Consider the following 144,179-nt stretch of genomic DNA (forward strand, 5'->3'; position numbering starts at 1 on the left):
GCAAGCTGAACATGCTGCACTATATAGAGAAATGGATTTCTGCTGGTGGAAGCCTCAGACAAGAGATGCATGCCAAAGACTGGCTCAAGCACAAATACACAAGATCACACACATTTTCTTCCACAGACATAGCCACAGTCTTATACTTGACCAGCAATTCGTACTTAGAGGCACACACACTCAGCAGCACCACACACAAAAAGAAACAGCATGATTCAAAATGGTTTGGCTCCATGAGGTGAATGAACAGTAACAGCCCAAGGCAGGAGGAGTGACAGGAAAGAGAGCCTTCCTTTTGTCTGAGAAAGGTGTGCTCACACTTCTTTTGTGGAGCAGCAGGGACATGTCAGGGGCAAAGTCCCCATGTTTCCATCTCTAATTGGAACGCATCCCTCTGTCCTGTGCCTATCACACTAAGGTAGAAGCAGGATGCTGTGCTAATGGACAGCCCCCCTGTGGAGTGCTTGTCCTTGATGTGCCGGGTTGACGGTGGCCCACGCTGAGGGTAGACTGCAGATTAGAGGCAAATCAGAAGATTTGTTTGTCCTCTCCAAGCGGGATGGGACATTCAAGGAGAGGGACCAGCCATGGCTGTGATGGAGTGGGTTGGAGCGGTGCGACAGATGTGTGTTAGTGTGACTGATGTGTTCTGGGTGAACAGGCTGCGCTGGGTCAACGACACCTGGAGAACGAACATAAGCCCGTCCAAGAAACGCATGGGCATACTGATGCCGTGTTTGTTTCGATCAATGTCCAAAAGGCAAACGCCCGAGCCAAAGGTAACTTTTTGTGATAACACCTTTGGTGAAGATTTAGGAGGAGATAACGATGTTGTAATTACCTGTGCTAAATTGGAGATGTGGATGCTCAATGAGCTATAAACAAGGTTACTCTGGTCCCCTTGGGGTAATTGTTTCAAAAGCCTGCAACAGTCTGGTCCAGTGATGGTGAAATTGGAAGGGCCGCTATCCTGTAATTTCTCAGATCATTGAAGCATGTCCTGTGTAAAGGCTGAAACCCAGGCTGATTTGAAATGGAAGCATAACTTTTTGTTCCCTCCTACTGTAAGAGTCAAAGTCGTTGGTCTCAATCAACTTTTAACCCAGAGACGACAGAAGCCTGTGGGTCATTGGGCACCACCTGCACTGTTTTCTACATTTCAGTGATTCAGGCCAATTCCTATTACAGAATGTTTCTCCAGTCATGGCCGCAGAGCTTCTGTAAAAAAAATCATGTTATATCAGAATATGCTCACAGGTGGTTAAATCTGTGTTTCACCGCATACAAATAATCGGTTGAACAAAATCACACCCCATTTTATGCTCCTTGCAGATGGGCCGTCTGTTAATATTACCATAATGGAATTCAGAGCACACTCACAGAAATTCACAAATTCATCACAGCATCAGGCCAAGCTAAATAATGCTCTGGCCCTTGAGCTTTGAAAGGGCGATATGTTTCCAAATATTAGAGCAGATTGACTGTTTATGGCCTAAACAACTGCTGGCCCTAATTGTTGAATCTCAATGCAAGCAGGCAGCATCACATGGAGAGATGTCGTGCCTGTCATGCAGGCTTGACCATAGGATGGACGGGTTATCCCTCTGATCTTGCTGGCTTTCTCCTCAGCCGACATCACACCATGTAATGGTGAAATTCACAGCCACAGCCTTGCTGCTGTGATCTCCCTCTGATATCCAGTCCTTCTTTGCATTTTGTCCTTTGTATCTGACTAGCAGGGCTCACTTTAATGCATGCATCTCAGGGAGAGTCACAGCTAGTTTTATCAAAGTTTGATTATTATACAGTCACCCCTCCTGTTTTGAATGTACCAACAGAACACTGGGCTGTCCGTAAGACTGGAAGATAAGAAGAATCACAATAAATGTGCCGGGAAAATTGATGCTGGGAATGTCATCTTTGACTGCTGTATGAGAAAATGTAATATAATGCATCATCGCTGTGTGCAAAAGTCGCAAGGTGTACATAGATTAAAACGCCCACACTGACGGACACACACACACACATACATGTGCAGGCACGCACGTGCACATCGTCAGGATTGCTTCAAAATGCATGCGTTGCAAGCACTCTGTCTTCTAGACACATACTCCCAGCCGTGATTAATAATGTGTTGCTTACATTATTTAGAATCTTTAAACTAGATGCTTCTTTATTAACATGCATATTACATTATCATGTAGGTTCAGGCCACATTAGTGCCATGTAGGCCCATTTTGTCCCCCATGAATTTAATTAAGCATGTTGTCTTTAGTGTGTGCGGGTTTGCTTCGGGCTGTTCATGAGCACATGATGTCCAGGAATGTCATTACCATTTTATGTACATTGGACATCCCACATCATAGCCATCGAACAGGCTACAAATAGATTTCTCATTACTCAAGAGTGGAAAGATAAAAGTGGGAGGATGGAAAGTTTGACTTATTGAAAAGCCTGGAGGACGAATACGTTGACAGAAATTATCATGGCAGTGATCATCACAGGAAATAAATCACATGACCATAGTTACTGCATTAGATATCACATGGTGACATTTACATAGAAGATATAAGATGATGCTCTGCTTATAAAACCTATCCCCATGGTTCAGTTTGCCATTTTTACGTATTTGTAAAAACAAAAACCTTTTCAACTGAACAATATTTTTGATTTATCTTGGATTGTGCTGTAAAATTTGCAGTTATTAATTATGGGTGGAATGAATACATGAATACAATACAAACAAGTCATTTGTAGTGGAAAGCCCACAGAGAATCAGCACAATTATCAGATTCTGCAGTTCCCTTCAGCTTTATCAAGGTTTTAGCGCCTTTCAGCTCATTGCTTTGGTTTTATGGTTGCAACTTTGACTTGATACATACTCAACACCGAATGACAAGTCAGTGACTTGCTGAGGAACTAACGGAGCATTTAATAGCTGAGGAATCAGATATTTTGCTTAGGAATTGGTGGAGACCAGAGCTGGACTAAAAGCAGAGTCAGTACTGGACTACCAGGTGACTGGGCTCATCATTTCTGTTGTATGCTAATGTTGCTCTGTTGGACGCTTAAGTGACAACTGCTTGCCAACCCATTTTCCATATTAACTAAACAAGGTGGTAATACAGTATATCAGGGCTGTGATTACGTCTTATTCTGCTGCCCCCAAGTGGACAAAAAAATCAATTCCATATTATCTCCATGTCAGAAGAGAGAGAAAAGGTGTCATATTTCATCTTACAGATGCCAGCTACTCCTATTTATCCTGTCATGGCAGTCGACTTTTTAAGACATAATAATATGGATCACGGTGGTAATGTGATGTGGATCAACCTTGAATTTCATTTACAACATCAGAAGCCTCATTGTCATGTGCATATGTTGACCCTCTCCCTATAACCAACATTTAATGGAGGAGGGGTTAGGAAGAGCTTACAATTACGCTATTATTCCCTGTGTGTCCTGTTGGGCTAAATACTTCAAATCCAGCAGAAAAGACACAAATTAATCTGGTTCATTTCAATGGGATAATAAACCCTGTTTAATAAGCATTATATGGAAGTGAGTGGCAGCTTGTCGCTTGGCCTCTAGGTGTGTGTTAGAGAGAAAAAGAAAGGGAACATATGTGCCTGTGTCTTGATGTGTATGCCCCTGTGTGCATGTGTTGTCTGTTTATGTGTTTATGGATTTGTAATTCCAGCGGGGTGTGTGTGTGTGTGTGTGTGTGTGTGTGGGGGGGGGGGGGGTTACATTTTTGTCTGTTGTGATCCAGTCCCAGCTGTGTCTCATTAACTGCTGTCATTTTAATCCTCTTAGTAAAATCCCATAATTTTGTCCATCAACAAAAACATAAGCAACAGGGCAATGATTAAACTACCCAGTTTGAGCCATTCAACACGGAGGAAGCCTCGATAGAGTCAACACTGGTTCATTCACATCCACCCTGGTGTTATGTAAAACAATCACAAGGCCTTTCCTTTAAAATTTCATCGACTACTTGGTGCAAGGCTAAGTTAATCTGGTTTGGACTCTGCAGAATTCTGGGAGCTGAAAGGATTTGCTGTTTGTAGCTTTACTCTGTTCATCTGCAGATTCTCTGGGGAGGATGAGCAGTTCGGTTATGTTACGTATCAATCTGGATTCCTGCAGTCAAATTCCAGTTTTCCCATGTGAATTTATTCGAAAATGTAGATGATTCAGTCTCTGCCTCCCTGTGGCTCGACAGTCCTCTCCCCTCAGTGATGAAAGCTATTTTCTTCTCTTTCCCAACACTGACAGCTGGTGTGTGCTCTTCACCAGCATCACTTCAGCTGAGACCAGCTCTATGTATAGATCGCCGTCATTGAGAAAGCCTATTTCTGTGGCTCTCGCTGCTATGAATTTATGTGCAACATTGTAGCGTGCTTTACTTGCAATGCAATTACCTCTTTCTCACCAAATGAGTCCAATAATGCTGCAATGCGCAAGCTCTTCAGGGTACATAAAATCCAACTTCTTTCGTGATGAGAAACTCAACATGATTGTCCAAATGTCAAGCTGTCCCCCGAGAGGTATTGTAATGTACACAGAGCTTGTGGTTGGTTTTAATTGTGACATTTATGAGATGTGGGAGAGCAACGTTTTTGCTCCCTTTCTCCTGTGCCAAAGCTACCCAGAGGATTCTTTTTTCAACGAGAGTGAATCGTCCATTAATTGTGGGTACAACTGGTGAATCGATCTGTCAGGTAGTATTTTCCCGAGCTGCAAATTAGTTTCCCTGGAAGCTGTTAGACCAGCTATGAGAGGGTTGCAGTGTGTTTCTGCCGAGTGTATGGTAATACCGCATTGTGTTGCCATAGCTTCCCATGATGCCTATAAAGTTCAAATCAACACATTGCAATTACCATCTATCCCTCAGTGTACAGCTGCCTGTAGTGGCTGCCTTCACCAAGAGAGTTAGGACAAGCTTCACTGCTTTATTCTCCCGTATGTCATCCTGGGCTGAAAAACAAGATTAAATTGGTTCTGCTCAACTATTTGCTGTCAGCTAAAAGTAGATGGTTCAGCCTCAGAGAAAAAGGTATCCTGCGAATCTGCGACCAAACACTCACTCAAACAGACAATGGATGTGTGCATCCACATGTGCATGTGGATGCACACGCACAAACTCACACTAAAAAAAACAAATAAACCAAAGAAATTCAAAGGCTGATTCACAAATGCACTAAACCAGCGCTCGCAAAGAGGCGCTTGCACACACTCGTACACAAACATGGAAACACACTCCCGGTAAACACGCGCACAGTAAAACACACAGACCACACAGTCAAACATTAGTGGCGTGTCAGAAGTCTGTCATTTCTTGTTTGGAAGATGTGAAGGCGTAGGCCAGATTTGTGACCTTTGTTGTGACTGTGAGGCGCATTTCTCCCTCTTTGGAGAAGATGATTAATTTCTGTTATTTACATTACTGCCCTGAAGGCTCCTCAATAGGCCTCACACATTTGTCATTTCCACTGCACTGTTTTTCAAATGGAAATGAAATAGAATGTACAGCCTCCTGGGTCTGCCTCGCCAACACTCTTTTAAGCAGAGAAGGCGCAGGAAAAAAACTGTATTTGCTCATAATAAAACAGCCGTGTCAACATGGCGCTGCAGCAGTCACACGGTGCAAAGTCTTTTGGCTCTGGTAAACAGCAAAATAATCTTGAGGGCTATGAGGTGCTACGCTCCCACCATTCCCATACTGCTCTTGCCTAATTAGAGCGCTGATTGGATGGACACAGTCCATAAACCAGCCATAACACTGGTTCAATCCAGCCGAGGATCTGCACTGCTTTTTTAACATTGGTTTATAGCCTGCAGGAACCATGACATCCCCAGATGTCTGTCTGTGTATTCCCACACCCATGCAGTGAGCACACACACACACACACATCTTAGTGAAACACCTAGTGAATTTATGTTCACCCTGTTCGCACTTCCTCTTCTTCCTCTCTCCCAACAGTTCAGGGCTTATTTCTTTCACCTCCTGGGAGTGTGGCGATGGAGTAAAAGAAAAGTGAGAGGAAGAGACACAGAGTTGAAGGGAAAGTGAGAAAGACTTGAAGGTGTCCTGAGAGCACTTTTGCTTTATGGAAAATGCTGCGGCTAATCCTCTGAGTGTCACTGCACTCCCCGAATCCTAAGTAAGAACCTTTTCCTTGCGATAAGTACAGACACTTCCCAAGACATGACTATCTCTGTCATACCCCCACGCTTTCCTTCGCTAACACAGCCTTGAAACAAAACAAAGAACACAAACAATCAACTGCTCGAGTTTGATTCATCATGACCATCATTAGCTTTCTCCAGCAAAATTAGGCTTTTATGCTGTTGGAAGAAAAACAGAAGCACAAAATCACTGTTTTCATCGTTAAGGTCTGCTGAGTTTCCTTAAAATGGTGCGAACGGAACACAGCAGCCACTGATGAGCCATAAATGAGTTATGGTCATTTATGTTAATCGTAGCTGCACACCACACGTACCTCGTTCTATGTAAAACAAACACTTTATTTTCCCAATGAGAAGGGTTGGCATTTGCTCCCTGGGGTTGTATTACTACAGCTGGCCTGCAGCTGTGATCATAACTTAACATCTACATAATGGGCTTGGCCCTCTAAGCAAGCTGACCTGTTAGGACTGGGACTGCTTGACAGCAGTAATTACACATGTGAGCCATTTAAATGAGCATGATTAGCCGGTAACAAGCTGAAAGAGTGAAAGGAGATGATTAGACAACTGCGTGCTGATTCATCGGCCAGTGGGAAAAACCAAACCGCTGCAGGTGAGTGTTTGTGTTACCTTATGCAGTAATAGTGGCTCTAACGATGCTTATGCTCGTGGTGGTAAGTCCAACCGCAATGGGAATCTTAAATCGTAATAAAATGTGGTTTTACTACGCTGATTTAGACACAAGGTGCACCATGGCCTAGTGGAATGGGAGTGCTTTTATGTTGCTGCGTCTGCTCAGGCAGATCAAAAAGTCGAAATCTATTTAATATAAGCAGTTCAGTTCAGGTCTCTTACCTTGTGTTTATTTTAGTCTCTTGTTTAATTTAACCGCAAACTTGTGTTGTCAGCATAGCCCCTGAGCTATGCTCAAAGCCCCAGCATTGCCCTCTGGCCTTTTTTTCCCTTTGCAGATAAAGAAACCCCTGGTCTAGCACATCAAAATATTGCCCTTTATGTGACAGGCTTATTTATAGAACGAAGGATTTATAATTATTTTAGCATCAAAAGGCATGCTGGATTGTGCCATTCTAAAGCTAGTATGTGCAGCTCGCCATCAGAATAACTGACAAGCAGCTCCCGGCACTTCCCTGTGTACTGTGAACGAATTCTGACAGTGTTTTCGTGGGATTTCAATAGTCCACTCTGTTTCCATTTAGATATTCATGCGTTTAAACACGTATTTCATACCTCATAGCCCTCTTTCTACAACCAGCCCCGCCCCCTCCCCACCTTTTCCAGTCAAGGTGGTTGACCGCCCACCAAGAGCGGGGTCCGCATGGAGGTTTCTGCCTGTTAAAGTTTTTCCTTACCACTGTAGCCAAGAGCCTCCTCATAAGGGGATGTTGGGTCTCAGTATATTAATACAGCCAGGACGTGAGATTTTGTTGTGATTTGGTGCTATATAAATAAAATTGACTTGACATTGACTTGGCCTTTGGAATCACTTTTACAGCCAATGCAGGCTCTCCTGCGGGTGCACACATCTTTAATTACTCATGAAACATGCATAAAATCTTTTATGGATCAAATTTTAACACTGTTCCTCAGATCATCTTAAAGGGAGTTGAGTGCATCACAGCAGCAGAGCAAAGTGAAAAAGAGGTAGAGAAAAACAACTTAAATGCTTCGGGTGACTGATCTGCACTCGATGCAGATAGGACCGCAGAGTGTGACTCTGCTGTTCTGTCGCAGGCAAATGAACATGATCAAACATTACATTAAGTAGAACATGACATCAAATTAGACTCAGTGATTAGTGGCCTTAGTATAGGTCAATAATAAAGCAGGACACTTCTTCAGTAAACGCTCACAAATGCACATATCCATGCCCAAACACAAGTTCGATAATGATCCTTCACTCAACTTGAAAAACTTATACAGCAGCAGGCCAGTTCCAGCAGCCATTGCCATTAATAACATATTAACGATGTATGTCTGCTTTGGAATTATAATATTTTTGCAGAGGCTCAATTTGAAATCCATCAAGGGTATGGAGGGCTCATTACTAGTATGTAGCTGTGGAATTATCGGAACAAGGCCCTTCGCTGACTGTCTGTCATTACAAGACTGTCAGATGTGCTTTGGCTAGGGGGGCTGTTAAAGGGAGCACGGGGACTTATCTGCTCAGCTGTAAAATGATTTTCTGTCTCTTCAAGAGATACCAGGAGTGTGTGTGGGGGGGGGTATCAGTGATCTGAGAGTAATTAAGATATGGGCTCACATCACACAAGGGCTTTGCACGTGGGAGACGAGCAGATAAAATTGAACGTGAAATAGTTGAGTTTAAAACGGGGACTTTGATTAATTACAAAACTCCCAAAGGATGGTCCACCCCCTCTTAAATTGAACTGCCATCCAATAGCAGCTGCTCCAGAGCTGATGACCTCAACACCTCCCCTTTATCTTTAATAGGCAGGTTATCTCGTTATTCATTGCAGTGCACCCATTCATTTGCTATATTGCTCTTTCTGCAAGACTGAAATACATCATTATCTTTGTATCAAGCTGTTCCATGTAAAGATTTTCTTTAAAGGGTAAGACAATCGTGTCCTCAATGGAATTCCAATTGGTGTTATGACACAGAGCCTAGCTACACTGGTCTTTTCACCCTCAGTGCATTCACTTGCACCGCTATAGATGCTGATTACAAGGTTTCCTCACTGATACTTTACTCAGAAAATAGTTGCTGATGTCATTCTTAAACCTTCAAAAATTTAAAGGAATACTCTGACATTTTGGGAAATACGTGAGAGAGTTAGATGAGAAGATTGATAGCACATCGGCATCAGTCTTCTCATCTAACTCTTTGCCAGAAAGGGAATGAGTTTATTTCCCAAAATGTCAAGCTATTTCTTTAACTGTCACTGGTGGAAACATCAGCCCCCCCACAGAATTCATGTGATGCTGTGTGCATTCATTTGGTTAAATTCATGATTTCTTGGGCTCAATTCCCCACTGAAAATAATTGTTCATTTATAGTCTGGTGGATTACACAATAAAAGCAGTGGGAAGTGAATGTGGAAATAATGAAATATGCTAAGTGAAGCAGCTTGCACCGGGCTTCCTTTTGGATTGATCACAATATGCATTTCCTGTCATCGCTCCTCTGTCCATATAATATCCTGTGAGTGTGTGGTCTGTGTGCTTTCTAGTAAAGCAGAAATAATTTTACAAAAGCAGCTCAAAGAAGCGTTAGACTAAAGTGCTGATGCTTATCACAGTTTGCTGATATGATGTATTTAGAGAAAGCCCCCCTTCATTTACTCTTCCTCCGAGCTGCGATGCTTAAGATTGATAAAACTCTCAGAGGGAGTAAATTGATTTGCCTCCTCCTAGCAGGGTTAATAGGCCACACTTATATACACCCCACAATGTGTTCAGGTTGCTTTTCAACCCATGTCTCCCTGGGCCTCTAGACTACATCACAAGGTATGTGGTTCAGTGACAAATCTCAGTTCACTGGTTGCTTCACAGAATATGCTATTCGCAGATGACAGACAATTCCTTCATATGGGACTAAGGCACGGACAAAAGAAAAAAAAAGGAGGGGACACAAGACGAGGAGAAACAAATTTTGCAGTCCAGATAAAGGGGAGGTGGAAGAGCAGTGTGCTGTGCCTTCATGATGATATTTCACCCTGAACAAACAAGCTGAGCCTCACAGAGAGAGGAAAGCATCGATCTACCCAGCTCCAATCATAATACATCCACTTTTCCCCAAGTTTACTTTCTGGCATTCTATCAGGACTTTATAAATTATTTTGGGTGACAAATCGATCTGTTGCTTTGCCCCCTCTGTCTGCTGAGTGAGGGGGAACTTGTAATTGCAAGCAGTGTGTGTGTGCGGTTTATGTAAATGTGTCTGTGCATGTGTGTGTGTGTGTGTGTGTGTGGATCATGCTCGCGTGATTGTTTGTGTGTCGTCTGCTTTGGAGGCATCATCTGCCATCTGGCCTCAAAGTACAGGGGCCACATGGTGGGAAAGCAAATGTCAGTGGTCAGGCCAGCCAATGCCAAGTCCCGACAAATGACGTCAGGAGAAGCCCACACTGTCACTGCCCAAACAAACAACCCTGCCACCGAGTCCGATCCCCTCCTGACCCCTTGCCTCTCTGTAGGTTGCTTGTAATGATGAGGATGGTGATCAAGGAATTAAAACTTATCCTAGCGTAGCATTGAGTGACAGTTCCTCTGGAGAAGCACCGAATGCATAAAAACAAGCATAATATATCTTTAGGGATTAGAGAGAAGTTTAGGGAGTGAGGAAAAAGCATTGAATGGGTTCAACATTTGGGTATTTGTGGACTGTCATCCCAGTCAGATCATCTAAAAAGACACAACAGACTCAACAGAAATCAGATCCAAAACAATGATTGAATATCCCAGTCTGTGCCAAACGCATTAAAGCAAATGACATTTAAGTATCAACCAGCTGAAATGGTGATGAAATTCTGAACACAATCCAGTGAGACAGCATCTCACATCTGCCAAACAAATACGATTCCAATGCAGATGTTGATTAGATAATATTTTTTCTATCTTGGACGCAGTCCAGCGTGCTCAAGCATAACCGTCATTTGAATCTACGTGCACCAGTGATGGGGAATGAACTCTGAATGTGCTGGTTATTCTCTGTTCTGATCCTGAGCTGAACTTTACATCTAATTTCTATCTCTTCATAGCCATCACTTCAGTGCACAGGAGCAGCAGCAGCAGCATAAAGGTTTCAACACTTGCCACAGCTTCATTTCAATTTGAGGCTGCGGCTGCACAGACAGTGTGAACCTGTTAAAAGCCTTTTGTTTGGATGTTCACATAGCATCTGCTCAGCAACACTGCAGTGGGGACCGTGTTCAACAGATGAGGCGGGTAAACAATGCAATGTCCTTGGAAAAGAATTACTATTTCAATGACGGTTTGCCAGTTGGGTGCCGTGGTGTCTTTGGTTTTTAATTACACACTGTGAGACAAACACACATCTGTATTTTTATCCTGCACTGCTACAAGGCCACAAGAAATACTACAGAGTTGAAACTGACAAAGGCAAGGTGAGAGAAAGACTGATTCGGTTTTGTTTCATGGCCGTGCTTTACATTTTTCAGCTGATGTGCCCATGTGCAGCAGTAGTTAAGGGACTCACGGCTGATCTTGCAGTGATATACTGAGCTCGAGGTGTTCTGAAAGCCCCAGACACATGCTGCAGTGTATGTGCTTTAGCTATAGGCACAAGCACTCACAGTGACAGACAACTCTCTTTTTCTCCTAATCCCTTCTACACCTCTTCACCAGATGACAAGAGCTACTTTCCCTATAGACACAGTGAAAAGGAGCTAGGTGAAAAACAATTAAAAACGTGCTAGTGGGTGGAACACTTATCCCCATCTCACTGTTTCCCAACCAGAATGTACCGTGTATCAGCGATAGAATGATTTAAGGAGTAAGACCATATCTAAACAGCAATTTAAATAGCTCATAATGGTGCTAGCTATGTAGGTTTTAACATGTTTGGTTGTCTCAAATGGCAGCAGAAAGTGAAGTTACAAAACTTAACATGTCTTGAATGACTGAAAATGTAGGTAGCATTACAAGTGAACCACACAAATCCATCTGGCTTATTTGTGGCTTTCTGGCAACCAGCAGTTGTTAAATTACAGATTATTCCAGCAATCCTGAAGGGGATAAACCTAGTCATACATTCCTCAGGCGCAAACATTGGCCTCCCCTTCCCTGCAGTACATATAGCACACACTCACACAGAAGAACACACATCTAAATAGCTTCACACATGACTGCATGCATGTGTACACACACAGATATAGAGGCACAGACGCAAACACACCAGCTGCCATATGCAATAAAGAAGCAAGAAGACCTACTCTATTTTACACATCCGCAGGGGGTCAATAACTCATTAGAAAGGCAGCGGCAGCTGAGGGAGATGACGTGGTTGGAGATGGGCTGTGTGGCTGTGGGCTGTTCACCTGAGGATATCAGCATGTCATTGTGCCCAGAGGTCATGAGGACGATTCATGACTTCATTAGCAGCATGTCATAAAACATGCCAGGGTGTTTCCAGGCCTGAAATGGGGTACTACGTGTAATTTGCCTGTTTTATTCATCTCTAACCTTCTTCTCCCTTTCTGGAATTTTTACTGCTCATCCCATTGGCCTTTTATTTATTACCCCTTTGTCTCTTGTCATGAACTTTGCATCTTGTTGAAATGCTCCATAAAAGTAAAGCTTATTATGAGATTAAACTGGACCTTCGTCCCACTACCAAGCCACTGCAGAACTCTGAGCCTATATGATTGTCTTTAAAGGCGCTGTAGGCATAGAAGCAAATATTAGTACTGTATATGATTCATTCTGTTCACATGTTATTTCTGGCCTCAACGTACGAAATTGCTTCAATAGTTTCAAATGTTTAGAGTTTCTCTTTTGATGACCCGAATCAAATGGCGGCTGCCCTTTCACTTCTTCCTTAACAAGCCCTGGCACGTCTCCAGTGAAGGGGACTCATCTGTTTAATCGTCTCAATCACTGAGCTGGACCTGACTAAATATAGAATACAGAAAACAGGCCGCAGTGTGGACTGCACTCGTCTACCACATGGACAGACTGTTGCTGTCAGTGGATCAAATGCAAAAAGATGGCTTTGTGTGTGTGAGCCTACATGGATGTCTAAAGGACTGTCAGTGTGTGTGTGTGTGTGTGTGTTTGTTTTGGGTGCGTGCCTTTGCGTTACAACACTGAACACACTTAAAGACCTGTTTTCCAAATGTATCCTGTTACACAACCTAATCCCAAAGGCTTCAGCGTCACTTCAGTGGTAAAAGTTCAAAACGTCAGCTGGTTCTATCTGGCTCGACAGGACGAGAGTCTGGTTATGTATTATCATTACTGAAAGCCACCGTGAACCGAAACGTCTGCATGCTTTTTGAGATTTGCGTGTTTATTGCAGATCAATGGTTTCCATCCTTGAGCTGACGTTCATCCAAAAATACCACAAAATGCTGAATGAGTTGTTCAACCTTGTTGAGGACACATGCTAATTACTTGATCCAAAGAGTAAATCCATAAACACACAGACGATGTAATTAAATCATCTGCACAGCTCTGTGTCAACATCAATCATCTGAAATGACCTTGGAACTTCTTGAGATGGAGCGTGTTCATAAAATGAAGTCCTACACAGGTGGTATCTGTTGGTACGGTACTGTGATAAAGCTGTGGTTTCATTGACTGGAATATGTTATAACTATTTAGGGAATTTACACACCAAAGGCAAATGGATAAGTGCAGCCCAAAAGATGAAAAAAGTCATATATTTTCACTTTGTCACAAACCCATAATCATTTTATGAAACAAATATCACCATGTTTTGTTTGAAATATCAGAATTTCAGAACACTTGCTTTTCTTTGCTTTGCTGAAATTACAGGGTATGTAAATTCTAAATAGCCACTTTGTCTACCTTTTAAATTAAAACACAGTGGCTATCTGTGCTTTGACAGGCGTGCAGCTACTCTGGCATCGAACTCAGCCGGGACGCCTGCGTTTGGTGCCATTTGGCAACTACTGGAATATTTAAATGCCCTGATGAATACATCGCCTCTGGGCCTGACTGCTCAAACTGAACACTGAGTGTGCTCTGACACGCTCAGCATACACTAATGGGACTTCTGACAGTCCTGTGCATTCATCCTACAAAAACTTAGCATTGTGCCAGAGGGAACCAGAGGCTGAGTGTGAATGTAATGCTCTGAAGATCTGGAAAACAAAAGGCCACAGGACTGACTGGTCCACCATCAACTGTGTTTATCAGCAGTTGCTTATAACCGTCCATGAACAAGACAGCAGGCCGCTTCCTTCTCACTTGTTGCAAATGACAGTGCAGTAGTTTGTCTAAGAGCAACAGCTGTGTAAATGTTCATAAGAGAATGAACCTACGCCTGACTTCGGCTGGGATTCTGGGTTAATGGTCAGAGAGAGAGAGAGACAGACAGAGGGAGGCTGTCCATTTTCTAGAAGCTCAGCAGCTGTGTGTACTTAAGCATGACTTTGAACCCCTGCGTGCTGAGCTGAAGCTGAAGAAGATCTACAGCTAACTGACTACAGTAAAACAAGCCAGTAAACGCACACAGAGGCGAGAGAAAGTGACGCCTGCAGAGACGCTGAAAGCTCTGGTGCTGTCCGTGGTGCTGAAGTAAATAAATAAATAAATAAATAAAAATGGTTAAAACGTGACCTGAATCTGTTCCAGCCTGAGCGGGAACGTGCTCTTTATGTCTTAACGCGTGGCTCTGAAGCCAAATGTGTTCCACCCCTCAACACATGCTTCACAGTGGACGCAGCTGTCTCGAATCCCCTTCAGAGATGCCGGTGTTGTGCTATGGAGCACAAGAGACATTTCATTGATTATGCTTATTTTGGAAAATGTCAGTAGAGCAGTGTAGTCCAATGATGTTGACCTTTTAAGCTGTGTAACTCCGTTGAACAGCATCACAGAACGATGCAATCCAAGAAACAATATTGATCACGATTTGTTGCAGATGTGAAATCCGTATATTTATTTTTCTTAAGGGAAAAAAAGAGCACAGATAAGCCTGAATATTACAGTCGCTAAATTTAGCCAAAAACCATGCGCATGGCATCCTGGAAGACTTTTAATTTAAGTTTTTATTTTCGGTATTTGGGCTTTTCCGAAAGAAAGAAAGAAGAGGGGACAAAAAACTTCAAAGGACTTTGTGCATCAACGTGGCCAAAATTCACACAAAACAAGCCACGTTATTTAAGAAATTCCATTATATTCATTCACGGTATCGTGCACGATATTAAACACTCGGGGTGGGTAAAATGATCAGGGTTCACGTTGTGCAAGCGGGAGGAAACGCACACATATACAAGCGTTAACTTGAGGGCTTGGAGATGCCGCCTACTTAGACTACCATTACGCATTGATTAGTCCCCCCCCCCAAGAGTGAAGCAGCAGAGGAATTTCTGGGTGCAGATAGGACCACTCCTCTCTCTGCATATGATTTTCTCTCCTCTCTCCACAGTCGGGGCTCGGTGTTGAGGAGGGGGGAGGGTGGTCTTGCAGTCGACGAGAGGAACAGGAGTTTATTGAGGAGTAGCTGCAGCGGGAGGGAAAAACGCATGCAACTGAGCACCGCTGCCTGGCGGATGGAAGAAGAGAGCAAAAAGGAAAGATCGCGCTCGGACGAATGACCACTCTCTACTGAGAAAACTGCCGCTTGAATTGTTTAACTTGTTGATGCGACGTTATTCTACTGTTTTTTCCTCTGTCGTCTGGCTGCAGTGACAGATAGATGGGAGGCGGAATCGCAAGTATTCTCTTCCGAGGATAGGTATTTTATTAAACTGAGCGTGGATGCAGTTTAAAGAGCAGCCTTACCTAAGGTGGGTGGTTTTTTTCCGTTACTGAGATTTTCAGATTCAAAAGAAAAATCTATTCCTGCTTATTGACGCGAAACGCTTTCGGAACCCAATTCATATTTTGCCGCAAAGTGGGCTTCCATAACTGAACAATTAGACTGAGGAAAAAGGCTTGAGAGAGATACTCAACAGTGCTATGCGCAGTATCAGTATAAGTGGAAGGGGTTGTGTGTTTTCTTATCACATTCTGTTAAGCCCTGGTGCCTCAGAACCCTAACCATCAGTGTCTCTGTTCGCTGTTCCTCCTGCAGATGCAATTCATCTCTGAGCCATAGCACTGTGATAACTGGAGCAGGGTTGTATTAAACACTATAGGTCAGCATGGCAGCAGGTGTAGCGGCATGGCTCCCATTCGCCCGAGCGGCGGCCATAGGATGGATGCCCGTGGCGACCACCCCGATGCCCATCCCGCCCCAAGACAAGAAAAAAGGCCAGGACGGACTCATCATCCTCAACGTGAGTGGGACCAAGTTTCAGACGTGGCGAACCACTTTGGAGAGGTACCCGGACACTTTGCTGGGGAGCACGGAGAGAGACTTCTTTTTCCACGAGGAGACAAACGAGTACTTTTTCGACCGCGACCCTGACATCTTTAGACATATCCTCAATTTTTACCGCACAGGGAAACTACACTATCCGCGCCAAGAATGCATATCTGCGTACGACGAGGAGCTCGCTTTCTTTGGTATAATCCCCGAGATCATTGGGGACTGCTGTTATGAGGAGTACAAGGACCGGAGGCGCGAAAATGCCGAGAGGCTTCAAGACGACGAGGAGATGGACATGAACAATGACGTCACGCCGGTGAACCTCACTTACCGGGAGTACCTGTGGCGGGCTTTTGAAAACCCTCACACCAGCACCTTAGCTCTGGTCTTCTACTATGTCACTGGCTTCTTTATTGCCATATCAGTGATGGCCAATGTGGTGGAGACGGTCCCGTGTGGGACTTTGCCCAACAGGTCGAAGGAGATTTCCTGTGGAGACCGTTACGCGCTGGCTTTCTTTTGTTTAGACACTGCGTGCGTTATGATATTCACTGTTGAATATCTCCTCCGTTTAATCGCTGCCCCCAGCCGCTACAAGTTCATGAAAAGTGTGATGAGCGTCATTGACGTGGTCGCCATCATGCCTTACTACATCGGCCTGGTCATGACCGACAATGACCAGGTGAGCGGTGCTTTCGTCACGCTGAGAGTCTTCCGGGTCTTTCGGATTTTCAAGTTCTCCCGGCACTCCGCGGGGCTGCGCATCCTGGGCTACACCTTGAAGAGCTGCGCTTCCGAGCTGGGCTTCCTACTGTTCTCCCTCACCATGGCCATCATTATCTTTGCAACGGTCATGTTTTATGCGGAAAAAGGCTCCACAGCCAGCAAGTTCACCAGTATCCCCGCAGCGTTTTGGTACACCATTGTCACCATGACAACACTCGGGTAGGTGGCTGCATTTAAGTCCATAAAACCTTTAAACCCTTCTCAACTCACCATACATCACGGCTTTAGGGCGCCCATTGCCTTTGTGAAACAGTTTTAATTTTTTAACGAAACACCAAACAAGTATTTTAATGCTTAATTATAATAACCCGTCCATTGCTCGGTCTTTCTTTCCATTTTTATTCCTCTGGAGTAGTTAAATTAGCTTGAAGGGCGACACAGAGCCTAATTAGCAAAAATGTTAGGCCACCGTTTGAGCTAATTGTCATGTGGCCACAGGTGTGCATTTGTTGGGCATATTAACGGCCTCGAGCGCCGCTCAGCCAATACGAGGGCAGGGGCGATCTGATTTATAGAGGCGTTTATGCTCCATTCACTGCCTATTAATGAGCTCGCACCTCATAAGCAGCCCTTATCTGGAGGTTAGGCCTCGTCCCCGCCTGTTTTCAAGGGTCTTTATTGGATGCACTCTTTTGGAAAGGTTAACGCAATGGACACGAACGTTGTGGCCAATCAGCAGACGGCGTTGGAGGTCTTTTATTTCAATGCCACCTTACAGGAGAGCTCTTGGGACCAAAGAGGAAAAAGGCTCCTGACTGGCCAGGATCCTGCATGCAACATTTACAGGCCATACAGAGGCACGAGTGATTAAATTAGAGGCAAAGTAGTTTACAAAATGTACACACGCACACACACACACACACCTTTCCTCTGCCTACACCACCTCTACACTGTTTCTTTCAGCTTCTCTCTCCTCCTTTAACGAGGTACAGTAAATATTTTGATGCTAATTTCATGCTCATGAACAACGTCAGCTGTACTTTGTGTTGATGTAGCATACAATAATTAAACCGCTTAAGACGATTACATCAAATTAATTTGTATTGATGTGCGCACTCAACCGCTCAGCTGTTCGGCGTGGGTTATTATTATTATTATTATTATTATTGTTTTTCAAATCATTATTACTATTGTTATATATTATTATTATTATCACCATTATTCGCTGCAGATCAGCATTCTGGGCATTGTGCGCTTTCCAAGGTGCTGAAAAGTTGTGTCAATGAGCCGATTGGTTGGTTTGGTTTTTATCTGGTCAAATTCACGAAGTGAATCTGGCGTTTTTGTTTTTGTTTTTGTTTTTTGGCCGCCTCAAACGCCTTTTAAAGCTAAGCTTACAGTACGAAATATTAATTAGGCCATTTCTAATTCGTATGTAAAAATATCCCGGTTGATTCTTTACTCACTGCTGCACGCATGAGCCTGAACAGCCGCTCAGCCAGTCCTCACGCCCTTCTCCTCCTCGGTGCTGACACAGAAATGAGGTCTTGTTGAAATAATGTTGTCTTTTAATTTCAGAGTCATAACATCACAGATCAAACAGTGCAAAACAAATTGCCACTGGCTGTGTATGCTTGTGTGTGCCTGTGTGTATGTGTGTGTGTGTGTAGGTGTACATATGTGTGTAAGTGCTTAAGATGTGGCACGATTGTGCGAATATAAAGTTGAGATGTGGACGTGTGTATTATTTTTGGTTTTACTAATGCAGAAATGTTCACGCGTCACACAAACAGGCTGAACTGCATGCTTGACTTTTCACGTGTTCGATAGCGATCCGCCTTGTTTTTGTCTGTCCTCTTATCTGCATTGATGCAGCCTCTCTGCACCTGGTTACCCACAGGTGCTGCAGGCAGCATATGTTATATTCACAGTTATCGTAATCATTATTGTTATTTATTGTCCCTACGCCGGCCTCTCTCTATCTGCAGTCATGCTGAGGATGACACAGAGTTAGCGGGTTTCCTGTCTACTTAATGGCATACAGAGCTTCCCCCTGCACTCACTCAATACCAGTCGAACTACCACTCACCCTTGAAATGACCAATGAGTGCATGATTAGTGATATGCACAATGTGGTGATTGAAGCTGCCACCTCAGACGTGATGCTGCATCGGCCATGCTTTCCATTCAGACTCAAAGCGCAGGTGAAAGATGAGTTGTGCCGAGGGGGTGCATTATTTATCTATGGGGGAGTAACAAAGATATTGCTGCATTGAGCTTGGAATCCCCTTTGTGTTACTTAAAATGGCTTTGAAAAAGAGGTTCTGCCACACAAGAACAAAACTGAAATGTCCTTCATAATGGGGATGTTTCTGTCAGTCCATTGTGAACCATGACAGCCTGCCTGACAGATTTGCAACCTGATCTGAAGCCTTGCAATGGTGCAGAATGCTGCATGGTGGACCAACTGGAGGAGATGCTGAATACCCGTCGCTGAAAGGCAGTCAGCTTTATCTCACGATCCATCAATGTCTTGTGGTGTACTTAAAAAAAAAACCAAACAAACAAGAAAACATATCTCACAAAACTCTACACTAGAGCTGAATTGTGATTGTCACTGTCTCCCGAATCCACTGAGGTGAGGAAAATATCTGTTGTACTCTCCTCCAGTAACCTTCAAATGCTTATCTGATCAGGGGAAATGAGGTATTCTGATGGTTTGTTTCGGATCTCAGCATGCAGAAAAATTGATCCATGGCCAACAAATAGTTATTTAAGTCAGATATGAATGGGATAGTCGTTTTATTCGGTTGCAAATAAGCTCTTTAAAGACTAGCGGGGGCGCTACTGGCTGGAACCTCCATTTGAAGCGTTTGATTTCATTCTGATAGTCAATGATGCTTTATGGCCGCATGCTATCGTGGCGCCTTTCCACTACATATATTTTCAATTTCCCTGACTCACACCCTGTGGATGTAAAGACAGTGGCGTGCGTTCTGTCCCCCGCTGATGGCCCATTGATTGTGCTTAAGCAGACGTGCAGACATTGGGAGAGCAGGGGCTCCTGTTCAGAGGCACTTGGCAGGCAGCCTGAATGAAAGGGACGGGTGCCTGGAGACCAGCGGAGAATCAATAGCACTGTGCAGCTGTGTGTCACACCTCTGTGTGTCTACAGCTCTGTGCCACCAAACACAGGACAAGACCCACTTATCCCTCCTTATATTGAGCCTAATCTCTGTGGCTGCTTTCGGATACCCGACAAAGAGGAATCTGCCTCTGTCAGAATACTCCTGCCATGATCTTCAAGAACTGGGTGACTGCGTGTAAGATAGGAGATTTTTATCTAAGGTATTGTGTGGTGCAGTATCTTTGAAAACTGCACTACGGTCTGAGAGTGTAATTTTGTGACTTGATTTAATATTTTCCATTTAAAGCAGCGTTAGATTCCAATATAGAGATAGCGTTGCACTTTGTTAGTCTGGAATCAGATGTTGCAGTGTTTTCCTGCTCTTTTTTTCACTAGATGATCCACACAGTCAGGGTGAATTAGCTGCAGAGGGAGTTTTTGGTGCTTCAGATCTTTTAAGTGATTTAAGGTGTAATGGAGTGCACTGCTGAGAGCAGCTGTGAAAACGGTGGAAGTCAAGCGCAACCCACAAGGGAAGAGGAGTGGGGAGGACAGGGTTTAGCCTGGCAGACACGTACCTCTGGACACAAACAGACATTACCTTTGATAGACATAACAGGCCTTAGCTTCCGACACAAACATTTTTTAAATCGCACATGCTTTTCTCTCAGTCTCAGCCACTGCCTCCAGTATACTAGAGGAATTAACATTCTAATTACCGATTTGTTGTCGGTGTATGTGTTGTCCTACGGTGCAACAAATGCAGCTGTATGTTGTAGTTACTCATCAAATGCAGAATTTATCACCGTGTCGTTTGTCGGTGCTACAGCTCCACCCACCAAATACGAGTGGAAAGGCTTGACAAGTGAGCCCTATAAACCTCTCAGGATAGGATTTATAAGACAGGGGTGGCAAGGTTAACAGACACGGGGGTCACTGTAGGGCCCATAAACCACCAGAACTATAACCATTATCATGCTTGCCAGTTTTGACACCTCAACCCCACGGCAATCAAAGCCTACAATGCAAAGCATTAACTTTGTGGTTCAGTGTGGTGCAGAGCGAAATGTTTTGAAGTCCAAACCCGTGACTGTATGTCAAATGTAATTTAAATATACAGGAAGAATCTGGAGGGCCTTTTTACTGTATCTGTACCCAAGAGATAACAAATGCAGTCTTGATGATATAGCACTCATGTGGTTGGATAAGTTGCCATGCCCCTGGCAGGCAATGCAGAGGATTTTCACTCTTTTTTATCTTTTCTTTTTTTTTTTGTTCAACTGAGCACGACAGTCAGTGAGAACATTTGGTGTGTTTGATTATGTACTGCAATGGGTGTAATTTTTGTGTTCAGTAGAATACATTACACCACTTGGCATTGTGTATGTTATGCACATTATGAAAATCAGCAATCCATTATGAGCGATGTGATGTATTACAGTGTAAAGCAGAAGCGGCTGATGTGAGATGTGTAGGCTGCCATTAGCCTGTAAGCTCGCAGCGCTCCTCCAGGTGCTTTATTGGGGAGGAGAGGTGATGCTAATACGAGGCTGGTATAATAGTCCTGAAGTGACAGGTGACTTAATGAGGGGAACCTGGCACTGAAATGTGTTCTGTTCTCGAGCTCCTTTCTGCCCATGCAAATGACTGTGAAATGGGGGAGTGAGAGTGAGGGACTGGAAACACTCAGCCGTCTTCATTGGAGATTAAGATCATTGTGAAAGACAGAATCTGTGGGAAAAAAAACAAAACAGGGATGCTTTTTTTTTTTTGTTGAGCTGAAAATACGCAAGCCCTTGCATTTTTTTTTTTTTTTTATTATTCTCTTTGTTTTCATCACACTGGAACAATTTCACACTCACAGCCAGAGATTTAAAAAGGGTGTTGAGGAGGTGTGAGCTCAATGATTGATTAACGTTTTATAGGCATTCATATATTACAGATTTATCACATCATATTTATGTACTTTGATAGGTAGAAACTTCAAAGACTTTCATTTGTACCATAAATTGCATTTTAATGAGCGTTCATATGTATTTTTATTGAATAATACAATGTCAAAAAGAAATTTGCGGTCAGTCAACCCTGAACTGAAAAACAGATTGTGGCCAGCTGGTAGGTTGATGTGAGGATACTGTGTGTGTGAACTGACTCTAAAAGAAGGCATGCGTCACTGCGGATGGTCAGATTGATAAATAATCTATATGGCAAGGACAAAATGGCTGTCCTTCCATTTGATTCGATTTCTTTGACAACCCGTCTTCGAGACAGCGCCAATAACACTCATTCCATGTGGGGGGTTTTCATTAATTCACTTTGAATGTGCTGCATTAAGCAGGGAAATAGACTAGCATGTTCTGCACTTGGGCCTGGGCAACGTAGTGTGAGGACATAAAATATGGCATCAGTGTGTGTTTTTTTTTTTTCACACTGCTCAGCATTTTCATCCTCTTTGTATTGCAAGCAACGTCAAAGATTAATGGAATTTTCCAGAACAAGATTAAAGTTACTCAGAATGAATGCAGCATCACTGCATTAGGAAATAAGGAGATATGTGAGAAAACACATCACCTCAATTTCTTTGTTGTTAGAAGGCTTTGCTCTGCCCGACTCCTTCCTCCAATCCAATCTAACAGCCCAGAAACCCTGACCCAGCTTGAGTGAATGAACGAAATTGGGGAATATTTCTTATTATGTGATTATTGTCCTGCCCTGATAGTTGATATGCTGTAAAAGATATATCGGATGTAGTGTACGCCATGAGATCACTGCATTAAATGGTGTGCAAATGATAAACCCAAGCCTAACAGCTATCTCCTCCTCTTGTGCTGCATGGCTTATTTACATACTCAGCATTTACATACAGATGAAAATGGCTTGTCTGGTCATGGAGATTGGTATGCAGACACACATAATGCCTCCTCATCACTTTGTTGGAACGTACAACAGTATTCAAAGTGGACTCTCTTAGTATTAGATCCATGCAATTATCATGTCACAAGAAGCATGTTCTACAAAGAAATATACAAGATTTTAGGATAGTTGTTGTTACTCTGCCACTATTGACCAAAGAGCATACTGTGTAGCTATTTGCATTAGGGCTGAACAACACCACAACATTTGGTTTCGATCCAGTACCAAGTAATACCAGGCGCAGAATCGATCCGAGACCTTTCGTTATTAAAGATAGTAATGTACAGTAATATCATGCAGTTATGATTTATGAGGTGAATAATATAATCATTAATAGGCTACTTCTGCTTTTATTTTCGCCACCATCAACGTTATCAACGTATTTCTTTCTACTGTTCTTTGTCAATGACCATATGTGTGTTTCTAACGGTAACTAAATAAAATGCACAGCAGCAGAGAAGCAAGGATTCATTAGTAAGAGTGTTCATCCCATTCTCTTTTTGTATTGATCCTGTTGATGCAAATATCAATACCCAAAAAGACACTCACTGTTGGTAGTATCAATCCTTTGGATTTCAATCCGACTACCCCCACAGCGCAATGCAAGTCAGGAAAACACAAACAAATACATAAACAAACATGTCTTCACTCTATACAGTATATACAACACACAGACACACACAGATGCAAATACAGAAACACAAAAAAAGATGTTTTTAAGGAAAGTTCAATCATATATTGTGACAAACTGGAAGCCTGTGGTTGTGTCTGTATCTGCAGAGACCCTTCCCCCAACCGCTTGATGCTGCATTTACAAACAGCAACTACTACATATTATCCCTTTAACGATGTTTAGATTGAACACTGAGATGCCATGAGTCCAGTATTATCTGAGAAATAACCTGCACACCAAGCATTTACAGCATTTTAGCTGTATTCTTCAGAAGTTTTTAGTGTCCCCTGGTGCATCCATCGTGCTGCATACGTCTGGCAGCATTCATTCTTTGTTTTCTTTATGTCACTTATTTGTCAAGTTGTTGTTTTTATTTTATTGTGGTCTCTTTTTGCAGGCAGTCTCAATATGTTGTGTTCTTTCTTATTGCGCTTGTGTTTTGCTTTCTTTAGTTTTGCTGTTATTGCATCCAGCCAAGAAACCCTGTAAAACCACAAAGGGTTATTTTTTCACTCTGCGGTTTTTGTACTGATTAACAAGCAAGATATAATGTGTTAATTAGTGATCATTAGAAAAGCTGGTAGGAATTTTTTGTTACCTTTGAACAGAACCGTATTTTGTCATTTAATTTGCACAAACTCTTTCAGCCAAGTTTCCTAGAAATGACATTTATATACAACTAATCAAACAAAGAGAAACGTAATGCCAACCCATTACATTTTCTGTTAACATAAGCAGGAAAGGTAACTGATTAATGCACGTGGCAAGTCACAAAAATGCTACTGCCGAACCTAGTATAGAGATTAAATACTGAAACAATCACTGACAATGTGTTTCATTTGCTTTCTGGAACACTTCACCCAAAAAAATGTTTAAAACAAACAGCTCTGGTTGCCTGAGACTAACCACAGACCAGAATCTGGACTTGAACCGTGGTTTCTGGTGTCAGAGTCCTTCACTTTGTACACCCACCATTCACTCCCACCACATCCTTGTGACTGCAGTACATTCATAAATGTGGTGTTTTATTCAGCCAAATGAATGTTATCTTTGAACATAATCCACACATTTAATACATTTAACTTATAAATCTCTTATTGCAATTTAGTTTTATAGAAACGTAATTTCTGCGAGAGAGAGTTGACCCTTTTTACAAGTTCAAGAACAGCCATTAAAAATGACCTACTGTCCCTTATTTAAATTTCAATGTTCAGGGTTTCACTATAAAGTATCAACCCAACACAGTGTTGGAACAATATAGGAATTAATTAATACGAGCGATTCCCTCACAGTCACATTTGCAAGTTAAACATATACAAATCACTGGCCTTACAATTTTTACACTGGCGTTAGCTTCATGAAGAGCTGAAACAGTTTTAATGTCCGCTGTGCCTGTTTGAACATCGCTCCACTCCCTGCACTGGCATGCAGTGAGTGCTGGTAGAGGGAGAAACAGTTGTTCTTTTATTTTTAGGTGCCACTGTCACTATGGTAAACACTGACATAGCCTTGATTATACTCCAAAATACTCCCAAATCAACCCCCACCATGACTTCGAAATCCAGCTTTGCAGCACAGATGCAGGAACGAAAAGTTGTGAGGAAGGTGAGGATAGTCCCTCCAGTCACCAAAAGGAGTTTGGGAGGTTTGTACTGCTCTTTGCATTTTTTTTTTCCTCTCAGACACATGGGACAGTACAGCAAACACAATATCCTGAAATGGTGCCAGCCTTTATAATGCCACAGTGTGAGTATCCCTCCCCCTGACATTTGTCTCTTTATCAAAAATGCCCCTCAGCCAACAAGACAACATCTGTGATCAGCAGAGATTATAGCTAACAGCAGCCATCAGTCTCCTGTGAGAACAAAACAGAAAAGAATTGAAAGGGTGATGTAACTTCTGCTGCTCTGATACCTGGTCTGAAACAAGCATATCACTGTAGATACCCTTTTCAAAAGAAAGTTAAGCTCTTTTAAATCATATCAGCAAAACTGGGTTGAAATGACAGAAATGCATTACCTTGACAGTTATCCAAGTGTTTATAGTACCTACACCTAATGCGGTGTAGCATGCATTTATTTCATGTGTCACCGACTTTGATTGTATAACAGCATGTAATGTTTACACCGGTTCCTCTGTTGTACCCGGCGAGAGCGTTGAAATCAATACAGACTTTCATGTAGCACAGACAAACAGAAGCCATAGCCATGTCATCATTTTCAGAGAGAGCACTGAAACTTTGATGTTAGCACATTAATTGAAACTTGGGTTACAGCCCATTCATAACACCTGAACGTGAGAAGCCTCATGGCGTAGTCATAAATATTGATTCAGCCCGTTTTTCAGCTTAAAGCGCTGCTTCACCGTTCATGAAACTCGTCTCATTTTTGTCAGAGCTGAGGAATCTGGTGCCAGTTTACAGCACCGGGATACCACAGTAAAAGCTCCTCATGATCAATACTGATCCCACTTGAATGAAATCCTCAGCGTTCGTTGTAAAGGCGGAATACAGATCTCTGTAAAGCACACAAGTGCGGCTTCGGATGGAGCTGCCCGTGCTAGCCACTGTTAACCCAGTTTCATTGTTGAGTCTTTGCCACAGGCTCTATAGATTATTAGTTTCTGTATGCAGCATGAATGATAAGAGGCTGTGTCCCATTTCAGTTTAGGTATAAAGAGCTTCCTCCTGTCTGCCTGGCAGGGAGGTCCTGCTGAGATGAGGGATGTCAGCCTGTCACCCTGACGCATGGCAGCTGTTTCCTGCCTGCCCCAGCTTCTATAAATAGCTAAATATATCACCTAATGTAGGCCATTTGGTCAAACAGAAACTAAACAGGGCATGTGCTCTGGGGCTCTATATTTCTCTTTCACCTCAAACTAATTTCTCATGTACAGGTGTGTCAGTATCACCACCACAGTCTTAATATTTCCATACTGTCTCCATGTGGTCTAAGATGGATTAATGGCATATTAAGTGGTGATCATACGTATAGTGCCATTATTCTGTGTCAAGTTCAGAGCTTCGGACGCCTTCAGCTCATCATTTCTGCTGATCTAATGCAAGTGCAATAGATTTTTGAAGGACAAATATCATAAATGTATCTGTTATTATTCTGCTATCTGTCAACCCTGTAAAGATACCTGCCAGCTGCTGTTATTACAGTTACCATTAGGCTTCTGGCTGTACCAGTGGTGAACACAATAAAACCTGCACAATAAAAAACAATACAATAGCTCTGCAGTGACTACCAGCTAGTGAAAATTGCCTTGTTTTCTAGTCTTGTGTAATTTTGTGTGTGTGTGTGTGTGTCAGAAAGATGCCGGTTCTTGTTATGGAGGTAGTCAAAATTTCAATCACACATAACAATATGGTGCAACTGAATTACTACAAACTACAGTCTTAAAGAATTACCGCAGCGTTAAATCCACACTTCACTGCGACAGTCTCCACAAGGATTGAGCATTAAATCCTCACAAAGGGAAATGGTGATGATGCTTTACGGTGCCCACCACCTGTAAATTCAGAGCAGTCACATGACAGGTTTAAGGCTCTACATATCAGTGTCTTTTGTCTGCATTTCAGGATAATTTACTCTCCAGTTTTTTTGTTTTGTTTTGTTTTGTTTTTTTCAGACTAGCGCTGTGGCTCTATGAAAGGTCCCTCTGTCAGCCCATGACTTGGGTCCAAATTGAAATATCTTGACTACTGTTTGAAGGATTTCCATGTTTTCTTTTTGGGTTTTTTTGTGCAAACATTTGAGGTCCCCAGAGGATGAATCTTACTTTTCCTCTAGTTGACGTCGTAAGTGAAAGGTCCCGGCACCACGTTGTATGGATTGGTGGTATGTGGCAAACATTGTACCTGCTAAAAATCAGCCTGGTAGATTCAAGCTCCAAGCAAAACTGTGCCGAGTTCCTATCTTCCAGTTTCTGTCAGTAGTGCCTACAATCTGTTCTGGTGACTATATTACTAGTCGAAAAATGTTTAGATGTGCTGTTTACTGCTCTCGCATCACCTTGGGTAACTTTCACATTTGATTGGTCCGTCACAGAGGTCAGGACAGTCAATTTGCTGTGGTGGTGGTGTAGCCTCGCATTAAGGGGGAGGCTCTTGTGATGGAAAGTTGCAACTAACTTTGACTACTTTGTCTACTACTTTGACTTTATTTGAGCATTTTTCCTGTTGTGCTGCTTTAAATTTTTACGCCAGCATATTTCAGAGGAAATTTTTTGATTTTACATAGTACATCAAATAAAATATGATGTACTCTGAAACAGACAGCCCAGTCCTCCTAGTGTTAACCTTGTGGTAATATTCAGAGTAGCAACTACCAAGAACACAGGACAAAAGTGTGACTTTTCATTCATTTGGTCTATAATGGAGACATGAAGTAGATAGAAGTGGTGCCAGGCTGCTAGTCTGACTGGATCGCCAATCAGCTTTCGTTTTCCCAGGAGATTTTGTGCCCATAAAATTGCTTCGTGAAGGTGAGGTTTGTCTAATCTAAAAGCTGATGGTGATTATTCTGAAGCTTTACATTGTACCATTAACATTTACTTCATAATGATATGCTTAAGTAAAAACTTATCTACTGCAATTTTTTCAATGCACCACTTTTACTTGTAACTGAGTATTTTCCATCAAAGCACTGCTGCTCTTTGGAAAGAATAATTTCACCACATCCTTCCAAGCTGTAGTTGTGAAAATGGAAAAATTCCCAACACTTTCTCTGTGTACACAGTTCCAGTAAATATCCTAAAACCTATGCAGGTAGTAAATACATGCTCTATGGGGTAATTTAGGCTAACAACTAAGAGGGTTAGGTGAGTAAGCATGTTAAAGTTGAAGGTAAAAAAGCAACAAATCCTAAGCCTGCTCTGTCAACTGACTTAAGAATAACAGCAATTTAGAAACTTTATTGACAATGGAACAGACAATAGCTGCTGTAGATTGATATGTTTGACTCTGTGTTTTTAATATGTGAGCTCAGCTCCCTCCTAGAGGATTTCTTGCCTGCGTGTCTCTCTGCTGGCGTCCTACACAGGAGTATCTCAACTGCTTAAGGATTGCATTTCCATGTGGGGATTTTCGCTTCTTTTTCAAGGTATTAGTGGAAAACCGTAAACAGTTGATTATTATTTGTATTTTTCCCCTCAGCCAATTGTCCGTAATCCCGGTGGAGAAGCTTAAGAGTTAGATTTCTGGCATGCATGGCCTTATCTTTACATAACGGCCACAAACAAACGGAGTATGTCTGTTTTTGACTAAGCCACACATTTGGGCCAAAAGGCAAACAAGTTAGCAGAGAAGAAAAGCACCCAGAAAGTTTGCATTAATGAAGGCGGATACTGTAATCAATTTCAGGTCCACCCTAGTCTCATTTACTTGCATATACAGCCTTGCTCTCACATGTATGAACTGCACATGACACACACACACACACACACACACCACATTTACATTCCTGATGTATCAGCTGTGGTGATGTTGGATCCTTTTGGTCCTTGCTGTCCTCTGGAGGTCACGGGGGAATCTTCCATGAGCCTCCTGGGGGACAGAACCAGCATCAGCCACTCTAATGTGACATTCAATTACCTCCAAAGGTGAAGTAGGTCTCATTCAGACCCAAAAATCAATTTTGCATGGACATTGCTACAGTTTACTCCTTTGGGCTCTTCCCCACAATTTTGTGTACACATTTTGGTGACAGAAAACAGGCTGTGTCGCCATCATTCCAACTCCCATCGTCTTTTCTATGAAATGGCATCCATCAAAGTTAATGGGCTGTAATCATCACCACAAATACACTGCCACACGTCCCACTGCTCGCTCCTGAGTATTCAACTCCCAGTCAATGGGATGTAAAGAGTGACAAGCGTGAGGAACACAATTTCCCATATCATTAACGACTCTAACTGAGAACTGGAAGAGAATCCAAAAAACTTTGCCATTTTTCGTACTTTAAAAATCGCAGCTGTATGCTCAACATCTTTGGAGACTGCAGAGAAGGAACATTCATCAGAAGTGAATGTGGCATACAGTCAATACTACTGACACTGTGTTTCAGCCACCCATCAACATTGTCATCATGTGAAATAATTCTTATTAAAGTATGTCACTCACCACTGACAGATACGCTGTGTGGTAGATAGATTAATTTTCCAAGTAGTGAACCCTGCCAGCTTCACATCAGAGTTCAGTGTACGCTGAATATCTACTTATCTCCAGGCTGTGTGCTGCTGGACTTCTGATTATACATCACACAGGCACACACACACACACACACACACACATATATATATATATATATATATATATATATATACAGACTACTCTTTCAGTGTCTGGCAATGGCAGCTCTCCAAGAAGACTGTCCCTGATGCATTTGTGTGTTTGATAGGATGTTTTAGCTGTAGCATTCCCAAAAGACAATTTGTAGACCTCAACAGATGGAGAAGTCCAATTAGAAAGCAGGCGAATGAATGGGAGAAATGGGAAACGAATGTTCCAACTCCTTCTCTCTCCCCCAGGACATACAGCTAATCTTAGCGTACAGGTAAAAAACAAAACAAAACAAAAAAAACACTTCTGTTTTGGAGGGGAAACATTAAAGAAAGAGAAATAAAAGCTGGAAAGCAGGCGAAGAAAACGTGCCTGTGATTTGATTTCTTAACACTACACAGTCAAAAAGCGTTGAATGTGATACAGCATGCTCTCACTCCACATCTACAGTATGTATAAATATCTCCTTCTGTTGTCTGATTCTTCAAGGGCAGACGTCCCACAAAGCAACTGCCTTGCCATCAGCCAGGACCAAAAAAAGGAGAAGAAATGAAAAAGTGCTTAAATATAGCAACCCCCTGGGATAGTGGGAGGCAGGGCGTGCTGTAGTGTGATTAAAATGAATAACCTTCATTCACTCGCGATTGGTGACGGTACATTTGAACGCGCTTGTCTGTGGTGGAGCCAAAGCTGTGCCTTTGCTCCGCCTGTCTTCAGAGTGTTAACATCATTATTCATCAGGAGGCCTGTCCTCTGCAGTGACAAAGATGTTGAAGTTATAAATTATGCGATTTGTGTCTTTAACCACACATGCTTTCTCCCGCTGGCCCAGGGTCAGTTTAATTTGGGCTTCAGACACCCCTGCTGTGAAAGCAGACGTAGCATTAAACTTGTTGATGACTGATAAATTGCGTGGACGCAAGACCGGTTTTCATCAGCAAAATGACCTTTTGGTTGTGTTGCTGTTGTTGTTGTCGTTGTTCCGCCTGTGCCCCTGAGTTATTATTTTTCGTGTCATTTCTTTATCTGACAAGAGAAGTCTCGCAGAGTGAAATGGAAAAAGTAATGACGTCCCCAATGTGCATGAAGTAGCGTGGTGCAGGTGCGGAGACGGTGGATGTGGCTGCAGCTAGCTGCTCTTCCCTGCCCCAGGGGCCGGTCGGCAGCTGTTAGAAGAGATGCAGCTCGTCCCAATGCTTCCCCACAGGTTCTCGCTGGTTCCTGGTACCCGCTGTTATCTGGGCTCACTGCTGTCGCCAGTCTGGCTTCTGTCCACACTCTCTGAGAGAGCGCTCAGTGCATTTTTACGCTTCACCACTCTTTTCTGTCTCGTTCCAACCTCTGCTATTCCCTTCAGTTCAACAGCGAGATTTTGAAATGTTCCTTTGAACTTGCAGCTGTTTTTTCTTGTTTGTCTTGTTTTTGTTTTTTTTTTCTTAACGGCTGGAATTTGTACCTTGATGTTTGTTTCAAAGACCATCTCTAAGGAATTTAAAAATGAGTCCTTCACTGCTTTGACTAATAATTTGAGGAGATTTCTGTATTGAGTTAAGTATCTACTTCCAGTTTCCCATATGAGGCATTAACTGTCTTGCATGTGAGTGTTGTGTTTGAACAGGAAGCAAACTTGGAGATGAGGGGCTGCAGCTGTTTGGTGTAAAAAGCTGACATAGACAAATTAAAGTAGCAACTCAAACAGAATCGAGAAGTTCTCTGGTGTTGAGCATGAGGAAAATCGATCCTTTTCCAACAGTATGTATTATGGATGTGTCTTCAGACTCTCTCCTCTCCTCTAAATTATAAAAGTATATTTGCTTGCCTGCAGACTGTTTTTTAAAGATTTCGTTCTAACATCGACCTGCCCAGAAATCGCTGAATGATCCCTCAACAATGAGTCAATGAAAGTTCGTTCTTGACCTTGGAAATACTGATCTGACAAAACAGTCCTAATGTAAGGTTAACTTATTGCCTCTTCCATCGTTTTCCAATTCTGTCATTGAGTTGTTCAGTTGTTCAGTTGTTCAGTTGCCGGGTAGAAGCATCTGTTGGTATGCGACATCTGCGGTTTGATGTTAAAACGAGCGAGAAGTAATTCAGTAACCTTTTTGTTTTGAACTGCTGGTCATCAGACATCAGACTGCAGGTCTTGTGAAAGGTGATCGGCATTTTCAATTATTTTTTTGATGCTTGTATTTAATAGTTCAAACTTTTACTAGTTAGAAGGTGTACCCCAGTTATTTATAATAAAGTTGTGAGAAACAAGTTTAAAAAAATGTTCATAATTGAAACAGCAGAGGCAGACATCCTGATTTTTAGTCCCTAGTAGCCTCTGGGTATACTTACAATTCCCAAAATGCAACTCAGAAACATATTTTATTAAACTCTGCCTGCCCACCTCTTTCAAACTGGGCTTTATGTTATGTTTCCAGGCTTAAGCACAGTACTTAATCAAAGAAAATCAAAAGATAAATCAATAATGAAAATAATCAGTAAGTACAGGTTTAAAAGGCTGGCACATATAAATTAAAAACCATGTAAATGTTTATTTTATGGAAGGAGTCTAAAAGGTGGTGACATGGCGGTGGCCTTTAAAATAAAAGCTGATTTTTAGATACCGTGGCTCATGAATGCACACGCAGCAAACCCTGAGTTAAGGGACCATTTGGTGGAGGGAACTGATATCCAGCGGCTGCTCTGTGTGGAATCGCACATCAAAGTTAATCTTTCACCGTCTGCTCTGGCGCCGCGGAGCACTAATCTGCTGTCAGTGTGATGAGGCTCCTGGACCAGTTCCCTATTCCAACACAGAGGCACTAATCCACCAGACCTTTCACGTTTTTCCTCTTCCCCATCACCTGACTGCACAACAAAGGTCACAGAGGTCATAGCCCCGTATGTACAGTAAATGCCAGTAAAAGGCTAGTTTGGTCTATTGTGTCCTTGTGAGCAGAGTCCTGAAGTCGTGTGAAATGTGAATTCTGCTGAAAACAACCATAAGGGTAATACTATTAATACTGCTGGTACTGGCAGCTCACCTGGTAGACTGTGTGCCACATGTACCAAAGGTTGAGTCTTCAGCAGTGGATGGGTTCGGAGTCCGACGGGTGGTGCTTTGCTGGGTGTCATCTCCTCTCACTGCTCATTTCTCTGTCCAATAAAGGCATAAAACCCCCAAAAATAACTTAAAAAAACCACAGCTGCTATTGCTAATTCTGCTAGTTTTTTATTATTATTATTTTTTATTTATTTTTTCTTAAATGTGCAATGACCCGTGGGCCATTAACAAACTGGGAACTGGTACAAAATGGCAACAACATTTAAGTTATTTATCTTAATAAAGGAGGTAAACTGAGAGGTAAATTCAGATGTGAAGTGTGTTAGCGATACTGATAGCGTTCATATGGATGTGTGCGTACAGGGTAGCACAGAAATTAAACCAACAACCAAAGCTGTTTCATGCGATGGCAGGGAACAAAGTGAGCCATACTGGAAACTGTGACTTTTATGTCCTGTGGAGCTTTGGCCCCTGGTGCCCCAGATGTGGCTGGACACTGCGATCTGGTTCTTCTGGCAGCGCAGGTGGACACATCAGCCCCTCAGAACCTCACACACCAGAGGTGAGGTAACTCGCTGTCTGCTCGATCAAAGCTTCTGTGTTCAAGAAAATGCCACCACTCTCTCGCTCGCATGCCGATTAACCTATGATGAATACGGAATGAGTTCATTAGCATAATCGCTTGAGTGTCTGATGATTTCATTTTATTATCGCCTTCTCTCATAATCCATAGCTATGGCGCCCTTTCTTGCTTCCAACCCCTCTTTCATGTTTCTTTGCCCTCCCCATTCAGCCACCACGCGATGTAATTGCATTATCAAAGTATTTCACTATCATTGTGGGAATATATTTTTAGCCCCTGGCTTTCTGAAATAAAGTAATGGGCAGAAATCTAAACAGGGAGTGACAAACTGGAATTAGAGCCATGTTTGAGTCAGTTTAGCCAGGTTTCATCATGCCTTGGCTGATCGAAGCCTTGCATCATCCAGACCTCTCCCTGCCACACACAAACTATGATTCTCACATTTCCATGTTTGCAAGATAGCGTGCTATTTTATGAATCCATGTGGATACTTAACCCTCATAAAACTTATATTAATACAGAACACCTATTCCTCTAGTAATTATAAGAAATTGCCACAAGGAATTGGTTGTAATCATGACGACGGGAGCCTGAAGCAGAGGTGACTTGGCATATAAAAGCAGTGAAAAAGAGGTGCTTTTTTGCATAGGACAGCAGTTGTTTCTCAAGTGTCAGCAGGTGTAGAATGAGAAAGTGGAGAAGAGCAGAAGAAAAGAAAAATGTCAAGCGGGGCTGTGCTAGCACTGCATGATAATAGAAAAGGAGGAGAAGAGGAAAGAGAATGAAGCGTTTCATCTCCAGCTCATAGTTAGAGGCAGGCAGGTCCAGGCAGAGGAAGGGTGAGTCAAAGTCAGGAATGGAAGAGCGGTAGAGAGGAAAGCTTTTTATCATCCCTGACTCTTAAGAAGATCTCCCAAATGAGAGAGGGCGTGCATGCTAATGTCAAAGCCGCGGTGATAACTAGCCGCCTGGTTTCGCGGGGTGAGGGTTAAGCTGGGATTTGGAGGGCTGAGGGAATACATGTTTGATATGTGAACGAGAGAGAGAGCTGAGGTGCCTTTGCCAGAGCTATACGTGGGGGATTATTCTATATGGTTTATCTGTGTCTGCATGGATAAAAGAGAGAAATTTCACTGGCCTTTATTGGGTCTGTGTAGCTCCTGAGGCTCCAGGGTGAATGTTCAGCGGGAAGATCAAAGACACATTGACACTGCTGCATCACAAAGTCTTCATTTACAATGCAATAACACTGACTGGCATGTAGCCATTGCTATGACTGTTTCCTTGAACTTCACATGCTAACCTTCAGCTCTGCCCATTGCCTTTCACAAATCTGCAGAGACCAGATCTCAGTTGGATTGTGCAAAGCATACAGAACGATCTTTCACATCTGCTCCACACTTGATTTTACTGCATTTCAACAATGCACATTTTTGCCTAGCAAGTTGGCGATGTTCACCTGTCACAAAGTTGTCCTTCCCTGTAGCTATTGTTCGCAGTTACTCATACTTGAGTGTTCTGTTTTTCCTACCACACGCATTATACCATGCAGTGCGGTCCTCCGGCTCCCTCCTATCTCTGCTTTCCCATCTCCCCATTATGTTGTGCAGTTCTGCCAGCCTCCCCTTCTCTCCCTTATCACCTGCAGTGAAAATCTAACGGGCTAATCCCAGCGCCTGTGGGATTCCCCCCTCTATAATGATGTATATCTGAGGGATAGCATCAGAGCAGAGTCCTATCAGCCCACACACTCCTAATCCCATCAGTCTTTGGTGTCCAAGCCCAAGAGAGGCAGCATTGTGGATGTTGTGCTCCCGGGCTGCAGCCAGAGATGCAGTGCAGAACATCAGGAATGATACGTAGTGTTTAGGGATCATGTTGGAGATCGTGTTCACTTATTGTACTTCTGACTCTTGAAACCTTGTGGTGTATGTCCCCCAGGGATTGTATTGCAGTGGTTCACAATGTAACTCTGCCACTACATTGGAAAAATTTCTTGCAGGCCTTCAGTAATGCTGGCAATAATCTCAGATTTTATTTCACAGTTTGTTCGTGGTGGAAATGCATAAATACAAAACATGCTTAATATTTTATCGTGCTGGCCAAAACACAAAACAGATTTGGTTCATCAATAATAAAAATATATGGTACACCAGAGACAGTTTTCCTATGTTCAGCTAGCTTCGCTTACACTTGTTTATCTGTAAAAGCAGAAATCCCTGTTTGCTGCGTGTTTCATCTCTTATTCGGTGGTCAAATTCACGATGCCTGTTGGCACAGAAAAGAACGATCCTATAGCCTTTCCTTTCTTGTTTTTACGAACTAAATTTTTTATGAGGTCTCTGACATAACCAGCCCGAAGACCTCTCCTGCAGTACTCCATAAATCTTGCGCTCTTCACAAATACACCCCTGAAAATTTATATCTTCTTGTCACTCATGTTAGTATGCCTCTATGACATGCAGGCAGTATAATCCATTTTCTTGAGATTCTGAATTCATAGTTGTATGAGCATGATGGAGTTCAGGAGGAAAATTACATTTTTTTGGTACATCTATTATTTAACTGTCAGCAAGGATGAATATTGTGCTCTTTCAGCCTTGTGGAGAAGCTACAGAGAACAGTATTGTCGCGGAGCATTGCTCCATTTGCTCCTTGTCTTGGCTTGTAAAAAAATGAAGCCTTTCTCGGCTGGTCAGTGTAAAGCTTCATCGCTTCTATGTCATGTTCTCAGATAAGATTTTAATGTCGTGTCCACTCTGACACTCTTTGATCCTCTGTCGTAGCTTTACATTTCACATCACACCCTCAGGAGATTTCACCGCTGTAAGGCTATCTGATACTTCCCGACCTTGCCGCTACGCCGTTGTCCCTGCACGGTTTTAATGCCACTTCTCTGTCATTATCAACTTTTGATTGGTACAGTTAGTGACAGTATCGGAGTTTCAGGATAATTGACAGGTTTTGGTCTCACAGGTTTGGAGGGCTTGTCTGTGCTGTAGAAGCCATTGAACTGTGAAACTGAGCAAGTGAATTACCCCAGGAAGCACTGATAGGAGCCTGGGTGTGTGATGGGATGTTTGGTGAAGGTCAAAAAGAAAATGATGCATTCACAGAATTCTGAAAGGCATGCTGGGAACACGTGGTGCAGAGAGCATGTCATCGTTTTTGAAAAAAGTTAATTCCATGTCAGAATAAAAGTGGTTGACCTTGACATTATTTTTTCCTCAATTAAATGTTTTTTTTTCTTTTTCCAAATTAGTGGCTTGTTTTAGCATCTCGAAGGGCATTTCATAATAAGCTCACCGTGACTAAAGACGCACAACTGAGGCCACAGAGTCCAGTGAATGTGCCTCTCAACGACTTCCCCTCCTCACACATAATAAGACATGAACGCCAAGAGGGATGTGCAGTTAAAACAATCTCATAGAAGAAGAGATGAGATTGAAATTCATTTCAGATTCGGATGTCAGATTGCAGGCCTCTCGGTAATTATTGGCATGAAACAACAGGGATGGATGGTGCACGAGATAGGACGGTGTGCTTAATTCATCTTGATTCTAATCAGCTGACGAATCAAAATGCTTAATGTTTTAATCAAATTAGTTTCATTCCATTGCCTCTCATTGAAGTATCAAAGTGGAGTAGATCAGAGTGCACTTTGATGAGATTCAGTGTCTTTACCATGACAAATTGAACAGGATAGGACCACACAGTCCAGCAGCTCCAGTATCTTCATCACAGGATTTTGTCTTCATTTGAACACCTTGACCTTGATCGCTCACATCAGTGGAATCAAATGCTGTGTGGCCATTTTAGTGTCATTCATTCCCTTTGCTTTTATTTTTTTTTTTTTGTGCTCGACTGCAGTCCCTTCTGCAGGAGCTGAGTTTGTGTTCAGGGTAAAACGGAGGAAGTGGAAGCTAGAAGTGCCATGACAGAAGTGCCAGTGGATGACTGTATTTCATGGATGCTGTGAAAGCCCTCTCAGCTGAAAGATCTGCCACAATCCTTCTTGGATCCTAATTGTCAGCACTGCTAAGCTGTTGGTGGTGATCTCGACTGGCATGTCAGTTGGTGGGACAGAATGACTTACTTTAGACCTCTATGATTACATGAAAAACTTGAGCCTGCTCTCACTCAAGCGAGGTTTTAATATAGGTGTTGTTTTTTGTCCACAGCCGAGCAAATGACCCAAAAAGGTCAGATTTTTACCTCATTTTACCTGAAAAGATTTAATTTCATTTTGTTTGATTTTTTTTTAGTAAAACAGTCCTGCCGTGTCTCTGACAAGAGAAATAAACGAATGACGTGTCTGTAAAGTCATGCAGATATGTTGTTTGTTTTTTTTAATTTTATTTATTTATTCTTTTTTTTTTTTTCTTGCTTCCCACTAACCAGATGGCAGTCAGATTTCAGACACAGGGTTCTGGAAGACAATCAAGGAGCAAGATTGCTTTTTTAGGAAGGGGGATTGGTTTAACTAGATGTCAAATTAAAGGCCTTTTCACACACACACACACACACACACAAACAAGTGTATGTTGTCGTGACTGCTTGTGTGTGTGTGTGTGTGTCTTCCTGCGTGTCCAGGGGTGTCCATGTTATTGGGTGTCAGCGCTCGCTGTGAGGTGGTGAGGTCGTGTACAGAAATCTGTCTCAGAGCACCCCCTGATGGAATACCGCACCGCTTCTAAGGTCAACGGCACAAACTCTGCCACGCAGGTTGATACAGGGACTCATGAATGTTTGATTGGTCTATTATCCAAGCCGGGCGGGGACATTCATCCCCCGTTTCAGGAATTCAAATATTCCTTTTAGTCTGACATTTCTCCTACACCGTCTAAGGCGAACCCCCCTGTTTCACTCTCTCTCACCATGCCGGGATTCATCTGCAATGCTGTCATCTCACTGTAGGACAGTTCTACAGAATGCGCTGTTTTTAAAGCCGGTGCGAGTGCGAGTGTGAGCGCAGTACGGTTTCAGGTGGGTGGAACTGGGGAATTGATACTCAGTCATTCCGACACTCCTCTTCCTCCTCTGCAGGGTGGATAAAGATCTGGCCATCCATCTTTGTGTCTCACCCATGTCAGCTTGGGGTAGCAAACGTGGGTACCTGGTAGTCAGAGACAACAAGAACAAAGCAGGAACATTACTTTAATCTCTCGCAGCTGTTAATTCCTACCTCCGCCGTCATCCAGGAGGCAGAGCTTTGTGTATCTCAGCTTTCCCCTTATGAACAATCCATCACTGTTAGTGCTTCTCTCCAGAGTGTGCGTGCTCCTTTCTTTCTTTTTTTCACCTGCTCATTGCTGTGCTTTGCTTTCAAAAGACTCTCTGAAAGCACTGCAATACATTGTATGCCACAGTTGACTGTTCAGACTTATTTTCCCATCCAGCAGCATGTTGACACCCATCCTGTTGGAATAAAACACACATGAGCAGCCACAGTTATGTGAGGGAATGCTGTCCTGCATTTTTAATACGGATCTCTTAATAGGCTTTCAACAGTACATCCGGAATCTATAATTGACACCTGCTGTCAGGCTTCGTCGATGATTACATAAGAAAATGGCTTGACCTGTAATGAACTGTAAAACTAATGACATCTGTGTGAGATTACTCAACTTGAAAGCAAACTGTTGTACATGAAGTCCCATCAAGCGTGATATTAAAATGTCCACTTTTACATCTTTCGGCCCAAGTTCAGTTAAAGCCCAGTCTGCTGGGCCCAACCTGATGGAAACCTGAGGCTAATGACTCAAGCAGACTGCCGCGGGCATTAGACAACTTCATTTATGAAATAGTCAACCTCCCGTGTAGCGATACATTCACATTACCCTGCCTCACTTGAGAGACGCACGGCTGTCACAGCCACTGAGCAATGCTGATGTCCTTTCCTACCTGCATTCATCTTACTCTCGGGAGGTAATGGTCTTCTCAGGTCATTTGCGCATGAGCTTCTCGATCATTCATCTCACCCACCTGCAGTCCTGTGGATTGCTGGCCCCTCAGCTTGTAGAGGGATGTTTAGAAAGACAACAGAAACATATCCCACTGCTGCCTGTGTCCTAAAATGGCTGCAGAGGGCTATTCATAAACATGCAGGCTATGTTCAGTTGATTTGTGGGTATAATTTGCAGGTTTGAGTCTGGTGCTATTAATTGCCTTAGAGGAATCTCTCATTATGTTGAATGATAATCAGTTCTCTGTGGTTTGCAACTAAATGTTTGGTTTGATCACCTTGGTAGCATCTGCTGAATTAGCACCTGAACCAACAAATTTTGAGCATCAAATCTTTTAAATGAACTGCCTTTAATTCCTTATCAAATCCTCATTAAAAGCTCACAAAGCCACAGAAACCATCATGATACACCTCACACACAGTTGGCTGCTGAGACATAACCCTTGCAAAATGTGTCTGTAAAGTCCAGTTTGAACGAGCAGTAATGTTGCATCGGTGTGAATGGTGATTCGTTGGGCTAAAATAAAGAGAGTGAGATCATGGCGACGGTTTGATTCTAGCTTTACCTTGAGCACAGACAGCCCCGACTGTCTGATAGAAGACAGATGCATTAATCTCTTTAATGGGGATGATTCAGTCCCATCTGACATATGTACAATCATTAATCTGCTCATGCTGACTGTGGCCTGTTAAACATTTGTGTAATGTTGAAAAATTATAGGCTTGTGCTTAGGTACACCAGTGTTGCGCATGATTTTCAAAGAGAAAAAAAACACACAAGGGGCCCACAGAATTGAAGCTGGAGTTGCTAACATTAAAGAAGCCAGCAAAAGGAAGCTACGTTTTGAAAATATCCAACTAGACAAGAATCTCACTCCCACCCATCAGGACCCCATCCAAACCCCTCCCCCATAACACATGAACACTCACTGCCTGTCTATAACGTTGACATATATAAATATGGACGACACACCTCCACTTCCTCCCACTGTTCAAAAGCGTAGCCAAAATATCCCAGATACAAGTGCTGCCATCTCACACTGATGACATCATTTGGAGTTTGGGGCGGTGTAGCCAAGGGATCGAGTTCCCGCCCATACACCCATATGGCCCAAAACTTGGCTGTTGTTAACTGCACTTTTTCTGCTATCCTTTTCTAACTATTTCACTAATAGCTTTAGCATTATATGTGCCTAACCTTGTGGAAGAATCCAGTGCGCATTGGTAAACAAGTACATATGTAGGAAGACAGATAGGCTGTCCTCTCAGTTCATTTAGGTTTATTACAGGCATATGGGAGCCACTCACTGCAGATTGTTTTCTTTTTTGATAGAGCATTTGATTTATTCTGAAACAGAATCAGAATACTTTATTGATCCCTGGGTGAAATTTGGTATTTATTGATTGCTGCTGGGATGTTTTTCTACAATTCCTCTACAAATGTAGCAAAAAATATTCCAAAATAAATTACAAACCCTGGCTTTAAACGATTTCTCCAAGGTGCGGCATCACACTGTTCCTTTCCCCTTTTGCTTTAACTCAACGTGATGCTACTCCCTGTATCTTTCACAAGCTGTTTGGCTAGCAGAGGTCACAAGGGATATGTAGCGCATTTGGTCACGACATGAAAGCATTAGCTGGTGCCAGCAGGTGTGTAATTATATATGAAACAGGGTTTTAAAAGAGGAACATCACGATGGCATGTGGAAAGTAGGCCAGGCAGAAGACACTTCAGAAAAGTCCTATTTATTCCTCACCCACTTCAAATGTGTGACTTCTTATTTGAAGTTGTGAAATAATCCAAGGTCACTGTAACTATTTCAAGACTAGCAAAAATAACATTAAACACACAACAGCTTAACACGATAAAACGAGCCTCGCGAGCGGATTCTTTAAAAGGAATATTTTCTTCTTGTTTTTCGGCACAGTGTGCTCACTGTTGTCTGTTTTCGGTGTTTCAGGTACGGTGACATGGTGCCAAAAACAATCGTGGGGAAGATATTTGGGTCCATATGCTCTCTGAGTGGGGTGCTGGTCATCGCCTTGCCTGTCCCTGTCATCGTGTCAAACTTCAGCCGTATCTACCACCAAAGCCAGCGGGCAGAGAAGCGACGAGCCCAGAGGGTACTGACTCTCCCCCTCCCTCTGCCTCTCTCTTCCTCTATCGCTCTTTACTCTTTGCTTCTATCTGCCTCTTTCCTCTGTCCCTGTCTTATCCACACGTAACAGAATGACAGGGCAAACACTATCTTCCAGAATATTAATCTTTTATTGTGTTTCTCTGCATGTGTGTATTGGGTGGGCTAAACTTGCTTGAGTATATTTCAGTGGGAGAAAAGAATAAGAGAAGGAATGACAATGACTGAACAAATGATCTTCAGAATATAGTGTCAGCAGCTTTTCAATAGCAATATGTGCATTTCTTCCTAAAAGTGTTTGCTAAGGCAGAATTTCCTGATGGTGGATTTAAGCATGGCCTCTTCCTACTAAATACTGTGGCTGCCAGGGGGGAGACAGAGCCAATTAGTGTGACAGACAAACCGTCAGAGGCTAAAACAGAGGTTTGTTTGTTCAAACAGAAAACTCGGCTTGCTAGAATCCGTGCTGCGAAGATTCGAGGCACTAATGCGTATATGCGCTACAAACAAAATGGGCTCCTGATCGACTCACTGGAGGAGGTAACGGGACCAAGCGGCAGCGGCTTGGGGGCCGACTGACCGGGGCATCGCTGACGCTTGCATGCTGCTCTGCTCGGGGGCCATGCAACCACTCACGGGAGGGGTGGTGATGGGGGGGTCGTTCATGCTGTGACACGGGGTCGGGGGATGGGGGGTGGGGGGGGCTTCTCATGCTGTAACACAGGGGCTGCTGTCATTCCAGTGCTTCAGTGTGATCGTCCTCTCTCTTACATCACACCTCTCAGCTGCAGCATTGACATGCCTCGTCAACACTCTCTCTCTGTCCATACAGCAGGAGGGCCAGGCAGGCACACATGCCTTCTGGTGGAGCACAGCCATTACAGTCACCCTGACTCATGACCGAGCTCTGCATGTCTGTTCAACAGGGTTTGGAGGGGAAGGAGGAAACCAGAGGCTTACTGGACAGTGGGCCGCCTATGGAGGCTGTCTGCTCAGCCTGCATCTCCTCTAAACTCTGTTTTTGATCTGCTGTGTGTGTTCTGTGTGTTATTTCTAGAGCATCCAGGTCGTAGTGCAGACTAACACAACATACCTTCCATCCCAGAGCCGTGCAGAGCCTCATCAAAGTGTGTAGTGTTGTTGTGGTCCAGAATCTGTGCTGTATTTGGTGCAGTCTGTTCGATCTGTGTCTAGGTGTGCCACTGCTGTTATGAGCTCATTTCTAATTTGACTTTTCTGGTACTTCCTCACCAAATCAGCGAGAGAATGACAAAACCAATTCTATCAGTGAAACATGTTGTAATCAGCCGCTGTCTCTATGCATTTCTCAAACATTCCCATCTCACTAGGTTCTCAGTAGATTGGCTGCCGTGCTACAGATCAGCATTTCAGTCCTCAGTGCTTTGCGTACTCTCCACTACATCGCCGAGCTAACTGTTGCCTGAAACTCCGTTCTAATGCAGGGGCTGAACCTGCTCATCTCCACCATTTTTTTTTATTCATTTGTTTTTTATTTTGTTTAAAGGCAGCCAAGGAGGCAGGACAAGCGCTGGTGGGGAAGGGCACCAACCCTCCTTTCGAGAGCCAACACCATCACCTGCTGCACTGCCTGGAGAAGACCACGGTAAAATCCCTTTTCTTTTTCTAACTTTTGAAAGCTGGCAAACACACAATCACTTTGGCATCTTTTAGTTTCACTATCTTGATAACAGATTTTAGACAGTTTAAAATATCTCACTTAAAAAAAAAAAGCTCCTTTTATGCAAAACTGCATCACTGCTGCGGTCTGTGCTGTATCATTGGTAGTGTCAGCCTGTTACAGTGTGTTGCAAATAGAAACAAAGTGAGTTTTTTCAGCCATGCACAAACTGTAGATTTCATATGCAGTCCGAGTTAAAAATAGCTGTAAATGGGCATGGGAAATGTTGAGTCCCCTCTCCAGCAACATGCTAAAGATAACATGACTCCGCCAGCCAGTAACATTATTCCTCCCAAACAAACTGGCATACTTAATTTTACTCTATCTATAATTTAGAGTTGTAAGAGCCTCTTTAATGCTCGGCTGTGACATGAGTTTTACACTTGCAGCTCTAAACCCCATACAGAAACAGGACAGGCAGTAAATCTGTGTTCCTCCTCATACATGATTTCCCTCCCAAGTAAAAGGCCTGCCAGTCGTCTGGGAAAAGCTCCATAAAGGCTCCATGCCGTTCAGAAGGCATCGCGCATGTTTATGTCAAGCTTCTCATGGTGTGCATTATAGATGGCAGTGTGTAGTGCAGGAGTGACCGAGGGAACATGTAAAAAAAGGATGCATGATTCAGGGTACGCCGTCAGATCCTGCATGGTGTCGCTGTGCCATCTGCTGGAAGGGCCTGAAACACACTTGCAGCCTGACCTTCAAGTCTTGCTCATTTGTCACAGGGATAACAGTTGTGAATGTTTTCACAGATGGCACTTAATATGGACATCTGGGCCAATACATTTCTATTCCCATGATGATTCATTTTCCAATTATTAAACAATTTTGCTGTGGATTCTGTTCAGTCCGTTTAGTACTTTGCTGAGAAACATCTTCACTCATTGTTTAGCAGAGCCAATCATTGATGTAATAGAGTGAATCATGAGCAGCATTTGTGCCATCTTCCTCTGCAGAATCATGAGTTTGTGGACGAGCAGACGTTTCAGTCCAACTGCATGGAGATCTCTGTGATGAACAAGTCGGGCTCCCGCTCGTCCTCGCTGTCCTCGTCTCCACATGGACTCAGCTCGTGCTGCTCTCGACGCCACAGGAAGAAGAGCAGCTTCAGCCTGCCCAGCACAAACAACCAGGAGCTCAGCACCATACAGATAAGAGAGAGGCCAGTGGCCAACAGGTAGCCTCACAGTCTCCTGCTCCCTTGTCTGTTTCTACATCGCTGTCTGTCTACATGCATGCAAATAGGTTTCAGATAATGATTAAGGATAAGGTTTGCATGAATTCAGACAATTCTATAATGTCTAAAAATCCTCATTCTGTGAATAATAGAAAAGTGCATCATCACAAGGCATCAAACAAGGCTGTTTTTCTTATTTCATGAAACATTTTGTATGTGGTTAGTTGAACAGGGACAACATGCAAGTTCAAATCATTAATGGTACGTTGGGTTGTGTGTGTAGTGTACAGTTTTTTCACGTTGCATTTGAGGACAGTCAGTCAGGCCAGTTTGCCCATTTAGCTCTGTCTCTGCGGGAATCTCTCCACCGCTAGCTTAGTGAGTGTTCTGCTGCCAACCTAATACAATGCAAGTTAATGGGATTTTGCAGCCTTTCTCCCAGAACCAGTGTCCCTGTTACCTTTGATAATCCACAGGCAGGTCACTTTTCAGTGTAACTTTCTACCAAAGAAGTAACCTCTGTGAAAACTGTTGAACAGCTTGTTCTGCGGATTATGCAGAGCAACAAGGACATTGAAAAAGCAGGTGATGAATGTAATTTTTTTGTTGTTAAAAGCAGCACAAATGAAAATCTGTTCACCTTACCATCATACTGGGGCCGATTTTTTAAAACATTGGCACTATAAGCACTGGGTGAATTAATCTCCGTAATTTTGATGTGCGTGAGACTTAATTTCACATGCGGTTGGGTAGTCCGCACTGCACACAAACAGTCAGTAGGAAATTTCATGTTCACATCAGTCCAAAAAAAAGGCGTTCAGTATGAATGATTTTACATGCCGTGTCTTTGTACAAGATGGACCACATGTAAAGAGTCTTATTTAAGATGTTCAATAGAGTCAGTGTCAGCCTGTGGTTTCAGATACATGGGCTACATGTGCAGTGTGTTCTCTAATAGACTCTGACATAATTCCACACTGAAAACTGAAATATACATTCATGAGGAACATGAGGCAGTGCTCCTATACATTCACGCTGTACAAAGATCTTTGTACAAAGATCTTGGGTATTTCTTAAGTGGCTTTTTACAGTACAAGTATGTATGAAAGAACTCCTTGCAGTACAGCCTTTGTGTAAGACATTCACAAGGTCAGGACTCTCACCCTCTTTCATCCCGTGTTTTGTTTTGCAGCCGCTCCAGCCTGAATGCCAAACTCGATGAGACTGTGCCCTTGAAATGTGACGAACCTTACATCACTCCCTCCATGGTCAGCCTATCTGCTCCAGTGGTGACCTCATCAGACGGGCACGGCTCCACCACCACCACCGCATACTCTCAGAGCAACATTGTCCGAGTATCTGCCTTGTAGATGTCATGCCTATCTGATCAGCTAACTGGTCTCAAGAAGCACCAGATGCTGAGGAGAGGGACCACCAAGCATCAACCTGCCATAATCTAGAGGGATTATAAGATTAGCAGAAGTCGGGGTTTTTTGAAGTAGTGATCTCATCCGATGTCAAACTCTGCATGGTATTAGAATGATGAATGGACAGGCTGCCTTGGAGATAAAAGCGAACCAGCAGATCTTGCTCCATTAAGCACAGCAGAGCAAGGAAGTGTTGGGATTGCGTGTTTATCGTTGTTGCCTAAAAATACTGAGAAAAAAAGTTTATTTTTGAATATGTAATGTAGTTGTATTTGTTGTCTTCTGATTCAAAGGAGGAAAGGCAGATATTTAAAGGTCACTCCTGATGGCCTCTGATGACAAAGCACACATATTCATGAACCGATGGCCATCTTTGTGAATATTAAATCAGTCTACTTACACATTAGAATCATTCACTTTGCTCGCCACCCGAGTTGAATAGAATATTTTGAAACTCCCTCAATTTGCCGGTTTCTAATAGTCCCCTAACTGTTGTAAATTCAGAAAACATGCATCTGCTAGAATGGATAACCGTTGTGAATATTCATTAACTGACTCATTAACTGGTTGGTGTCATCGCTTGATGAGTAAAATATACTACGCATCCTGACATGTTTGTGAAATGTACAAGTGAAAGTCGAAATGACAAAATTTTGTGTTAGATTACATATTTGACATTCTGATATGGATCTATGTGAAAGCCGCTGTCATTAATTAACAGCTGACGTTGAGAACTATACAGGGTACATATTAGTTAGGTCACAAGGTAGAATTATAAGTGAATGTTCTCCGCAACACTTAACTAATACTAACCCTAAAGTGGACACATAATATTGACCTGGAAAACCATATGAAGGTAGAACATCAATTCCACTGAGTTCCTCTTAAATTATAATGTTCATAAGCGAGACTTGGTAGATTTCACTGTGTTTAAGGGCCATTTTGTACATTTTTCATATTGTAAATATCTCAGTTAGAACTTTATCAGCTGCATTTGGAGTTGGCTCCTCTTATTTCTAGATTTAGTTGACAGTTGTTGGCATACTATTTCTGTCTGTTAACTGGTTGAATTAAGGATTTGCATGCTGTCATTGCAGAATTCTGTTTTATTAAAAGTTTGTCTCTGCTTCTTGTTGGAGGTTTGTCAGTAAAAAAGAGATTGATGGAAAGAAACACACTGAGGCTGGTATGTTATGATGTAAATTCTGCAACTCTTTGCTTTTAATGAAATGCAAATCTTGTCATGGAGTACATATATAAGAGGTAAGGAAAAGGGACAAATAATAACACATTGTGCATTTGGTGCAGTGGATAGAATAAATACTGTAGCTCTACTGTAACATCCATTAAATGACCCATGTCTTTTTTTTTTCTTTTATTGGAACACAATTAGGTGGATTTCATCATGTTTTGCCCTGTTACTCAAAGAGCATCACTAATAACAGGATGAGATAATAATTAGGTGCTGCCGGAGGACATGTGAGGACCTGACCGGCTTAGTGGTAGGTCCTCACTGCAGGGTCTCTGGAGACTGACAAGCAGCCCTCAGTGATTGTTTCACAGAAAGCTCAGCAGCGTCCTCCTGCTGAGCTGATTGCATCTGTCCAGGCTGCTTTTCACAGCGTGTAGCACTTCTTCTCTGCAGTGTTTAGTAACTGCTGAGACATCAGCCGGCATAAAATCTAATATAACACAGCAGCATATAATATAGTAGGCCTCTGATACCCAAATAGAAATTTAGACTTTGATGACTGCCGTTTAATTTTAGTTCACGTTTGAACAATGACAAAGCAAATGTTAACCATTTTATTATTCAGTTGGTGAATGTTGAATATAGTCATTTGGTCTGGTCAGAGGTTGACAGAAGCGGAAATATTTTCATTTCTTCTTGAATATGGACTCAGCCCTGTTTTTAAGCTTATAAAACTCTGTCCGAAACTGAGGGTTCACCGCAGCGTATATGATTGGGTCACTCAGAGATGTGATGCAGGCGACAGAGACTGACAGAATCTCCACGTCCTGAATGGCAGCTGTCTGAAAAAATGATAGGAAATTAAAAAAGTGTTAGGGAACATTGTATAGCACCTATCTGCCTATGGAGGAGAGATTTTCACACTCGGGTAGTTATCGTCACTTGATATGAAGTCATGGTCGTGGAAATTTGTTTGATGTGGATATCTTGGAATTAAACAGTTTAAAAAAGCAAGTCATACTCAAATTCACAATTTTATAGTTGTTGGTGTCTTTACATTTTTGCGACTTAAAAATGAACTCAAAAGCCCTTCTGTGCACTACAGTATAAGAGCAGAGTTTTTCACCCACCACAAACAAAAACATGTTTATTATTATTAAACACTTTTTGAAATACAAAGTGCCAGTACAGCTGCATCCTTATCTCTACAACTACTTACCGGTGTATACTTGTTTTTGTGAACCACGAAATTCACCAGGATAGTCGTGATCAGTGGCAGCCAGAACAAGAGGAAAGTTATAATTATGTAACCTGCGCGCTTAGCCATTTTACTCTCCTTCTTTTTGTTCGTTCTGTCTTTCCTTGCTTTTGAAGGCATCATGCAAACAGCGCCTTCCACGTTGACATTTTGGTTTGTAGCTTCTGTTCCAGCGACGTTGTTTGAGACCGCAGGTAATGACGACGCTTGATCTACTGTAGCAACAGGCGCCGTTTCTCCTCCATTGTTGCTCTTAGCTTGTTTTAGTTCAATCAGCAAAACAGAAGTGGATTCAGGGTTTTGTAACTGTGCAGACGATGGAACATGTGGGCTGCTTTCTTTCATTTCAGAGGGTGCTTTGTCAATTTTCACTGTCTCTTTGGACTGCTTCTCTGCGTCGAAATTGCTTGACACCTTCTGCGGCTTTGTGGCTGAGCTCTTAACACTAGCAACAGCATCTCCATTTGATGGTTTTGCTTCAACTTTCTTGGCACAGGAACTGGGCTCTTCTGTTTTCAACGGTTTCTCCTCAGTCTGCACCACAACCTGCAATGCGGGTGGGCAAGGTTGTTCTCTTTCAAAGTCGGTTATCTCAAGTGTATTTTTTAATTCTGTTTTATTCCCTGAACAATTGGAGACACATTGCACTGCTTTTGTTGAGGTCAGCAGAGCACTAGTGGAATCTTTATTGGATGAATTTGGTTTAGCTTGTGTCACTGGTTCCACCTGAGCAACACTTTTGCTCAAGGTCTGCTTTTGTTCAGATTTTTCATGTCCATTTTCCACCACTGTGGTTTCTCCATTTTTCTGCTTCTCTTCTGTTTTGTCTCCTTTTGAAAGAGTCGTACCTTTGTCAAATATTTTGCGATTGTGTGATCTCACAAGGATAAATATGCGAGCATAGAAACCAATGATAACACCGAAGCAAGCTACCCAAAGTGGGAACAGCATGTAAAGTCCAAAGGTGTCATAGGAGGACGTTCCTTCTTGCTGTAATCCTTTGCACCTCATGTGTACGGGTGAGTCCTTCACAAATATCAGACAAACACCAGCCACCACAATAGCCAAAGTCCATATGACGGGAATCAGTACCATAATTCGTCTTCGTCTTTGACTGGTTTTGAAGGGTTGTGCAATTGCCTGGTATCTCTCTGCACTTATGCAGGCCAGCGTCAACAGCTGGATACAGCAGCTGAAAGAGAAAGAGGCCACTTGTGTGTCACAGATCAACCCGTCCACACGTCCTCTTTGATGCACAGTCAAGACGATGGTCAAGAGAATGGGACAGTCGGTTACACATCGCAGAAAGTCTACAACGGCAAGATTCACCACCAGTGCGTTATTACAAGTTTGCAGTGATTTTTGATGATAAACTGCAAGCAAGACAAAAATATTTGCTGCAATCCCCACAGTTGAGGTGATCAACAGAATCAAGCTGTTTGCCACCACAAAAGCGATGTCAGTGTATTCCTCCCAAATGGTGCTGTTCCCAGAGTCCCATGCAGATGCAGGTTCGCCTCTCATCTCCAGGTTCAAAGAGTCAGCATGTTTAGTTCTGTATCTTCACTCTCCCTACGCTGATCGGAACATGCAGTAAATGTTCTTTGCCAGTCAGCAAGTGATTCCGCTCTGAATGAATAATACTGACGGGTGAACCTGCAGTTTGGACAAACTGTGCCAAAGTATCCGCCCTTTTCATTATCACCCCAGGGCAGCAGCAGGTCACCTGGGAGTCCTCACTGTTCACATTCATTAAAAACTGTGCTGTGTATTCGCGGTGCAGACAAATGGAAAAAAAAGGATGGCTGTTAATTGAAAAGTGGTTATGTCACCATTGTCTCAGTCCTGATATACAGCTTCAGCAAAGCCAACCAGGAGCTCAGATCTGAAATGCTGATTATCATAATGATTATTATGACACTGATGCATAGGATGTGCATATAGGTGTGAAGCGAACAGCTGTCCATTTCATTTAATACACTACCTCACAAAGGTTAAAAGCTTTGCATTAAGCATGCCAGATGGATGACTTCGGAGTTCTCGAATTGGTTTAGGAAATAAAGGGAGCCGTGCTGCTGGATTATAGCATGACATTGTGTAATCCTGTTTGGAGATAAAGTGTGAAATGCTCTTTGCTTCAAATGTGCAAGCTTATGGACTATACCAAATCTGGGATTAGATCAACACAATACATATTCCCCCCTGACCATTCTCTCCATATTAGGCCGATGAAATTTTTCTCAAAACAAACAATATTTGTTTATTTTTGTGGTGTTATATTTGTAGATATTTTAGGATACCATAAACTGAGGCAGCATAATAAGCAACTTGCTAAAATAGAAGTGCCAAGACAGAAGAGTAGTTGCACATGAAAAACACTCCATTTAGAATCAGTTTCACATTTGCAATATTTACATCAAGCGTGCCAAACAAGTGGGAGGGAACACAACAAAACAAGCAATGAAACTAAAATTCATCCAGACTATTGGTACCATCACATCAAACCAAACCAAAAAACTTGTGAAAACATTACAGTGGAGGAACCGACCACTAACCTGGGGTGTGTAAAATAATCGTGCAAATGTGTGCACAATGTAAAGGGCAGATGAAGAGGAAAAGCGGTGCCTCTTGGCTTGTTCATGAGACAGAGCAATATTGTCATCAGTTTGCTGAATTGAATTATGCCGTAATAAATATAATCAAATTATGGCTCCTGCAAACAAACAAATAAACCAATTTAAAAAAAAAAATCAATGACATAAACTGAATCGATATCCTCTTTGATCAAATCACCAAATATTAAACACTGTCTTTAATCAAAATTCAGCCAACAGTCTATGACTCAGCTTATAGTCGCTCCTGCACATTGGTTGGTTCCACTAACTAAACGTTGCTTGAACTGTGTGTTTGTGTTTTTTGCTTCATCTGTAATCACGGGATACATATTAATCTTCACTTCTGGTGACTCAGTGTGGGCTCAGACATGTGCCACATCAGACACGATGTCCTCGGTTTGAATCAGGCTCAGAGACTTTGGCATTATGTCATCCTTCTCTGAACTGTGTAATCCCTCTCTGAACTGTCTATTGAGATAACAGAAAAAAGTACAAAGAGCACAAATAAGAAATTGACAGCATACAGAGCAGGCCAGGCAAGGAAAATGAAAGTCTTTTACTGCCTGACTGACTTCCCATTGTTAATGTGTAAGCTAAGATGTGCAACAGGCTTGCTTAATGTGTGCACCCAAAGTTTCCAGGGTTTTGATTTTGTGGCTATAGCAGAATCTTCAGAATTTTTTTTTTTGTTTTTGTTTTTTACTGCATTATATTCTTATTAGGCCAGGTTGCACAATGTGAGGAAGAGCATTTATGTTGCAATTATGTTGCTTTTGCAGTTTCCCTGCAACTGATAAATAATTGTACTGAGAAAATTCTATATTCACATGGGTGCTTATGAGTAAAATTACGCCTGTAAACACTGCAGCAATCTAATATGTGTTTTTATGTTTTATGCAGCAGACCTTTGAGGCGTGTGAGTAGAGGCAAAAGGCAGGACTTACGTACAGCATAATCCACAATAAATAGAATTATTTGGTCCAGCTGTCAGTGTTGATGATATAATGGAGTTGGCTATTGTTGACAGTGATTTCATTTATTTGCATAAAAACATTACATAGAAACCTCTTTCTGTGTAGCGTGGTGCAAGATGTGTATAGCTTACACAAAATCAGAGTATTTATTTCCAGAAAAAGACAGAAAAAAGGCCTCGTAATGTGAAAAAGGGTTTCATAGTCTACTGTGTATGAATGAATATTTCATGCCATGCAGAATGCTTTACCCAAGACCCTGAAAATGTTAAATATCTAAGTGACTTTTAGAAAGAAGGAAGTATATTCTCAGTTTATATGAAAACAGGTCCGCTGCATTTTATTTATGGACGAAAATTCAGGGGTTCAAAGGTTTCACTTCCTCTCTCTCTCTGCTAGCGGGGCTTTATCTGATTCTCCTTGTCCGGTTAAAAATGCATACAAATTGGAAATTTACAAATAGAAACTGCATTTGTCCAAAAACATTTATTTCACCCAGTGTTTTCTGTCCTTTTTAGATCTCCTTTCTTTTTGGCTAATTTTCCACATGCATAAACATCAATATGAAAAATGTAACAGTTTATTGATCTAAGCAAATCACATGTAACGGTCTTACTGAATATTTCTTTTTCTTCTTGAAAAATGTGCTGACACTAACTACAGCAACACCTTGGTACATAATGCAGTTCAATAAAATGCCAAATTAGTCTCAAAGGGAGATGAATAAACACACCTCTTACATAATCTTAACAAAAAGCGAACAAAATAAGCTCTTTCTCTGTGGTCTTGTATTGGGTTGCATTACCGTGTGCCAGATTACACTTATTTTGTTCACCTTCTGAACAACAGCCATGAGTCTCTGAGCTAAATCTGTTCTCACTGGGCTACAGAAAAGAGACACGAGCCTGCAGATCTTCAGGTCTGTGTCCTTGATGAGACGACAACCATTTTTCAACAACAGGCTTATTGCTTTTGCCGAAGAAAGTCACAGAGGCAACACCTTGCTGTGCGTGTTGACGCTGTTCAGGGAAGTCAGACGGCTTCTCCTGTTCAAGGAGCACATGTTGATGCTGACGCCGGTGGACGCGTGGGGGATGTAGCGACCACAGGACAGCACCTCCAGAGTGGCATCGCGGAACTGTTGGGGCGTAAAAAATCATGACGTGAACACCTTCAGGCAATTCAAATATGTTTTTCATGTGCTTCCTGTCCTGTCCGCATCTCGGCTTTACAGCACATACACACCTCAGCTGCTCACCTGTTTGTTGGAAAGGAAGTAGATGATGGGGTTATAAACAGGGCTGGTCTTAGCAAAGTACATGGGCATGGTGGCAACCAGCGGAGGGATGTAGAGCTCTGGATCCACAACTACCACCACAGACAATGTTGTGTAGGGCAGCCAGCATACAAAAAAAGCTATAATCATGGCCAGCACCATGCTGATGGCGTGATCATTCTCCTTCTGGCTGGAACGCCCACCCTGGAGCTCTACACTTCTGTTAAGCTACAAGCAGAAAGCAAATTCGACACACATTAAAAGCTAATAAGTTGTTTTAGTCAGTAGGTGGCAAATTGCAAAGTGATGAGAATGGAGGTTTGAATTTTAAATCTGGTTCTAATGGCGTAAAAGTGTAATAAATATGCAGAAGCCATTATGTGCCCACCTTATTCATGGATGTGAGCACTTTGGAGTAGCAGTAAATGATGACTGCAACAGGGAAAATGAAGCAGAGGAGCGTGTAGAGGATGAGATAGCTGTAGTTGCTCCATGATCTCTCCTCCCAGGCCAGAGAACAGGAGGTCTGGACTCCCTCAGGCCCGTAGGAGCTCCAGCCGAAGAGCGGAGTCACAGCCCAAAACAAGCAGAAGATCCAGACGAACAGCAGCCCAATGATGCTCCTCCTCATGCTCAACTTCAGACCAGCTCTTGGCTTACACACCACGTTGTACCGCTCGTAGGCAAGCAGGGTCAAAGTGCAGAGAGAAACCAGACCTAAGAAAGAGGAACAAATGTAACAAAAACAAAACAAACAAACAAAAAAAACAACTGCATCTTGTTGTCTTTCTCAAGGTTTGCACGGCTGTCACAAATATTTCCATAACAACTGAGCAAACTCCTGAGAAGACTGTGACATGTTTTTGAAATCTCTGAATAAAGCTAACAGGCAGAAAAACCTTGAATCACATAATTACAGTGAACTTCCAAGTCAGAAAAAAACACTTTGTGTTTGTGAGAAAGTAGCATGACATTTGCAATATCTGATAACAGCAGAGAGACATTTTCAGAAAGAATCACAGGTCGACAACATAAACATTTTAAAGGAACAACACATTTTGAGGTTAAGTGAAACAAGGACTGATATTTTAGACTTACAGCTTTGTGTACAGCAATACACCTGCAGGCACAGACAAAAACAAAATTGATCTCAAAAGTCTATAGAACACAAACTGCTCTCTCACTTACCAAAATAATTGACTGCAAATCCTTGAAACACGCAGGCTGCGTGGCCAATAAAGAAAGAGCCTTGGTAGTTAGTGATAGTGACGACCAGCGAGCCGCACAGGCCAATCATGAGGTCAGACACGGCGAGGCTGAGGATTAAAGCGTTCATAGGCTGGAGGAGAGACGGATTCCTCAGCATCACGGTTATGACGAGGCCGTTGTTAAAAACTGATAAAACTGTGTTGATGAACATGAGGAAAGAAAGTATGCTGTAGCCCACCCGAGGGAAGATGGTGGGGGCAACAGTCACCACCGCGGTGAGGATGGATGGAGGGTGCGGGCTGGAGCTCCACGTCGTGCTGTTGCTGTCCATGGTGCCCAAATGAAGTCCAGCTCTGGTGAAACCACAGCGAGGCCAGACACTGAACCCACAGACACTCTGCTCGACTCAGGACACAGCAGTGTCATAGATCTTATCATTTCTGATCCCCGTTAAACCACTCAGCTCCTCTTATTTTCCAAGATGTCAGTTTGGGCACCTGTCTGACACAGAAAGCCCCAAATGCAATATGGGAAATTGGCCTGTAACACGATTTGGAGGGATTAATCCTACCCACAGCTATTATGGTAATTGGAGAGAGGAGAGATAATAAGCAGGGGTGAGTAAGTCCTCAGAATTCATTTTCAAATCATGAAATATTTCTTCCTTTGTTGTTTACACCAACAATCATGGAAAAGGAGGGAAAATCCTGGTGCAAATGGTGAAATGGACATTCAATACAGGCGCACCTGCTAACTACAGAACAATCATCCAATCATCAAGTTGTTTTAAATTCATGACATAAACACTTGGCAAGAACATTAAGGCATTTCCAATTTAATAAATAGTGAAATAAAAATACACTTCATCAATACATATTTCACATTACTAGAGAAGCACTAAAAAACCATGAGGTCTTAGTCGTGGCCTGGTATTTAAGAATTCCCTTTTCTTAAGTAATTAAAAACTCTAAGATTCCAGCTTACATATCAAATATATTCTTCTCGAGCCCTCATTCCAGCACGTGTGCAAACATTTCACACATTTTCTGAAAGAAAAAGAAAAAAAAAAGTGTCAAACCCACTAAACCCACTGCTGCCTTCACAGTTCAAATAGCAACACATGCTAAATATAGCATTTCCCCCCCCCTTGACAAATATGAACATTTCTAGCTGCTGAAGTGAGACTTACAGGCTGTGTTGTGTGGGGGAAAATGCAAAGATCTCAGAACATAAACATGCAATGTGTGTCACAATGTGCGCTTAAAAATTAAAGTAACGATTAATGAAAAACTGAATTACCATAAATTACACCAGGCTATTACAATAAGTACATTGAAGAGATGTGAACGAGAGATTAAGGCAACGAAGTTTGAGATGTAAATGTCACATCGGAGTATTACAATGACATTCTCTTTAACAGCTTTACAGACGCAAAGGATAAAAAAGCAAACAGACAGTGAGGACAATTCATTCCGCACAGATCCACAGTAAGATTGGCGTGTGGCTGCCCCCTAGTGTTTAAACTGTGTAACTGCATAATCTTTGTGTTACTTCACTACCCCTACTCTCATAGACACCAAGACACAAACATACAAACATACAACGTACAAACTTAAAACAGTCAGTGCATTCGGTGTTTCAAATTCTGCATGATGAAAATGTAAAAAACAAGGAATCCACGATTGTCTAAATGTCTAAATGTCTAAATGCTCGTTCTGTTGCATGTCATTTGGCTTTAAAAAGCAATAAATCTGTTCTTCTTAATGAATTACTCGAGAGGAAGTACATCAATAACTAGTTTAAAGCTTATTATAGATAAAGATTAAATTTTACTGATCCCAGAGGCAACAATAACTATGTAAAGTACTTAAACCAGATTCACCAACTTCAACATTAAAATGAAAAACACATTAATGCATCAATAATTATAATCCAACAATATAATATACATTATTCTGAATCATGCCATCCTGCATAATGAGTACCGTTACTTTTGGTAACATTCAAACATTCAACATTTTACATGATTGTTACCAGTTAAGCACATCTTAAAATGTGGCAAGATACAATGTCCCAAAACTTAAAAAAAAAAAAAAAAGTTACAGTCAAGTATGAGTGAGCAGAGCAGATCATTCAATGCTTGTCTTTGATTCTGAACTTCCTCCCTCCCTCTCTCTAATTGGAACGGAGGAGTGAGGAGACACTTATGCCAGCTGGACTGTGTTCGGGCCAGAAGGACGACTCGTGCTGGAGGGGAGTACGGCGAGGGAAAAAGGTGTGCTGGAAGTCGTAGTTGAGCAGACAGCTGATGGAGGGCATGTAGATGTCAGCAAAGCGCGAGAGACGGCGTGAGAAGTAGGTGGGGTTGTGGTACGTCCGGAAGAGACTCCCGAACTGACTGTTGAAGATGTCTTTCGTCTGTGCCCTGCCGTGAAAACACGTTCACACCAGGAAAATGAAGTTGTATGAGATCTCCATAAATTATCAAAACTGCTTTTGACTGCTGAAGTTGTCATCTCCATTACCTCATGGCTTCTCTTTCCCTGATCCACTCCTCGACGACGGCCTGAGATGCTGGGTCCCTGTGGACCTGTTCGGGGGCAGTGCACAGATGTCAAGAGCAGAAACGTGAGGATGAGCCAAAAAAGCAGACACAAATGTTTTTTGTTTTTTTTTATAACAATCCCTGACCTGCATCTGTTCGATGAGCCCAGTCAGTGCCTGTAGCCAGGCCATCATGTGTATGTACTGCTCCGTGTTCATGATCTTGATCTCCTTCCTCAGTTCAGGGATGATGGCGCCCGTCCTCCAGCCATGTTTCAGCGTCAGATCCTGTAAAGCAAAAGGACCAGGAGACTAGTCAAGCACAGCATGACCTGTCAAGTAATAAAAGACATGGAGTGCTATAAACTGTACACTGAGTTATAGGCTTGGAATTCATATCATACAGCGCGGCCTGAACGTGAGTGTGTCGCTGCTGTCATCCCACAGTGTCACGCTCGTATTTATGGCTCACCCGTGACATAAACATCTCCTATATACCAGCCGTTGGGCGAACACAGCACATCAGCAGTACAGCCGCAATGCAACGCCACACTAGTGGCAGTGGCGCACACTCAGATGCATTAGACAATGCTGACAAATGAAAGAAAATGTGGGATTCTCCTGTGTATCTGGATTCTGCACGAAGCAGAAATAAAATATTCCTCCATCCTCCCTTCCTTAGCAATTCAGAGATACTTCTTCTCCGTGTCCACTCGCAGTAATGATCTCATCTCAGGCTGACTACAGTATGAGCTGCGGTAGGTGTAAACCACAGCACGCCATGTTCCATCTTCCTAAATAAGCAAGACGACATGTTTGACGGCTGGCTGCCTGCCACCAGTGAAGCATTACGCCAAAATGCAAACCCTGTCTTTCATTATCACAGTTTATAGCTGATCGGGCAAACTCGTGCATCCAAGTCGTTATAACACGTTGTGACGAGGAAAAAAAAAATTGATGCCCGTTCGTTTGTTTAGCGCAAACGAGGGGCAGCTGTTGGAAAGTTGCTAGGTTACAGGAGTGAAAAGGTAAATAAGGTGCAGTGATACCCGCTACTGTAGACGTGGTAAGTGTGATGCATCAGGACACTCATTAAAATGCCTGTCAACCAAACCCAATGTAGATCTACTGACAGTGCTTACACGAATGACTACATTGTGAGACCAGCTATTTCAGTATCTTTGTTCTATTTCAAGCATCCGCTCAGCATCTCAGCTACGTGCATCTTCTAACAGAACGCTAAGATTTAGACAGATGCATAAAATGATTAACTTCAGTGAAACATGGTCGAAGAAGGGCTTTGTTCATCATCTTTCAGATTACTGTGTTTGGTGTAGATATAATGAGTCCTTTGCTTGTAAATATGCCCGGATTGTGCTTACTGCCAAGTCACTGTAGATGTGATCACCAAAGTAGAGCACTTTGGATCCTCTCCAGCCGGTGAGTCTCAGGAACTCATAAAGGTTTCCCTACAAGGATCGAACACACACAAACACACAATTCAAATAAATAAACGAGCACAAGTTTTATCCAGAAGGAACTGTCAGAAATTGTAAAGGGGCACAACACCTGTTTGTAGATCTTTCCCTTTTCCAATCTGTGAATCCTGTCCCACAGCAACACGCCCTTGTCTGTCACTCGCCTGAATGGTCTAGGGGAAAAAAAAAACAAATACCCAGACAAATCTTACCCCCTTCTAACACTGGCAGCTCTCAAACAAACATAGATGTAAGCACATCTGTTGCAATTGTTGACAGCGAGACCCCCTAGTGGGACATAAGAGGCACAGCACGGGCCTAACAAGACACACTTACTTTCTCCTGTCATTGAAGAAACCAGGTTTGTCGGCTTGAACAATCACAACATCAAACAGGTCCCTCCAGTCCTTCCCGACAATGTAGTTCATTCCTCGGTCCCTGACACGGGCGAAGAGGCAAGACATTACCGAGTCAGCAACATCTTGAACAGTGATAAACCAGCAACAACATGTCCATTGTGTACTATGTTACCAGGACTTCAGATAAGATTCCATGAAACTGCCAGCCTTGCTGTGGACAGTGTGAGTGATGGAGGCTGTGTGTGTGTGTGTGTATGTTCAAATTCACAAGTTTTTTACTCATGCAACATTTCAAAACTGCAGGGTCTTTTTGACCTGCAGGGACACTGCAAGGTCAAACAAAGTCAGCTTGATTTATAAAGTCCATTATCACAAATATCAAAGCTGCCTCACGGGGCTTTACAATGCACACAGCACACTACACCCCCTGCCCTTAGACCTTCACTTTGGACAAGGAAAAACTCAAGCTCAAAGAAACTTTTAACGGGAAAAAAAATGGAGGAAGGGAAGAACCACAAAGGATCCCCGTTCTAGCACACGCAGACAACATGTGATGATGACATCATGTGCACGGAATAAACCAACATAACAGAACTGCAACATAAAAAGGTCAGGAAGACAAAACCGTAGACTGTAAACATGAATGAAGAACATCCAGTTTAGATGTGGGAGGAAGCAAAAACTTGGGAACTTGCTCATTTCAGTGTGTAGACATCCTCTCCTTGACTGAATGTGATAAACTTTTAAATCAAGGACATTCAATAAGCTTAATGCTTTCGGGATCCTTGAAACCTTTTTTTTAGGTTGGCTACACAAAGCTGGTCATTTCACGCATCAAGGCTGACTTTAAAAGAGGCTCACAGTTAATGACTTACAATGAAATACAAACACTTGCGGACAGAAAGCCTTTTGATGTGTGGTTACCTGCATATAAAATTTGGGGCTTTATACAGCAGTGCCAATGAGACACCAGTACACCAAAACATGATGTTATTAATTATTCATGCGCTCTGTTCGCTCACACTTACACAAAGTCAAATGGGCTATTGGTAATGAGGAACATCTTTTTTCCATGCTCTGACAGCTTCTTCAGCACAGCATGGCTCTGCTCACCATAGCAAATGTATTTTTCTGGAAAATGAGAAAACAGAGGAAGAGAGAAAGACAGGACGGGGTGAGTGATGCCAATAAAATCCGCACAAACAAAGCACTGATATTTATGTGTACATGACAGTCTCATGAGAAATTAATTATTTTTTTAAGTCTTGGCAACAACTCAGATGTGGTCGTGTAATTTCATTTTTTATTAGCTCAAACAACGTAATATAAATCAAAGAACGTTACCAATATCTGCCTCCACAGCTCGGTACATAATGCCCTTGACATGGACATCTCTAATGGCTTCCTACAAAGAGGAAAAAGTAAACAGCCCTCAGCCAGGAAGTCATGACTTCAGTGACACAATGTTAGCATTCAGCTCCAGTAGCAACACTTTGCTCTGTATACAAACGGTTGACTTGGAAGCACAAAGGAGTGCATCTCTGAATACAAATTAAATATCAAGAAAGCAGACCCGGGAGTTTAGTTACTCTGAAGACGGTTAGAAAGTTTCTACTGCACTTTAAACAGTGAAAGTCGCTCTCTTTGTTCTCTGCTGCAAAGTTGCATATTTAAGGGCACAATTAAAGCTAGTTTATCAAATGCAGAGATTATTTGATGTCCACAAAAGTCAAAGGAAAAGCAAAAGACAGGGTTAATGCTGAATAATAAATCAGGCTTGACAGGAGGAAAAAAATAAATAAAAAAGGATCGAGCAGGGTGTCCTTGAAAAGATATGAGAGGCACACGTGGAACAGAATGAGTGTGCTTTTAATGACAGCAATCTGTCAAAAACGCTAAAGCGTCACAAAGAGTAGACAGAAGCGGCATGACAGCTGCCCTCAAAGGGAGAACACAGCGCTGATTTCTCGCCCCTCTTCCTCTGACGTAGCAGAGCCACCGGAGAACAGACGCGCTCCACTAAAATTAGACGCCGGTTTTCAGAGCTAAAATTAAGACGGTACTGCATGTCCGGGGTGTCACACAGCACAGTGCAAACATGTAAATACAGCAGCATTTACGTACACGTGTAGGGATTTAATATCTTTCCACACACTGACACCAAGTTCTACTGAATCACCTTGTCAGGTTGTTGCAAATAAGGATCAGAGACGGTATAGGAATAACAGGAGAGCTCACCTTCACGTCTTTGTAGAGATGGACCGGCTCATAGTCGATGTTGTGCCTCATGAAGAAGTCATTGACGCAGGACAGAAGGGTCATCTCGGGCAGCGAGAATATGTCCATGAACTGCTTCATGGTGTGGCCATGGGAACTCTGCAGGACAGTGATTAACGTCATTATTTTCTGTCGTTTGTATTCCTGTAGTGTGCCTTTCGTCACGCACAAAGGAGGAAACGATCATCACCTTGCCATAGAAGTCGCTCATGATCTCCAGAGGTACGTGACTACCTTCATACATGGCGATTACTTCTTCATCAGAAACCGGATGAAGACCCCTGTAAAAACGCAAAATATGAAATCCTTAGACAGTTCACTTCATGTCATTTGTGGTGTGTGTGCAACCTCCTAAGAGTGATGATAAACTACAACAACAAAAAAAAAAAAAACTACAAGATGCACAGCCTGAAATGTCACGTGATTCCATCAAATAAATTTAAACACTCCTTAACTGTCTAAATGTGTTGCCTGATTACCGAGAAGCACGCTCTACTCACACACTGCTGTGTGAATGTCACATCTGACATCAGTGTATTGTTTATTACCCACTACCCTGTGTGAGAGAAGTAACGCCGTGCACAGGTACCTGTATACTGTTCCCAACTGGATGTAGTGAAAAGCATCTATCTTCATCAGCAGTGCCTGTTACAAATCATTCAGCATTTCCACAGAGATGAGCTTCACACTGAGCCTGCGGTGCCGTCGATGCAGAACATAAAACAACTTTCAGTCTCTTGAGTTCGGTAAGCAGAGAAATTCTCACCTTCTGAACGTCATAGTGAAGTCCTCTGACAGCAAAATTAGGAATATACTCATACTTTCGCAGGCCTTCTGGATACTAAATTAAAAAAAAAATAGAAAATTAAAAATTGGTTTGAGATTATCAGTTACAGTACAACAGGGTGTCGGCTCTTTCAAGTCACAAGTGAGCAACATCAAAGGAGTATGTTGGTAAAAATTATGCTTGATGGCGTAATTCATTTAAGAAGTATCTTAAATGGCCAACATGAAAGTAAACACATCACTGTTTATTGTCCTGTTCTGTTCAATTAGTTTACAAATCAATTTCAGCTGAGCAGACTGATTCTGTCTGTATGTGGAGAGAACAAGAGCTTTGAAGTGACCCGCTTTGAAAAGATCCACACACTGCGCGCACACACACACACACACACACACACACACCCTGTGGTTAGTGATGAGGATGTCCCGCGCTATGTTGAAGATGAGAGTGTGGAGGTGACTGGAGTAAAACGCCAGGGTGTAGTCGTAGTCAAAGCCAAAGATCTCGATGTCGCGCAGGCTCATCTCATTGTTGGCGAAAATGGTGTCTGGGTTGACCGAGCTAGTGGACAGGACCGGAATCAGATCTGAGAGAAGAGAAACACCTCAGGCTATTTTCTGGTTTCCATTCATTGTCGAAACAGACAGACAGACGTATGTTAAGACAGATGTTAAGACAGAGGTCCACTGGAGAAGATTCTTGAAGTACCTGCACTCTTTCTCAGTACCACTAATGAATTTAAGTAAACACGCCGAAGTTATCGTTTCTCAAAATGGGCCTGCTTCCTGCTCAAACAAACAAATATTCTATATAAAACCTTTGCCCACATACTATTAAATTAGAATTTTATTTTGCTCATCGGTAACATCAACTCGGAAATCAGGAGTTCTTGCATATTATGCGTGAGCTGCTGGTCAAAGGTAATGACACCTTTTAAATTTCAGTGGAGGTGCTTGTTCCAGAGTGGACAAAATAATAGGAACACCCTGATATATAATCAAATCCACTTACAAAATCACCTCAAAGGTGAATTAGCTCTTCTCTGGCACATGCTCAGCAAACACTGGACATACTGCAAGGTGGTGAGCTGCATTATATTTTACAAGCCTTTATATTGTATATTTCTGGTAAAATACCAGAAGCAGGATGAAGTACAGTGAGGCAGTAGAAACGGCTGTAGCCTCAGATGGAAACACCAGCTATAACAGCGTTATAATAAAGCGACAGTTTTGTACTCACCGCAGAGAAAATCTCAATGACAGGTGCATACCTTCAATCTGCCTTTTGGTCTCTTTGTGAACAGACCACAGCCTCTCTGTCATGTCCTGGCCGTCCGAAGAGCTGCTACAAACTGATGCTGCGTAGTTTTTGGCTCTGGGTTGATGTGACAGTAGTTGGCCGACTCCGTGTGCAACAGCGGCGAAATTCCGTTTCCATAAGCGAGATGTGAACGGCCGGTGGGGTAAACCGTGTAACACGTTGTAGAACATGTTCGCCTTCTGCAGACAGTCCCTGTGCTTCAGAAGAGACGACAGGGGCAAAGACAAGGGCGGCATGGCTGTTCTTCAGGTGGCAGCCCGTGTGTAGGTCGAGCTGAACTCCCTAACGATAGCATGCAGTTGTCTGGGTTCACTGTAAATACCGTAAGAGTCCCTGGATGGTCGCTTCATACGTCACTTCCGCATTCTGCAACGTCCCAGCCAACCAGCGAATCAGAAACTGATGCGTCTGGAGTTCAGTAGCTTCCTGCTTTGTGCACTAAGCAGCTGAGATGGATTAGATTTGTGTATTAAATATGCATGATTTAAAGCTAATGCACAGATCAGGATCTGGAAGCCAAAGATAGTCAAATGGACAGACTTGTGAGTTGACTAGTTCTCGAAAATCTCATAAATTTGACATTATGACATAGTATATTATAACAAACCAAACATTTAATCAGAACAATCAGACAATTCATCAAATGTTGAATTTTTAAGAAACAATTATGACACTTTACATTGAGATTTTGACTTCTTGTTTCCTAATTGTGACTTTGTAAACTCGATTTAGTATTTGATAAATTTTTATTTTTACTTTTTGTATTTGTTTTATATTTATTTTTCTTTACGTCATTCCTCATAATAAGTCAAAATTACGTTTTTATGACAGATTTAAAAGATAAATAACTTAAGAACATTAAGACTCTTCATCAAAAGTTCTACTTTTTAAAACAATTTTTAGTCAAGATTTCATGTTAGCCTGTATTTAATCTCTCTCTCTCTCTCTCTCTCTCTCTCTCTCTCTCTCCCTCTCTCTCACACACACACACACACACACACACACACACACACACACACACACACACACACACACACACAACTGCAACTGTAAATGCTATTTGACACCTTTGCGTTAATCCTATACCCACACACCCATCAAACAGGATAAGCAAACTGTACAATAATGAGCGCATTTGTATGGTGATGTTACACACTGTTTATTCATCCATGACTTATATCAGTATGACACAGTTTCGCTTTTTTTCACATATTGATCAGACATTGTGTTTAAAACAAAGACTTTTTATTCATTATGTGCAATTTAGTCTCAGTAACTCAACAGGGTCATCTTGTGGACAAAGGTGAGAGGTGCACATATTATATTAGTATGTTCATAATTCAGAGTATGCTCCAACAGCAGGATCCACGCTTTTACAGGAAAGACAGTGCAGACAGTCTAAATATTATACCATGTACACATACAAGATGAAAAACATATAATGTAGACTAACATAGACATAAACAGACCAGATTTAATGCTACAGTCAGTACCAAACGGGCAACTACAAAATCGCACTCGTATCTTCAATGTCATCAAGCTTCAGTGTGCCTCTGGATGTGGGATTGCGTAAGAAAATCAAAGATTAACTAAAGTGTTGACTGAGATTTTTTTCACATTGAGGTGAATTTTAGGAAGTGATGTGCTGATTATTCATTCCTGGCCAATGGTGTCCAGCCACGATTTTAGGGTATTGACTTATGTTGAAGATTCTGATTGGACAACATACACCGTAGACTCTGCTGTTATTGGTCGAAGGTCGTGCGTGGTGCGCAGCCATTGGTCGGTTGTCACGGGTTTAATAGAGTGGGCTCTTTTGGTGGGAGCGGTAGGTTGTCAGTCTCTCTTGTAAAGGCAGAGCTGCGTGCAACGAGCTCCCGGCTTTTGTTATAGGCACTGAAGATACACATCGTCAGGCGAGCTGTATCTCAAAATGAAACGAGTTTGGGTGATAGGTCTTCTCTTCGCACTGTTAGCGTTTGGTGAGTAGCGGAAAGATTTGCTATCTCCTTTCATTTGCTAGTACCTAAAATTTCAGCTAACATTAGCCAGTAAGCTAACGTTAACTTGATCCTGTGCTTCTTCTCTGCTCATTCATGACTAGAGCCGACATATATTTGCCGTTTTAAGCTACATTTGACTCATTTCTTATTGACTGGAAGGTTGATTTGGCTTGAACGTCTTTCTAGGAGCAAGGCTGTGCGTTATTCTCAATTGCCTTTCCAGAAGTTTCTAGTTGAAACACTCTGTATTAAGGCTGCTTCATGCTAGTTAACATCCCCATTGAAAAACCGTTAGTATGGCGTGCATGTAAATGTATTCTGATAAGAAAAATCCATCTTAATCGCGCCTTAGCGCAGCATCATTATAAATGAAAAAATCTCAAACATTGTATATTTCTCCAGATACAGCTTCACGTGTTTCTTGAGTATAATTTATTTATTTTAATCCAACAACTTCTTGTCCCTTGGCAGCCGCAGTAAAGGCAGAGGATGAACTTGACGTAGACGGCACCGTAGAAGAGGATCTTGGTAAAAGCAGAGATGGCTCCAGAACAGATGACGAGGTCGTGCAGAGGTAGGCGCCTCTTTGAATATCTTTTCATATTGTCACTGTTCAGTGAACTCTGGTTGTCCCTAGCAGGAAAGGTCGACTAAACCTTGAGAAACACAAGGTCAGCGTGACCAAGCTTATGCACATAAACTCTCATAGCAACCCTTGAATTGAATCAGTGGCAAAGCTTTGCAAGGTTACTGCACGTTCCTCATTAAGACAGGGAATCGCGTGTCTTGACTTCAACTTGGACACTTTCCCCTAGAGGAGAGAGCAAATTTACATGTTGTTTGTGAACTGTTATGATTTTTTTTTTCATTGTGCACATCCCTGATCTCACCTGTGTACACACACACACACACACATCTGTCTATCCTCAGAGAGGAGGAGGCCATCCAGCTGGACGGATTGAATGCAGCACAGATTAAGGAACTCAGAGAAAAGTCAGAAAAACATGCTTTTCAGGCTGAAGTCAACCGTATGATGAAGCTGATTATCAACTCTCTCTACAAGAACAAGGAGGTGAGCAGTAATAAATAGCATTTTGATGTACAGTAATCACCTTTCCAAGATGAAGGTTTTACATAGTAGTTCTGGGTAAACATGGCTGTCCTATGTTGTGTTCACTTTGTTAGTTTGGCAGTCTGGCAGTTACGATTGGGGTTTAACACAAAAAAGTCCATCTGATTAACAGTAAAGATTCCCTGCTGAAAACAGTCAGAGCTTAAGCCCTGCAGGCCACCTGTGATGTTACGGCTCACAGAGCTCTTCAGGAAGGGCTGGACTAATGAACAAATGGTTGTTTATCTGTTTCAGATCTTCTTAAGGGAGCTGATTTCCAATGCCTCAGATGCTCTGGATAAGATTCGCTTGTTGTCTTTAACCAATGAGGACGCACTGGCCACCAATGAAGAGCTGACCATCAAAATTAAAGTATGCACAGGAAAGGGAGTGGAGCATATTTACTGTCTATTGCTGGCTTTATTGGAAATGTTTAATAGTTCTTGCTGTGTTGGTAACTTGCTGTGTTGTTCCTGTTCCCAGTCTGATAAGGAGAAGAACATGCTCCACATCACTGATACTGGTATTGGAATGACCAAAGAGGAGCTGGTGAAGAACCTGGGTACCATTGCAAAGTCTGGAACCAGTGAGTTCCTCAGTAAGATGACAGAGATGCAGTCTGAGGGACAGTCAACCTCAGAGCTGATTGGCCAGTTCGGTGTGGGTTTCTACTCTGCTTTCCTCGTTGCCGACAAAGTCATTGTGACATCCAAGCACAACAACGGCACTCAGCACATCTGGGAGTCCGATTCTAACCAGTTCTCCGTCATTGAGGACCCCCGTGGGAACACATTGGGAAGAGGAACGACCATCACGTGGGTTTACATTTTTTATTTACGTTAAAATTACATAGCAATTTTAGCTCCCGTTTAATTGTTTTAATTGTCTCCATGCATAACATGTAACACCTGAATGCTGTTTTCCTTTTTAATACTCTCAAATGTTACAGTAATATTAACTTTGTAATTAAATCCTCCATATATTTTTCTAAACTCAGACTGGTCCTGAAAGAGGAGGCCTCAGACTATCTGGAGCTGGAGACCATCAAGAACCTCGTCAGGAAATACTCTCAGTTCATCAACTTCCCCATCTACGTGTGGGCCAGCAAGGTGAAGACTTGAGACACTTTCTTCCTCACTTTGACTTTTATCTGATACCAGTGTGAGTTGTATTATGAAACTGACAAATATGGAAACAAAACATGGCCATGATATAATTTCTCCCCTTCAATATACCAGACTGAGACAGTCGAAGAGCCCATTGAGGAAGATTCAGAGACAACAGAGGAACCAGAGAAAGAAGTTGATGAAGATGAGGCAGAGGTGGAGGAAGAGGAGGAGGACAAAGACAAAGACAAGCCCAAGACAAAGAAGGTAGGATGTTTCTATAGGTGTGGGTAATAGGGCCAAATGAATTCTGTGACAAGAACATCTGTTACAGTATTTCTTTGTTTGTTCATTCAAAATCACATCGTTAACACATTTAGCTGTTCATTTAATTCAAGTGAGTAGTTCTTTTTTTTTAATGGAATTACAGATCTCTCTAAGTTGATGCTATTTGGTCATTTCAAGCCCTAAATCATTGGGTCTGAGTGTGGGGGGGGGGGGGTGTTTTACAGTCATTCCTGAAAATGTGTTAACATATTTCTTTGCAGGTTGAAAAGACTGTGTGGGACTGGGAACTGATGAATGATATCAAGCCCATCTGGCAGCGACCAGCGAAGGAGGTTGAGGAGGATGAGTACAAAGCTTTTTACAAGACCTTCTCTAAGGTGGGCACCAGAACAGCAGCTGCTCGTCAAACAGTCATGTACATCGTAGGCAGACAAAGTTATTTTACCAAATCAAACTTTCTCTAACAGGACAGTGAGGATCCTATGGCCCACATCCACTTCACAGCTGAGGGTGAGGTTACTTTCAAGTCCATCCTGTTTGTGCCCACTGCAGCTCCTCGCGGCCTCTTTGACGAGTATGGCTCTAAGAAAAATGACTACATCAAGGTAAGTCCCTCAGTAGTGTTCATTATCCACTTTAAGGGACTGTATTATGAGTGATATTTTTAGAATTCCCTCAACTCGGCTTCTGAATTAAAGTCTGTTTTTCTCACAGCTGTTTGTGAGGAGAGTTTTCATCACTGACGACTTCAATGACATGATGCCCAAGTACCTGAACTTCGTCAAGGGAGTGGTGAGTGGGTTTTCTTGCTCCTAGTGAAAATAGTCATGTGCTGATGTGGATTGTCCTGGTCTTTGTTCATAAACTGCCTACTGTGTGATTAATTGAAATTTATTTTGCTAGGTTGACTCTGATGACCTTCCTCTGAACGTTTCCAGAGAGACTCTGCAGCAGCACAAACTGCTCAAGGTGAACTTCACATCTAACATGTGTACTACACCATCTAGATGCTAAATAAACAATTTATTTTATCTGTAAATGTCACTCTTTAGCTTTTGCAATTGAACGTTTTATTACCATATATTCTATCATGTATCTGTGAAGACTTTTTAATTAGATACAAAATAAAGATTATTGACAAGCTAGCAGGAAAGTTTCTGTATTTAAACTGGAGTCAAAAAGTTCTTTACAGGAAAGAGATGGGAGGGAAAGTTAAAATGTAAAAAGAAAAGGTTAATATAAAACTTAATGTAAACAGAAAGTAATGCTCATCTTGTCCCCGTTCAGGTTATCCGCAAGAAGCTGGTGCGTAAGACTTTGGATATGATCAAGAAGATCGCAGAGGAACAGTACAACGACAAGTTCTGGAAGGAGTTTGGAACCAACATCAAGCTGGGTGTCATTGAGGATCACTCCAACAGGACTCGTCTGGCCAAGCTGCTGCGCTTCCAGACCTCCAACAGCGAAACTGTCCTGGCCAGCCTGGAGCAGTATGTGGAGCGCATGAAGGAGAAGCAGGACAAGATCTACTTCATGGCCGGTACCAGCAGGAAGGAGGTGAGTGGATGTGTTCTGTAAGCAGTGTAAACTGTACGACAATATATGCTGAAATTGTACCAAATAGACCAAGTTTTTCAGGTAATATGAAATTTGATAGCCCGGCATTGATGGTCTGTCCTGTTTGCCCTCTGCAGGCCGAGTCTTCTCCCTTCGTGGAGAAGCTGCTGAAGAAAGGCTACGAGGTGATCTACCTGACAGAGCCCGTGGATGAGTACTGCATCCAGGCACTGCCCGAGTTTGATGGAAAACGCTTCCAGAATGTGGCAAAGGAGGGCGTCAAATTTGACGAGAGTGACAAGGCCAAGGAGAAGAGGGAAGCCCTGGAGAAGGACTACGAGCCTCTGACCACTTGGCTGAAGGACAAGGCCCTGAAGGACAAGGTAGTGAGACAGTTATTTTGTAATATTCATGACATGGGAAATAAACACCAGCCACGGAGGCGATACAGTTTGGCTGCGGCTGCTAAGTTAAGTCTATCCCGGCATTCATATTTAATACAGTGTTGTTTTCCCCACAGATTGAGAAGGCCGTCCTCTCTCAGAGGCTAACCAATTCACCCTGCGCTTTGGTTGCCAGTCAGTATGGCTGGTCAGGAAACATGGAGAGGATCATGAAGGCACAGGCTTACCAGACAGGGAAAGACATTTCCACAAAGTGAGTAATGATCCTGTGCTTTTCAGCAACTTTTATAGTCATTATCATGGTTGTAAATTGCACGTGTAGAACGTGCTGTGTTATGTCTGAGTGGTCTCTGAGCTCATATGGCAATTCCCCTCTTCTGTCTTTCAGTTATTATGCCAGCCAGAAAAAAACTCTAGAGATCAACCCCAAACATCCCCTCATCAAGCAGATGCTTAAAAGAGTCAATGTAAGTCTGCCCTCTGTCACTTGACTACATTTGTACTATTTTAATGAGGCAACAATTATGCAATTTATACAATAACTTGCTGCTATTGTAAAATGTATTCTTAGCAAGCGGTATAGTTTTTCAGAAATGGCTAAGATTTGATTTATTGTATTGATTTAACCAGCTGACATGCATTAACTGGTTTCCTCGTGTTCTTCAGGATAACGCTGACGATCAGACTGCATCAGATCTGGCTGTGGTGCTGTTTGAGACGGCCACACTGCGCTCAGGCTACCAGCTGTCTGACACAAAGGCTTATGGAGAGAGGATAGAGCGCATGCTCCGACTCAGCATGAATGTAGACCTGGACGAACAGGCAAGTCTCTGCCAGCTGTCACATACTATTATTACTCTGGAAACATTTGCAAAGAAAATGCTTTCAGTTTCAGTGTGCATATGTCAAGTTTGTTCTCCTGCTTCACAGCCTGTGAACACATTAGTTTCATTTCCCAGTTGCAGGGTTTCTGTCTTTTTAAACATTTTCCAGCTTCAGGTCGCCCAGCTGGGTCTCGTGTCAGCTCAGTGATGATTGTGGGTGCGTTGTGTTACAAATGATGTGTGTGTTCTACAGATTGAAGAAGAGCCAGAGGAGGAGCCAACAGAGGACGACGCTGAAGATAAAGAGGACGACTCCGAGGACAAAGAGGAAAATGTAGATGAGGAAGATGATGATGAAACGGTAAGAACACTTAACCTGCTGTGGCATCACAAGGATGCAAAGAATTCAGATGGTGGAATATTTATTTTTATTTCTCCGTGTTTGTTCTTAACTTTACATTTTGTTCCCTCACAGACAAACACAGACAAGGATGAATTGTGAAGCACTGAATGGAGGAGCATGTAACAAAGGAGCTGGACGTGGGTTTTGAGTCTTGTTCCAGCGCCACCGTGGTTGATGTTATCCTGGGTGGGGTCCCTGGGTTGGGGTTTTTTAAGGCAAGCATTGTTTGTTTTTTTTTTTTTTATTACATTCCTCATGACTGTAAATTTGTTAATATTTAACTGACCTGTTTATGGGAAGATGCGATCCTGTCTCTTGATCGAATAAATGTTTCTTGGAAAAATGACAAATTGTCTGTTTGGTATCGTGACACCTTGGATGTTAACGATACACAAGTATCTGAAATTAAGTTGCTACTTAAAGATGTGAACCTTATGGTTTTGGGACTAAATGTGGAGAAATATACACGAACCATAGAGTGGATCTTATAATTTAACAAATTAGGGTGCTGATGGTGTGTGTGTGTGTGTGTGTGTGTGAAAAATGACAGGGACACTTCATGGAAAATTCTAGCCAACTTACATTTGCACTTGAGCAAATATGCGTCGGGTCCACTGCTAGCCAATTGACAGGTATGTAGAACTGTCCGTCCACTGACACTTTGTAAAGGTGGTGTCAGTGTTTGCTGTTTGTCTTCATTGAATAACTACTAAGCTTGTTGCTGTTTGATGATACTCTTTATTTAATTGATGGAAAGTGAACAAAATCAATACAGAGTTTAGCGGAGAGGCAGTTTATCCAAGTTATGGACAGAATTGTTGGATGCTGTGGTTTTACTGTTGCTAATGTTGTCACAAAGGTTGTATGAATACAATACATCTCAAGTTATTAAGTCCAAGCGTATTTGCTGCCACAGTAAATGTCATGACTTCAGACTGTATGGTTCACATATCTTAGCAGTGTCCGTGCACCGTGTTATGTTATCACATAACAACTGTGATAAGAGAAAATTGTATTAGTTTATCTCAGTGTCTACCTGTTGTAGAAACATGAAAGGCATTGAGCTCAGCAGGGCACAAGTCAGTCATGGTGTAACAATAAGAAACCAAACATGACCTACATCTAAATATAATTTTACATGATTTTTTTTTTTAAAGTGAGACATATAACAGGCATCCTAAAATATACTTGTAATTCTGCAGTCATTTTTATATATTTATTTCATTTTTCTGTGCTAAAAAACAAACTAACGAAAACAGTGAAAATTCTGCAAGTTTTTGTTTTTAAAAGTATGTCTTTTCAAAGTAGATAAAATTGCTTACTCTTTCCTGGCACCTCCTGTTGGGTAACAATGTGGACTGCATTGATCTAATGAGCTTCTGGTCTCACATTATCACCCAGTGTGTTCCAAGAGTCTCTTATTAGGGAATGTCTAATGTTCCTTCCACTCTGATTAGGCTGCAGGAAATGGCTCCGGAAGGTGTCTTCATTGTTTAATGCTGAAAAACACCAACATCATGCATCGGCACTGCTATGTATAGAAGATGAACTGTCATAATGTAGGCTACTGTATTTTAACGATGCATTACACTACCGTGTCCAGCAGGGGGCACCGTTACACGTCTTGAGAATGGTGCTTATGTATACTGCATGCTGTACTGGAGACATGTTGTACCACAGGCCAGACTATTAAGGCAGGTCCTACGCGAGGCCTACCATAAATCCTACACCAGTGATGGTTACGTTTAACACAGAGAGGTGTTAAATCATCACCTCTCTGTGTTAATCCAACACCTCGCTGTGTAATGCAGTGCAGTTCAACCAGACAGCACATCCGATTGCATGATGATCAGACATATGAAACAAAACCTCACAAACAGACTGTTCTATTAGACTGCACTGCATTTAGCCAAATGTACCTAATTAACTGGATCCAGTACAAGATTTACTGTGCTTACAGACATTAGAAAGTATACAATAAAAAAAATTAATTCAATTAAAAAAACAAACAAGCTGAAAAATAGCCACATTAACACAGTAGAAGAGCAGGAAGCACCTCCTTGTTTTAAGCCGCTACTGACCCACGATATCTAACTCAGCTTGACAAAGAAGCCACAGTCTGGACATCTACCTCAATTTAAAGTCATATTGTCACAATTTAAGCAGCTTTTTTTTATATCAGTCACAATGTTTATAGAATAAGCTTTTTTTTTATTTATTTCTGTTTTGGACCTCAAAACTGTGAATGATATCATTTTCACTAGGAATGAAATCTATCACACAAAAAAAGCTGATTATAAGCAGTTCAGTCTGATGCCAAGTACATTTGTACCATAAAAAAAACAAACAAACGCTTCACACCTGGTCTGGTGAAGAAGCATTCTCTTCATTTTCTTTGCCATCATATGAATCAGAAGCTGCATTTTCCAGGTTTTATAGCAGACAGCAGATACTAACTGCTGAGAAAATAAGGAAACACCCAGGAGATGGTGTGGTGGATGTGCAGGGAAGCCGCACAGTCAGCACATTTCCTTTGAAGGTGTAAATTGTTGCACACGTTTGAGATGAATGAATTCCTACACCTGGTGCGAGATTTATATACTCAAAGCTGAATCATAGAAGTAAAACAAGTCATTCTGCTAGTAAAAGTGGACCTGTTCCAAATGGTTAATATTATGTCCATGTTTATTTATACGATATTAACACTTAACTGACCCCTGGGCTGGTGTCACATCGGTTTTACGCCTCCCACTGCTTCTTATGTGAGAGCCAGTAACAGAATAAAACAGCTTTTGAAAGCTCGTGTTATGAGTGTAATGTTCATTTGAAGTCAAAGTTCAGTTTTATGTCAGTTTGGAGGCTGTAAAATGCGTTAGTGTTTAACTGTGCGATGTTCAGCTGCGGGTGGTTTTACAATTTTTGTCCACCTCTTAGATATCGAGGAGGGACTAAACAAAAACATGACAATCATGAAGGTCGGATTTCTTACAGGACTTTAGCATCCAGATAAACAGTAGTGTATATTATCTATCATTAGTACACTCACTCCTGTTGCACTGTGAGGCAAATTCCTGTCTGTATTTACAGTAAAACTGCGTTATTTTAACCTAAGGATGACACAGCAGATCTTTACACGTGTGATAATTCCACAGCTGTAAGCCCCATTTGTCTGCTGAGAAGCACTAAGCAGTAACGATCCTCAGGATGTACGGTTCAGGGAGCAGGACTGGTGCACAGTGTTTGTTCTCTACCAACAGCTGCCTCGTCTCACCACGGATATCACAGTGGGGTTGAACTGTAGCCCCCACGTCCAAAATAAAACCCCTTGGACAGCTCACAGGCTGAATGAATGTCGAGTTTAGCAGCTAAGCGGCCGCAGTGTTGCATTACAGGTCAGTCCGTGGACCTGCTCCCATGTTTTGCCCAAGTGAGAAAATGTTGTGCCTTGTTAACAACGAGTGACAGATATGGGCCACAGCAGGGGGATGGTGGGTGGGTGGATGGGTGGGTGGGGGTCTCGCGGCACAGCCGCAGAGGCCCACATGGGCAGACGAACGTGTAGATAACAGCTGTGCACGTTGGTAGATTTTTCTTCCCCCCATCAGGTGCTTCCTTGCTGCTAACCTGTAGGATTAACCCTTCATCTCTCTTCGGCCTCTGCCCTCTATGTGCTATCAAATTCCAACAAGATCATCCCCAAGATGTGGTGGGTTGTTGTACATTTGGCAGTTTTGTTATTTTTTAGGCTCACCTAACCTGCTCCTGGTTGGTGTGAAACTTATGGTTTGTCATGAACATACTTTTATTTTTTGATTTCATATTTCTTTGTCCTCTCTTATCTTTTTGCTCTATTCTACCTAATTGGCTGAGATTGTGTTTAAAACTGAGCTGAGTAACGTGGGAACTTCAATGTTCAGGTTTGTCAGAGAGAGTTGCCGGTTTTACAGGTCCAAGAGCACGTTTAAATTCCCAGAAATGTGGTTTCTTTTTATTCTGAGAACCTGTAAAAAATAATTTGCATCTTAGAAGTGTTCTTTTGTCAATTTCGGAGACAGAAATGACCCACACAAATGACAGCATGACTTATTACAGCATTTTCATGCACCGTAGATGATCATATGCAGTGTGTTGATTATTAGGCTTTGTTTTCAGGCCAAGAATACCTTTGCCACAGCAGTTTTTCTTTACAGATCCTGAACGCTTCAGTCTGTAATGAAGCCTTTCTGGCAGCGTACAGTACTTGCTGGGAGTCACACAATGTTCTGAAAAGTCCCCCGACGTTAATTTTATTATTCATTATTTCATTAACTTTTCTCCCACTGGAACAAGTAATAGAGTCTAAATTGCAGACGCCGTTAAAGAGACAGTCCCTCAGAAATGAGCCTTTGTCATCCAGCTAATGAATGTAATTAATAATTGCAATTAAGATGGAGTTGCAGTATGACTGCAATGTTCATCGTGTACATTATAGTTTTAATTTTTATCTGTTTGGACGCATTGTAAATGAATGATCATATGTAGCATTTCATGTAGTATTCATCAGTCTATGCTGGCACGTTTTTATTTTTAAGAGGGCTCTTATTGCTTACTATATATATATGTCCATTTCTATGGTTACATTTCGAATGAATGCAAAGTGAAATTTAGCTTACATAAACACAGATTTAAAACAAACGATGTCTGTAAAACAGGAAATGTCAAACTTGCTACTGGACAACAGACATGATACGGACATCCAAGGTCTCGTCTGCTCTCCCTCAGTGAAAATCGATGTCTGATTGATTCACCAGAGGGTTTCTCTTTCCCATTATGTGTAGTTAGCGACTGACTGCAGCTTCTGCGCTGCTGCTGCTGCTGCTGCTGCTGCTCATACGTAATCCCTGGATGGGTGGTTGCCATGGATTCCATGGTCACATGCGTGGGTTTCCTGTAGCCAGAAGCAGCAGAAGATGCTCGGACCAAAAACCCAGAGCCATTTTCATTCAAGAAAAAGAAGGGATCCGCGGTACAGGCTGGCTGACTGGGTGGTCTGACTACACCCGTCTCCCGGTTCAGGCTCATTTCTGGAAATATCTCAGCTGTATGCTTTTGGTTGTTTTGAATTCGCAGCCCACCGGTTTTGTCCACATTCATAGACTGATATCAGGAATGAGTATAGAAATTCCTGAAGGACTGACGGAGCTGTTACAGAGCTTTACCGTGGAAGTGTTGAGGAATCAGCCCAGGGATTTGCTCGAGTTTGCATTACAGTACTTCACCCAGCTGAAGGAAAGCGAGACCAAAGAGGCCTCATTTGGCAATGACCAAAATTCGGCCCCAAGACCTGGAAAAGCGGTCAATTTCATTGACGAGGCCATGCAGATCGATTCGGAAAACGGAGAGGAGGAGGAGGACGACGACGAGGAATTCATAGGTAGGGTAACAGATGTACTGTATGTCAGGACAGTGTGTGAAAATGAATGACCTTCATTTATTTAGGACTACGAGTATGTAGCGCCGTGTGCGCGGCTCCCGTTCAGCGGGAGAGAAGACACGGTGAGCGCAGTGATGCTCCACCATCCACTGCATCCACTACGGCTCTGTCATTTGCCATATATGGTCACGGAGGCTGAATAATGCTTAATGAACGAGTCTTGAGTCTTCATATGTGCATAGTCCTCATGTGCACAGCAGCTGCAGGCAAAACGTTTCTGTTTTGCAGAAAGAGCCTGCACCTTAAGGTCATTTGAATAATTTCATTTCCTGACGGGCCCACACCCTGAATATGTCTCAGAGGGAGGACAAAGCAGATGAATGTAGAAATCTGCAGGTCTGCACTGATTCAAGCAACGCAACATATGACTGACTGCTCCTTCCCAAGCTGTGGTCATATTTAACACAATGGTCGGTGCAGTATTGCCATAAGGTACAGCAAGTAGCATAGCAACCCAGAGCTCTGACACAGCATCCCAGTGAGTGCTGGGGTCTGCAGGGCTGTCTGCAATGGTTACATAAGGACATGAACACCATAGTCAGTCAGTAAACTAACTGTATTCTTTTGGAGTCACATTGTGCTCCGTCACACTTCCAGTGCCTCCTCTTAATGCTATTCAAACGATCCTCTTGGACAACACTGGCTGGCAGGCTGTTGATGGATGAGACCTCCTATCTAATGCATATTTCATACTGTGGCATTGTGTTGGCACTTTTTGCTGTATTTTACATTTGATTTTTTTTCCTCCCCTCATTCAATTTTTTTTTTCAAAGAATCAATTGCACTTCAAAGCACCTGTTCTTATTCAGGTTTTAACCAAATGAATATGGATCCTTAATGAGCACAGGGCTGGCTATGCTACACGGTTCATTAACCCCATCTGTCATGATAAAACTTAGCATGTGAATATATGCTGTTTTTCTTCTTTTCTTCTGCAGCTCCGGTAATAAACAGATTCATCAGAAGAGCATCAGGTGAGTTTGAGCCTGCTCTGTCGGGGGAAACTCTGGTCAGTGTCAGTGCTGGAAACATATAAAGCTTCTCTGACACATGAATACTGAGGCTACATTAGATTTGCTCCAGTAAAAGCAGTGTTGAAGTATTTTTCCATCTGTCTTTTGTCTCTGTCTTCAGCTTACTATAATACGGCTGATTTATTAGAGTTTGTGACCCCACTTTGTCCCGGGTCTGGTTATTAATGTCAGTGAGTGACATAGGCAGGGGGAGATCAGGACAAGTACTACGAGCAATAAATCTGTCGTTCATCATAGTAGTATGTTTAGTTGCTTCACAAGAGTAACTTGGCTGCTTTAAGACTTTAAAATCTGCATCTTTGGCAGTCTGTATGTGAAAGTATTCAGCAACATGTGAAGCACATGTCCCACCATTTGTCACTTCACATGGGAAACATCCTCTACATACAGCTGGACACCACAATCTAAAAACTGAATCAAAGAACGTACTTGCAAATAAAATGAAAGTAGTTTTAATCAACTGTAAATATAATATCAACAATGTTTCAGGAGTTTATGCATTGTGTTTTTACAGAATCTAAATAAATTTATGAATTGAAATATAAAGCATTTTATTCATATTTGTGTCCTGTTAAAAAGTGAGGTTAATTCAAGTAAAAGTTTGTTATGACTACTGTATCTAGCTGTTAAAACACAGGAAGGAAATGTGGTCTGTGCTCCCACTACTGCACCACTCCCTCCAAAAGCTCCACACTTAAGATGAGAAAAGTTGTGTTTATTGAAAGATTTATTGCATGAAATGCCGCTGAATCATCCCTGGTATTTGGCTTTTGTTATTATAGCAGGATGATGGATTTGCTGTTTGTGAGTTTCTACTTGATTCAGTTGTTGATCTCTGTCATGCAGTGTGTGCTGAGGCATTCAATCCTGATGAAGATGAGGAGGATAAAGAGCCATGGGTAAACTGTGTTTTACACCGCAAAGATCCTGTCTTAATGTCGAGGTTGATTTTTCAAAACTGTATGAATTGTATGTCTGACTTTTGAATTAGACGGTCGACATCATAACGTCTTCAAAATGTACTTCACTGTGTAGACCATCATGGACACTCGTTACAAGATTGTGCTTCAATTCGCAGGTCACTCACCCAAAAACCGACGAGCAGAGACAGAGACTACAGGAAGCATGTAGGGACATTCTTCTGTTTAAGAATCTGGATCCAGTAAGTGGATTATTCCATAAGCACTCAGTACTTCCCTGGTTTGTGCTCTGCGATCTCTTAAATTATACAAAGGAGAACATGGCCTGAGGCCAGCAGCTTTTCGCCACAGCTCAGTGCACTGCACGCACTTTTTAAAGATGGTTATGTTTAATTAGCAGAAACAGCACACCGAGTGGATTCTACATGACTGTTTCAACATGTGAAATGCAAATGTTTGACTGATATTTCAAATCGCAGGAAGAGATGTCTCAGGTGCTGGATGCCATGTTTGAGAAGTTCTGCACCGTAGGCGAGCACATCATTGATCAATATGATGATGGGGACAACTTCTATGTTATTGAAAGGTGATCTTTTCATGTCACTGTCGTATTTGTAAAGTAAATCTGTAAAACCAGTGTTTCCAATAAGACTGCCGCATGTTTGTATTTTCTCTGACAGTCTCTTTTTTTTCTTTGTGTTTTTTTGTTCAGTGGAACGTTTAACATTTTCGTGAAGGTTGATAACACAGAGAAGCTGATAGGCTGCTATGACAACAGAGGCAGCTTTGGAGAACTGGCGTTGATGTACAACACCCCCAGGGCAGCCACAATAATCGCCACCTCGCCTGGAGCCCTTTGGTGCCTAGTGAGTAAACCATTAAATCTTCATGCGAGAGTGCAGTAGGCTCCATGCAGGATTTTTCTTTTTAAAACATGCTGCGCTGTCAGCTGTTGTGATGTTTTACAGTAAATATCCAGATTGTCTGTGACAGTGCTAGTACCTGGTACCATAGGTGAGATAATGTTGTCTGACTGAGATAAAATATTGTATAAAATCCAATGAGTGCAGCAAAGAAATGAGAGAGTGCTAATCGTGCATCTGAATGTGAATTTACACCTTTAGTCATGCATATATTAAAGCTAATGAATGTGCAAATTGAACAAAAAGGTGTTCTGTGACCCGTTCAGTGAGCTCTGCTATGAGATCAGCTGAGGCAAACAAGGCTAAACCTGCGTGTTTTGGCAAGTCCGCACCTCGGATGAACTTCTGTAGATGAGCACTGAAGATAAATTATCAAAATGTGAAAACTGGGGCAGTCAATGCTATCATGGAGAGGATGCAAGCCTGCTTTTCTTTGGAGCAGATTGTTTATGACTGACTCATTGGGCTTGTGTCCTTAAACTGTGGGTAACAGCTTTGTTATGTCATCTGTGGGAAGACTGGGTGGGTTGTAGCTGTATCCCCTGTTGACCTGGGTGCTTGTAGTGTCTGTTTGAGTCTGTGAACAAGCAGCCAGTCCTGTTCAACCAACCCCTGAGGTCGGACAGGGACCGTGCTGCTAAAGGGCCTCTGAGCTAACAGTAGACTGAAGAAAGAGCTTTGATTAAGAGTCTGAGATTAAAGTAGTATACAATTAACTTAGTGGCAGCCTGGTAGGATGTTAAGCTTCAGCACTCCAGGGCTCAGAACAGACTGTGCTGACCACTTTACCACAAGGTCAGAAACATGTATCCTTGTTTGTTTGGAATTTTTTTTATTTTGTAGCTAGAGGGCGCCCTAGGCAGCTGCCTCCCTTTCCCACAGTGCACAAAGTGTATATCGTCCTGCTGAAATGATACACAGTTGAGATACTTCTAAAGATTTATAACTAAAAGCAGCAGGATGACATGAGCACATGGGTGCTGTTGCTTGAAATATCCTAAGAAGTGTTAAGGTTTGCAGAGCGCAAGTTAAAATCTGTTTCACAGCGACCCCTACTGAAACATGTTGTTTCATAAAAGTTAATGTTTGGTGAAAGGGTGCCAGAATAGTCTGGAAAATATAAATGAGTATCACTACCCAGAGAAGCACAGAGAACAAGATCAAAAATAGTGGTGTGACTTTCTCAAATATGAGTTTTATTATTATTATTACTCTGAGTTTAAGAATAGTCATAAAAAAAACTGTGTGGTGTTTTCACAGGCAGAGGGGGAAAAAAACACACAAAATTATTTCTTTGTGTTTCAGGATCGCCTGACTTTCAGGAGGATAATAGTGAAGAACAATGCCAAGAAGAGGAAGCTGTATGAGGCATTCATTGAAACGCTACCACTGCTTACGTCATTAGAGGTTAATATTAGCTTTGTCCTCCAGCTCTAAGAAAGTGCAGTATGAATTTGCAGTGAAACCACCGTCAACCTAATGTTCTTTCATCCACAGCTCTCAGAGAGAATGAAGGTAGTTGACGTAATATCCACCAAGGTGTACAGTGATTCACAGCAGATTATTGCTCAGGTGATGAATCTCTTTGTATGAGCTGCTCTGCAACTGATCTTTATGTTGTCTGCTGCAACTGAGCACTTGTAAACACAATTACATAAATGCTTGCATTGCAGGGTGATTTAGCAGATTGCTTCTACATTGTCGAGTCTGGCCAAGTTAGAATCACCATGAAAAGAAGCAGGGTATGTTTGCACCGCCTAAAATAATGTTATAAAACAATCTGGCTTTTTCTCATACCTGATGGTGTGCATTGCTCTCTTTCTTTCTTTGTCAGACGAAAAAAGACCATGAGGAGGAGGAGGAGGAGGAGGAGGAGGTGGATATTGCTACTTGCTCTCGGGGCCAATATTTTGGGGAGTTGGCGCTTGTCACAAACAAGCCCAGAGCAGCATCAGCCTATGCTGTGGGGAGCGTCAAATGCTTGGGTACATTTTGTGCAATTTTATAATAATTCACATGTCCAGCATTATTATTTAACATCACTCTACACGACTCTCCTAAATCTATGTACTCTTCTGTCCTTTTTTCATTTTTTTTGTCAGTCATGGATGTCAAAGCTTTTGAGAGGTTGCTGGGCCCATGCATGGACATCATGAAGAGAAACATTGCAAACTATGAAGAGCAGCTGGTGACCCTGTTTGGAAGTAGCACCGAGATTGAGCAACAAAGTCCATAAGACGGCTTCAAAGGACCTCAAATCAGTGGATGATAAATGAGGCTGTGTGGATGTTTTTCCCCCATAATCCCTGAAAAGCTTTTCTTACAAAAAAATGTGAATATCCACTACAACATTTGTGTGCCAGATAAATTAAACAAAAGTCAGATGAGACAAGGTTCAAGTAAGCCAAAGCAGGATTGCTTAATGCGTGTTTAAATTAGATTTCTCACAACTCTAACCTTAAAAATGTAAGTGTGCATTTTACTTGTCAGTGTCAGATGCATTATTTGTTTGTATTTTGAACACTTTTTGTTAATTCTCACATTTTTGCCACAGTGTTATATTTACACTAAGAGTATAACATCAGTTGTAAATTTCTAAACACCATTTGTTCAAATCAGATGCCAAAGCTAATTTCTTACTGGATAATTATTAGCAAGTATGTCATATTCTCTTGTAATTTTTGACAGGAGCACCAACACCATAAGGTGCACTGGTAGAAGAGCACCACATGATAAAGGAAGTTAGTTGACTTTGTGCTTGGATAACATCTTTCACATTCCACAACAGAATGTGGACTTTAACATTTCTACTGGATACTTTTCTGTTTATCATTAGTTTAATCCCTTGAGTACAAGTTCATAAACTGTATCACATTGTTGGTTAGTGTTTGTGGCTGTTAGCCTACTACTACGCTTTTGCAAAAAATAAAATAAAAAAAAAATAAATGAAGAAAGAAGCTTCAGAGAGATAGCTGATAGTTTTGTAAGAGCACACAACACATTGGTGTACAATTTGAACCTGAGCATTTACTGTTATTATATAGTCCACCTCTAATTTAATAATTTGTTCCACTAGACTATAGTCATTACAGGCAATGTCTTGAGACAATTTGTTTTTTTATGTAAAATTCAAGTCATGCTGTTTTTGTGTCAGTGATTACATATATTATGATTATGACATCCATTATGCTGTCTACCTCTGCCAAAAACTTACACTATTTGAAAACACATATTCTGATGTTCCCCCTCAACAGGAATCTAAAGTGGGTCTTGTTCTTCTTCTCCTCTCTTTTTAAAATTAATGGTTTCATGTGGTTTACTGCAGCTTAACTGTTTAAAGCTGATTTGAAAAAAATTCTGAATTTATCTCCCTCCTTTTGAGCAGACAGTAGCCCTGCTGGTCATTTTTGAAGGCAAACCCATAATACTGGCTGACAGTACGTTTCACTTTTCATGTCAATAAAGAACATTTTTATATTTGCGCGTCACACAGTTATTGTTACAGCAAAGGAATGGCACACTTCCATAGCTTTTCACGCACACACTCATTTCAATGTTCATTCATTCATTCATTCATTCATCATAGTCATAAATTTATTCATTCACTAGTTAAGACACAATTATTGTAATTACAAGGAAGAGGAAAAATAATGTAGAAAGCAATGCTAAGTGCTTCTTGCTGCAGTTGCAGCACTGGAGACTAAAAAAATAACCATGTATTGTTCCTGTTATTGCCAATCAGCTGTTACTGGGTAGTAACAGGCATATACTTTTATCCAATGATACAATGATCAACAAACTAGGCCCCGCCCTCGAAATTTTTCTCAACGGCATCGACCAATAAAACATTCGGATTCTTGTTTTTGACGTTCATATCCACCAATAGTAGGCTTTCTCTTGAAACATTCATTCCCACCCCTCGAGTGAAAGCCAGAGAGTTTCTCGATGGCGACAGGATTGGTAAGTGGGAAGTTAACTACTTTTTTTTTCGAAAAAATTAAAGGTTCAAACTATTTTTTAACTTAAGCGTTGCGTGATTGGCGTCTTTCCAATTCAAACACGGCGTTTTATCGGGGTTGTCACGGTTTTATTTGATGTCGAACGGCAGGTTATACTCGACAATGTTTTTTTCGCTGTGACGCTTGCTGTTTTGGTGATAAAAAAAAACACCCGAGCGCACTTTTGTGTATCAAAACTAGCCATTAACTTGGTAAAATTAGCTTCGAGTAGTGTAAAAATGTCGTTAAAAGGCATTTAGATGTTTTCTTGTCATTCATTTTGAACGGGCAGAGAGGTTGCGTCATGCCTCAACTTGTTGACATTCTTTTGTTTACAGTGTTAGACCCGACAGCCTCTGGGTTTGAACTGACGACACTGTTCTTGCTTTTGAGGAGTGGGAAAATAGTAGGCCTGTCCTTCAAACAGTCTTTTGGACATGGTAATAGTTTTGAAACGCTTTATCAATGGTATGTTGTTAGCATATCCGCGTTTAGGAAGTCGAAGCAACGGTTTGTCAGTTTTGGTTTGCATGCAGCGACCGTTGATTCGTTGTCAGAACGCAAAATTGCCGATAGATCACCTTTGGCTTTTGTAAACTTAATATTTTGATGTTCACATTCTCTTTTTTGTTTTGACTTTTTTTTTTACTTTGCAGGTCGCCAACGACCAATTGATTTAGAAAATAACATTAAATGTTTTACAATGTCGTTGATATTCGGTCACATTTTTTCAGCTTCGTGTTTTAGACCCCCTTTACGATACTTTTCTAAGCGAATTTCTGCTATTTAGCACTTAAGCTACGCAGTTGTGAATGAATGAGCGCTGGTACGCATGCTCCAAATCCTTTCGAGTTTATAAACAAGGCCTCCACGCAGCGTGTCACATGACCAGTCACAGAGGTATACTGTGTGGGTTCACAGACAAAGGATTTCCGAAAGGCTGCTTACATTTTCCGTTATATTGAGGCAATGTATAACTTGTCACGCAATGGTAACATGTTGTCAAGGGTATGTTTTTTATTTGCTGTGGTCTGAAACTTGAGTAAGTGCATTATGTCAATGTTTTTTTTTTTGTTTATTCCTTTAAGTCATAAAGAACATGTCTATTCAGTTGTATGTATGCATTAATGATGAGTGTTTCTGATTGAAACAGCATCGTAAAGAGAACTGTGGAGCAGTTTAGAATAAGTTGTGAAAGGTTTAATTGTGTCTCTTTTTTGGCCTGTTACCAGCTGAAGTGGCAGAATATGATGATGGAAGCCGAATAAACCGAATAGGAGCCTGTTTTTTTTAAAGAAAAAGGGGGGAAACAGCAGAACATTGTGAGAATGGACGAATCCTTTGATCCACTCAAGTGTAATGAGGACCTGCCTTCCTCACCTGGGTGTCACATGGATTATGGTAAAAAATCCGAAACCAACACTAATCACATTCTATATGAAAGAAAACTGAACTTTTCCACATATTAATTATGACTGTTATCATTGACCTCTCCCAAGATGACATGCCAGAGCTGCAGGAGGTGGACGAGGACCAGAGATCTCCAGGGTTATTTCAGGTTGGAGCAGGAGTGTCTCACCAGGAGCTCAGCTGCTCCCCCAGCACCAACTGGCTCGCTGAACTAGCCAACATTGCCACCAGTCCTCAGAGCCCCTTGCTGAAGAACGCCCCACATAAGAGGTTTGTACTAATATGAACTAGCATGTGAATTAGCTAAGTCTGATGTGTGTGACGTGGACTCAAAGAGAAGTTGACAACACATGTAAAAGACAAGTACACAATATTACCTCCGTGGAATATTCCATGAAGCAGGATTGGTAAGTCACATAGCTACATGTTGCAAAATGTCTCCTTATACTTTGTTGATTCTTTTTTAAATCATTTAAGTGAATGGCTCATTATGTTAAGATCATCATAGGTAGGACACTGCAAAAAATCATGTTCACAATAAACATGGCTAAATCATATAGTGTTGCTGTAATCCCGTAGATCATGAATGTCACTTGTCACCAATACATGCACTTATGATCACGATATATGTATATATGACATTATATATGACATTATGACATTATATATGATGATATATGACATTGTCTTTTTATTTCCCCCCCAGATCATCTCCAGTCCACATCTTTGGCAACAGTAATAGTTTACATTCCTACGCCCGCCCCCCATTAGCCAGTAGTGCACCCAACCCGTCCAGAGGCCACCTCAGGGAGCGCAGGCGTGTCAGGGTAACTTTTCACTTCCAACTTGAATATATGAAAATCTTAAGACTCATCAGTTCCTGTTAGCCCACTGATCATTTCCTAGTAAATTCTGCTTGCCATCCATAGTGAAACTGTTTTACTTTTAATACTTATAAAAGGCAAGCAGCGAATCTGAATCTGGAGTTTTCTCAATGTCCTCGTCATTTTCTGACGATGAAGATATGGCCTGGTCTCACTCCTGGCCGTCCACAGCCTGGCATTGCTTCCTTAAAGGTACATGTTATGTATACACACATTTACACGTAGTATGCATCCACCTATGCCCACCTCATCTCATTCACACAAGTTGAGGTTTATGCTGAGCTTTTTTAAGGATTCCTTGAAAAGGAAAAAATGGTCTTGAGAAATATTCCTCAGAGCTTAAAGGCACATTCCACAGTCTAATGTAAACGTTTACTCTCCTCTGAAAAACAATAAAGTAATTACCGTAATTACCAGACTATTGAGCGCACCTGAAACCAAGAATTTCCCTCCAGGGATAAATAAAGGAATTCTGATTCTGTTTCTGATTCTGAATATAAGCCCCACCCACTAAATTTAAAACTTGTACATATATAGGCCGCAATTGTTTATAAGCTGCAGGTGTCCATGTTGTCAGTCTCTTTTCATCTTGAGGCAAAATCCATAAATTAGCCGCATCATTGTTTAAGCCACAGCGTTCAAAGCGTGTGAAAAAAGTAGCGGCTTATAGTCCGGAAATTACGGTAATGTTTCTTCAATGTGATCATACTTACACCAGTAATGTTTAAATACAAATATAAAACAGTTTTCTCATATTTTTCAAATATGAGCTGAAACACAATTTCATGTTTAAAATTGTTCCAATGTTTGTTAATAACTTATGTAATTTGTAATTTATATGGTCAGACACTACTGATGGTCTGCTTACCTCTTGTGTGCTGTCAGACTGTGCTGATGATGAGCAGACATGTAATTAAGACTGTTGTGGACAGAAGCTGTAGAGGTGTTGACACTAATCTTTTATTTGTTTTTCAACCAGCATGAGCATGAATTACAAACATTTGTAAAGGAATTGTGACCTCATGAGTCCAAACAACAGTATTACGTTAGTGCTCCGGTATTTTCAATATCACAGCACATCTGCTTATTCATCATGTCACATTGTTTTGTTGATATTCAGGAACTCGCCTGCGCTTCCATAGAGGTCCTAATGTGGAGTGGCAGGAAGCTGATGAACTTAGGGATTCTGATGACGACTCAGACGATGAAACCATGATGCCAACCTCCTCCTCTCTTAAGGTTAGCAACAAACAATGAGTTTTTAAAATATTTAATAATGACCTGATATCTATTCTGAAATACTTTCCAGCTGTGTACATGTATGTTTAGTATTGCTCTACTGTTAATTAGATGACTGCATGATTTGTGTTAAGGGTGATAACAGTGGACATTACAGTGGCTTATAATGGCCACAAGGTGGCAGCAAGGATAACAGTGGAGATACAGGAAGAGTTTTGAAACATGGTGGTTTCATTTATTATCACAGAAATTAAGTGTTCAGGCAGTCAGGCATCCAGTTGTTTTTAAACCAAATCCTCTTTGTTGTCAAGTTCAGCAGGCTTGTCTTGCTGGAGAGTGAAGGCACCTCTCATTGGTCGTTTGTTTCATTTACAGAGATACGGTTCAGATGGGCTGAAGTTGGTGAGCCATGAAGAGACGGTGTCTTTTAACCAGGCGGTTCTCAAGCTGACCTTTGACCCCGGCTCTCCCGATGATGGGATGTTAACAGCTGAATGCCGATTGGATCACCCATTCTTTGTCAAAAATAAAGGTAAAATAAGACCTTTGAAACACAATTCTTACATTATTCCTGTTCGAGGTTATCTTGTCATATAGATCCCTAAACATATATATATATAAATACATATAAACAAGAAATGAAAACTAAATGTAAAAAAACAGATTTTATAGTAATATGTGAAATTATTCTCTGCCAACAGAAGCTTACATTCACCAAATGTTGTTCATCAAGTTCAGACTATTTAGTATTTTATTTAAATGAACAGCTTTATGAATGTGTAATCTACCATCTGTGTTTGTCAGGGTGGTCTTCCTTTTATCCGAGCCTTACTGTGGTGCACCATGGGATCCCTTGTTATGAAATGCAGATAGGTGATGTTTGCCTGCCACCAAACCACCCAGATGCTATTAACTGCGACGACTCTGTTGTCTTTGACACTTTCAGAAGGTAGACTTTTAAAACAAATGTGGGCTTGCTTTGTGTAGAGAAGAGACTTAAGCAGCTATAATGAAACTTTTGCTTATCACTTTCACTATTTCTTCACACAAAACAAAACAAAAGAGAGTTAGAAATGTTTTTTTAAATCCTAAAAACAAAATAACAGATTTGTGACTCAGTGTATTCACCAATCCAATCAGTATTGGATTGGATCAATAAGTACTGCATTTGCATGATTTTATTTCCAGCAAGAGAAATTACAATGAAAAATGTTTGTTGCAGACAATGCATCAGAATTTAAAGTGACATGGGGATATTTTAATATTTCAGATATTTTCATAGACAAATGCAAAGTTAGAAAAACTTGATATAGATAGATACTTTATTGATCCCGAGAGAAATGCAAGATTAACTCATGTCTGACTTTCCCTACCTTTTACCTTTCTTCCACAGTTATGACTTCACCCCACTAGATTCCTCAGCCGTGTATGTTCTGAGCAGTATGGCTCGTCAACGCAGGACCTCCATGTCTAGCGGGGGTGCTGTCAGTCCAGACTGTGATAAACTTGAGCGCTCCAGCTCCCCACAATCCTCAACAAGCAAATCAAACAGGAGCCAAAACTCAGGGACAGCCAGTGGTGCCACGCCTACAAAATGCAAGCGTCCAATGAATGCCTTCATGCTCTTTGCCAAGAAGTACAGAGTGGAGTACACACAGATGTATCCTGGGAAGGACAACAGGTGTGCAAATGTTAATGAGAGCCAGGGCTCTTAGTTAAATTATCACGTTTAAAGTTGCCTTTTTTGCCCGGTAGAATTACTCTTCAGGTATGGTCACATTAGCCTTCTGTTGAAATGAAATAAGCAGAAAGAGTAAAACTATGAGACCAATTTTACAATCTGTAGCCTTGTAGCATAATGAAGAACTAAACAGCATGATGGGACACACAATAGTGACTTCTCCACTCCCAGAAACATCAGTCGTAATTTGACCAAAATGGACCAAAATTTACTGAAGCTAATGGTAAATCGCAACTTAACGGGAATCACAAGCTTGACTTATGGGCCTTAATTGAACTGAATGACTTAGAGTGTGTGTGTGTGTGTGTGTGTGTGTAGTGGTGGAGGTGACCTTCCATGTTGGTGCAGTTTCTACTGTGTTCAGTGTTACTGAGACAAGCAGCCTGGAGCTGTAAAGCCCAGACCTACAATTTAAAATAGAACATGTCAACAATATGTCAAAAACCAGAGAAAAACATTCTGACTGTGCATAATGAGCTTATTCTAAAATTATCTAAAACTGTAGAAAGCTGCTAACAGACTGTGGAAACTTGAAATCAAGCCTAACAGGGCTAAGGAAAAACCTACATCAGTGCTAATCAAAGATAAACTGACTGGTCAAAAATCTGCACTTCAGAACATGTTTTAAAAAACGGTTTTAGTGACCTAAAACAGAGACCAAAGGGCAAAGGAAAATGTTCGTTTTGCAAAATATTCCCATACACGTAGACATGGCCTTAGCCAAGCATTTCCAAGCCAGTGTGGTTTCCACACAAGAGCTCCATTGCTATTTCTAGAAAATGTTATTTTTATAGCGTTATCTTTCTTTGATTTGGCCTGCCAAAATAAAGCATTCTAGTTCAGGAGTATTACCAGACTTAACAGTTTGTAAAACATGCATTGCACACTTGTTTATTTTGGATCATTGCACATGATTCAATTTGCAAGTTAATTCTTTATTTCCCAGTTCCCAGTTTCATATTCTGATATGAAAACTTTGTATTAATTTTAAAGAGGAGCAAGAAAAAAATGCAAGCTGTGTTCATTTTTTCAAAGATAAAGTGTAAAACAAAGTTAGACAAATCATGTAAAGACAATAATCTGAATAAGGCAAGTCCTTGATCTTTTGTCTCCAGAGCCATCAGTGTCATTCTGGGTGACAAGTGGAAGAAGATGAAGAGTGAGGAGAGGAGAATGTACACCATGGAGGCCAAGGCTTTAGCTGAGGAGCAGAAAAGACTCAATCCAGACTGCTGGAAACGTAAAAGAACCAACTCAGTAAGGACCAAACACACAAAAATGTTCAATTGTTCAATTATACCTACCCAAATCATGTGTCCACCCCGCTGCTTACCAACAATTCATGTCATCTTTCAACAGGGTTCCCAGCAGACTTAGATAATCCCCCAGAATCCCCAGCTGCTGGTGTTTTGCCATGGATAGGTGCTGGACAGTGTCTGATGGACCGCTTGATGCATCTTTGCTCTCCTGTATTCTTGAGATTCAACTGTGATGCTGAATTCACTTGCTTTTCGTAACCTTGAAACATTATTAGAGAAAAAAAACAAACAAATTATGAACTATAAACAAAACATGTAATCTAGTCACTAACAGTGCATATATTTTTGTATATCTTTAATGTCAATGATGTCTTGTTTCCCTGAAATTAGAATGAACCATCTCATGTATTTCAGGTTACTTCATATTCAAGGTTGAAAAATGAGAGTCTGTGGTGCTATGCTTCAATGTAGAAGGAGCAGTAAACAACAAGTGTATTTATTATTGTAAAAGGGGAATTTTAGATAACTTTTTCCAACTGTCCATATTGATTATATTTGTAAAATTCAATATATTGCACAGATTGGTAACCCTTTCATACATTTTGTAATACAGTATATATTCTGCAGCTGAACTAAGGCCAACAGTTTGTCATACTGCCCTGCCAAGTCTTCAGATCAGTTTCTGCCCAACCGCCTGGCCATATGTTACGGAGGCTTTCAGCATGTGGTGGTGGGTTTACACTCAGTCACGAAGCACTTCAAGCCTTTGCTGTAAGTGCGTGTTCCTTTTGCACTTTATATAAATATGTAATCTAATCATATACAGCCATTGTATACTGGTGGAACCATTTGTATAATACAGCTAGTATCTTGGTAGTTAGCCCTTTGACACAAACACGGCCCAAGCAGCCATGTTTTGCTTTCAGGTTGCCACTGTATTTTAAGTGCTTTGTTCATAATGTACAGGTTTCACAGCCCTAACAACCTCTTGCACAAAATATCCTTGTATCATATTATAAATACTTGTTTTTTTTTTTTTTAAACTTGCATCTTATCCAAGTCTTTTCAAGTGTAAACTGTAATCACAGTATCTGGGGATGCTTGGCTTTGTGTTTGAATACACGATATGGTTTTGCCTGTTTTTTTTTCTTCTTCTTTGCTTTCAGTTATTATGAGCTCCTTCCTGTGAACAGTGAAGTGCTCTTCCCTAACGTTGTCCTCATTCATCCCAAGAGTGAATGATCCTGTTTCTGTACAATTGCTCACTAGGGGGGTTTCTGTGCATGATGGCTTTGATGTGGCAGACCAGTAGAGAAACGGAAGAATAAGACACACTTTAACTGAGTTGTTCCCTGGAAACATCAGCCTTTACTGGTTGGATGTTTAGATCAGCGGATATCGAGAGCTCTTAAAGGTTTTAATTGAATCTTATACTTACTGAAACCCTGGCCCTCTTGCGATGGAGAGGAAAAAGAATATCTGAAAGGAAATTAAAATGAAAGAACACATTAGCATAAGCTTTTAGCACTCCATAATGTTTCCAAGGAAGACTTGCATTTTCACATTACATCAAGTGGTGTAGTCGCATGTACACGAGTTGCTGCCTGAGGCTTGCATCAAGAAATCCTAAATATAATTGGTAATAATATTTAATACTGTTCAACACGCAGTAATGATAAAACAATACTATTAGGATGATTTTCATGGTTAGAGCCAGAGGGCGCCATCACTCCACTTTTGTTCAGTGGAAGAAACCCCCCCCCCTCCCATGAGCTGAACATCTCTTATCTAAATCCTCTCTGTGCAAAAGATAAGATAAAGTTCAACATAGAGATAGAATTGATAACGTTTTATCTGTTGTTTAAGGAACTATAACATGACACAGCTGCTTTAGAAATGGTAAATAATTTGCATTTAACCACAGTGTAAGACAGAACATCGCTCAAATGATTTATGGATTTTGGCAAGTTATTATTTTCATGTTTATGAATATCTTGGGGGCCCTGCATGTCTGCAAGTAGAAGATGGTAAGTCTGAAAGATGAGATTCATAGCACCGCATGCGTCATGAAATAACAATGATCAACACCCTGCAAGCCTCTCAAGCAAAGGAATCTAATTATAGCATATCCGTAACAGGCCACTCAAAAATGATCCTAGCTGAATACTTTATGGAGTATGTGAGGAAATGGAAAGTTGTGTTTGATGTGCTCCTGGCTCCACACTATTGTAAGTTTAAATCGAGAACTAAAAACTAAAGTAGTTAGTGTGGTTAGAAATTAAAAGCATTTTTCAAATCTTGTCAAAGTTTTTTAAATTAAAACAATGTGTCACTGTCATAAGGCAGATTATATAATATGGAAGCTCAGTTTTATCCATTTCTGAACTGTGTGTTCACAGTGAAGGAATATGACAAGAATACTGCAGTATCTGTTTTTATATCTGATTTTTAATGGCTGCTGCTAGTCAACATTACTAAAGAGCATATAAAGATATCTTGAAACCATAACAAGCAATGATTAACTGAAGATGTGGTGAGTTAGATTTAAAAAAGTAATTTCTTAAAAGTATTGTACTTTGGGGTTTTCAAGTACAGCAAAAATAATCAGCTAATTCATTCAAGGTCACTGGGTAGTAATCTGCAGAGAAAGGTGTAATTTGGCAAAAATGACCTGCATTTATGCATAAGGTCTTTTGTCTGGATCAATTAAAAAGAGATGAATACTAAAATGAACAATTAGAATGAAGAGAAAGTGAGACAGTGATCATCACTGCTGGCTTCCTATTAAATCAGAAGCTGCATCTTAATCAAGGCTTCCTAATTAGGAGCAATTAGCTTTAGTAATTCACGGAGATAGCAGACTCTCTCTGTCTTTGTTAGAGCACCAAAGTGTTTGCGTATGTGTCTGGCAGTCAAGTCTAAATGGCATGTTGGTACAGATAAATTACGTATGCATAAATCTGTTTGAACTAAAAACAGAGCTTAAGTGTGATTCGTACAGGACCGCTTCATTTTTACATGAGTACAACGTCAATCACAACGAACAACTGCAGCATGAAGCACTTCGAGATTCCCTTTGAACGTCTGCTCTCGTCACTTGTAACAAATCACCGTGCAAGACACTGTGTCGATTGAGGGAAAAGGAGCTGACATTAAGAAGAAAAAACAGAAGTGGGATTTCTTTTCTCTCACTGGCAGCTCCCTGGTGCTATGACATTTGATGAGAGCTGAACATTTCTGCAGGTTCACTGGAAGTATATAGCAATGGGTTCTTTTAGACAACCCTGTGCCACTTGGGTCCTGACATCCTTTAACAGTACAGGTAATCAATTCTTTTGGTGACTGAATTATTTCTGGCTATCTAACTCTTCATATATATATATATATATACATACACACACACACTTTTGTGTTCACAGTCAATAATTTTCTGTATGTTTTAAAACGAAAGACCACAGTGGTGACGGTGAGAGGTTCGTGTCAAGGCTTTGCTCCTTTTTGACTTCACCCACTACGTAGTCATAATTCTGTATAAGAAAACACAGAGGTTTTGGCTGGCTCTGCCATAAGTGTGACGGACAGCTCAACACTTTCTTCTGTCAATATTTCACTTTTGTTCGGCCCCTTAAGAGACCAGCAAAGAACAGTGAATGTTGTCACACTCTATCAGTCAGGTAGGAACTCAAGTCACCCAGTGAGTGAAACCCACCGCAGGAGCACAATACGCAGTGCTCGTGCCAATTTCAAATGAAGGTGGTGATACTCAGCAATAACTGGGGAGAAATCCCTGCTTAGTTATACTCCCATTTAAGTTAAGAGTGAGGGTGCCGATACAGAAAGCACTCCAAAGTGACAGGATGTTGATGGAAATCTGCAGCTCACACAGATGAAGCCAAGAGCCAAATGCAGTGAAGAAAAACTACAAGCTCACCCTTACAAATCGCCTGCTCTTTACATTGAACACTCTCCAACACACACAACACTGTATTTTTAGTCATGCCAGAGATTTGAAACTTGAGCTACAGGTAATATGAACATTGTAGCGCGCATACAATTTTAGTGCAGCTGAATAATGACACTCATTTGAAAAATTTGCTGCTAATTTACAGTGTGCTCAAGTTTGGACAAGAGGCTCTGATTTTTGACACCTTCTATGCTGATGATAACGATAAGCATTAAACGAACAGGTTGTTAGTACAACTAAATTTCTGAGAAAAAATTGAAACTATCCAAAATGAAATCTTATCTAAACACACAACATACAAAAATGCTTTGGATAAAAATGTTTTAAATCTGTTACAGCTACAGTGCCCCCTGGTGGCCAAACAATCTTGAATTTCCCTTGGGATCAATAAAGTATCTATCTATCTAAATCATGTAATAGAGACATTGATCGTAAATGACCTTAAACACATCTTTGGTGTTTTTACAGTGTAATTTTTTCAACACATAAATTCAGTTTAACACAGCATATGCTATATACAAGCGAGTATGATGGTATTCAAAGGGACTGTATTTTCCTCCTCTTTTGTCTCCTCCCTTCCCCAACTATGTTCTATAACCTGTCATACTACTATTCGCCTTTTGTCCCTTTATGCTGCCCACATCTCTGCCTGCCTATTGCTCTCTCCGTTGTGTTTCGGAGCCCTAATTGGACGGTGTGTGAGCACTGTGAAAGGAGCAAAATCATTTCATTTTCTTGGTCCACAGGTTTCAGGCAATGGAGAACTGAATTGAATAAACCCCTGCTGATAGAATTTGCACTTTGGTCTGACAGCTGAACAACAGAACAGCCAAGACGACAGAAATCATAGTGGAGACAAACCAAAGCTCTAGAGGAGCTGTGGACAGAACCGCTGCACGGCATACTAATCCACACTAATGCTTACACTGCAGCTGCCGCCCTGGATTACATAGTTGTTAATGTAGACACACACAAGCTCAGCTAAGTCTGGGCCGAATCGCTTTGCAGGTGAATGCTTTTGTAGATCGACAGTTGTGTCATAACTGTGTGACATAACTTTTTAATACCATGTAAGGGAGTGCTGGGAGGATTAGTCAGTGAATAAATCCTCAGATTTATTCGCAAAAATTGCAAATACAATCAATACATTGTTTGTTATTTATCAGGCCGTAACGTGACAATCACAACATGTTGACATTTGAACCACGCAAAAAGTCAGGCGATGCCAAAGTCGACAAGACCCGAGAACTATAAATGTGCACATAATTTTGTGATACTACACCTATTAGATGCTGAGGTATTTCACAGGATGAGTGAAAACTTTTGTCTTCTGGTGGCGGTAGAGGACAAGTTAAGGGATCACCAAAGTCAGGTTAATCCTCTGAGGAACATGAATATCTGTACAAAATCTCTAATCCAGCTGATGGTTGGATGGATTGTCAACCAACCTACCAAACACGCAGGTTTCAGTTTCTGAAAAGATTGTCAGATATAGATTATTATTTACTGCTTCTTTCTATTTTATATCGTTAAAAAATTAAACTGTAAATTGAACCTATTTGGTTTTGGACTGTTGGGCAGATACAAACCATTTGAAGACACCACCTTGGGCTCTGGGAAACTGTTATGGATGCACTGACCTTATAAAGCAGTTCAGCTATCAGCCAGAAGTAAACATCTTGTTCTTGTACATCTCGTAAAATCCTATGATTTGGTCATGTTGACAATGACGTCTGATGTCTGCCTTCAGGGCTCAAAATCTAAAATTAATAATAACAGTATATGAAAGGCCTCATTTATAATGTGAGGTTACACTGTTGCTATACAAGGAGTGATCCTTACCCATGTGCAGAAGTGGGCCAATCAGTGCTAATTTTTTCCCCTCTCAATCTGGCTACAAAGAAAAGGATCAAATGCAGGCATTGTTTAAGTGGAGAAGTTTCAATAATACTTGTTACTGGGTTATCTGGGTCAATACCTAAAAGGAATCGAGTACCGATACCCGACCCTACAGGTGGGTACACAGAATGTACACATACCCAGAATCTGGATGGCACTGAGATCAGTTTAGGAGGCTATAAAGTTGGATCAGTGCATCCTCAGAAACTGTGACAGTCTGATCAATTAATCTAAAAAATAACAGTAAAATAAGTCGATAAAGATTATTGTTTGTTGCAGCCATAATACCACTGAAATATACGAAAGGAAGTTCAAAAAATGTGAAAATGGTCATAAAGTGCAATGAGCCTGGGGTTGTACATTAATCGATCAACATTTTTCTGAGAAATTCTAATCAGGGTTGAGACAGAGGCTCAAGCCAGCACATGAATGAAAATGGTAAACATAATCAGCTTCAGATACTCATTTCCTGTGTTTATTATATAGAAAGATACAAGTGAAGCTTTGATAACGTAATTAATGTCTCCCAGAGATCAATAACCCTGGAGCACACCACTAATGAGACATCATGTCATGACGGAGAGACAGAGAGTCCACAAGACAGACGGAGACAGACACCTGACTCTACTCGCATTATGCTCCAGTGATCCACTGAGAGTGAATAGGAGCTTAACAAATACATTTTACCTCTACAAGGCATCATAAAATGCTGCTTATCTCAACAGGAAATTATTCATTGCTTGCTGACATATTTTAGGGTGAATTGAAATATAATTTGATTAAAAACAGGAAAAAAAAAAAAAAGCATGCAAGTGTACTATGGTGACTGCTGGGACACGTTTGTGTGCTTCTGTATTTTCAGAGCACACAAATTATGGACCTCTATTAAAGTAAATGTAATTTTAAATATCAATACACAGTATATTGTGGTATATATTTCTATAGTTTGTTTGGAATCAATTTAAAACTGCTGGTGGATAAAATAACCAGTGAGGAACGTGTGTGGTTGGGTAATCCAGTAAATCAAATACAAGTTGAGTTATGCCGTCACACTGATGCAAAAATCACACAACTAAACTAAGAGTCCTAAGTGCTTGGTGCTCACTGAGCTCACTTAGCTTTGATGTTGCTGGAAGAAAAAGTCAAGAAATCAAAGTAATTGCAATTCAGCCTGAGGAGCACATGAACAACTGATACCACATTAAGCAGATGATGAGATATTTCACTGGATTAAAAACTCTGACTGGCTTGTGGCAGAGAAAGTGCAGATCATTCTCTGCAGATCTGCACCATGGATATCCATACCGAATTTCATGGCAATGGATCACATATTTGTTGAGCTATTTTAGCCTGAACCAAAGAAGTGGGATGACTGATGTTGCCATCTGTTGAGCCACAACATATCTGGCCTAAAAATACAATGTAGCCATAAAAAGAGCAATTCTCATTGATTTGTAACAAAGCCCACAATGACCTAATACATCCAAATATACTGAAGGGATGGATGCCACAGTATAAAAAAGGCAAAAATCTCTGATGACATTTTTTTTTGCATCCTCACAGTACATACAAAGTGGAGTGCTCTTCACTGAATGGTGTTCAAAGTGCTATGTGAACTTTTTTGAACATCACATTGTAAAATATAAATCCTGTAAACTGGTGGTCAGCTTGTGCTTCACACCACAAATATGCCGTCATGAGTGAGAATTAGCCTGTGCCAAGGACACAGAAGGTAAGCATGCACTGCATTGGATCTGGGCACCTTATCTTTGATTGAATCTTTGGAGACATCAATGGAAACCTAATAGACTGCAGTTCTAAGCCTGCCTGTGCTATGGGCAAATCCCCGATATCTACTCTGCTCATCACGTGAGTATATAACATCCAGTATCGGCCACAGCCTGTTCTCATTTAAGTGTTTTATTCATTTGCAGTTTCACAGAACGGTGCTGGTCTTGCAGAAGACTGGCTGTGATTTTGGCAACACATTTTCTGAGACTTTGACATAGAAGTATCTACCCTTTCTCTCTGAAGGTAATATATTAATACATACCATGTCAGAAAGTGAATGATTAAATATTTCTCACAGAGCCTGGAACCTTTTTTCTAATATTTCTGTGATGCTTCGATCGTGGCTCATCAGCTTATCAAGACATTTTCCTTCATTTGTTGTCTGACTTGAATATCTGTTGCTGTTTGTCACTGTGCATGAGTGACCAAACTACCTCTGAGGATTAATAACATCATCCAATCTAATAATCTTATTATTGTTTAAATATACCTTGACACCTAAACCAATGTTAAGAAATTAAGAATTTTCCCAATTTATAGACTATGTTTTTTTTCCCCTATGAAATACCCACAACGCAAAAGATAAATCTTAAAGTTGCTTGTTTTTTTCAGACTAACATTCCAAAAACAAAAGACATTAAGTTTACCATCATATAAAACAAAGACGAGCAGTGAATATTCAAAATAAGAAGCTGGAGCTACATAATGTTTGGCATTTTCGTGATTGTCATACAAAAATAGCTTTTTTCACACTCTGAATATAGTATAGTATTGTTGGTAACAATTCATTTTCTTCCAGTCAACCAACTGTTTTAGTTCCACAATAAACTAGAGTCCTACAAATACCGGTATGCCTTTTTGAAGGTGCAGAATTGCAAAATTGAGAGTCTGCAGAACTTATTGTTTAATTCTTGAGGTGATGGCGATGGCCAAGTTGATCATCTCAGTGACATTAAAGCCCTCATAACCTTGAAGCAGTTAGATCAGCTACAGTGCCGCCTGTCTAAAGGTGCTGGACATTCATCACACCACAGATAGCCACATTTATATAACCGTTTTATTATTCTTCTGACTTCTGATCTGGACCTGTGTTTCAAAATGGGGACCTGACCCCCCCCCCAACAAAAAGAGCCAGAAGCATGACTGATTCACATCAGTCGGCACATCTGGCCGACATCTTTTCTGTTCTCCATCTCCAATGCAATAACAGACATGGAGAAGAGCTTTCGCAGACCTCAGATATCATCACTCAAACGTCATCACCCTCTTAAACCTGCAGTCACCTTTTGATGATATCGCACTTCTACTTTCAAACATTAATATTTGCTATCAAAGTTATTAAATATTTCACCATGGGTAGCCATTTCATTTTATTACTCCATTTGTCAGGGAATAGTGACAGTGGACCATCATCATTTTAATGTGACAAATTGTACGTGTTACATACGGAGGACAGACACATTAAAAGCAACACCTGGATAATGTAGGGTAATCTAATACAATAGCACTGAATTAAAAACTACTTCTAAATGCATACTAAATGTCAAGACTATTATGTTTCTTTTTATTGTGCAGGTAGATTTCTGAGGCTTTAATTTGCGGTATTGTTGTACTTGATTGTATCTTATTGTAAGGTCAACCTACAGACGCTTACAATATTAAGTGCTTTTAAAAAAATGCAATACAACAAACATGCAAACTAAATATGACCAGAGTTGGAAAACAAACAATTACTCATACAGTCTCAAGAAAGAAAAAAAAAGGGAAGGAAAAAGTAGTATTTTAAGAAGGGCTATTAGTTGTTCAGGTTTACTCCAAAACTTTGATCCCATTTTTGTCACTGGTTTGCTTGGTTCTTTTACTGGCAGAAAGTGAATATTAGTGCTGTAGCTAACTGATTTTCATTTTTGATTAACCTGCTGATCATTTTAAAAATTAATAAATGAATACTGCCGTCTATTACAAGTGAGAAAGTAGTGAAAAAAGGAAAAGTCAGCAAATGCTTACACACTGGAGAAGCTGTTACCAGGCAATGCTTGATATATCACTTAGAGGATTAATCAATTATTAAATTAGTTACTAATCAATGTCCTATCGGTTCAGTTCAGCTAGGTTTATTCAGTTGCAAAATACAGATGAAAAACCCTAAACTGTTACAGAAGATTAATTTTCAAATAGTTCCAGCTCTTTCAAATATATGAGACACAACCATAAACTGAACCTCATTCAACAAGGATAAATCGATAACTGTAACGCAGCAATTGTTAGAAAAAAAACAAAATAACAACTCAGAAAGGAGTGAGTACACATACTGTGGCACAAAATGCAAGAGAAAAATAATGACCGACAACACTGCAAATCATCAGGCCCAGATATGGAACATCAATCAACCTATAAACCTTTACTTTTTATCTGCACGCTTAGGGCACAAAAAGACCAGTCATTTTAATTGCAGCCATGTCCTGTGGACTGCCGTGGACTGGGGTGGACAGCACTTGTCACACAAACATTCTGCAGACACATGACAGCTGAGACACTGTGCTGCAGCTGCTGTTACCTGAAGGCCCCAGCCCAAAGAGCAGAATCCGTGACCTGATCTGACCATGATGGATGGCACTGTCAGCCTGCCAGGACCACCCCCACACTAATGAACACACACATAAACACACACATCCACATCCATCCAGGTGTGTAAGGTAAGATGATTCTATTTCAACAGGATTCGTACGATATGCTACGCTATGAAACACTACAAGCTAAATATGTGTAATAAAAGACAACAGAGAAAAATGTAGTAACACAAAGCTAGATGGACAAAGGAGCAGAAAGAGATGCTGGAAGTAGGTGACAGTTCCTGAGAAAATGAAGGTGAGAAGAAAGAGATAGAGAGAGCTGTCATGGCAACATTCTAAAAATGGAAAAGCAACAGTTAATTACCACCTCCACCCACAGGTATGATGCATACATAATGCCGGAGGTGACAGGACACCTGCTAGAAAACCTCAGCTAGTTATCACCTGCAGGTATTTCTGGAGCACCAAGTGCCAGGAGACTGGCCCAGTTTTTTGTTTTTTTAAAACAGATTCACTACATGAGGAAACTGTGAAAGTGTGAGGGAAATACCAAGAGATCTGATGCTCTGACTGTCAAAGATACGACTTGACACGTGGTCTCTGTAGGATTTGCCAGACACCATTTAAAGGTTGCTGGTTGTACAATCATTGCTTTCTGGGTGGTTATGTTCTACAAGCAGGGCGTTTTATTATCCCCTTAAAGACCTTTACAACCTGGTAAAGATGACATACCAGCTTATTTAGTAATATCAATGAGTTGTAGCCCTAATTACAACAACATGTATGTCGTCATCATTACTTTACTGCCACGTTTTACTATGTTGTTTCAAACCAGATATGCTTCGATCCACTCTCTGAGGCACAAAGCTATCTAAATTAGCCCATTTACTACTGTCATTTGTCAGTACCAAGTCTTCAGACTCAAATCAGTCGCTATTCAGGCAAATTCCAAGTTCATCAAAGGTGGTTGAGAGCTCTGGTATCATTACAGCAGCCAGGATAAAAGGGGAATTGACCTGACTCCTTGAAGTGACCTAAAGCTAGCAAAATGCAGACAAAGCAACTGCCAGCTGCACCACAGGAAAAAAAAGGAGGAAAAAAGAAAAAAGACACAAGGATCAGGTTTTTACTCTGCAGTATGGTCTGTAGACTCAAAGAGGAAGATTTCCACATCTCTGACAAAATCACACCCAGACACTAAACAAAGCAATCAACCTGAATGGCGGTGAAATTAAAGGTACGACTACATTATGCACTTCTTTGTCTTAGGGCAGCAAAACGTCAATCCAGCCATCTGCTAACCATAACGTCGTTACCTCTTTGTTGTTCCCGACACTTCTCCGTGCAGCTGTATACCAATACTTCAAAATATCCTGAACATGCCTGGAAAAAGGTTTTCACACAAATGTGGGGAATTATGCATGTACAGTATACACAGGGTCACACACACACACACAGCTGATTATACGCTGTATAATGTAGTTTAAGGAAGAGGAGATATAAAAACATCTTACACAAATTCATGAGTGGGATCACTGACTTCAATTTCTGAGGTCAGGGATGGAGCGTGATGACCTGTGTAACAGATATCTCTGAAGAAATCTGATTCTGAGATTTAAATATTTATTTCACTCTCTGATCCAGTCAAAGTAAAGCTGTGAACAACACAGCTTACTGTACCAGGCCAGGGCAGTTACCATGCATTGCCTTTACGATACGCTAAATTAAAAATAATAATGTCACGGTGCTAATTATTAGAAAATATATCTATCGATGCAGAGTGCATTTTACATTCAGAGGGGTTTCCACACATTTTAGAAATCTGCCACATTTCCTTCGTTCTGATACAAAAACTTCAGTCATGTGAAACTTCTGAACTATTGAAAGTTGCAAATGAATCAGTGTCCTGCAGTTCTTTATCTTCTTTGGTGCATTTGTCATATTATGTAAATGAGGGAGAGTGTTGTGCCACGATCTGTTGGACTGTTTTGTCCACACACACACACACACACACACACACACACAAACATGTTCCTGTATTAAAAAGGAGAATGATAAGCAGTAAATAAACACTACAACCAATGTTGTATCAGATATTGCTTTGTTTTAAAGTCAGGTAAAACTGCTACTTGTCATTTTTCACTAGATGTGTTAACAACCTGCAGCTTGCAGTTAGACGACAATGCTGATATAATGGGTTAGGGTTATATAATTTACAATGTACACAATATTTGCTGTTCACAATGATATGTAGCCAACGACGAACCAACTGTGGTTATTGTAGCATTCAATGCACTTTGCAACCAGCTTTGCAATCAAGAAGCCTTGCAGGTCATGTTTCTGTTGTTGATTATTATAATAACCTCTATCAGCAATCTGTCGTCGCTACAGGCTATCTGGCAAGATAGATGAAATTTAGTAATTAAAGATATCTCACATTTCTCATTATGTATTTTTTTCTTTTAACAACTTCTAATATTACTTTTAACTGCCCACAGAGAAACTACACACAATCGTATCCACTTAGCAAACAGGTCAAGCCTAACTACATCTCCCCTGCCGTCACTCTCTCTTAAAGGTTGTCCAGTTCAGGCCTGAGCAGAAGGAGAATGATGAAAGATGAAACACCAGCATAGCCTGCACTTGGGGAAAGCTGAGAATCTGAGCTTGGGCCATGGATAACAGTTAGACTCTGGGGATGAAAAAGACGGGAAAAGCTGTAGGGATCAGTGACAGACAAGGAGGCTGTATTGGCGCCCTTGCTTGTTATCTGATTCTGACCACTGCTATTATCACAATCAAACAATCAGGGACATTGTTATTTCTAGAGCAACTGGGTTTGGTCTGAGGAAAATGGATTTCAAGTGGTCAGTCACTTTTCTTTGGAGGAGCAATGATATGACTACTGAAAGGTACACACAATACTCTGAGCCCTTATAACCTAATACAGGCCCATCTTTGAACACATGGCTTTTTGACCAGCTTAAGCAGCAATGAGAATCCTAATACAAGCTAATGATCACCGTTCCCTCCCAACAGATGGAGTGGCATGTCTGGACTTTCACACTCACAACAGCTGATGATATAACCACCAGCCGTAAGTGGTGGCACTTCAGAAACTCTCCAGTTTAATCATGTTTGCTGTGTATGCGCAGAGTCAAAAGCAAACAGCTCACATCAGAGCTGCTGAGGAAGTCTCCCCAGATGTCTGTGCTTCAGAAGTTAATCTTTATAGACAACCGCAGTAGTTATTTTTATATTTAAAAGCTAGAGGTAAAAAGAGGTCGAAAGTATATTTCTATTTCTGCAAGCTTAAATCCACACTCCTTAAATTTCTTCAAGAAACTCACAAATTCATCACCCCATTTTTAGGAGCTTTAATGTCTAACTGTTCCTCATCAGTGACTAAAGATCCTGTCACACTGTAATATCCAATCTAAAAATCCATGAAAAAAAAAACAAAAAACAACAACAACAAAAAAAACAGGTCTTTTAGGGAATTTCCTGAATATCACCACAAATAGCTGAGAAATTCTTCTCTATTGATATAAACTCACTAATGAAATTGGTCTTTTTCCATAAATACTACTCAACTGACTTCAGCTACCTTAAAGGTAAAAGACACAATGCTCATTCACTAAATCCCTCCCATCACACATCACATGCCAAAGAGGTCCGAGCTGGTCAGTTAGTAGCCCTCTTCAAAGCCTTTTGGGCCTTAAAGGTAATTATGGTGTTTGAAAAATATAAACAGGTATGTAAATTAGGCAGCAAACATGTATCGTACCAGAAAAAATTGTAAGAGCTTGATTTTATATTTTCTTCGTCACATTCTTAGCTCCACACTGAAACTCAAGAAACAATTTCCAAGTCTTTTACATGGCTCATCAGATGGTGAGGTTTTGCCTGGGATGTGTAGCTTTAGCCTCAGACTTGCAGCATATCTGTATGTATCTGTATAAAATATGTCACTTTTAATATCTGTAGCCAACAAGTGCATATTTAGGGCCCTAATAATTCCTTTTAAAAATGAACCAGCTGCTAACATTAAAATGTCCAGCAGAGAAAGCTGTTCACGAGCTGTCAGAGACAAAATTTGTTATTTCAGTCAGAAAAAAGACTACTTTTGCTTACCTTCATTTGAAATCAAGGACAAATTGTTAAAAAAAAGAAAAAGAATTACTATGAACTTCAAGCTGTAAATCTGTAATTTTTAACTGCATCTGTGCGAATGTTGGAATGCAAACTTGACAGATATAGCAATGAAAATGATGAGGATGAGGCTTAGCGAACAGTCAATTACACAGTCTGAAAATGTGTTGAATATCAGTGATTTGGTCTTATGAAATTATTCTATTGGATAGCAAATTCTATGAAAATCTGTTGAATATCAGTTGATGTTAAGAGTCAGACATCAAAATAAAGTGATACAAGCCGGCCTTGTCACATTAATTTGAATTAATGAAGAACCCTCTCTGTTTCCCACAAAGTGACATTGTGAGGAGGCCACTAAGCAGCCCTGGCAGTACCTCTCAACACAGTATCAATTCTGGGGGCTGTGGTGTGCCAAATTGCCTCGCTATGGAGCTTTCCAGTCATCCTGGAGGCATGGGACACATGCTCATGATTAGCACAAAGAAAAGTCTCAGCTCCATTTAGAAATAACTGCCAAGACTGCATTTGAACAACAACAGAAAAAGCTGAAACAGGTAAGGATCCAAAGTGATTCAGCCACAGATAAAGATAATGGGAAAAGAAAATGGAGCACAACACCGTGGAGAGATTACCATCCAAAACAACTGGGATGTGGAGGGAAGTTTAATGCTTAATTTTGTGCTACAAGAAGCTTTACATTGTTCTGTGTGTTTTATCTTTGTCGTTTGACCTTCCTGCTATTTTTTTCCCGTATATGGCCAAAAAAAAAATAGTAGACCTCCTTTGTCCACCAAAAAAATTCTTCAATAATTATTCCATTTGATATGTGTGAATCTCACCAGTTATGGCATGTAAAGGGTGCAGTATTTATTCACTGCAAATTTAAACAGCACTGGAAATCAGTTCCAAGGAAAAAAATTGTGATTTGGAATATTTTGCTACAGACAAGTTTTTGGACTGTGGTATTTGATTTAGCCTTTTAAACTGAATGGTAGATGCATGCTCATATAACCCACACGGAAAGGAAATGTATGAACATATATCCAAATACATGCAGAATATATGTTGCATGTATGCCATATTTAGGGTCATATATGTGCATGTATGTGGATATACAGGAAATATATGTGTCATATATGACTTATATATATGCACATATATGCCCCAGTCAGGTGTATATATGTCATACATAATGCCTTATATATAGCTCATATAGGTCTGACTTTTTGCATATATGCCATACATAATGCCTATATCTATGTACATACATACATATATGTACATATATTTTGTTTGAACAAAATGCATTTATGATTGTACTTACTTTAATTCAATGCAGATGGAGGTTTGCAGAAGAAAATCCAATATATAAGACAATAGCTTTTGATTGTTTTACTGCATGCAGCAATTTTTAAAGTGGCCTCACACTCCATCATCTACTCAATCCACATTGCCGCGACTCACAAAGCCGAACCGAGACACCCGGCTTAGAAGGCTATAAGGCTCAAAAGTGTGACGTGGCAAAGTGGGAAAACTGCAATGCATTGTGAGCTTTGCAGGCAACTGAAAAGTGTGTTTACGCCAGCTGCATGCGTGACGCTGCTCTTGTGTTCTGTTGTTTTGTTTAAAGTGTGAGACTGACATTTGTGGGTTTGTTTTGTGAAACATTTCAAACGCAATAACATGGCGGTGAACATTATAGTCCTAGTTATTATAACGTATTTATTTGTAAAGGCACAAGTAGGTTACACAGCATTAAATAAGACCTCACACCACCTTGGCTTATTAGCACTGTCGCAGTATTTTTGCATGGTCACAACATTAGCATCTGGCTTAAAGCACTGCTGTGCCTCACAGAGCTGTTGTCTGTTAACAGTGTTGTTTCTAAATAGTTTTATGATTTACAGTCGGCTTTGGTGTCAAAATGATCCCACATAGAAAGAAAATATATTAACATATATATTTTTTATCTATACCACATATATTTTCCAATATATATATACATTAAGCACATATATTTTTCTAACAATATACATATATGTATACCAAATGTATAGCATATACACATATATATATGTATAGCATATATGTAGATATATGTGTGCATGGATATATATAGTTGAAAGACATATGTAGGGGGCCAATTTTGAATATGTGCATCTATGTTGGAAAACATATGTAGCATAGATAAAAAACATATATATTCATATATTTTCTTTCTGTGTGGGAAGTATCACCTTCACTGGCAAGTTAGTGCACCTCCGCCTAGGTGGGTAGGTGGAAAATGCTGTCAATAATGGAGTTGTTATGTGGGGTTTATACACACATCTCTGTCTTAATTCTTTTTGATTGCACTGATGGGTGTAGTGAGTCAATTATATCGCGTGAGTAAAGCACCACAACTGCAGCTGTGTGTATGAACTGAGTAAAATATTATAATAAAACAAGAGCGTATAGTTTTGATATTTCGCGTCTAGCCTCTGTATCTTGGCAATGGCTCAGCTGTTTAGATCTAATTATGATATGAAGAATATCATAATTAACAGCATAAAGCATCACTGTGTATGTGCCAACATCAATCAAAAGAAAAATCAGCTCAGCCACGACACAAGATTAATCACAATACAAATGCTAATGACTGCACATGCATATGCACGTTTGTAGATGCAGCAACCTAAAAATAGCACAGCCTTACAGCTAGCAGACGTGATGACATAACCTGTGATCAAGCCCGTGCTGCTAACAAACACAAACAGTCAAGAAGATATTTTATATAACCAGAAGTTGAGTTGAAAGTCATGTGACCATTGGATTAGTCTATTACTCTTACGGGGGAGTTGCACTAAAGTCAGTGACAAAACATTTGGCAACACATAAAAAGTCCAAAGGAAAGAACTTAAATTCTGTATTCAGTTGCTGTGGTTTTATTCTGTATTTCACCAAAACTAAAACATTTTAATGGTATGCAGTAAAAATGTTCTGTTCAGTAGCTGTCCTGAGAGGAGTACTTGGTAAAGCATTACACACTTAATAAAAAAATCAACCAATAGAAAAAAAAAAATTCAAAAAAACTGAGCAACATGTTAGAGAAATTTGATCTACTCTGCCAGAGTGAATACTTCACGATCACTCTCCCTTTTCTAACACAATGCAAATGTTAATAACAAACACGCTGGCCTCTGCACAGGTCATAAAAAGCTGCTCCTGGATGTGAGGCTGTATAAAAGGTTTTTAAAAGCCAATGCAACCCAATATCAAGGGAAAGATGTCTCTACTGCAAGTACAGGGGAAAAGTTTACTTTGCCAAATAAATCAACCATTTATGCAATAAATTTTCCTGTATCTTTTAATGAGTGTCTTACAGAACTGTCACTGACATTAGACTACCTCAACATCAAGTTAGATCTACTTAAACATAGGTTTCTTCAATGGTAAATGAATGCTTTTGAGTAAACCAGCATCCAAAATTGGTAACTCTGGAATTTCTTTGTGTGGCCACAAACATTTTAACTTAAGCTTGTTTGTCCACCCATTTGCCTGTCCGTACGGCTGTATGATTGTGATATCTCAGGAACACCTGAAGGGAATTCCATTACATTAGGAAAAAAATCCACTTGGACTCATTGATGAAACATTTAGAAGTTGGAGGTCTAAACTCAAGGTCACTGTGACCTCAGTGGGAACATTTTTTTTAAGTTACTTAAGAATTCATATATTAATTAGGACAAAATATCACCCAAATGTCTAAAAGGATAAAATGATGATGATCATAATGTTCCAAAAAAATAATATGCTGGCCATTATACAACACCATTCAAGAAGGGAAGATAATATTTCACATTTGGTCAGATAACGAATTGGTGACTTCAGCTTCTCTTGCACCATGGATGTTTCCCTAAAGGGTAAATGTTGAGCCATACCTCAGAAAGTATTTACATCCCTTTAAGTACGAGCAATTTTACTCTCAAATTAAAAATAGTTACTATAAGATGGGCTATCACAATGATTAGTCTATGCAGGCACTCTAACACACCCTCTCATAGTATGTCATTAATTGCTTTTGCTTCGCTGTGTCTGTATGGACCAATAACTGTATGCTTTATAGTTGGCTGTGGCCCACTTCCCTGTCTTTTCCCTCACCAAGCTATATGCAGTGGGAGTTATTAATGAGAAGTGTAGAGTAATGCATCATGTCGGAGCCAAGATGGAGGTGTGGGTTTGTAATGGTCGTAGCAACACTACACTGAGCCCAGAATTAATGGCAACTACAGCCTCAAACCTGGGGCAGAGTAGGAGGATAACAATACACTGTTTGCCCAATGAAAAATAAGGCATGGAGAAGCTACCTCTGAGTAGGTCAGGGTCCTGAAGGGCTAACTCACTGTGCATCCTGGAGAAATGAAATCCTATTGGGAAGACTGGGGACTCTAATGCGTTTACGTTACTACAGATGGCAGTTTTATAGCCCTGAGCCCCAAGAAATATGGATATTATTAAGAACCCACATAGCCCTGATTAGGGGAACAGAGTTCAGGCAGCGTTCACAGAGATGCAGAAATAGCTGGGGTTAATCAGATCACCAGGAAGTGTGGTGTCACACCCTGAAGTGGGGGCAGAATCAATTGTCAACAGAAGAAAGAGTACATTACTGAGCTCAGCATAAACAGCCCAGCAGACAACTTAAACAAAGCTTAGTGAGTATTTATATCAATACTAGTGGCTGCAGTTTAGCACAGGATCTGTGCACGCATTTGCACATGTCGAGATGGATGGAGCAGTATCAGTATCATTTTATGTGCTCTGTGCTTTCCCACTGTGGTAGTGAATGATTTGCAACATACAATCATTTTATATTTTGACAGGAGGTAAGATCATTTAGAGTACAAGATGCAGGAGCAAAGAATGATAACCTAAGCACGGTACTGGCTATGGCTCTAACTAGTGTTCAACAAGTAATATGGTAATGTACATTAAGGCAGAAAGATGATAATTAAATAGTTTATATTTAATCGAAAAATGATCTACCATTCTTAGGCAAGCTTTGTATGTAACATAAACATATGTTGGCCCTGCGATTGACTGGCGACCAGTCAACCCCGTCTCTCGCCCGTCGTCAGCTGGGATAGGCTCCAGCCCCCCCTCCTCCTGACGGATAAGCGGTATAGAAAATGGATGGATGGATGGATAAACATATGTTTATGTTATGTGTTTATGTCAAAAAAAAAGAAAAGAAACTCTGACACTCAAAATTCCAGTATCTGTCTGACTTTAGTTGTCACTAAACACAAGATGAAAATGACTCAATTTTGAGTGCCTCTGTGGGATTGAGATCATTGCCCTTTTGATTAACGTGTGTAGCTTTTTAAAGATTAATCCTCATCACAGCTTTCATAAAGGCTTAATTACAACAAATATTCTTAGTACAGGCCAAAAGACTTTTGTCTAGCAGTGCAACAAAATACAGCTGGAGAAGTGTGCAGAGCATGTAATGATGTGTCTGAAGGTGACAGGGAGGAAGTTACTCCAAGCAAACTATCACTGTCAGCCCATTAGGAATGTGGAAGCATTATCTAGAGCAACATGAGCAACATGAGCAGCATGTCATGTACCAAGGACAAGTGGAGGATGGGACTTCTACACCGCAGGTAACCAAATTAAAGGTGGATCAAAAACAAAAGCATCAAATTCATGCATCAAACGTGTTGGGGAATGCTCACAGCCATGGGAGTCATGCTAAGGACCGATTACAGGTCATATTTCTGAGAAATCTCATTCACTAATGGCTGCACGTGTGACATTTCCAACTAACTTCACTGACACTTCACCCAAAGATGCCCTCAAATACTCTTCAAAGTTAGGCTTGTGCTCGTTTCATTCTACATGCAAGGGATACCCAAAAGAGGCCTGCTTTTCCTCACAATGGTAATGCGCCAAACAGCTTCTTTAGCACTAAAATAAAAACTTGTAAAAGATTTATGAACACATTTTAAAATTAAGCCTTGTCAACTTCTGTTCCTCTACATGTGCAATGAAGGGAAAGCAAAGGTAAGAGAATTTGTAATCAAAGAGTCCCTATGGTCAAAGGCCCTGCATAACCACAAGTCAAAGAAAAAAAAATTCTAGTCTGTGGTGCATAACTTCATAGTGTTGTTTATATAAACGCTGTCATCCATTTCCACAGAGCACTGAAGCAGAGGGCAACAAAAACACTTGGTCTGTGTGCAAAAGAGGCCAATGTGAAGACTGCTCAGACAGACGGTCCAACACATGAATAGGCAGAAACTGAAGGCTTTGCTTTTTCATGGAAACAAAAATACTTCTGACGACACTTCCACATTTCATCTCAGACATATTTTACTTAGATTATAACCTTGATACCATCCTCGTTGCACGCAACAAATAAAGTGTTTTGACAGGCACATGGTTATTGTCTTCATGTTTGGTGAATCTGAATGAAAACAATAAATAATATGTCTTTACTTCTTTACCTGAATGTGTATATGAGTATATGAATTATCTATTGACTGCTTTTTCAATCTAAAAAAAAAAATTAAATCAATAACTATGGTGCTTTAGAAAAGAATATGATAATTTATGGTAACTTATGAAGATTACCTAGCTTAACATATCGTTATGTCTCAAGCAAGCTGACACATTGTTTTGGCAAAGAATGTTCACAAAATCACACAATACAGACAGACCACCGACAGTATTATGCAGATTCAAAATATGCTCGATAAATATGGATGATAGTGTCAAAGGTAAAAGATGTAAACAGATGAATGTGGGTTGATAACTGAATTCAGACACTGATTTACATGTGGCTGAACACAAAACTCCTGCATTACTAAATCACTATCGAGTAACGGTACAAGGAATGAATAATACTTGAGGTCGGCATCAGTGAGAAGGGAATGCTGATTTTAAGATTAATTATTAAAGAAGCAGGTGATTTTTTTTTTAAGCTCCAAGTTTTATTAATTTCACAGCATATAACATAACCGCAATAAAGGGTACTTTTAAAGTTGGCATTTGTATTTTTCTGCACAATACCAGCCTCTGCAGAAGCGAGCAAAAGTTGCTTGGTGGACAACAAAATACGTTAAAGGTGTTTCTCTGCAAAGTCATGTCCTGTTAAACTGTCAAAACCATAGTCAAAGTAATACATACCATTAATTAAGAGGTTCACTAACAGGATTTAAAGATGTAATAATAAACTAGTTTATCATTTACTAATTGCACCACAAAATACAGGATTTTTAAGGGAAATGCCATCTTCAATATTTCAGAGTGAAAACAAATTTGATAACAATACATGAGCTAATAATCTTTTGCATAAGTTAAAGACCTGTTACCAAGTTGTAAGGAGTGGTACATTTTACAGCTGAAAAAATCTTTCTGTCAGTGACTATGTGAGTATAAGGAACCACAAAATAACTGTTACATTGATTCATTATCATTTATGAGTGATAATTATTGTAAGTGCCAAAACACCCTGTAGCACAAAAAGTAGGCCAGAGACAATAAGCAGAACCCATCTGAGACACAGTAGAAAAAGTTATTACTGCCATGTTCAGTTCAGTATGTGACCTAAAGCAGGAGCAGAAATAACTACCAAAACAAACTGCGTGTGCAAACATTTCCTTAGCCCAGTCGAGGAGGAACAGGACGAAGACAACAAGCACAGGAGGACAAACGCAGAAATCTATCGTTACAATGGCAGTTGTGAATTATCTCTCTGCTTTAGCATGTCAAAAAGACATGCTTAAGCAGCTGCGCCACAGAACAATTATTTTCTTTGAAACAAATATCTAGGAGATACTCACAGCTAGCACTGAGCCACTATAAGCCTCTACAGACAGCCTCCAGACATGAAATGGATTTTATTTATGTATTAACATCATTTTCATACCTATAACTGCCTGCAAATCACACTTGTTGGTGACTCTTTGAAACCATTACCATGACTGAATTCTCCAAAGATGTTTTTATAGCTAAAATTTAGCTTCTGGCACCATTTGTTGAAGAAGTTTGATTCATTTAGAGGTACTGATTCTTTCATAATATCTGCACCTGCTTATTGTGTGTCCTCTCATGAGTTTGATTCTCCAACAAAGTAGCAAATATGGTGTTGAGCAGAAGGTCTTTCTCATTTCTGAGACTTGAGATGCAGCATCTAACCAGCACACATATGCATGTAATCAGAAGTAGGCAGTAGTCAGCTCTGAGGTGCTAAACTAAATCTAAATGAGGTTATGACAAAATCTACTTTAACCTGAAAAAAAAAATGCTACTCACATTCAGATCTCTGTCACGTGATGGCAAAATAACATTAAACTGGGACACCTTTGTGTGCAGTGTGAACATAGTAGAACAAAAGTTACGTTTGTGAGTGAGTTTGCTGTTTGGGGTAGCTGTGCTCATATTTTAAATTATAATGCCGCACAGTACCAGAAATGTCAAAAGATGCAACGTCAGACCAATTGCTTTTCTGTGTGCTGGAGTGCCTTGCTCAGTAAACCTGCTGTCACTACTCCAAATAACACCCAACAAGATTTTGGCAGCACAGCATACCACAAAGGATTTAAATACATGATGAGTTCAGCTCAAAATCAGGTCCTTGTACAACCTTGCCACTTAAGAGGCAATGCTGTTTGTACCTTTAAAAATAAAACACCCCAAATTAGGGATGTGAATGAAAAATGAGGTAGCAAAACCATAAAAATAAAATGCATAAAGTCCACATATTCACCAACTGGTCTAAAGCGACAGCTATGAAGAGACAACACAGCTGGGACCAGCCGAACAGACACACGCATTAAAACATATAAAGTGGATTCAGAAGTATGTAGGGAACAGTTTTGGGAAACAGCTGGTTGGTGTGCATCCAGACTGAAGTGTCTGTGAAGTGTCTATTCAGTAATCTGAAAGGCAGTGGAGCATCTGTACAGGGGCATAGCAGACTCCTCCAGGAGCACAGGCAGAATGCTAATGCTGTTAGGCTCACCTCCGTCCTCTCTCCTCTTTGAAACATGCAAGGGCAATGCTGCATTAATCATGGATTCACATCCCTCCTCCTTCGCTCTCACCTCCCTCCAAACACACACTTAGCCACCTCTCTGCCTTCCTGTTTCCCTTTCTCACCATGTCCACACACGCACTCTCTTCCATCATGTTCAGCATCATTAGAGAGACCTGTTAAACACAGACTGTAAAATTTAAATGACACTTTAAAATTAGTATAATTAAATTGTCCACTTTTAATAAATAAGAGAGATGCCCATGAACCACAACACAAACTACTGCATAATTCACATCATGCACATTATCTCACATATCTCACCCACTCTGAAACATGCACAAGTATGTACGCCCACACACACACACACAACAATACAGCGTACTGCCGTTTTGCTCCCCCGCTTACAGCAAAATGAGTGGGAAAGAGATACAGAAGCAGGCAGTTGTATGTTTGAATTCCATTTCAAAAACCACTTCAAGAGAAACAAAATTATCAAAGGCACATAGTGGTCAAAGACCTGTGCAGATAATGCGATAGAGGGGTGCAGGTTCGGTTCGTTTCGCACAATGTAACAAAAAGGTGCCAAGAGCCAAAATGATGGAATGGTGTGAAAAGGAGGTAAAAATATGAGCAATGACACTATGAGATTTCATTTTATTCATAATTCATAGATATTACAGAGGAGACAAATAACCCTGTACCAGACAAAAGGGTGTGCAATTAGCTGTATTAACCCCGGTGTAAAATGACAGCATGTGGACACTCTGCACAGCATCGAAGTAAAAATTCTGGACAGAATAATTTCTATTAATAGGCTATGAGGAGCAATGTGAGGCAGAAATGATTAGAATACAAAAACAGAAATATACCTAAGAAAAATTAGGCATATTTTAAAGAATTTGAGTCAGCTGAAACAAGTATTAGTGCCTTGTGCTTGTATGCCTCTGTCAGTCAGTAAAATTGCAGTTTAAATAAATGTCTTGACTTGTGTAATATAAAGACTTAGCAAAGAATTTAAGAAAAGCTATTTAGTGTATTTCTTGGCAAAAAGAAGTGCTGACTATACTGACAAGTATTTTTCCAGTTGATGATGGACAATCTACCCAAAGGACAAAGGAGTTAAAGAAAATAAATTGGGACATCCCTATAAATTATTATTTTACGGATCATATATTGGCTGTTAAACACACTAGTATGTTGATACTGATTATTTTAAATGGTTGGATATACAATAATTACACAAGGTTGTTTTGGGAACTCTGTTGATTCTTTTTTTTTTGAGCTTGTTCCCTCCTCAGAAATGTCAAAGGACAGGATCAGGGACCCTTCAGAAGAGCGATGCGTCATAATAGCTTAAACCAGGTTTTGGTCGAAGGTTGGACCCACTGACCATACTGCTTCGCTACCCAACAGACCTCATTTATAAAAAATACAATTCATGTAATTCATTCATTTATGATTAAATTATAGAACAGTAATTAGTGCAGAGCACTGGAATTTGTAATACCATTGAGTCAACATGTCACCACAAACCAGGCAACTACAAGCTACGCATACACATACAAAATAGGTATCTGTCAAATGAGCAGCACGATCAATAGCCCTTTATTGCTTTACCAGCCTGAGAGCGAGAGTCCATGTTTAGGCACTAATGCACTCCCCACACTGATCAATACAGAAAGCTGCTGATTTGAATAAGGAAAAGAGACAAGATGAGATACAATACTTTTATTTTAGGTCTTTTACTGCAATGTGACTTAGCCTTGTGAGCCAGTGAAGACATCAGTATTACCACTAAAATATTTTGGCTAAGAATGATGAGTATTGTAAAGTATTGTATAGAAATTCCAAGTATAGCATGCGGTATTGGTGATGTTACTGGTGTCCTTCAGTCTGGTCAGAAAAAAGGAAAGCTTTTAAAAGGGCACCTATAGATGGACTTGGAGATGACAAGCAGGGTCCAAAAAGAGAGGACTGTGAGGGAATGATAATGGAAAGTGGAAAATGGACCTTAGAAGAGGGATATTGGAAAGAAGATTGAGGCCGGTAAGAGGCTAGGCAAAATGCAGGGTGTAGAGAAATGTGTGGTGAGGAGGAATGAGAAGCTTTAAGAGAAATGAAAGAAGGACGTAGGGCATAGAAAGTAGGGTACAATACCAAAGGGAGTTTTATTGTACCGCTGCAGTTGTGCCACATAAAATGTACCAGTATACCGAGAAAATCTGACTTGAGACTGTAAATTCAATTTCATTTCGTCCGTTGTCAATTAGTCACTCAGCACAGCATCACATAAGACTGAGCTTTGAATCAAAGCTTCCTGGCGTAGTGCATTATAACTACATGTGCTCAGACCTATGTATTGCTGGTGAAAATAGTGTAGTAGAAAACCTGGAAGTCAAACATGTGCTTACAAAGTCCTAAATGCTGTATTGTCATTTCAAATCAAAATGTACACCATAATATTTTTTTTTTACGTTTTTTGCAGACAAAGTCAACCAGATGTCAGACCCGCAGAGCATGACACACCAGCATGTTGGATGTGAAACAGTGGGGCGATAACCAGATAGACACGCACAGACTGAGGACAGCGTTTCCGGCTCCTCACTGTGAGATGACAAAAAGACAAAAAAAAGGAAACAACAGCATGGCGGAGATCTGTGTCCTGCCCACATCATTCCAGTTTAACCTCCACAAACAGGTACACTACCTGTGGAGACTCAATTAGAAAGCCATTAGCCACTGACAGACTGTGGACTAATTGCTGACTCGGGGGAATTCAGAAGATTCAGTGTACAAGGACAAGAACAAACCATGAAATCCATCAGTGTGCAACACGCTTTACAAGGACAGAAAGCTGTCTTATGTTTCAATAAGCCACTATCATTAGTGTAATTGACAAGTTTGGTTTCTCTTTCTGGCAGACAAGAATGGCATTAATGCAAACCAAGTAAATCTGAAATGTGAACGTGATGTAATCAGCTTCAATTTAGTCATGAAAATGACTCCGATTACGGTCAAAAGGCTTTAGTGTTTTTTTTTGTTTTAATGAGATTTTAGCATGCGATAAAACAACAGGAACAAATCGGATGATATAATAAGTGCAGAAAGAGAGGAAATTGTTAATATAAAAGAAAATGTATGGACAGTGCCAAAACAAAGCGTGGAAAGGCTATGGGAGACTAGCTTGCCAGTTCATCAGTTTTTTTTTGGTTTAGGGAGGACAGAGTAAAAGCCAATTCACTTGACAACTGGACTCGGCTGCACTGTTTTGGCCACAGCTTTCATTCAGCTAGTAGTGAATAACATTTGTGTTGGCATTCATTAGTTTCGTAATCATCCACAGAGGGTTCTTGGATTGAGTTTGTAGCAACATTAACCTAAAATATTTTCAAAGTCAATTATAAAAGCACAATCTTAATTTCAATCATAAAAGTACATTTTTTAATTAGAAAATGAAAAGGTTTTTTTGAAAAAACATGGTTGAAGTATGTAAGTGAAGTTGATGAATTTAAACACATTTAAATCAATAACTGTCTAGACTGACTGAAGTGAAGCATTTATCTTTTCCAGCTACGTCACCCAGTGCCAGCTCAGCTCTCAGATAATCTGCTGATACAGAGTACCGATCCAATATTAGCGCTATCTTTTTCCCAAATTTTAAATCTGGACTCCATATTTCACAGTGTGACTCTCACCGGGACAAGTTTATGTAAAGTAATATGAGGAAAGAGATTGCTGTGGCCCTGCTGAGAGGGCAGCCTGCCATGACAGAATAGATGCAACTGAATTTTCAATGACACTGACGATGACGTGCATCAGTCACATCATGGCCAGGAGTCAATCGTCTTCATGATGTCAATATCTGTGCTGATAGGACGGTACAGCTATGTGCATCCTTGCTCAAATTATTATTATATGAAATTATTATTCAATTTTGCCACTCAAAATATTCTGTACAAAATACTTCAATTTACATGCAATCTGAAAAGTCAATTAAAACTCAAGCCAAAATTTCAACAATCCAATTTCCTTCTTGTAACTGTAGTTGGTAATACTTTCTTTTCCCCAAGAACTAGTCTTCTAATGCAGCAATAGGTTCCAGGCTATAAATCATAAGCAGTGTGGCTTGCCATGGAAAGCCAGCTGCAAATTCAGCCATTGTGGGCCCCAATAATTACAACACATGGTTGTTAAATCAGGTGCGTAAACAAAGATAATCTGCAACACATTGTAATAAAATAAAGGAACCTGGTTAATAGCTTGTGAGCATTAATTGGAAATTGAGGTCTATTACAGTGTTGCTGCACTGCTGATCAGTTGTTGGTAGATCCGATGATATTTCATTGACCCATTTAGAATGGTTAGTGGGTAATCATAATGACTGACTGCCTGACTGCTATATCCTTGTTATGCACTGTATAAAACAGCTGGTGCATTTGAGCACTGAAGGACACTGAAGCATCTTGTTATAACCTGTCAGAATTATTTATGATGAAGAAACCTAACTGCTCTGATCCTTCAACATAGGATGTTCACGACATTTGGACTGGAGGATTTAGGAAAACGTCATCAAAGTCCATTGAAATCAGTAACTTCAAATTTATTATGCTGTTGAGGTTGAGGAGGATTTAGACTTCAAACAGCATCCTCCCACAACTCTGCATTCGGCAGAGGGTTCCTCAAATTTTCTTCCCTTCATGTTGAAGTTGTCAGGCCTCCAGCGGTTTAGACAGACGTCAGCAAAACGCAAGTAATCTCCAAAAACTGGGTCATTCAAATCTTTCCCTGCAATTGGCAACAATTGCTGGATTAACTATAAATATTGTTTCACGTAGTGGTCAATCTGTTTCAGATGAAAATGAGATTCATACTGCATGTATTAGGCACTATGAAGGATTTCTTTTCATGCTGATAGTGTTTGTTAGCACAAGAGAAAAAACGCAAGACTCTTCCTCAAAGCTTACTGACAGGATGAAGTCTTTAAGAAGAAAATGCAAATAAGTTAATATCAAACAAGTTTCATAATTTATCTCAAAAGCAGCAGCTCCCACTTGCCAAGAAAACAATGCACTCATACTTAACAACTGCCCATCATTATCCTATGTGCATCCATGCATGAGTGAAACTGAATGTTTTACTTCTTGAAAAATAAAAAAGATTTCATTTCAAATAAAAGACACACTGCCAAATGACAAATGTTGATTAAATCAACAAGCCACAAGTGATAATTTTTACTTAGAAACTCTGAGGTTATTGCAGTTGAGGAATAACAGTAAATTGCAGATACAACACTGAATTGTGTTTTTTGGCTGTGATTTTGTTTTTATAATAAAAAATAAAAACAAGTTAGAACTGCCATATAGCTACACATGTCGATTCTGACATACACATGTCATTTTATTGAGATTACTGGTCACGTGTCTTAATTACTAAGAACACTCACGCAAGACAGAGCACAAGATTAAGCGTCTGCCCTTTCTCCATTATTATTTCTATCCACTTCACAGGAAACAACTTTTGCACTTTGCATCAGACAGATGCATTTGCTGACAATGGTAAACAAATAAGGTCAAAAATTACAGGATTGTCTATTGGAATGTAACAGAAGGAAGCAGACTAATAAATATTGTGGATTTTTTTTTGTCTGTATGAGGGTAATGCAATTTTGCTGCAGAGTGATTAAGCACCTTCCAAAAAAAGAGCAACTGAGCTACTGATACAAATTCAATATGTTGGCCTTAGACCCTCAGCCATAAATGGCTCATCGCCAGATTAATAAATAAGACATTTTTCTGCAGTATCTACAATACCCTTTTTAGAGTATAACTCACTCCAAGGCAATGTTGAGTCCTGTTCCAAGAATTAATTCTTTATCACAGCAAGTGTTGAGTGTTTCAGTTTCTTCTCAGGAAGAGCGAATGACACGTAATGTCTTGGCCTATAATTTGTAAATTCTGAGTGGAACAGGAAGAACTTCAAAGAAGAAAGCAGCTTTTTAATCAGATATGTTAGTGAGAGGACTTCACGCTCTCAAAGATCCTTTAATTTCAAAGTCTCACAGTGAATTTCAAAAAAGACTAGTAATCTCACATCAGTGCAGCTGACTTGATGAACATCATTGGTTGCTGTGACTTTAATGCACATGTGCTGGACACACATCTTGATTAACTCTGGAACATCTCTCTCTCTTTCCCTGTCTATCTGTCCCTCTTTCTCACCATCTCTTTCTCTCCTAGAATTGTGCTTGCAAGATGGGTTGATAGACACATGCATTATTCATCTATGTGTCCTTTCTGTCATTGCAGAGCTGAGCTCTGAGCAGAGGGGTGCAAAGCAGAACTACAATCAATCAACCAGGGTCTGACACTCAGCACAATGGGATATGTTGATTGGATGTCACAGGATATCCATGCAAATAGAAAAGTGTTGTGGCCCATTCTGTACACACTGAAATTGTGTGACCCTTTTCCCCACCAGCAACAGCTGAAGTTCATTGGTATTCTTCTCCTTCAACAATGAAATACCCAAACCACCTGTTTCAGAGAAGGCCTGACTGCTCTCCACAGTAATGGCATGGATTTGGTCAACATACTAACACGACTGTATAGGAGACCATCGAACTGTCTGTCTTTTGAACTGAACAGTGACTGACAGAATTAATCATGTTTATATAACTGCAAATCAAAAACAGTTAATGGCTGTCAGGAAATAAAATGTTAATACTGTCATCCTAAAAATCTGTATTTGAGTTTTTTTGTTCAAGTGTTCGAAGCGCTGCATTTCCCACAGATTAAGAGGCAGGTGTTTTTCTCACTGTGTCAGCTATATTTTATAGAGTTTCCCAAAAAACACATCTAGCATTTTGGATTTTCCTGGGTTTTCTGTTTTGTTTTTTTGTTTGCTTTATTTGTTTTCTTTACCAGCAATTTTGATTCCAGGAAGTGAATCAGGAGTGGAGAAGGGCTGTTGATAATGACGTGGTATATCAAAATATCAACATACTGATCTTCTATGTATCTATTTTTATTACTATTTAGAAGGGATAAAATATTATGTCATTTATCATCCCTCTCTCTTTCTCTCTAGCATCCCTGTACAAATTTGTCCAGAACTGTGTTCAACATAATGCTGTCATCGAGACCCAACTCTTCAGTAAGCTATTTGCAAGCATGTTAGGACCCAACTAGTAAAACTTAACATTAGTATACACACCTGGGCTGTTGCGGTTAGTATGTTGTAAATAGCTGTTACCTGGGTGTGCCTCCTTTCATGTGTACACACCTGTTTTACTTCATTTTTGGTCAGATTTTCCTCAACACAGAGTAAAAGAAATACTTCACAGTGCTGAGTTTGAACATCTTGATGCTACAAAGCAGAAAATAAAAATATCAAATTTACCAGAGTCAGTAGTTTCATAAGGGGCCCTTAAAGAATTACAAATTATTAATAGAGTCACGAGAGCAGCACTGTATATTGTATACTGTATACATAAAGGGTCTGAGGTAGTAAAACACTCAATAAATTGACAATGGTGAACAGAATATTAATTTTGCACATTTATTTTTAGTTTAGTTAATTGTGGAGAAAATTTTAAGAACAAAAAATTTTTGAGAATACAACAAGATCTCTCATCTTTTGCTCATGCCCCTTAAGAATGAGTCCTTCCATACAAGTGGTTCTTGTATGAAGCCCATTGTTGCCTCTTGTCTGCCTTTTAAGTACAACCTGAGCCTGTGGGGCTTCCTACACATGACTCCCTGTATCAGCAGGAAGACAAATCACACTCATCTTCAAGCAGTAATTAAAGGTAGACAGAAGAAATTTGCACCATGAGGTCCTAAAGTTTGAGTGCTCTCACAGCAGTTGATTAAAATGCTATTTCACGTAGCCCAAAAGTTTGCATTTGCTGATTGAATCATTTGCTGATACACTGCCTTGAACATGCATTCCATTATTTACACAATTTGGACACTAAACAGAAAAAAATGGTCCAATTATTATTCTACAATAAACTTTAAAGAACAAGTCAAGTGCAAAACTTGAGGATGAGACTCACATGCAGATGCATGAATCCAGTTGTTAAAAAAGTACTAAAGCTCAAACATAATAATGAATTTCAAACAAAGGACTGAAATGCAGAATCGGTCCTGTAAATTCTCATCTATCCCTTATTTATCAGAAAAGTCAATTTCATGGCTAATAGGTTCATTACTGCGGTCATGCTTGAAGGACCTTCTCTGATAAAATTCGCTCAGGAGCTGGAAGCTAAGCCGCTGAAGCACAGGTCTTAATAAGGTTCTTTCTCTGCCTCTCTGCATCTCTTTCTCATGGCAATATTACAGTTAGTTGGTTAAACTTTGACCCTTTTTTTCATACAACTTAGTGTATTTCATACTGCTGTATGTGGAGCAAATCCAACGACACAAGAGAAATCTTGTGTAGAAAAGGGCACAGATTTGCCTCAGCTGCTCTATTCACTTCAGGCATTTTATCTGCTCTTCTGGGGAAGAGACTTTCTGCAAAGGTCCAGCTAGACAAGACAGGTCTGTGCTGCATACTAATGACAGCCGCCTGTTTCTACCATACACCCTTGTCATCCTGCATTCTAGCCATGCTCTCATGCTGTCACGCTGCAGTGGGGATGGAGCATTTATAAGGCGATGCTCTAATACAGCACACGTGAAGCTTGTGTTTGAAGTCAAATTCTTTACCGTCATGCTGGTAGGCTCATACCTAACCTGTGCCTTGCTGCCTTTTTTTTTTTCCTTCCTTTCAACAAGTTTAACATACAACACCCCAGCATCCTGATTCAGCAGAAACAGTGACAGAGGCTGATGACTGCAAAGCCAACCGGTGCTGGCTGCATTTCCATCTGCTTAATCCCACATGCATGTGCGAGGTGCATTAGAGCTTTTTTTTTAAAAAAAAATCGAATTTCAGCTTCTGCTCTCTTTCCAACCACAATTCAAACGGCGTCTCTCACACAAGGTGCAATGAGAATCTACAGTATGTTTACGCACAAGTGAGCTGGGCAAGTGTTCTCCCTTTCATCTGTTCTAATCTAACACTCTCATGTAATATTCACCAGAAGGCTCTGGGCTTATCCCAATGAACCATGAGGGCTAAATAATCCACTCTTTTGTTCCCAATCTGATTATTTCCTCATATTTTTCTCTCCGCTTAGATTCCGGTCTCTCTCTCTCTCTTTGTCATTCGTGCTTTCCGCCTTCAAGGGCAGTGTTCAAAATTTAACAGTGCATACTAAACAGTACAGGTCACACACATGGACAGATACAACTAATGGAGCTTGAAATGTTGCGGTCAGGATGAACAAATGAACAGTGGTTCACATGTTTGCAAGCTATTTGTCTGAGGGGGATCAGCGCTTCTGTCTAATCCAGTATAACTGACCGGACAGACCGGTCCATATTGATTTTCAACTTAAGTGGAAGACAGATCCTCAGAAGAGAGATTGAGTTAATATCTCTGGCTGCCAGTGATAAAGAATTAGACATATTTAAACGCTGGCTCTAAACTGTTGGAGAGACTTCAGCTGGAAGACGTGAGATGACAGAGTTTGAACCAATACCTTACAGACAAATCTATCTCTTAGCACACTGACAAACTGTAGCATCTGACCAGTGTTTTGGTACAAAAAAAATCAACCAGAGGTCAAAGACTTCAAGAACACTAAACCGTATGTTAAGTTTTCAGTTGGCTAATCAAAAAAGGGGAAGAAATGAGGCTCTAAGAGTTTGTGCTCCCTGGCAAAACAGCAATCAGCTCTATAAATAGCTCCCACAGACGGTCCTGGCCAATTATTTATGAATAATAATGGAATGACTTGCATGGAGACATGTCACAGTTCAAAACAACATCATCCATCTCTCCTTCCATCTCAGCTCTCATTGCTCAGGGGGATGTGGTGGGAGTGGGGGTGAAAGGAAAAGGGGTGGGGGTGTTAGAGGCAAAGAAAAAATTGAGAAGCAAAACAGAAAAATTTGTCATTTTAAGCAATGTGTGAGGTGAATATCTGCCTAGGTAAATTAAATGACACTTAACACATCAACATCAATAGGAAGTAGAGGCTCCAGAAATAGCAAGAACACAAATGTCTACATCAAACAGTCTTTCAGGGTCAGAAGAAAATCTGAGGTTAAATTATTTCTGGATCAAAGATCTATTGCTGTTTCCTGCTTCACGGTGTGAAACACAGAGAAAATCATTATTGAAGTGTTCTTTCCTCATGCTACAACACTGAGAGGGCTAGAGATAGACCAATTAATTGGCCCAATATTCAGCATCAGCAAAAAAGAAAATCGGCATCAGCCAAAAACAACAAAATCCATTTACTAGTTAACTAGTAAAGGTAATGTCAATAAAAAAGGTTGGTAAAGAATTCGGTAATTTGTCTTATCAGAAATTAGCCTCAGAAATTAAGAAGATATAAGCTAACTAGCTAGTCTCGCCAGCTTGTTCTGTATTACTCTACAGACATATGAAGCAGAGGAGAGACCTGTGAAATCAAGATAACATTATTGATTAATGACAACTTGTTGTCATTAATCAATAATGTTGCACTTAGTAACTTGTTGTTACTAAGTGCAATAAAAGCTTCCCATCAAGAGTAAATTATGAATCTAATATGAAAGGAGCCACTGAAAAACCCAGAGATAGAGAGAGGCAGAGATAGCCACAATGTCAAATGCAGATATATTTACATTATGTTCATGACAGTATGAGCAGTATGCCTTTGACTTAAATCAAATATATACAGCATTGAGACTAATTCCTAAATCATATTTTGAGTCAGAAAACAACTGGTAGAAACAACTTCATGTGACAATGGTGCTGCGTCTTTATGCATAGTGCTTTATTACAGAACTCTTATCATTAAAATTGCTTTCTAAAGCATGCTGGCTTGGAGCATAATGACCTGAGCCACTGGAGCATAACACATTTTGGGAATTGGACAAGCCTGGCCCATCATCAAACATTACTCAGCATCAGTGTTCAGTTTAGTGTAAATATCAACACACAGAAAAGCCTGTGCCATCCCTCTAGTCCTGCCTCATTTGCATTTATACAATGTAACACTGAAATATTATTGTGACAGTCATGCTGATGGTAAACTTGGTTGTGAGTTATGGAAGTTTCTAGGCAAGTGTACAGCCTAATGCTGGATAAAAAGAAAAAGCTATATTAAAATAAATTCTAACCGGCAGCTAAGTCACTAACTTTAAGTACTGTGCAGTCCAAAGTATACTTGTGAACACTGTTTTCTGGGTGGATGGAACATCCTTTGTATTCAGTATTCAGAAAGCATGCAGCTTGTGATAGACCATATTGCATACCCTTGACACTGACAGATTAGGTGTATTCTAGCATTTGAGTTGCTTATAAAAGGTATATAAGCGTTACAAATGGCATCTATAGGCATAATCTCATGTGACACAGAACCCATGTCTAATTTGCATTGCAAAGCTAGAAGCTACATAGTGCATTGATTATACCACTGAATGATGTGCAACAGACAAAAATCAACCAACGTTTTAACTTTAAATTATCTATGTCAACTGTTCAGCCAATCAGGAATCCATGACTTCAGAGCTCAGAGACTATGAATCCCAAAAAAATCCACCTTAATCGTAATTGCAGAAACCAACGGTTGGCTAAATAATCTCCATCATATGCATAATATCTTAAATTCTGCAGCTTCTGGATGAATGCAAGGATCATCTCTATGCATTTTTTTCTTTTCTCATTTTTACTTCAACTTCATCCATCAGTCCTGCATGTGAAATACGGCTAAATCATCAGGGCGCTATCTCCCTGAGTTCTGCTTGACTTTTCTGGGTCATGATAGTAAGAGCCAACACTGAGCTTGTGTCTCATATTTTGAAAATGTGTATGACATTTTGGCTTCCATTGCCTGCCATTTGTTAAAATAAATAAATAAATAAAACCCAAATTACATGTATTAAAGGTCTCAGTCTGTTCTGGATCAAAAATTCTAAAGTTAAAAAAAGCCATTTTATACTGGCCTCAAAATATTCACATATAACAATGATCCACATGGCTCTCAGTGGAGTACAGCTCTACAGTCAGACACTACAGTTCAGAAGTGATAAAACAATCTTTGTAATAATTCCAAAGAATGGGCTCTTCAGCAAACTTTATTATTCTATAAAAACTTCCCTAAAAATAAAGGTCGTCCAGGTGACCGAGCACAAGCTCAGACAGTCAATTCTGGAAAACACATCCTTGCAACAGATGCATATGGGGACCTTTGGGAATCTCCCAATTTGATTGTTGTGACAATTAATTTCAGAATCAATTCCAGATTCTTTTTTCAACAAACAGATAAAGGAACCTATTTTCAGGCTCTTACTCCAGCGCGGTGGGTGCCAAACCATTCATTTTGGCAGTGCTCTGCTGTGTTGTTACTAACATTATGTCACCAGCAGTGCAGAACAAAATGAAATAGATTATATAATGAATTATTTTCCTCGCCTGATCAGACTTGGCTGAAGTTCTATAATGTGTTGCACTGTATGCTGGTAGTGCTGGAGTTCGCTGCTCTACTTCACTAAGGTTAGTTGTAGTGTAGTAGGGGGTGATGGCATTCTTTGTATTCACAAAATACTTGACTTTTGTCTTGTAAAGGTAAGGTATTATTATTTAAGTTATTACATCCAGACACTGTAAACAGTCCAGGTGTTGCATCGTGCTCACTTGGTTGGGTTTTGTTCAGTCAACTTTATTAACGGTGCGCTTTGTGAATGAATTTAGAATAATGAAAGACATTAACTGTGAATCTTATGTGAATCAAACTGTTCTCCCTCCCATACAATTATGGAAATATTACCAAATTATCAAAAACTCCGCCAAAATAAACTGCACGCATACAACATGGCCATCCATGCTGCCACAAAGAGGTTCAGATGGGGTCTATTTGATTCAGGAATAGATGACAGCACCTCCTCCTTGCTGCCTACACTTTGTGTTTTCTTGTAAATGGAAAATATGCACCACCTGCTACAGTACAGCAAGCCAGCAGCCTCTAAGCCAGGCCCAGATACACATCTCCTGGTCTTCTGCATGTGTAGGCGGACAAACTCCTTACCACTTGATAACAGCCAGAATGTCTCCCTACGTGTGTGAACTTCAGAGCCTCCCTCTCCAGACAGCTTCCTCAATAAGCATGTCTTACTTGTCTTTTGATAGAGAGGGGAATTTATCAGCGTCACTTCTGTCCTCCTCTCATGAAACACAGTGGAACATGAAGCAGTGCCATATCGCAGGTGGAGAGGGAGAGAGACAGAGTGGCGGTGGTGGGGTAATTAAAAACAGAGACCCAAAGGAAGGGCAGACTAAAAGTACAATGCAGAGATTGTGAGATAACATCAGTGGCACTAAGCGGTGTCCTCAAACAAATACAATGTCAAGACAGAAGAGCAAAAACCACAGTGGATACTTGTATCTGCTGTCAACACCAGACCTGATGAAAGAGTGAGAGAGAGTTTTCCATCCTCTTAAAAATGACACCTTGTTGTAATGCAGACAGATGGCCTGATATCATCCATCCTGACTGTTTTTTTTTTTGGGTTTTTTTTGTTTATTTTTTTTCCTTCCAAACGCACAACCTGATACTGGACTGACAGGGCCCTGTTGCTTGCCATCTGCTTGCCATGCTTGGCACCAGGGCATGTATTTCCTGTTTGAGATCTCTCCTGTTGGGGACACCATTGATTACTCACTCTGACATGGCTGTCATATCACTCCATCAAGCTAATCAGTTCGGCATCTTATTCACATCTCTTTAAGCTATACATTCTTATCGCTAGAGTCTTGGAAGATGAACAGAAAGAAAAACAGCTGTCTTGCTGTTAAAAAATAGTTTTCCGTCATGCTGAAGTGATTCTAAGTCCCTCTGTAATGCAAAAGACCATCTGAACCAAGACTGAGCAGTTGTTAGATGTTTGTTTTGCTAATCCCTCCCTGTGAATATCTTACAGAGCCCAGCGGAAATCCAATCTCTACCGATCATCCAGCCAGCAAAAGAAATTACAGTCAATTTGTCAAGTGAAACCAAAATCTAATCTGTTTGTTTAATGATACGTGGCTACTTTCTAAAGGGCCCTCTAAACAGCGTGTTTATAAGTCCCTGTGCCTTCATAGCTTACCACAACCAGCATTAAATGCCCTCATAAACATATTAATCAGCTTCAAAGCTGTAATTAAAATGGTATTAGTATATCAGAGTTGTAGCTTTAGTGTATATTATTAATAAATTACAAACCCATAATACCCATATTATTTCCCATTACCTTGAGAAGATACGAATTTATCAGTTATTATAAATTTCTCTACAACGTTTAAATAACATGTTAACTATCTTTTCAGTATTTTTGGTGGTGTTTTGCCATTTAGTGAAATGCTGCAAGTCAATTAATGCTACTACTTTGTGCAATATTTTCTGCTTTGTTTAGCAAAAATCAATGTAAATTGATTTTGCTTCAATGTGATAAAGTATCAAATTTAATGTATTTAAATTTAATGTAAGTAAAAAAAAAACAAAACATTGCCATCTAGCCATCTTCTATAAAATTTACCACATCACAGTATGTCCATATCACAATAAAAAAACAAAACAAACCCCCCCCCAAGAAGAACAACTTATACTGTATATAATAGCACAATAGAAGAATTTTTCCAAATATTGTTTGGGTTGAATCGGAAAAAGTAAATTGAATAAAGCTAAAAGAAAATCTTTATAATTCACACACATTAATCTTATGAATGAAACTCATGCGAACTGGTCCTAAATTATATTGCAGAATTAACATTGTTGTGTTCACTTTTCCCACGCACTGATACTGCTTATCAATATCAATACTAATCAGTACTCTGATAGATACGCCTAACCATAATTAAGTAACAAAAAAATGAAATGACATGAAAAGATGTGAAAAGAGACAAGAACAAAAGGTTCAAAGGGCTTGTCATTTTTCCTACATTTGAAGAATGTTGAATGTTGAAAGAACATTGTAAGAACCATAAAGCATTACAAAATGAATTATCTCTGGTTGTCAGAACAGGTCACACCAAATTTAAACTTGAGTTGAGTAAGAGTGTGAGTAAGCTTTAATGTTATCAGTTCTGCTTTATGTGCAGGACAAATTTAAAAAAAAGTACATTTCCTACTTGTTATTGCTACATCAAAAGTTAACTTGTACATTTTATTGCACCAACTCACTGCATTTTGTCTATGCCCAATCCAGAAGAGAGATCTCTTTTGTGTTTCAGGGTTGGGGTGTCTCTCTCTCTCAGAGACTGCATCACCATGCAGTGAGCGAGCGAGCACGCACGCACGCGCACACACACATCCTGCTCTTTGATGCCAACAACGCTCAATGCCAAAAGTGCAAGTCCTTTGCCTGTAAGTGCCTATATAAATTTTAAATCAAATATAAATCAAATACAGCAAACAGACAGAACATTGCATTTTTTTCACGGTTTCATTTTGAATAAAAGTTGACAGTTCTTTCAACCATTTTCAGCCATTTTTACATTGTCCCGCTCTCAATTTGATTTCCAAGTCACCCCTCTTGGATTTCAGTCTGGATAAAGTGTGATAAACTCAGATTATGCAGAGATGAGTAAGAGTCGGAGTGCATCAGCATCCCTCATGCGGACAGAGAGGCTAATTCACAGTGGAGGCAAACATTTCTTGATGGAAAATTATCACTAAATAACTATACCACAGAAAGATGTGAATAATATTTTCGGTTCTTCCTTCTTCTGAATAAACTGGTGATTGATTTCTTATGACACCACCGGATAGAGCTAAGCGGAAAACACAGGATGTTCACGTTTCAGGCCAGTGTATGAGTCAGCCATGATGGCATCAGCATTGATTATATAGAGATAGCTTGGCAATCTACTTTAACATGACTCAGTGATACACAGAAAACAGCATCAACCTTCTAACAGCATCTTTAATTGCACACAGACAAATACACATTTTTGGTCCCAGTGGTGTAACAGTGTGTGCCTTGACAGAGTGAAGTGCTGACGGTAGTGACCAGCCCTGTATTACCTTGACCCTATGCCAGACAATCAAGGGCAACAGCCTGGTACGCCTATAGGCAGGGCCAACACCCTACTGCTGCCACCCACACAGACTGTCACACTCCTGAGCAACAGTCATCCACTGACGCATAGGAGACTGGACTAAACTGCACCTGGTGTCTCTGATGCTCTAAAAGGCTAAATAATGTGCAGTGATTTAAGGACATCGTCATGTCAAGATAAATTATCTTTCATTCCACACCTGTCAAAGGTTGAGTTATGTACGCTTAAATATAAAAAAAGAGTTCCAATCACTGCTACACATCCTCAGTACAGTATACAGAAGAAGAATGAGCAGCTTAGTGCTGCATTTAACTCTTAATTACATATAATTGACATCTATTTCCTTCTATTCAAATAGTGCAGAAGTAACAGGAAAAGATATTGCTTTCACATTTTGTGGCACACAACCAGTCTCCTAACATCTAGCCATGTGGATAAGAAGTTAGAAGGACGTTATCGAGGTTTTGCTTTTGTACAATTGAGAACAATCAGCACCAGATCCAATCACTTCACACTCGAACTGAACAAGAGCAGAGGAATGCATCCACACTGCCACCATCTGCCAGGTGCATGAGTGTTGAGGTGTTGCATGGATCGGGAAGTAGATATTGACCTAGATGGTAGGAGGAGCTGAGGTGCTGTGAAGATCCCCAGCTGGTGTGACAGACAGAGAGAAAAAGGCGATGATCTTTGCACCACGGTAGCTGGAGGCAAGCCTTAATGAAGAGGTAGCAGCTGAGGAATAAAGGGTCATCCTGATTGTCACAGCCAAGCCAGTGGCCCATTAGTGGTGAGCCGCCGACAAGAGAGGCTTCGCTGACAAGGTGCGACTATGGACAGGCACAAGACGACAGCTAGCACTGGCTAATTATTGTTAGGTGCTAGTGAGAAGGAAGGGAAGCAGGTGAAGACACAAGACAGGGCAGAAAAAAATTGGCAATTTGAGGGAGGGAACAACAGCAAAAGACTTGTGTCATACCGTCTATGTCTACAAGGTGTAATACTGGAACCTTCCCTGCAGGCATTAGAATTCATTTAAAGTAGGACAGTTGTCAAGAGACAAATAGATCATTGTGCATGGAAACTGTTCTTGTGAGGAAATAATAAATAAATAATAATCTCCAAATTGACCTTTTTTTCATTTTTGTTTGACAGCAGAGATTCTTTTTAAAGTACAGATTACTGTTATGTTGTGACAAGGATAACTTGTGACTATATATTAATGCAAATGTACAATGTACACTCACTACTACCAACTACTTTTGTTAGTTTGGGACTGGGCATGTATGTGAATACATGTGTACGTGTACAAGGAAGAGTACTCTGCTTATTACTGGGCGTCCTGTTGGTGTTCACAGGCCCGTGTATTTTGGGTTAATCCCTCCATCCCCCAAAGACTACAACTCAAAGGAGATCCAGAAGAGAAAAACAAGCATTGTTTTGCACCAGCAACTACAAGGCCACAGTGTCCCGACCACAAAGCCTTCTTTACATTAGTGTGAGAACTGATCAGCACATAGTTTACATAATGTAAACGCTGTTAGAATCTTCATCAAATTACACACACACACCAGGCATTTTTTTAAATCTAGGAGCTTATTTTTACCTTTTTATTGTATCCGCACTGCAAGAACTAGAAACTATTGTAGTTCTTCAAACTTAGTTTCGAGAATTGTTTGGGCTTCTACTTCAGAGTGGGCATTCTCACAGTACAAGAGGAACTCTGAGTGACATAAGTGTATAGTGATTGCTCCAGATACAAGTGTAAATTGATTGATCGAACCATAAGTCAATGCTACCATCAGCTGCCATTTTTAAAAAGCCATGTGAATGATGTTGTGATGTTGCTATACCAACCGCTGGCTAGCTTAATTCATCTGAGTGTTCCTAATGGCTGGTGCAAATGCTAACAGTAAAAAGGCGCTTGAAGGTACAAAGTTCTTGGGAGAGCCACCCAGCTGGCACCTCCTCTCAGAGTCCCCTGAACTGTTTGATCGAAATGTCACTGTAAATGTAGCCTCATGGCAATTTTTACGTCAATGCTTAAAGTGCCATATACGAAAAACAAAATACAGTGCCTTTCAAAAACAGATAACAGAATGATAGAAAAATCATTGTCACACAAAGAGATTACAATGCGTTCCTTAACTAGGCAGAGCAGAGTTAACGTCAAAGGTAGCCTTAGCCCCACCTTTATAACGGTGAAGTAAGCCAAAATGAACAAATTACTTGAAAGAAATGCCAACCACGGCTCCATAATGGCATACTACTCTGTGACAATAGCATAAAATGGCAGTAAATGTCATTGTGCTCCATTAAGAAGTCCTTTGTCTGTGTTGCCGTGGCCTTCAGAGCCTAATGGTCGTTGTACTCTTAAGCAAGTCACTTCTTTCAAGAAGGTAATTCCCTCTCTGCTGGGTCCCTATGGCCACTGAACACAGGGATAAGGCATTGTATTAGCAGACAGTCAGCCAGGAAAGCCAACAGGGCCAACAGGATTAGATCACAGACAGTATGGCAGTCTCAGCTCTTAATAACAAACGCACTCAGACACACGCACACACACACACAGCAGATATACAGCCTCGGGCCCAAAAACCTCCTTTGCACAAGGCACACATGGAAAAAACTCAATTTTGCATTGACATGTATTCAAGACACATGCAATAAAAATGCACTGATCGACATACCCTCAAGTTAGTCAGTGAAAACTAACCAGCTACTTAAGTCCTTCAACTAGCTGTTGAAGTAGAGCTGCTGTTTTAAGAATACTGAGCATTTTCCTGTAACATGAACTCCCAGGGGTAGCAGCATGACCAGACGAAATGTGATGACAAACAGTGAGTGCTCTGATGGCTGAGTGCCTGTAGGGAGGAGCATGAATGTGTGTGTTTATCTGAAGAGTGTGTGTGGTTGTCCTCTACGTGCTTCCCCAAGATTCAGCTCTCTGCTGCACTCACACATCCCTGTGGGTGAGTGTTGGGTCCCTCATACACTCCCTTGCGTTCCCACGCCTTGGCCAATGCTCTTTGACATGGCTAACATGAACAGATGTTGCGCCATGACAGGAAGTGGCTGACTTCTGAGGGGCTGATGGAAAAGAAGCTGTTCGCCTCCGTGACAGAGAACAGTTAGGAGGTCATAATACAGCAGGAAACAGCAAAAAAAAACCTGCATGTGCGTAGTGGATGTTGGGGATTGAAGAGGGTGTATGGACAATCTCTAACCCTACTGTCAGGGTTAAACAGCTGACTTCACCTTGTTCGGTTTTATGGCTCTAACCTTACTGACCTGCAATACCACTAGGACTGTAAATCAATGGCAGAACAGAGAGAAGGATGACGGACTGAGAACAAGAGAGAGGGAGACACACAGCTAGAGAGAGAGAGAGCAAGAAAGATCACACAAATCTGACACCTAATATCAGCCTTTGAGCAATAGTTCTGGAACTATGGCAATAAAAAAAGGAGCTTAAATGACAGAGTGCACTTATGGAAGCTATTATTTGTCAACGTAAGGTTTTGGACAGAGGAGAAACATAGCTGCATTGGCCTGTGTGGCTTGAAAGTCTATTGCACCTCTGACCACATCTGACATCACAGCCAGTCCTCAGATGTGTTAAGATGTGCTCAGCTGCAATCAAAACCAACTGCGTTCTAACTTGGTACAAGAGAGCCACAGCGTATCACTGGTGCACAGTGTGTGGAAAAAGCATGCTGTCACCATTAGATGGCGAGGCACAATGTTTCCCTCAATATGGATGACCGCAATGACCACAGGCACACGAGTCACTACACCAAGACCACAGCAGCGTTTTGCCATGATCTGAGTTATGCAGTCTCCGAGAGATGGCAGACATGACCTTTCAACTGTTATTCGCAACAATTATTGTCATTATTGAGTAATCTGGTGATTATTTTCACAATTTATTTAGTTTATAAAATGTAAAAAAAAATCTTAAAAAATCACCACTGAAATGATTAACGGTTAACAAAATAGTTAACAACTTTTGATCGATTAACTGACTGTTTAATTGTCGCAGCTCTTCATCATGATTTCCCATCTTTCATCTTTCTTGTATGATGTACAGGAGAATGAAAAGGAGGTGTCATATAAACAAGCATTACTCCTCTTACAGTTGTGTGAAGGAGGACTCCATGCCACTTGGGGTTATCATCCACTGTTGTCAAATTATGTGAGGGGAAAAAAGAAAATCTGAAAAGGTAGTGTCTTTGTTGGGGCAAGACAAAGCAACCCAGATGCTCTATCACTTATCTTCTATTCTCACACACTGGAAAAATCCGCCTGATGCTAATGTTTGCTCCCAACAACCCACGTCTGTCGGGTTGAGCCATTATTGAGCTGGTATTATGTGGTCTAATACCTGCATTAGACAGAGTTCGATAGGTTGCAGCTGCTTTTGACAATAACAGCATGTTGCAATGTGAGCAGGGACATTAACAGAATAAATCTTGACTGCTAAAAACAGAGTATTACCATGTTAGAATTTTGTGTGTTATCTTGCTCACAAGCAGACCATTGTGGACTGCCGAGATGGTGGAAAATAATTATTTCATGATAATTTGTAATTCACAGAAAACAAATTTCTTAAAAGAGTCAGCACATGAACAGAGGTAAACTAAATACAAAATATAAAAATAAATACACCCATGGACCTATTTTGTCTGAATAAGTTTATTTCTCTATGTTCCTGTTTCATGCTCCTTTTTAATTACCTTGCACTACATAATTTATTTACAAGTGCATCATAATTAAAAAATAATTACACAATAATGTAAGGGCTGTAATCTATTGTGCAACCAAATTAACTTGCTGCTTAATAGCATTTACCGATGGTACCAAAAACCTTCACACAACATACTGAACTAAATGTCATGTACAAATGAAGCCACTTCAGCATTAATGGACCTGTAAGGGAATGGAAGAGGATACATTAACATTTCCTCTAGGACTGATGTCGCATTTTATCTTTAGCTGCTGTTCATCAATCTCGAGTGTTTAACGCAGGATGAGGTGAGGATGAGCTTTTTCCATCTCCTCTTCCTCTTGTTTGATACTTTCATCTCTCACCACCTAAGCATGAATCCAAAGGGACCCTGGTACTGAGGCCAAAGTAGACTATGGGGGGAGGGGGGGTGGGGTCCTTTTCGGCTAATTCAAGGAGCAAAATGCCCTGTTGTGCCTCATTGATAATTTAGGAAGTGGGTGAAATTGCTAAATACTGGAGGAAGAACAGTATTTCCTACATAAAAACAGGTACAACCAAAGAGACATTATTTGTTGACTGCCCAGGTTCAAGTGACGTTGGACCAGGTGCTCCTTAAAGTTAGCAAAAAGGCCAGTTTAAATAGATCAGACAAGAGCAGACCACTGCAACCTTTGAAACCAGCCACTCTATTAGTGCTGGGCTACCTCTGTTCTGGAGCAATCTGGAGCAAATCACAGTGGCACCAAATGGAAGTGTAGGATGCCCGCTGCAGGGAGGAGATAAAAAGTCTGTCTGTGTGCTGATTCCTCTGGGCCTACCGGCTTCCATCCCACTATTGCACGATTGCCTGCCGATGTTTGGCATGCAATGCATGGACTTGAAATAAGATGGACACTGAAGGCACATCTGCCTCTTCTTCTTTATCTGATAATCTCAGGCAAGAGAGGGTCACCACACACGATTGTGTGAATACACAGTAAGTGTGGTATCAGCAAAGAAATACACACACACTTAAACATCAACGTATCTATGGTCATCTACAGGCAGTCAGAGTGAAAGGGGAGAAAAACTGTAGTGAATATCAGTGGAATCTGGGGACAGAGAGACAAGCTGGATCAAATATTAATGAGGATGAAATATTAACATCATTCTTCTACTGAACTCTGAAGTTCTGGGAATTCTGTGTTTTTGCACCATCATGTTTACTGCTCTTTAAACTAGAAGGAAGACCCATGAGAAGGCTGTCAAGTGGTCGGTCCATCGTTTTCACATACAAGTCCACTTTCCATTCTGTTTCCACTCTCTTCAGGATACCTCTTATGAAAACATACAGCGCTGTCAGTTGCAGGCAGTGACAGAGAAGCTGTTTTGCACCAATGTGCTGTGTAATTATAGTATGACAGCCAGAGGCATATAGATGGATCCTGTGTAGGAAGCAGGTATTTCATGTCAGGTGCATACATCGAGGTACACATACATGCAATCCTAAGAAAAAAAACACATACGCAAACATATGCAGTGACTAAACACAGAAACCCTACACACACTAACCAAGTGTACACCAACCACCACTGATAAAAACCCCCCATCTGTCAAACCCTTCCCTCCATCCACACAGAGGTCTTGACACGTGCCTAGACAATACCATGCAACGTGAAGGGCAAGTGAGAAGTGGAGTTCATGACAGACTTAGAAACGTGCAAGTAGTCTTTCATCCTCCAGTAATCTTGGTGATCTTTGTGTGACAGGTAGAAGGGAAACATATTCCTGTATGATCAGGGGTATCATATGCCCTCAACAATATCAGATTGTAACTGAGGTTTCCCCCTTGACCTTCAATTTACTCTAGATTAAAGGGGTGCCACTGAAACTCAGTGAAGTGTGACTTCAAAGCTCAACATACAAGGTGTAGCGCTGCAAAGACTGTTTTCATTATCACCAATGTGTTACATTTTTGTTTGATTAATCATGTTGCGCATTTACTGAACAAAATGTAAGGAAATTGTGAAAAATGTCTTTCTCAATTCCTCAGAGGCCAGCATAACATCTTCACAATGTTTTGTCATACCAGAAATTCGAAAGAAAGCGATACTCAATTTACAACATAAAACTGAGAAAAGCAGTAAATCCTCACAGCCAATAAAATGGAGTTTGAAAAATATAAGTTAAATTATAAGTTGAAAAGTTTTTGTCAATTCATCAACTAATGGATGTAAGGATGAATCGATTAGTTCTTTTATCTCTGTTGTGCAGCAAATAAACTTTAAATGCCTTGAAAACTAACTGAAACATCTGCCTGCAATTATCAAACAGTCACCATCAGAACAACAACACCTTTTGCATTTTCTGTGGGCTTAAATCATTAGTTTATCAGGCAGCCAAGCCACAGCAACAGATGCCCTCTTCTTTACCGGAGGCTGTCAGGTACCAGGATGCCCTCTGGCAATAATTGCACCGGACAAATGAGCCTTGACAAAAGAATGGAGGGTGGTCAACCTCTTACTGATTTGACAGAGAAACTTAATTGAAACTATCAATCAGAGACCCTATCCTCTATCTCTTCTTTTCTGACTTTCATTCTTCCCTGCATAATCCATTTCTCCCATTTGCAGCTGCAAGAATTTATTGCCTCCCTGTCAGTCTTGTTGCCTCTCACGCTCACTTGCACATGCATATTAAGACCTTTGTATGTGTGCAAAATCAATACGAAAAATACTGCCTCTCTCTGCTGGCTCTCTATCCTCATCATTCCCCCTACAGTGCACAAACACATTACCTGTTCATTACATTGTGACAGAGCTAATTAATACATCATTCCAGAATTTCTTGCCGTTTCTCCCTGAACAGCCTGCCAAGCAGACTGTGTAGCTGGTTGTGTGTTTAGCACAGTCGCATCTATCTAAAGTCCCTTTGCAAAAGCGGAGTAGAAGCCCCCCCCCCCCCCCACCCTGCCCAAATCACTACAGCCCCACACAGGATGTTACAGCCACTGTCAGGGAAGAGTGGATAGAGTCAGAACAAAAGGAAATACCTCCCTTTGCTGGAGAAGAAAGGGTTAAGCCTATTACAGAGGACCAATCAGGATTGGGGGAGCACTGCAAACCTCCGCAGTAAGAGAGAGAGAGAGAGAGAGCAAGAGAGAGAGGGAATAAGGGAGTGAGGGGGAGAGAGAGGAGAGCAGAGCGGGAGATAGAGAGATACCAGGAGTGTGATGGTTTGCACTCCTACCCAGGCAGTCAGGGAGGGAGGGAGTGCAACAGAGAGTTGGTGATGAGTATTCAAAAACCAGTCCATACGGATGGATAAGAGCAAAGGGGGTACAAAGGGGGGAGAAAAAGACAGAATCCCACCAACATTTCTGTCAGGACTAATCTCTGTGGACTTGTTTTTCTCTGTCTGGGATTCAGGAAAGAAAGAACAGCTGTCAGTTGTGTGACCCTTGTGTTTTCATCAACGTTCAATCCCTCTCCTTGGATTACTGCTGGAAGGAGCAGGAGATAAACCAGCAGTTCTCATCAGTCGACCTACATTGTTGCAGAGCTCTACTAGAACAGGGGACGGTGAAGTGTATGGACCAGCCTCGGAGCATCTGTGTTTACACTGCATGGTGAGCTTTGCCATGTTTTGATGGGGCACTCTACTCATTGGTTTGATTTACAGCACTCAGCCGAGGGTTGTGCATGTGACAGCAAATAAAACTCAATGCCAAACAATTAAACAAATGCATGGGACTAGAAATCATCAACAACATAATTTCCTGAGTAACTTGTACTGTTGCAGACTTTTATTTAGAAACATATGGTTATGGATTAACCATTAGCAACTAATTAAAATACAATTTCTCTTAAATTTCAAGTAGCTGCTACTGTAAGCACTCTTTGATATTGTGATTATGTCTGTATATTATCACACTGTGAGAACATCTATTTGTTCCTTACTGCTATGCTTGCATCATAATGTGAACTGTCAGGCTCTGTGTTAGGAGAAACTTAATATGCAAAGTGCACTTTAAAACTGTTTGTCGTTACAACATGTACGATCCTTTCTGCTGCCTGGAATGGAAGCATGAGACTCACTGTTCAGTTCTGCTGGCACTGAGGCATAGTAAAGTATGGCATCCCTTACTGAAACAACCTTGAAGAATGACCGACATGTTTCTCGGAAGAGATTACATGGATCACATGTAGTGACACAGGAGCGGGGCTTCAATGGCTTTATGACAAGTTCTCCAAGGAATCACATTGCGCCTAAGCTCTAAGCAAGTCTGTCCTATCATGAAAATTGTAGGACAACATCATCACCACTGAGACTGTACAGTAACTCAAACTAAGCATTTTTTCTGTAATAATTTACTACACATAACATACATAATAATTTACACAACAAGAATGGCAAAATATTACTACAGTTAATCTTCAATGCGAAAGCAGAAGGCTGAGATGCAATACTTGTTCCGTCTAATGAGGTTCTTCAGTAGCGCTACTGTTATGTTAATGCATTATCAAAGATGTAAAGTGCATGAGGTGATGCACAGTAACACGATAAGACATCACAGGCTCGTTGCTATGCTAATGAGAGTTTCCTTGTCGCCTCTCTGCTGAGGATATGTTTATTTTCACTAAAACATCCCCCACACTTCCCTCTCCTACTCCTCCTACTCCTCCTACTCTCTCTCCCTCCTTCTCTCTCTATTTCTGTCATCCATTACCCTATCCTTTCCCTCTCTTTTCAGGTCTCTGTGAAAGAATGATGTGGGACTGAAGGACAGACAGGTGATGTGTGCAGTTCCGGCTTCCACAACTCCAACTCTGGTCCATCTAATGAACTCACTTCCACTACCTCTTGAGGACGACCTTCTTCTGAATCGCTAAATCATGCCCCCATGCACACATAAATACATGTGATCACACGTGTCATGGTGATCGGACACACATGCACTCTAATAATCGCCTCTATGCCCGCCATCTCCAGTGATCGAAGGTTCAGCATGTCGAGAGTCAAAGTGGAGACCTGTGCTCGATTTATAAGTCAATGGCGACTGGAGACAGAGACTGATGAGAAAGGTGGTGAGTGAAGGCCTGTTCCATTAGTGCTCCCAGGAGAGACATGGGCCTGGATGCTGCCCGGACGCACTGACCTCCCCTGGACAGATTCTGGACATTACTATGGTGAAACTGGGGAATCTATATGACTGGCAAACCAAGCGTCTTGGAGTACGAGTCAATGGATGTAACTATTTTTTGTATTTACAGATCTGACTACTATCAAAAAAAAAAAGCAAGGATTTGGATTGTACTATGAACTGCACATTGCAGGCCTGCTCAGGGGAAAGAGTCTGTGTTTCTTTGTTTTCTTGGTTGGCTGTGTCTGTCCTGCCTGGGAATATCATGAGATCATAAACAGGAGGTGGCTCTGACATCTTATCCCTGTTCCACTCATCCATCAGTGCTCCAACCATCCCCAAAGCAAACGGACCAGAGATCTGAGAAACAGCCTTTAGAGGACGTTAGCCTGCATTCTTTAAACATCCATGGGTGCAGGTGTCTGATCCCTAAGCTTTCTTGCTGTTGTGGTCTGATAGACAAGCAAACAAAAAAAAGCTGGCAGCCCACAGAAAGTCTTTGGCGAGACGGACAGGTGTTTTTCTGCCTGTCAGCCTCTCTGGGAGGGACCAGCAGTGAAAAGGAAAAGCCTCGCTGGGGGGCTCTGTTGGAGCGGAAACACTTTTCCACTGGCTATGTTTGGATGTGATGCTTGTCTCTGTGGATAGAACATGGACTCTATGGCCTGATTACACAGCCCTGGTATTCAGATAGTGCTGGAGGGAAGGGTAAATATTACAAAATACCATTGTTGTTCTCTATGTCATTTAGAATCCTAGTCAAAATAAATCTATTTCTCTATGAATGATTTTAATATTGCATGTGCTAATCAGTATTTTAATTTATTCTAGAGTGCATGTGTATTACACCCCCCCCCAATGAAATATTAATAACACTCCAAAATATCAACTGTTCTGTGGTGCACTCATTAGTCTTTCAATTATTTAAGTTCTTAAAATGCATTTCTGAGAGTTGGAAACCTGTTGGTGACAAAGGAACATTGTGGCAGAATATACTGCAGCTACTAACCACTTGCTGTAATTTAACAATGACTAAATCCTGCCAGAAATGACAAGTTTAGTTAGTTATGATAGCTAGTTACACCATTTCAAATATGATATTACCTACCTCGCCAGTGTAATACTTCTACTGTCTACTTAATGCTCTGTTCAACAGAGGCGGAAGAACTGATCCATTTCAAAGCCACAACATGCCAAGCCCTTGGGTGCCCCTATACCTCAGTTGGTAGAGCGTGCAACCCATGTATTGAGGCTATCTATCCTTTGCCGTGGCCACAGGTTCAGCTCCTCATTTGCTGCATGTCATCCCTCCTTTCTGCCCCCCTTTCCTGTCATATCTTCAGCTGTTCTATATGAAGAAAAGGCAAAAAGCCCCCCCAAAAAATAATAATATAAAAAAAAAAAACCATGCCAAGCCATTACAGCTATGAGGTTATTAGAATTTAATTTACTTGAAAGTATTTCTGTTATGTGTCTCTGCTTCGGATGCAACTGTTTGATAAGGAATGGTGATAACAAAAGTAGAAGCTGATTGAGGAAAGATAGTTAATAATTAGTCATGCCATTCACATAATGAGACAGTTAAATCAGCAGGGAATGGCAGGAAAAAAATTCCAGCACTATTAAAATGTCTGCTCTCGAAATTTCTCATTTAAATTCAAAAGAGTTCCTTATCATTTGTTAACTGGCAGCACTGCGTCTGATGCTGAAAATTTCTCAGATGTGTGTTAATTACGACTTTCTAGAGATAGACAAACACAGACCACTTCTTTTCCTTTTCCTCTTCATAACGTCTCTTCTTCTCTTCTCTCTACATGTAGGATAATGCACATCCTTCCCCGCCCGGAACAAGAAGCCACCATGAGCAACGTCACAGTCACCGACAACACTGAACCCATCAGCCGTACCATGAGTCCGGAAACTCCCAGCCAGTATCCCTATCCTGTTAGTTTCCAGGTCTCCCTCACTGGCTTCCTCATGCTGGAAATCCTCCTGGGCCTGAGCTCTAACCTCACTGTTCTTGCTCTCTACTGTATGAAGTCAAACCTCATTAGTTCTGTCAGCAACATTGTCACAATGAACCTTCATGTGTTGGATGTTCTGGTTTGTGTGTGCTGCATCCCCCTCACCATCGTGGTGGTGTTGCTTTCCCTGGAGGGAGACACGGCTCTCGTTTGCTGCTTCCATGAGGCCTGTGTCTCCTTTGCAAGTGTTGCCACTGCCGCTAATGTGCTTGCCATCACCCTTGATCGCTACGACATTTCAGTCAAACCAGCCAACCGGGTTCTGACTATGGGCCGTGCTCTGGCCCTGCTGGCTACCATCTGGGTGCTATCTTTTGTTAGCTTCCTTGTACCCTTTATTGAGGTGGGCTTCTTCGCCCACGGCAATGCTGAGCTCAACCAGACAATGGTGGAGAATGTCGTCCATACTAACCAATACTATACAGAACTTGGCCTCTATTATCACTTGCTTGCTCAGATTCCTATTTTCTTCTTTACTGCCATTGTCATGCTCATCACCTACTCAAAGATCCTGCAGGCACTCAATATACGCATCGGCACACGCTTTCATGCCTCACAGAAGAAGAAGGCTCGCAGGAAAAAGCGCCCATCCATGACGGCCATGACAGCGCAGCAAGAGGCAACCGATGGATCGCAGAGCAGTGGCAGCCGCAACCCCACACTGGGCATGCGTACCTCTGTCTCTGTCATCATCGCGCTGCGCAGGGCTGTTAAGCGCCACAGAGAAAGGCGAGAGCGCCAAAAGAGGGTTTTCAGGATGTCCCTCCTGATTGTGTCTACCTTCCTGCTGTGCTGGACACCAATCACAGTACTCAACACAGTCATCCTGAGTGTGGGCCCCAGTGACCTAATGGTCAAGTTGAGACTGGGTTTCCTGGTCATGGCTTATGGAACCACTATCTTCCACCCTTTACTCTATGCCTTCACTAGGCAGAAGTTTCAGAAAGTCTTGAAAAGCAAGATGAAGAAGCGAGTGGTGTCGATCATTGAGGCAGATCCCACCCCTAATAATGCCATTATCCATAACTCCTGGATTGACCCAAAGAGGAACAAAAAGGTGACATTTGAGGACAAAGACGCCCAACAGAAATGTCTGTCTTCTGAGGATGTGGACTGAAGCAAGTCATTATCTTTAGGTTATACAGTCAATAAAAGCAGCTAAACTGACATCAGGTCAGTGTTGAAAAAGGGAAAATGTTAATCCAAAGCAGTAATGTAAATAACATGTGCAATAGAATGTACAAAAAACAAGACGTGGATAATTTATTACTATTTATTGAGAAGAAAAGTAGGTTTCATAGACGCATTATATACTGTACTGTAGATACTGCATGGCTTTTTGTAATGTAACAACATACAGTATATTGTGTACATACATAATACATGTACAGTTTAGGGTAAATGTTATATAAATAGAGAGAGTAGGAAGTCTGAATCGTTATGTATATGTATATTTATAATAAATATGTGTTCACTCACATAACGCAGCAAAAGGCTTCCTGTTCTCCCCTCCCCCAAGTTAAGTGTTTGCGACTCTGTAACAGCTGTGAGATTACTCCCATTCATCACCATGCCACTTGCTCTGACACCAGACCTCGTAATCCCTGGTGACCACTGATGTTATTGCTTGGGAGCACTCTGAGGGAAGGCCTTCAGCTTGAAATGAGACTATAGGTATGAGGATGCAGACAGGTGAAACATGAGAGCGAGAGTGAGATGGGAACCAAAAGGAAGCAGCAGAATATTGTTATTTTGCTATAGCTGAAAAGTTATGAGCATACTGTTCACAAGCACTGCTTTTTGAGTTTAAAAAGAACACTTGCATTCCACAGACACAACAGAAGACCATGGCTCTCATCACCTTGTTTGATATAAACCAGATGTAATCAAAGCCTAGTCTGTTTCACTTTAACAGTCACATCTTTGAGCCAAATGGAAAATTTACCGCTGCCTTATTTTGGTTTGATGACTTTATGGTGGGACAGGAACTGTGACAGAGGAGATCACATTTTGAACACAACAATCTGTTTTAATTCTCAAAGAGAAAAGAATCCTCAGATGTCATGTTTTAACAGAGAGGCTACTTAATCAAACTAAATGAAATGTTCAAATGGTTGTATTATCAAATTTTCTGTATTTATAACAGGAGCCTAACGAAAATGCTCTTCAAATAAGTAAACCCACAACTGCAATAAAGAACTACTGCAAAAATCTTAATGCCTAACAAAAGATTCTGTTTACAATACATAATAACAGACAATGAAGTTCTTCTTCCCTGCCTGTGTATATCTACCAATAGTGATTGTCATCCTTTGTCAGGAATAAGTGAAATTTTATTTCCCAAGTGGCAGGTGCTACTAGATGTATATAATGCAGTCAGACTTGTTCTTTTTGCTCAACTTGTCGATGAACCAAGTTTGCCCCAAATAAGTTAGAATAATTTATTCATACAGCTGCAGAAGAATTTCGGGAGTAAGAATCTACAAAGGGAAAAAAAAAACTGTCAGCTCATTACTTTCAGTCTGCACTCTAATACCGAATCTAGATGCAGAGTTACAATATCCATTAGCATGTAAAGCCATCCTCAGATACCCTGGCAGCTCACTTCATTACAATCCCTGGGTCAAGGATTACATTCTGTCTAAGATCAGGATATATACAGTGCATTCACATGCATGCATAAAGATACACATACACAAATACATAAGCACACTGTACTCCACAGTATGTCCCAGTAATGAGCTTATTACACCTTTTCTGTCTCAGGTACAGTAGAAAATTGAATAGCCCTTTAGATCCTGCAAGCACAGGGCTGTTGGCTATCAGAGAGATTACACAACCTCAATCAGATGCCTCTATGGCTGCCAGTGTGTGGTTTGTAGCACAACAAAGAGGGCTGATATGGGAATATTGATGCAACGAAGGTTCTTTATGACCCTGCT

The 144,179-nt window shown here is 40.9% G+C and overlaps 7 protein-coding genes and 1 long non-coding RNA gene across 10 annotated transcripts; 4 read left to right on the forward strand and 4 right to left on the reverse strand.

Moving 5' to 3' along the window:
- The first annotated feature begins 15,082 nt into the window (after positions 1 to 15,082).
- Positions 15,083 to 47,637, forward strand: LOC124062429 (potassium voltage-gated channel subfamily D member 2-like). Of its 2 annotated transcripts, XM_046395186.1 has the most exons (7): positions 15,083 to 15,671; positions 15,959 to 17,140; positions 41,482 to 41,644; positions 42,100 to 42,198; positions 43,184 to 43,282; positions 44,314 to 44,534; positions 45,727 to 47,637. In XM_046395186.1, exons 2-7 carry the CDS (start codon positions 16,029 to 16,031, stop codon positions 45,902 to 45,904), a joined length of 1,872 nt encoding a protein of 623 aa, XP_046251142.1. In that variant the 5' UTR covers positions 15,083 to 15,671; positions 15,959 to 16,028; the 3' UTR covers positions 45,905 to 47,637. The 2 variants fall into 2 exon arrangements, with proteins under 2 accessions (XP_046251142.1, XP_046251143.1); XM_046395187.1 differs by lacking the exon at positions 42,100 to 42,198 and having other exon boundaries at positions 15,086 to 15,671.
- Positions 47,638 to 47,839: 202 nt separating this feature from the next.
- LOC124061758 (dopamine receptor 3-like) lies at positions 47,840 to 50,120 on the reverse strand. Its single transcript, XM_046393977.1, has 2 exons — positions 48,784 to 50,120; positions 47,840 to 47,995 (listed from the first exon to the last, which is right to left on the reverse strand). Exons 1-2 carry the CDS (start codon positions 49,933 to 49,935, stop codon positions 47,840 to 47,842), a joined length of 1,308 nt encoding a protein of 435 aa, XP_046249933.1. The 5' UTR covers positions 49,936 to 50,120.
- A 2,558-nt stretch (positions 50,121 to 52,678) lies between these two features.
- On the reverse strand, positions 52,679 to 55,196 carry LOC124061650 (parapinopsin-like). The gene is made up of 4 exons (XM_046393742.1): positions 54,462 to 55,196; positions 53,662 to 53,990; positions 53,256 to 53,501; positions 52,679 to 53,135 (listed from the first exon to the last, which is right to left on the reverse strand). The coding sequence occupies exons 1-4, from the start codon at positions 54,811 to 54,813 to the stop codon at positions 52,983 to 52,985; spliced, it is 1,080 nt and encodes a 359-aa protein (XP_046249698.1). The 5' UTR covers positions 54,814 to 55,196; the 3' UTR covers positions 52,679 to 52,982.
- A 427-nt stretch (positions 55,197 to 55,623) lies between these two features.
- Positions 55,624 to 63,650, reverse strand: nt5dc3 (5'-nucleotidase domain containing 3). The gene is made up of 14 exons (XM_046393741.1): positions 63,195 to 63,650; positions 62,326 to 62,510; positions 61,907 to 61,981; positions 61,730 to 61,785; positions 61,331 to 61,421; positions 61,102 to 61,239; positions 60,208 to 60,268; positions 59,892 to 59,994; positions 58,841 to 58,942; positions 58,596 to 58,677; positions 58,409 to 58,495; positions 57,174 to 57,314; positions 57,008 to 57,072; positions 55,624 to 56,907 (listed from the first exon to the last, which is right to left on the reverse strand). Exons 1-14 carry the CDS (start codon positions 63,478 to 63,480, stop codon positions 56,658 to 56,660), a joined length of 1,722 nt encoding a protein of 573 aa, XP_046249697.1. The 5' UTR covers positions 63,481 to 63,650; the 3' UTR covers positions 55,624 to 56,657.
- Positions 63,651 to 65,049: 1,399 nt separating this feature from the next.
- Positions 65,050 to 82,248, forward strand: hsp90b1 (heat shock protein 90, beta (grp94), member 1). Its single transcript, XM_046393743.1, has 28 exons — positions 65,050 to 65,226; positions 65,719 to 65,821; positions 66,178 to 66,319; positions 66,614 to 66,730; positions 66,842 to 67,173; positions 67,356 to 67,467; positions 67,597 to 67,731; positions 68,013 to 68,129; positions 68,220 to 68,357; positions 68,467 to 68,544; positions 68,656 to 68,721; positions 69,040 to 69,309; positions 69,447 to 69,692; positions 69,830 to 69,966; positions 70,102 to 70,180; positions 70,380 to 70,535; positions 70,791 to 70,898; positions 76,050 to 76,353; positions 77,352 to 77,387; positions 78,294 to 78,346; positions 78,526 to 78,609; positions 78,847 to 78,953; positions 79,080 to 79,233; positions 80,596 to 80,697; positions 80,788 to 80,862; positions 80,964 to 81,032; positions 81,125 to 81,275; positions 81,393 to 82,248. The coding sequence occupies exons 1-28, from the start codon at positions 65,178 to 65,180 to the stop codon at positions 81,524 to 81,526; spliced, it is 3,654 nt and encodes a 1,217-aa protein (XP_046249699.1). The 5' UTR covers positions 65,050 to 65,177; the 3' UTR covers positions 81,527 to 82,248.
- Positions 82,249 to 83,149: 901 nt separating this feature from the next.
- hbp1 (HMG-box transcription factor 1) lies at positions 83,150 to 90,962 on the forward strand. Of its 2 annotated transcripts, none has more exons than XM_046394733.1 (11): positions 83,150 to 83,250; positions 84,521 to 84,689; positions 84,788 to 84,968; positions 85,405 to 85,525; positions 85,660 to 85,774; positions 86,703 to 86,821; positions 87,197 to 87,353; positions 87,626 to 87,770; positions 88,215 to 88,502; positions 89,678 to 89,819; positions 89,922 to 90,962. In XM_046394733.1, exons 2-11 carry the CDS (start codon positions 84,617 to 84,619, stop codon positions 89,937 to 89,939), a joined length of 1,359 nt encoding a protein of 452 aa, XP_046250689.1. In that variant the 5' UTR covers positions 83,150 to 83,250; positions 84,521 to 84,616; the 3' UTR covers positions 89,940 to 90,962. The 2 variants fall into 2 exon arrangements, with proteins under 2 accessions (XP_046250689.1, XP_046250688.1); XM_046394732.1 differs by lacking the exon at positions 83,150 to 83,250 and adding an exon at positions 83,796 to 84,296.
- Positions 89,477 to 91,365, reverse strand: LOC124062170. Its single transcript, XR_006843875.1, has 3 exons — positions 91,260 to 91,365; positions 89,896 to 90,080; positions 89,477 to 89,794 (listed from the first exon to the last, which is right to left on the reverse strand). It is a non-coding gene; the product is annotated as an uncharacterized LOC124062170 (long non-coding RNA).
- Positions 91,366 to 137,287: 45,922 nt separating this feature from the next.
- LOC124062474 (G-protein coupled receptor 22-like) lies at positions 137,288 to 142,725 on the forward strand. The gene is made up of 3 exons (XM_046395260.1): positions 137,288 to 137,698; positions 138,824 to 139,921; positions 141,034 to 142,725. The coding sequence occupies exon 3, from the start codon at positions 141,038 to 141,040 to the stop codon at positions 142,352 to 142,354; it is 1,317 nt and encodes a 438-aa protein (XP_046251216.1). The 5' UTR covers positions 137,288 to 137,698; positions 138,824 to 139,921; positions 141,034 to 141,037; the 3' UTR covers positions 142,355 to 142,725.
- Positions 142,726 to 144,179: the final 1,454 nt, after the last annotated feature.

Source organism: Scatophagus argus, chromosome 7 (assembly GCF_020382885.2).
Source record: "Scatophagus argus isolate fScaArg1 chromosome 7, fScaArg1.pri, whole genome shotgun sequence".
Taxonomy (NCBI): Eukaryota; Metazoa; Chordata; class Actinopteri; family Scatophagidae; genus Scatophagus; species Scatophagus argus.

Excerpts from the sequence above, each read along its gene's own strand:
- LOC124062429 (XM_046395186.1), top strand. The coding sequence starts at position 16,029 with ATGGCAGCAGGTGTAGCGGCATGGCTCCCATTCGCCCGAGCGGCGGCC. Across the intron at positions 17,141-41,481 it reads GTCACCATGACAACACTCGG|GTACGGTGACATGGTGCCAA; the intron begins GTAGGTGGCTGC and ends TCGGTGTTTCAG. Across the intron at positions 41,645-42,099 it reads AGAAGCGACGAGCCCAGAGG|AAAACTCGGCTTGCTAGAAT; the intron begins GTACTGACTCTC and ends TTGTTCAAACAG.
- LOC124061758 (XM_046393977.1), bottom strand. The coding sequence starts at position 49,935 with ATGAGAGGCGAACCTGCATCTGCATGGGACTCTGGGAACAGCACCATT. Across the intron at positions 47,996-48,783 it reads AGAAGCAGTCCAAAGAGACA|ACAGCTGCCATTCAGGACGT; the intron begins GTGAAAATTGAC and ends TCATTTTTTCAG.
- LOC124061650 (XM_046393742.1), bottom strand. The coding sequence starts at position 54,813 with ATGGACAGCAACAGCACGACGTGGAGCTCCAGCCCGCACCCTCCATCC. Across the intron at positions 53,991-54,461 it reads ATTTGCAGTCAATTATTTTG|GTCTGGTTTCTCTCTGCACT; the intron begins GTAAGTGAGAGA and ends CCTCTTTCTTAG. Across the intron at positions 53,136-53,255 it reads ACTTCCTTTCCAACAAACAG|TTCCGCGATGCCACTCTGGA; the intron begins GTGAGCAGCTGA and ends ACGCCCCAACAG.
- nt5dc3 (XM_046393741.1), bottom strand. The coding sequence starts at position 63,480 with ATGCCGCCCTTGTCTTTGCCCCTGTCGTCTCTTCTGAAGCACAGGGAC. Across the intron at positions 58,678-58,840 it reads TTCTTCAATGACAGGAGAAA|ACCATTCAGGCGAGTGACAG; the intron begins GTAAGTGTGTCT and ends TTTTTCCCCTAG. Across the intron at positions 56,908-57,007 it reads AGGGAAAGAGAAGCCATGAG|GGCACAGACGAAAGACATCT; the intron begins GTAATGGAGATG and ends TTTTCACGGCAG.
- hsp90b1 (XM_046393743.1), top strand. The coding sequence starts at position 65,178 with ATGAAACGAGTTTGGGTGATAGGTCTTCTCTTCGCACTGTTAGCGTTT. Across the intron at positions 65,822-66,177 it reads GATGACGAGGTCGTGCAGAG|AGAGGAGGAGGCCATCCAGC; the intron begins GTAGGCGCCTCT and ends GTCTATCCTCAG. Across the intron at positions 67,732-68,012 it reads ACAAGCCCAAGACAAAGAAG|GTTGAAAAGACTGTGTGGGA; the intron begins GTAGGATGTTTC and ends ATTTCTTTGCAG.
- hbp1 (XM_046394733.1), top strand. The coding sequence starts at position 84,617 with ATGGACGAATCCTTTGATCCACTCAAGTGTAATGAGGACCTGCCTTCC. Across the intron at positions 85,526-85,659 it reads GGGAGCGCAGGCGTGTCAGG|GCAAGCAGCGAATCTGAATC; the intron begins GTAACTTTTCAC and ends TACTTATAAAAG. Across the intron at positions 88,503-89,677 it reads TATCCTGGGAAGGACAACAG|AGCCATCAGTGTCATTCTGG; the intron begins GTGTGCAAATGT and ends TTTTGTCTCCAG.
- LOC124062474 (XM_046395260.1), top strand. The coding sequence starts at position 141,038 with ATGCACATCCTTCCCCGCCCGGAACAAGAAGCCACCATGAGCAACGTC.